Source organism: Micromys minutus (assembly GCF_963924665.1).
Source record: "Micromys minutus genome assembly, chromosome: 1".
Taxonomy (NCBI): Eukaryota; Metazoa; Chordata; class Mammalia; order Rodentia; family Muridae; genus Micromys; species Micromys minutus.
The window spans coordinates 24,057,466-24,184,939 of record NC_137969.1 but is presented as its reverse complement, the minus strand read 5'-3'; the positions used below and the strand labels follow the sequence as shown (position 1 = coordinate 24,184,939).

Here is a 127,474-nt window from a genome sequence, read left to right as displayed (position 1 = left end):
TTTCCCAGCCTCCTTTGCATGACAAATGTTAGTCAATGGGATATGGACCACCACGTGGGCTCTAGGAGCTGGGAAATGTGTCCACCGGAAGAGCAGCCAGTGCTGGCAACTGCTGTGCCACCTCTCCAGCCCAATCACAACTTCTTAAATTGTGTGTCATGACCACACGTGTGGGGCTGAAACAATTTGGGCAGCAGTAGAGGTTTCTGAACGTCTAGTACCATACTCAAACCTAAAGATTCTGAGGTATTTCTGGAGGTGCTCACTTGTGTGACTTCAGGTGACGTCACTGCAGCTTTGGCTCTGTACACAGAGCACTAGCATTGTGGAGGTCAACTCACCGTGCAACAAACACCACCCTAAACATCTTGGTTCAGATTTGCTGTGAATTGCATTTCCCCCCAGTAAATAGACAGCATTTATGCTGTCACAGAGACAATGGTTTAATGTCAAAAACAACGGTGTAATATTTTTCTTTCATAAGTTCTCAGCATATAAGCTTCAAGTTAGCATAGGCTTGGATTGTCATAAGCCAGAATGTTGTACCGCATCTTATTTTTGTGTGTGCCTGTGTGCATGTGTGTATGCATGCATGTGGATGTCAGGGGTTGACGCTTGAGTATCTTCCTATATCACACTCTACTTTATGTTCTGAAATGTCGTCTCTCACTGAACCTGGAGCTCTCTGACCGGCTAAGATGACTGGCCAGTTGCTCCAGGGAGCCTCCTATCTCTGCATCCCCAGTGTTGGGGTTATGGATTCTCACCACAGTGCCCAGCTTTTACATGGATGTTGGGATCTGAACTCAGTTCCCCATTATTCATCCCTGGGGGTGCCAACATGCTTCACTGGTTCCCTAAACCATTGCTGTCTGTTCTGGGGTGAATGCTGACTTCAGGGACAGCTCAACAAATATGGAGGCCTATGTATCTGAGGAATGAGTCTGCCTAACCTGAGGTTGTCTCTTCTCTGCTACTCATGTGACATCAGGGGATAATTCTTGAAGGGACTCTGGCCAGCTCGAACGTGGTGAGCGTGGCTCTGGCAGCCTTGCCCTTCTCCCCAATTCCCTCCGTCTTGCTAAAAAATGATTATATTATATTCCTAAAGCTAGCCCCCAAGGTCTATTCCCTTATTTGGCCATTTCCTCCTCCTGAGGCCGACTACCAAAGTCCAGCTATTAAAGTATTGATGTCCAGCAATCAAAAGCCCCTTTGGCTCAGCTAATTAACATGCCCAATTAAAATGAAACACCTCATCCTAACTCAGGGTTTCCCCTCATACTATAATTTTCCTATGTGTCACACCTGTTTGCTCTCTATCCAGAGACAGTCCTTTGTCCTCTGGGACAAATATCCCTGCCCCCTTTCCCTGTTCCCTTCCCCTTCTCCCTCATTCTCTATCTCCTGTGTTTGTCTGTTCTGTGCTCCTTGTTCCTCTGGGGCAAACACATCTTCTTGGTGCTGAGAACTTGGTCTTGGGGGTCCTGAGCCAGTATTTTTTCTAATGGCTTTCACTTCCAGGAGTCCCTATGTCAAGTAAGGACAAAATCAGTCTCATGGGATGCTGATGAGTTTCTGCTGCAGTTTGAATGAGAAATGCCACCAAAAGACTCATGCAATGGGACGTGTGTACCCGTTGGCACTGTTTGGGAAAGTTAGGAAACCTTCAGGAGGGAGAGCCAGCCTTGCTGGAGGAAGTACATCACCAGGGGAGGACTGTGAGGTTTATAGCCTGGCCCTGCTTCCTAGTCTCACTCTCTCTTCCTGTTCTCCCCCTACTCCTTCTCCCTCCCTCCCTCTTCCTCTCTCTCCCTCTTCCTCTCTCTTGCCCCTCTCTGTGTTTGTATGTGAGAGTGTGTGAGAATATGTTTGTGTGTATATTTGCGTGTGAGTGTTTGTGTGTGTGAGTATGTTTGTGTGTGTATATGTGTATTTGTGTGTGAGTTTGTGTGTGAGTATGTTTGTGTGTGTGTATGTATGTGTGTGTGAGTATGTTTGTGTGTGTGTATGTATGTGTGTGAATGTGTGTGAGTATGTTTGTGTGTGTGTGTATATATGTGCGTGTGTGTGAGTATGTATGTGTATGTATGTGTATGTATGTGTGTGTATGTGAGTATGTGTGTGTATGTATGAGTATGTATGTGTGTGTGCAAGTGCATGCTTCATGCGTGTGGATGAAATGTGACTGCTCTGCTTCCTGTCAGGCCACCGTCCTGTGCTTGTTGTCACACTCCCCAGGTATAATGGACTCTCTCCTCTCTGGAACCATAAGCCAAACCAAACAAACGCTTTCTTCCTTAAGTTACTTATTGTTATGGCGTTTAATTCCAGTGACAGTGACGTAGCTGGTATGAGTAAGAGAGGCAGGAAGAGCCTCCAAAATTGTAACAGGCCATTACTGGCTTTGGGAGGGTGAGAAGGAGCCAAGGTCATGGTGAAGAAAACCGGCTTCTCAAGCACCCGATGGGGACAACCTGCACCCCGATGGGGACAACCTGCATGCACCACACTGGGATCTGGGACTGAAGAACCAGCCTGCCTCTGTCTTAGGCTTGAAAGAGTCTTATAGTGAAGGCAAACCAAGTCTCTCCCTGTTTATGATTAAACTGCTGTTTCTCAAGGATTGGACTCGGCCCACCTGGAACCTTAACTACAGATGATTCTGCACTGCCTGTTCCAGGAATGGCAGTCATGTCTTTGTGTCAAAAAGTAATTTATAACAATCTTGCAACCCTACCTTTGTTTTAAAAGTTATGTGACCACCTATGACTGCCTTGATAGGCCCATGACTGCCTGCCATGCCCACCTTGCAACCATGTCTTTGTTTCAAGAGGTATTGACTTGCACTACATGTGTTCTGCTCCCATACCGCCACCTATTGTGCCCACCAAATCCCACATCTAGAAACCTCCTACTTCTGAGCTATAAAAGCCTCTTCTTCCTCACATCCAGCACTGACCTCTCAACCCCACCTTAGGGGGAGGCAGCCTGTGCACACAATTAAAAAAGCTTGCTTTAATTGATTACTTGCTTTAATTGATTTAGCCATGACGATTTGGGTTGCTGGTCTTTCTCTTCCCCTCTTTGGGATTAACAACAAGTCCACTGATTTCAGATTTCTGACACCCAAAACTGTCAGGTAAGGTGTTTTGCATGATGAGAGCTTACTTTGTCACTTAAAAAAATATGGAGGTTTGCAGTGCCCCCCTAGGGTGTTTCCCCCAACATCTGCCTAGGATCTTGTCTTGGGTGATGTGCAAGTTACGGCTGCCGGGGTCGAGTCAGATAACTCTGATTCAGGTCCTGCTACGTTGCACATCCTGGGTGGACAAGCATGCCAGCCTCAAGGCTGAAGGTCACATATTCTAGTTCCAGTTAGCTGGAGGGTTGCTGTGGCCTTCTGTTGTCCCCTTAGATGTTATGTGACCACACCTGCCATCCCACCAATTTCTACTATGAATCTAATTTGCATTCTCCCTGAGATTAGAAATGTTGACTCACGGGCTGGAGAGATGGCTCAGTGGTTAAGAGCACTGACTGCTCTTCCAGAGGTCCTGAGTTCAAATCCCAGCAACCACATAGTGGCTCAGAACCATCTGTAATGGGATCAGATGCCCTCTGCTGGTGTGTCTGAAGAAAGCAACAGTGTGCTTACATATAATAAATAAATAAACCTTTAGAAATGTTGACTCACAGTTACTGGTTTACATTTATGCCTGTGATCGCCTTTGTACAACTTTCTCCCTGAGCTGCAAGGGTTGCAGGTGGCGCTGTGTGGATGTGAGATGGTAGAAAGACAAACCTTCTGGACATGGAGTATACCCGCTGCAGACACCAAGTCTTTGGCCCCAGAGGGTTCCCTGACTTCTGGACAGAGCTTTCCTTCAGTGTTATGAGCACGCATTTTGGTCTTCTCTGCATTTTGTAGTACAGAGTCTGAGGGGAGTTGTATTATATCAAGACCCAGCCCTGTTCTTTTGGCAGGAATACTTTGTATAGACGAGGTAAGTGCCCCCAAACTGTTCCTTGTGAACACCCAGAGTTTGTTGGCCCAGCCACTAGAGGCCAGTGACTGGTGATTGAGAACAAGGAGCTATTTTTGCTTATTAGAGGCTCAACAGTGTGATATAGTTATGTACAAAGAACTGTGTTTTTGGAGATGCTTGCTGACACACAGGGACCTGAGGAGAAATAGGCAGGAGGGAGATGGGATGGGGGAAGAGCAAGCATGGCAGGGTCACCATAGTGATCTGTGTACTTGAAGGATGTCATAGCTTTGCTGCTGTTGCTTGGGTAAAGATATTAGACACAGAGCTGCTTAGGGAATATGTGTTTAGCCAAGCAACAGGAACTTGAGACATCTGTTTACCTGACATTCACAGTCAAAGGCAGAGAGCCCATGCATGCTTGCTTGTTTACTTGCACTCTGCCCAATTTTTCTACTCTTAAACATCTCAGGGTCCCTTGCCTGATATGGTGCCACCCATAGTGGGTCTTCCATCTCAATTAATTTAATTAAGACAATCTCTGTAGAGAAAGTCAATGGAGATGATTCCCCCCTGGGATTCTTTCCAGGTTATTCTAAGTTGTATCGAGCCAACAATTAAAGCTGACCACCATAGAGGACCCTTCATTGGTCCTCTGATGGGGACAATGGGGATAAGGCTGTGTCCAATGGTGTAAGCCCAAGTCTAGTTTGCACAAGAGCCTCCCCACAACGGTCTCTGATGAACGTGAGCCTTTGGGTGCTTTTAGGTGCCTTTATACGTGTGTCTAGCACCACTGTTTGTTTCTCTTTCTCCACCTTCCCACTCTTTCCCTCTCCTCTTCCTACTTTTAGCCTGTTCTCAAATCTTGAACAGCTCACGTCTCGTCCTGTTCTCTGTCTGCCACCAGAGGGCGGTGCGACGTAGACAGTCGCTGTTCTTGGTGCTGAAATTTTGATCACTCGTGGAGAGCCTTAGAGATCCATCAGCTCTTGGGGCCTTCATCCCTATTTTCCCCTTTGAAAATGCATGCTTAAGCACAACAAATACATCATCTCACATTATCAAGCATTCCCGACTTTTGCACTACAGAGGTATGAGGGGACACTGAAATGCTTAGTGACAGGCACCTTGGGAGTCTTGGCTGGAACCTGCTCTCACCAGCTCTGTGGCTCTAATCACAGCACCACTCTGATTCTTGATTTTATAATCTGTAAGATGGACATGACTCCCTTGCTCTTCCATTATTATTAATGATATGTATGTGTCTGTGTGCAGGTATGTGTATTTGGGTGCTAGGAAATTGGGCTTCCAGGTCAGCATGGGCTTTTAACCTCTGAGCCATCTCTCCAGCTCCAAGGATAACCACTTTTAAGCAAATCTTGTGACCCTCGTAGAGGGGGTGTGTCACGGGGTAAGCAATCACTCAGTTCAGCCATTTATGTTTCTGTGGCCATGACTGGTGTGTACTGAGTATGTCCTTTGTGCTAAGAGTCTTTTGGGGATATCCTTTTACCTGTGACATCAGGAGAGGTGATGCCTGCTAATCCTATGACCTATAACCTCCCATTGGCTTTGAGAGAAGCTGAACCACTCTCTGGACCTCTGCTTCTGCATGGATGGACCTTGCAGGATTTGCACAGGTGGGTCTGCACCGCTCTGACTACTGTGGCCTGTGAACTTATTTGATGCTAAGTGAGCAACAGCTGCTTGCTATCATCTTCTCCAGGGGCCTTATTGTTTAGCCACTGGCTGAGTCTGTGCTGCCAAGGCTCCAGTCTCTACCCCTCTAGTCTCCTGAGGAAACTTCTATGATAGGGTTCTGCAGTGGTCAGTGGTGGCTGTGTGTCCAGTCACCCTGATTTGACTTCTATACCTTATTGAAATCCATATGGTGATCTCCAGATGGGAACACATCTGGACTCACTGTGTTCAGTTTACATTGGAAGAAGCTTAGGCTCTCAAGATTGAGTTAACTGGTGCAGCAGCCCTGGCTGGCCCACAATTGAAACCTTAGATTCCACAAGAGGAAACCAGGAGCATGAGGTGCAGAGCCTTGTCTTAGGGTTTCTATTCCTGTACAAACATCATGATCAAGAAGCAAATTGGGAAGGAAAGGTTTATTCAGCTTACACTTCCATATCGCTGTTTATCACCAAAGGAAGTCAGGACTGGACCTCAAGCAAGTCAGGAAGCAGGAGCTGATGCAGAGGCCATGGAGGGATGTTACTTACTGGCTTGCTTCCCCTGGCTTGCTCAGCCCGCTTTCTTATAGAACCCAGGTCTAGGAGCCCAGGAATGGCACCACCCACAGTGGGCTGGACCCTCCTCCCTTGATCACTGGTTGAGAAAACGCCTTACAGCTGGATCTCATGGAGGCATTTCCTCAACTGAGGCTCCTGTCTCTGTGATAACTCCAGCTTGTGTTGTTGACAAAACAAAACAAAACAAAAACCCAGCCAGTACAAGCTTCATCTGGAATCAAGGAGTGAGCATTCACCTGGGAAGAGATATAGGGCCCCTGCCCTACCCACAGCCTCTTTTATGGATGCTTGCTCTCTGAGCCTCATGCTATCATAAAAAGATAGGTCCATGTCAAAGAATCCTGTCTGACTTTGTCAAGATTTACTACAGTGATTTTTTTTTCTTTTCAAAAATGTTTATTTTTATTTTATACTGGTGTTTTGCCTGCATATATGCTTGTGTGAGGATGTCAGATTCCCTGGAACCAGAACTTCGGATAGTCATAAGCTACTGTGTGGGTGGTAGGAATTGAACCCAAGTCTTCTGGAAGAGCAGCCAGTGCTCTTAACAACTGAGCCATCTCTCCAGTTCCTGAAAAGTGATCTTTCTTAATTGCATTTACATAATTGTGTGTGTGTGTTCACACACACACCTGTGTGCAGATGCAGAAGACAACCTGCCGCAGTCTGTCCCCTCTTTCCACCATGTGAGTTTGGAATCAGACTCAGGCCATTGGGCTTGGTGGTAAGAACCTCTACCCACCGAGGTAGCTCTGGGCAGGCATTTTCTAAAATAATGTTTTTTTATAATCCTTTGAGAATTTTATACGATTAATTTTGATCACCTCCCCCAACTCCTCTCATGACCGTTCTCACTGCCCTCACTCCCTACTCATCTAACTTTGAACAAGCTCAAGGCAGACAAAATTCCCATCATGCAGTGTGGGTGAGAAGATGAGCACCCCCCCCCCCAACTGGCTGAGGAGTTATTGGCATTTATTTGATAGTTGCTGGGAGAAGGAGAGTCAGTTTTGTTTTTTGTTTTTTGTTTTTTTTTTAAATCACAAAACTCTGGGTAGGTAGACTAAATAAATGCCTTGGTGGGGCTTTCTTAAATGATGTGTCAACAACTTCTAAAGAGGGGAGACCACGCCAGAAGGCAATCTGCCTGATGCTTTACCATCCATATTCTTTGACTGCTAACGTTTGCCATTGTACTGGCCGGTTTTGTGTCAACTTGACACAAGCTGGAGTTATCACAGAGAAAGGAGCCTCAGCTGAGGAAACGCCTCCATGAGATCCAGCTGTAAGGCATTTTCTCAACTAGTGATCAAGGGAGGAGGGCCCAGCACATTGTGGGTGGTGCCATCCCTGGGCTGGTAGACCTGGGTTCTATAAGAAAGCAGGCTGAGCAAGCCAGTAAGTAACATCCCTCCATGGCCTCTGCATCAGCTCCTGCTTCCTGACCTGCTTGAGTTCCAGTCCTGACTTCCTTTGGTGATGAACAGCGATATAGAAGTGTAAACTGAATAAACCTTTCCTTCCCAATTTGCTTCTTGGTCATGATGTTTGTGCAGGAACAGAAACCCTGACTAAGATAGCTATGGTTCAGGTAGGCCAGGAAGGCCATGTGGGGAGGAGTCTTGGTGGAGGCATTACCACCATCATTTTGGTTGGTGGGGGAATTTTTTTTCCTTGCTAATTGATGTGGGGAGTGTCTAGCCTGAGTCAAGGGCTCCATCTCTAGGTAGATGGTGTTAGGTATAGGTTAAGTATCTGGCCAAGCCAGATAGAGAGAGCCAGTGAACAACATTCCTCCATGGTGTTGGTTCAAACTCCTGCCATGAATTTCTTTCCTTGCTTCCTTTGGTGATGAACTATGACCTGTAAGCCAAATAAACCATTTCCTACCTGAGCTGGGTTTTTTCTCCCCTCCACAGCGTCTTATCATAGCAACAGAAAGAAAACTGGGACAGACAGCGTGTACCTGGCAGCTTGATTTCTCAGAGCTGAGGTCTGGGGTGTTACTCACACCTGAAGAGACAGACAGATGGATGGTAGGTTGAACTGGGAGGCAAACTGGGCTGGGTCCCATTCGTGGCAGGGATAAAGGCCCGACTCTGAGATGTAGTCTGCTCATCTACAAGTGGGGTATCCCTCTCCACCCAAAAGGGGTGCTGAGGGCTGAAGGGGACTCAGTAGAGTTTTGTGGTGTGCTCAGCTTTCTGACAAGATGTACTTGTAACTATTCTCTTCACACACCACAGAACCAAGAGACAGTTGGGGGTCCTGGGTCCCTTAGGGCAGGACTCTGGGGGGAGGTGTTGAGACCATGTAACTGGGAACACACTAGGTAGTTAAAGGGGTACCTGCCAGAACAATATTCCCAGTACTGATGTGTGAGGAATTGTGTCTTTCAAAGGTGCATTGTCATAGTCCTGGATCCCCAGGCCTCAGGGCTGCGACCTTGTTTTGAAGTGAGTCACTGAAGGTATGATTAGTAAAGATGAGGTCATGAGAATAAGCCAGGGCTAAGGACCTTAGACAAAGAGTTACAGAGAAAGGCCACAGGAGGCCACAGAGCCAGAGAGTGCTGGGGATGGCCCTCACAGGCCAGAAAGGCCCAGGGCAAAACAAGGCTACACTGTGCAGATGTGAGGGATGTAGTTTAACCCATACACTGTTTTCCAATATAAAGACATAATCACAAGCATCCACTGCTCTGTGACAGATAGCAGGCTTGATTAATGTTTGTGTAGAGAAGTCCCAGCCAGCTTTCCTGGCGGAATACACACTGTCTCCTACACCTTGGAGACACCCTGTGACTTCCCTAGCAGCACCGAATTTAGCTCATAGCCAGCGATCAGAGATGAGTTCTACTCTGTTTCTCAGGTTATGCCTGAGAAAACCAACAGAAAGAACCAGGTTCCTTGCCCCAAGTCATGCCAAGTTGTTCAGCTAAGATCACATCCACTCAACTCCTGAGTGCAGGGTCTTTGCTGATCAGTAGTGTAGCCCCACCTCTAGACTGGCTAGATGCCACCTGTAACATTTAAATTTGTCACTTCCTTCTAGAGGTGTCCCTGAGCAATGCTACCTGCATGAAACCCTGCTGTGGTTGAACAGTTCCCCCAAAATGATGCAGTGCCCCCCTCACTCCTAACAATCACAAATGAGTCATAATTTAGACTTAAGATCTTTGTAGACGTGGTCAGGTATTTCTAGACTTTACTTTTTGAGACATAGCCTCACTAAGTTGTCCAGTTCAGTCTTGGACTTTCAATCCTCTTGCCTCTTGAGTTGAGATTGCAGGCCTGGTTCACCATAATGGCTGGTAAGTTTTTTTCCTTAGTAAAGGCTTATATTTATGTGTCTTTCTTATCTCTTATATTTATCTCTTATTTATGTGTTTGTGTGTCATATGAGTATATACCACATGTATGCAGTGTTAAGACCTCAGTAAAATATCGAGGCCTAGATGGAATGTTAAGGCCTGGGTAACTGTTACCTGGATAGCCTGTCATTATAAGGAAACTTTCCCACAGGTTTCTGTGGTTACCAGGAAACTTTCTAATGCCAAGTTGATTGTATATTCTGTTATCTGTTATACTTTTGCCCTTGGAAACCAATCATGGTAGAAATCAGTAGAACTGCTTGGTGTAGTTACCCACAATAAACTTGGACCTGAACCAACCACCCAGTAGCACTTCCTGTACCTGTGTATGAGCTTTTATGGTATTTGCTTTTATAAGCTGCTCCTTACATGCAAGATATAAGAAACTGTTTAAAATAAGACTTCCATTTTGAGTAGTGGTTGAGTAGAGTTTAAGTTCCCAAGACCTCCCTAGGAACTGACATCCTACTTGGCAGAAAGAGACATGTACAAGGATAACTGACATCTGGTTGGCAAGTTAAGATGTGAATATTAGACAAGGCAAGTCCCTGCCACAGTTCAATACCTCAACCAATGGGAACAGGACAAATGTACAACAAAGACTTGTTCCTAAGGAGATTCCCCCATCTCTAAATCCTGATTGGTGAAAAAACTTTACATGGATGTTTGAAGATCTCAGGCTTAAAAAGCCCTGTATGATCTTAACTCAGGGTCATGGTTCAGATCCTAAATCTGGACTGTGGCCTTGGCCGATCAGTCCCGAGGCATATGCCCAATAAATTAGCCTTGTCTGACTGAGATTAGTGTTTGTGTGATTTATTAGGTGTTTCCTGGACCCCAACATGCAGTACCTGGATAGGTCAGAAGACGGTGCCAGCACCTTTGGAACTGGGATTACATGAAAGTGGTTGTGAGCTGTCTGATGTGGGTGCTGGGAACTGAACTCCAGTCTTCTGCAAAAAGAGCAAGTGCTCTTAATTGCTGAGCTCTCTCTCCAGCCTGTAATAAATACTTCAATTGAATAAAATACCAAAACTTTACTTGGTTCATTCAGCAGATGAAATTAAACCTCTCTTACAATCATAGGTTCAGATAATTTAAAAGGTTAATTGCAGGATATTTTCCACCTGCTACTTAGATAAATAGGAATAAGAATAATTCAGTTATAACAGGCTTTATAGTCCTGAAAAGACAGAAAAAGAAACATGAAAAGAAGAGAAATGAGGTTTTTCCTTACATAAAGTAAATCCAAAACTCGTTCATGTGGCCACTTTTGTATTTCTAAGCTGCCTAGTCGAAGAGGCCTGTTTTCCACACCCCATCTGTATTTGAATATTTTTAGCATGTCTCAGAACTAGTGTTGATTTAATTTGCTGTCACCAGGGAGTTGTGAATTTTTTTCCTAAGTCATTTTTGAACCGAGGCAATTCATTCCAGAGGCTAGTGGGTGGTACCTTCAGGGAAGATGCTTCCTATATAGGAGATAACCCCCCCAATCAAAGCAGGGAGAAGGTGTTTGGGATGCCCTCCTGGCCTGCCTACCTGCACTAGCACCCACTCCAGGCCTCCTAAGGGGTACACTCTTGTCTGAAGCTGCATCACAGACAGGATGGAGCTGAGAATCCTGGTGTGGCAGAATTCCCTGATAAGTGTGTTCTGTCTGGTCCACCCTTGGGTCTGACCTCTCTTTCATGTTCCACTTGAATACCCCTTCCAGCCCTCAGGAAGGAAGGGCCCACCTGGGTCTAGATGCTCCACTCAACTTCTCTGTTGAGGCCAGTAGCCTGACTGCTTGCAGATACATACTCATCTCCCAAGAGTCTTTGCTGACTCCTTACCCCTCATTTCCAGGCTTCAGGCCTATGATAGCTAGTTTCTAGTTGTTCAAGTTGCCACAGCCTAGAATCACCTGGAAAGAGTCTCAATGAATTGTCTAGATCAGGTTGGCTTGTGGGCATGGCTGTGAGGGACTGTCTTAATTGTTAACTGATATGGGATGACCCAGCCCACTGGGAGTGGTGCCATTCCCTAGGCTTGGTGATCTAGACTATGTAAGAGAGGAGAACACTAGCTGTACACAAATAAGCAAGAGAGTATCTGTAGATTCATTTCTCTCTGCTTTTGACTGTGGGTGTGACGTGACTAGCTGAAGTTCCTGCCTTGAATTCTGCCCAAAAAGGAACGGCAACTTGGAACTGTGGGCTAAATAAACCCCTTCTTCTCCAATATTTTAGGGGGGTGTCATGGTATTTTTAATCATAGAGACAGAAACAAAAGTAGGGCAGGTTCTCCTGTGCCCCCACTAGTCTCCATATAGAGACAACATTACCTCTCCTAAGACTTAACAATGGCTCTTCACAGGCAAAAAGAATAGGCTCCTGGTCAGTCACTATTCTTCACAGCTAGTATGGTGGTTTGAATGAGAATGGTCTCCATAGAAACATATATGTTTCAATTGGCAGAAATGTGTTGGAAGGATTTAGAAGTGTGGCCTTGTTGGAGGAAGTGTGTCACTTTGGGTGGGCTTAGAGTTTTCAAAAGCACACACCAGGGCGAGTCTCTGTCTGTCTGTCTGTCTGTCTGTCTTTGCCTACTGCTTGGGGATCAAGTGTAAGCTCTCAGTTGCTGCTCCAGTGCTGTGCCTACCTGCTGCCATGCTCCCTGACAGGATGGTCACAGACTCACCCTCTGACACTGTAGGAAAGCCCCCAATTAAATGCTTTCATTTATAAGGGCCCTTGGTCATGGAGTCTTTTCCTGGCAATAGATATACTATATAAAACAACGAGACAGCAACACACAGCAGTAACTGAGGCACAGCAGAAACTAAGGTTCACTCACCACTGTGCACCACAGTCCCCAGCAATGAGGTGCCTGAACTCCCCAGTAAGGACACTGTTTGGTTAACCCCTGAGCATCTGTGGCTGCAGTAGTGGTCCTTAAATAAATTCACTGTGCCCATTTCCTAGACCCATCCTCTGGCATTCTTGACTCTGAATTTCTCTGTTCATCGGGAGACTCCTGACCTGCTTTGTGCCAGGCCCTTTGCTGAGCTCTGGAGCCCCAGACACTCAACTTTCCAGCAGGTGGTCATAGCTTGATGAGACCTGGACCCTGCTTGTCCTCCATTCTAGAGCTCAACATCTCCCAGGGCTCAGGATCACCAAGCGACCAAAGCAGTGACCCAGTGGATGGATGACTCTTCAATGTTCCATGTGCCCGGGGCCTTGACTCCCTCACCCTAGAGTAGGCCAACCTTTTGTCCTGGGGATGAGCACACCATCTTTCCCATTGTGGATCTATAGTATGTAGGTCAGAGCCAGCAATATCTGGGAAGGGACATATGACCGAGTGTCACAGGGTTAGTGGCAGGAGCACACATGTGTCCTAAGTACTCAGGAGAAGGGGATCTTGGTTCCCAAGTCAAATCTGAGGACAGTACTGGACCACTCTTGGCAGGGGTGGGGGCTTTGTAAGCCTTGGAGGAGGAAGAGATGAGACTTGAGTTTCACTCCCACATGGTCCCTGGTACAGATGGGGTTCATGCGCTTGTGGGGTACATCTTGTTTATCCACCATGTCACTTTCAGAGAAGCTTGAAGGCCCCATGGTAATTGCTTTCTCCATTCCCAGGGCCAGCCAATTTCATTTTATGGCAGCCCTTGGGCAGACAAGGCACACACAGCAGTCCAAACTCAGTATTCTGGGCCCTGTGCAAAAAAAGAGGTGCAGAGTCTGAGTGTTTGTCAGAAAATAGCATCCAGATCGCTGAATAATTTATAGCTCACTATCCCGGCTTTAAAAAGCCTCCTTCGAAATGATTATTCCTCCTCCAGAGTTGCATAGACAAGTCCTGCTCATCTGGGAGGCAGCAGGGAAGAGCACCACTGTCTTCCCTATTGACGTCTGCCCCCAACATGCCAGGATGTGCGTGTGTACCCGTGGTTGACTGTGGTTAATGTGGCCATTTTTGCCATCATCAGCTTTTGTCACCATTAAAACCAACTCCCCTAGGACCCCTGCAGAATTAGAGATGATCTCCTAAATTAGAGCAATTTATCCTGTGTCTGGGATTCTGAAGCTTTCACTCCGGGGTGTCCTGAGAATGTGTTCCATGCAGGCCCTTAGGCCATTTGTCATTGGTGCGTGGGTGCAGAGACTTCCAGCACTCAGCTGAACACACACCTTGTCTTAGCTGGAGTTTCTACAGCTGTGATGAAACATCACAGCCATAAGCAACTTGAGGGGAGAAAGGGCTTAATGTGCTCACAGCTCCGCACCATAGTCCATCATTGAAGGAAGTCGGAACAGAACTCCAAAAGGTCAGGAACCTGGAGGCAGGCACCTGGCACCAGGCACTGATGCAGAGGCCATGAATGGATGCTGTTCATCAGCTTGTTCTGCCTGCTTTCTTGTAGCACCCAGGACTACCAGCCTATAGTGAGCTGGGCCCTCCCACATCAATCATGAATCAAGAAAAGGCCACACAGGCTCGCACACAGGCTAATCTGGTGGAGGCATTACCATACTTGAGGTTCCTTCTTCCAAACTGACTGAAGCTTATGTCAAGTAGACATAAATCTAGCCAGCTCACCCTCCCATTCTTCCTGGTTGCGATAGTTTGTATATGCTTGGGCCAGGGAGTGACACTATTAGGAGGTGTGGCCTTGTTGGAGTAGATGTGTCACTGTGGATGTGCGTGCGCTTTAAGACCCTCATTCTAGCTGCCTGGAAGTGAGTATTCTGCTAGCAGCCTTCAGATGAACTCTCAGCTCTGCATGCTCTATGTCTGCCTGGACACTGCCATGCTCTTGCCTTGATGATAATGGACTGAATCTCTGAACCTTTAAGTCCAGCCCCAATTAAATATTGTCCTTATATGAGTTGTCTTGGTCATGGTGTTTAATCACAGCAGTAAAACCCTAAGACATTGGTCATATGTTTGGGAGATTGCAGCCTCTAAGAAGATGATTGGTGTCCCTTCTAGGGTGATGGGGTCAGTTGGGGTCCTATAGGGACAGAGTCCCTTTCAAATGATGCTGTTTAAGTCCACAGCCCTGGAAGATGAAGTGCACAGGCTAGATGACCTATCTTCCCTCTGTCCTGTTGAAGACTCTCCCCAAAACACCCTGTCATGCGAGCTTCTGGTTTACGTTTCTAGTCTGGAGATGCAGTTGTGAACCACCATGTAGTTGCTGGGATTTGAACTCAGGACCTCTGGAAGAGTAGTCAGTACCCTTAATCACTGAACCATCTCTCCAGTCCATCAAGGTTGTTTGTTAGTCAGCCAGGTATTGGGGTCACAGTGCCTAATTGCTGGCCTGAGGGGATGAGAAGAACATGGTTTCTGGGGCCCCAGATTTTTGAAAAACCCGAAAACAAGTGCAGCCACGTGTTAGCTCCCTCTCCCTCCCTTTCTTCCCCAGACAGCACTTCCAGTGGCCTCCCTGTCCAGTTGCTTCATAGAGTCTGCTTTTCTCTGAGATGTCCAACTGGTTTTTGTTTGCAAGGCTAGGAAGATGGAGGGTAAGTTTGGCATACCTGTTTCAACACCAGCTGTCTTCCTAACAGGGCATCGTAAGGTTTCTCCTTGGATGGCAAGGTGGCCCTGGAGATGAAAGAAGATGCAGGGAAGTGCTTTTCCCATTGGTTACTGCCTTAGGGTTTAGTCTCTGAACAGACACCGTAACCAAGACATATAAAGACAATATTTAATTGGGGCTGGCTTACAGGTTCAGAGGTTCAGTCCATTAGCATTGTTGGTATCAGGAACCCATTTTACAGTTGCAGATCGCCTCTGAACCCGACGATGACATCACCCACATCTGTTGCCATGGCAATCATCATACATTCCCAGTATCCACTTGTTTTACCTCCCACCTTTACCTCACATCTCAAATAAAAGGCAGACACTTCCTCACCTTTGTCTCTCCTCTCTCTTTTCCCCTTTTGTCGCCGTCACCCCCTTCCCCCACAATAAACCCCTTTCACGTGGAACTGCATTGGCCTGGTGTGGTCTGTCCCGACATGAGCCTCGATTTTATCACAACAATCATCAAGGCAGAGCATGGCAGCTTTCAGGCAGGCATGGTGCAGGCACAGCTGAGAGTTCTATGTCATCTGAAGGTTGCTAGTGGAAGACTGGCTTCCAGGCAGCTACAATGAGGGTCTTAAAGCCCACGCCCACAGTGACACACCTACTCCAACAGGGCCACACCTTCAAATAGTGTCACTCCCAGAGCTGAGTAAGTACAAAGCATCACAGTTACTGCTTGAGTCAATGTGTTATCTTTGGGTCATTAGGACTGCATTGTGCCTAGGAATGTCCTCCCCATTTAGAGCATTTCAGCATGTACCTGAAACCCTGTCCCCACACCGGGCACAATTTCCAAGACTTGTCTCTGTGCACAGAGCATGGCTTCACGCCCTTTCTTGTAGACCACCCCCACATCCCTGCCACAGTCAGCACTAGTACTTGATCATGTCTGCCCTACTGTTTAGCAGAGTTCTGTGAATCGGAACATTGTATCCTGTTCATTAAGGACTGCTTTTTTTCTCTCAGTGCCATATGTGGCAGCCATACGACACTCTATGCTTTTGCAGTATCTCCTTAGTGGCCACCTCAGCATGGGATCATCCTCTCCTGATGGGGCAGTGGCCTGCCCTATGTGCTTCTCATGACGCCCTGAAGCAGTTATCCCATCTTTCAAGTTGTGGGGCCTTGGGCTGGCTCTATAGGGTCAAGAGAGAAACTTGCTGGATTTGGGTTGGAAAGCTAATTAGTCTTGACAACGAGCATCCCGAAGGCCATTTGGCCATCATCATATGTGAGTGTGCCCTGGAGACTTGCCAGATCATCACCGTTGCTGGGGGAAAAGGGACTCCTACATTATTGTCTAGTTTCTAGTACTGAGGATTGAACCTGGGGTCTTGCACATGCTAGGTAAACATTCTACCAGTGAGCTACAGCCCCAGCCCTGGCCAGCTATTTTGGCTCTTACAGGTCTGGGCATGCAGATGAAAACCTCTCCTGGAACTATTATTTTCAGTTCATGGGAGCCTTTCCCTCTGTTTCTAGGTGTTTCTCTCTGACTTCATGGGCAGTGCTACGCTCTAGTTCCTGCAAACGTTTAGTTGGTTTCTTGGATTTCGTACTTGACCCCAGAATCCCTCATAGTTTTTCAGTCTTTCAGCTGCTCTGTCCGTGGGTATCGAATGTGTTCTTCTTGCTCCAGGCTGGTCTTTGCACCTGTTTGTCAAGACTTTGCTAGCATTGCTTTTTGGCCATTTGTGCCTTGGATTTGTTTGTAAAGTCCTGTTCTACCTCAAGCTCACGGCGATAGTTTCCTATAATGTCTTCCAGAAGAGATTTGATTTTCCAGTCTGTTCTTGAATTTACCCATTTTTGTGTAGCACTTGGGATAGGGTGAGACGTCCTTTTTTTTTCAAAGAGAAAACAATACTCCATCTCTGTCTAGCAAATGGCCCCTATCTTGAGGATGCTTTCAAAGAGATAACATGTAGGCCCCACTTTCCCATAGGGTGGTGTTCCAGACTGAATCCAAAGCAGATGAACTGAACACCAGCCTTTGTCTCTCTCTGCTTCCCAACAGTGGGCACTCCTGTTGCCATGACTGTGCCCTTGGGCTGAGCCAAAGGAAACCCATCTTCCCCTTAGTAACTTCTATCTAGTATCTTGGCATTTCATGGGTGTGGGCATCGGCTCTGGTCCTGAGTACTCAGAGCTCTGAGCTGCCCAGTGCTATGGCTGTGCTGGTCAGGGAAGACTAAGCAGGCAGAGGTTAAGAGGCAGGGAGAGAGGTGTGTCTCTTAGGCTAAGTCTGTTCCACACCTCCCTAGCCACCACCATGATGGGGCCCAGTATGGGGCTTGCTTCTTTCTATATTGCCCATTTCCATTTTCTGAACCTAAAACACAAACCATCCCACCAATTTCCTGCAGCAAGGCCTCTCTGTCCACCCTGTCCCTGTACATGGCCTTGTCACCTAGATCCTTGTGTTGCTAGGTACCTTGGGAGCTTTGTGAGCCATGGTGTGGGCCACTGGATGCTCAGAGACTGATCTTGTTTTGTCCCTGTAGCTGGGGCTTCTGACATTGATCCTGACCTGCATGGCCCTTACTTCGGGGGTCAGTGTTGTTTTTGTCCTCGGGAGGGATCCAAGCTCTGTGAAGTCAGGTCTCTGAGGGGTTCTGGGCACAGGAAGTGCTCTAGATTGTTAACTGATTGGATGATTGCATGATGCTTGAGTGTATGGGTGAATGAAATAAGATGGGTCACTGTGTCTATCCCTGGTGGCTCAAGGAAGTAGATCACACCTGTATGATAGACCCAGGGCATGATTCGGTTGGGCTATTTGGAGATCTGTGGTAAGGATACATACAGCATCTTCTATGTGTCAACACAGTTGCATGGCGTAGTGGTTTGGAGAGTTTTGGCCCCCAGAGACTCATGTTTGAATGCTTGGCTCACAGGCAGTGACACTATTCGGATGTATGCCCTTGTTGGAATAGATTTGGTCTTGTTGGAGGAAGTATGTCACTGTGGGAGGTGGGCTTTGAGATCCTTTGCTCAAGCTCCACCCAGTGCAGAAGAGACCTTCCTCCTGCTGACCGCCTGTGGAAGTGAGGCTCCTCCTGGTTGCCTTCAGACCATGAGGAAGAACTCTCAGCTTCTTCTTCAGCACTATATCTGCCTGCACGCTGCCATGCTTCCCACCATTATGACAACGGACTGAACTTCTGAAACTATAAGCCAGCCCCAGTTAAATGTTTTCTCTATAAGAAACATTGCCTTGGTCATGGTGTCTTTTCACAGCAATGGAAACCAGAAGACACATCCAAGGCAACCCGGGTCAGGAGTAGAGCAAAAGTAGTGGGCTCCAGTGTGTACAGGAGAGTCCTTTCCATTCCATGGCACAGGGCTTGACTTGTCCCATCCTTGGGTGTTGGGCAGAATGCCAGGAAATCACAAAAGACTCTTGGTGATAAGTTCAGCAGACAAGAGATGGTTTGGGAAGATGCCTACAGGATCTCTCTGAATCCAGGAGCCCGTGAGCTGGGTGCAGCCAAGACTTGGGGCAGACGACATGTTTGGATTTTAAAAAGCTGATGCATCTAGCAGCCAAGCAGGGTTGCTTGCACATTCTACCATGTTCTGTTGATTTATGGCTGTTGCTAAGCAACAGAGTACACTGAGGTGGGTGTAATTTTAAAGCTATGGCTCTTGACAAAAATGAAAGTCATTAATGGGGGTGGGGAGTGGGGGTGGGGTAGGGGTAGGGGAGGGATCAGTGAAGTCCAGAGCACTTGAGATGTTAGCAGCAATTAGAATGGAGACAGGGTCTCTGCCCCTCCTATCTGCTAAACTGTCTAGGGCAAGTTCAACTTCAGGTACCCAGGGCTGGCTGTTGATGCTTCTTGGGAAAGCCCAGTGTGGATGCATCTTCTGTTTTGCAGTGAATCCATGGACCATGTGTCAGGTTTTTGATGTCACTCCCTAGTGTGTTGATCTACAGCATGCCACTCTGATGGTCAGGTTGGTGATGGCTTTGCCGTCACACACAGTTCCCTTCCACAGCACAATTCATGGGTAAGGCAGGTGGTAATGCAAGGGAACAGGCCTGGGGACAGTGGAGAAAGATATGGACATCACATACACAAACTTGAAGCTGGCCTTCAGAAGGGGGAGCAGACAATAAGGCAGTGGTCCTCAACCTTCCTAATGCTGCGACCCTTCACTACAGTTCCTCATGTTGTAGTGACTGCCAACCATAACATGATCTTGTTACTACTTAATAACTGTAATTTTGCTACTGTTATGAATCGTAATATAAATATCTGAGATACAGCATATCTGATGTGTGCCCCCCCACCCCAGCCAGGATCTCAAACCACAGGTTGAAAACCGATGCAATAAGGTGTGGCTAAGATTAAAGACTGTATTAGTCAGGGTGCTTTAGAGTCACAGAACTTATGAGTCTCTATATAGTGAGGTATTTATTGGTGACTTACAGACTGTAGTCCAATCCCTTAACAATATCCAGCAGCAGCTGTGAGGCCCAAAGATCTAGCTCAGTCCCACAAGGCAAGCAGGCAGAGCCCCACAAGGCAGGCAGGTGGAGAGAGAGAGCCTTCCTTGTTCCAATGTCCTTATGTAGGTCTCCAACTGAAGGTGTGTCTCATATTAAAGGTGTGTGCCACCACATCTGCATCTGGGACTTGCTTGTCTCAGATGACCTTGAGCTCAGTGATCTCCTTGCCTTAGTTCCCTAAGATTCTTAGCCTCTATGCCTCAAGATCAAAGGTGGGCCTCCTAATTCTGGATTGTGGTTCATTCTAGGTATGGTCAAGTTGACAACCAGAAATAGCCACTAAAAAGACCAAATGGTGTCCTGTAATGCATGTTTCCTTGTGGTATTGGGCGGGGGGGTCACAGATCCAAAAGTCTGAGGCAGAGCAGGCACGCTCTGTTAGAAGAATGGGGTTGGGAGAACAGTGTGGCAGGAATTAGGAGCGGTCCTAGAGGGTCCCCAGGCCACTGGAGATCATTGTCACCTTGACAAGTTAGAACTCAATTCCTAAATGTAGTTCCCCTAGGGCTGTAGAAATGGTTCAGTGCTTAAGAGCACTGGCCCGATTCCCAGCACCTGCATAGAGGCTCACACTGTAGGTTCCAGGCAATCCAAGCCTCCAGTTCCAGGCAATCTACAGCACCTATAGTGGCCTGGTTAGGCACTGCCTGCATGTGGTACTCATAACACCCAGACACATGAAATAAAAACAAATAAGTTCCAAAGCTCAGTCCTACCACTGGGATCTAGGTCCTGCAGGCAGAGGCCTTCACCTGGGATCTAGGTCCTGCAGGCAGAGGCCTTGCTTGGGAGGGGAAGCTTCCATCTCTATGGTGTGCCACGGTTTGAGTTTCCCGGAGCTTGGAGATGTGACCTCAGGACATATCTGTCCCTGATCTAGAGAATAGAGGACCTGACCCATCGAGAAGCTTGCAGAGGATTTAGAAGTGAGCCACAAAGGACAGGTAGGCGAGAACACCTCTTCATCTTCTGGGTTCAGGCTGGTGGCAGGCTGCCACGGAGGCTCTGGTTCTTCCATGGTCTAGCCTGCACATGCTCAGGACCCAGTGATCTCAGAAGCATACCTAGGAGCCTGATTCGGGAAAGACACTGCGTGTTCTGAGCAAGCCTCGGGCCTCTCTGTGGCCTTTGTCCACTTTTTGGCTAAGATCGTCCTACTTTATCATCTCTGGTGCTGTCAAGCACTGCGACAGAGCCAGCCGGAGAGGATGACCCAGGCTCTTCCCATACCCTGCTCCCTAATGGTCAGCTGAAGCTGAGCAGGCCATGGAAAGAAAAAAGAAACAGGAAAGGACATGATTGCTTCTAGGTGTGGTGGAAGAGAGAGTTTATTGTAGGTAAAAGAGAGAACATAGTCAGTGGCAGAGACTTCTGGGAGAGTCCAGAGTGAATGTGACCAGACTGAGCTGGGCCTTGTGGGGAGATGGGGAAGGGAAGGGGGGAGGAGAGGGGAACCAGGTGCAGCAGCCAAGAGTTCCAAGTTACAACAGGGCAGGTAACCACAATGTTTGGATTATATTGGGAAGAGTCCCTGGGGGAAAGGGCAGCCCAACCCGTGGGCTGGAGTTTAAGGTAGGGGTGGGATTTATGAGCCATTCCCTGTAAAGGCTAGGGACTGAGGGATGCTGGGAGAATCTGGTGGCCAGATCTGCTTTCCTATGTAAAATAGGCACAGCAGCCCTTTGTCCCTGGTTGGAAACTTAACCACAGCTAATGCATAGTGCCAAGGTGGGGCTGAAGTATTGATAGGTCCGGACTGTTGGTCACCTGCTCTAGAGTCAGGCGCCTGGTTTTAGGGCTGGCACTTGTTTATGTGTGGCTGAGATTACCTAATGTCTTTAGGCTGTAGTTTCCCATCAGTGACATGAAGATACTGAGTCCAGCCTATAGGGTCTAAAGGCAGAGGGAGACTTGGAGCATTTGCACATTCATAGGGGATGCTGAGCTGATGTTACCTTGTTCTTGGGGCTTTATGATTTGTGATGTTCCTTCATTTACCTGCTTCCTCTGCATCTGCACCCGCAGCTATCTCCCTAAGGACTATGTTTTTTTTTTCCCACATATATTTATTACTTAATTTAGAATGTGGTTGTGGGGGTGCATGTGCCATGATGTGTATGTGTGTGTGTGTGTGTGTGTGTGTGTGTGTGTGTGTGGAGTGGGTGTGTATGTTCTCTCTCTCTCTCTCTCTCTCTCTCTCTGTGTGTGTGTGTGTGTGTGTGTGTAAGTTGTATTGTAATCAGTTCTCTCTTTCCACTGTGGGGTGTGAAATTGATCCCAGGTTACCAGGTTAACACCGTGAGCACATTTACCCACTGAACCGGTCAGCTTTCTAGCCCTGGCTGATCATTTTAAAACTAAATGATGGAATTAATTCAGTAAGGACTTAGCAATGCCTTTGAGCACTGGAGTAATAAGGGAAGGCTCAGAGGAAGAAATGGCTCTTCGTGGATATAGCTGGGTGGAGTGACCACTTCATTAATGAGAAGACTGAGACCACATATGACAGGATGGGCCTTGGGCCATTGTACCAAGTTCCCGGAAGCCCAACCTGAGGGCCTGTCTTGTCTCCCGGATGTCACCAGGCCCTGGTGGCAAATAGAGTGAGCAAGGATTGACTGTGTCACTCAAGAGGCCAGACCCAGTGTGGAGGCTCCATGCTTGCTGGGCCATCAAGTTCTGTGAGCTATTGATCACTAGAGAGGCACACATAGATGGGGGTCACATCTCTTCTAGGCTAAACTGCTCGATCATGCTTAATGGCCAGTTCTCCAAATTTCCCCAGGGCTGGTTTCAGGGAGGGATTAGCTATGTGCCCATTCATTTTTCTTGACCTTGGTGTGTCCAGATGAAGGGACACCTTGGCTTTAAGTTTCAAGGACTGGAGGAGGGTTGGATTGGACCTCCTAATATGGCAAAGCCAGGCATTCCTCTGCCCCCACAAAGCCCACATAGCACCCGTGGCCTCCTTTCCTTCTCAGTCAGTCAGGTCAATTTACTGCGAGGGGAAGAAATCAGATTTCTAAAGAAAACTGACCAAGCTGAGGGTGTGGCAAGGATTCTCCCACCTTCAGGGGACAATGGAGGGAGTAGCACTTGGAGAGGCAGTGCTGGAATCCAACCTTGCAAGGGGGGAGGAATCAACGCCTGGCTTCCCCATACTCAAAGCAGAATACAAATTCTGGCTTCTGGCCAAGAAGGACTATCAGGGGCAGAGTTTAGGGAACGGCATGGAACTGCTCATCATTTTCCAATAGTTGGATACCAGGTAGACGGTACCCGTTACCCACCCGAGCCACTTGGTTTCTTGAAGCTGAATTAGGAGAGAGTCTCCGGGGAAATGGATGGAGGAGAGTGAGCTTCCCAATGTTGGAGGGCTAGCCTAAGCTCTCTGAGTGCCTGCTGGCATAAGCTGGAGGAAGAACAAGAATGACCCAGGGAGTGGTGTGTGGGGCTCACCTGAACTGGGACGTTGCCTGATCCCATCAGCCAGCCTGAGAAAAGTCCTGATTTACATAGAGTGGGGATGTTATTTCTGACACAAATGTGAAGGAGTGATGTATTCAAGACTGTGAGGCATGGATGGTAGAACTTGAGTTGCAGAGGATCTGTGTAAATGAAGGGAGGTTAAGCCAGGGGATTGGAAGATTGGGTATGGGCATTGTTAATATGTCAAGTGTCATCAATCCATAAGTTAACAGAACAGGATAATTTTTAAAAAATTATTTATGATATATAAGTACACTGTAGCTGTCTTCAGACACACCAGTTAGAGGGCATCAGATCTCATTACAGATGGTTGTGAGCCACCATGTGGTTGCTGGGAATTGAACTCAGGACCTCTGGAAGGGCAGTCAGTGCTTTTAACCACTGAGCCATCTCTTCAGCCCGAGGATAATTTTTTTTTTTTAAAAAAAGAATTTGACATCGGATTCTATAACTTGTCTACAAACACAAAAGTTCAGGCAGAACTCTAGCTATAAAATAAAGAACCAGAGCCAGAGGACTAGCTTGATTTAAACGTTGCAAGTACTTGCTCACTGACTCCAGGGTTCCTGGTGCCAGGGCAGGTAAGTAGGTCAGTGGGAGAGAACTGAGACCAGAAATGGATTCACATGCTATGGTGTCTTATATGCCTGATTTTCAGCAAGGATAACAGGATAAATGCAAGTGTGTGGATGTCAGTACAGATCTCCGGGACCCATGTGAAAGCTGGCTGTCCAGTGTGCCTGAACCCCAGCATCGAGGGGGCACAGATGGGGCATCCTGGGGACTCACTTGCCAGCCAGTCAAGGTGAAATAGAGAACTCTGGGTTCACTGAGAGATTCTGTCCCCAAAAAGAAAAAAAAAGGTTGAGGGAGAGGAAAGGGATAGAGGAGACATTCAGCATTGACCTCTCTCTCTCTCTTCACACACACACACACCTGCACATACACTCACATATTAGAAAATAACTATGTAATATAAAAAAGTTCACAGTGTACACCATATTAAACTGAAATCAAAATGAATCACAGCTCTTAAAAGCATGTTCTTGTGGGGACCTTTTTCTTAAGCTAGTGGAGTATTTTAGGATTGTGGGTCGCTGGTGGATCTCTACACGTCTGTCAGTGCTGTGAAGGGGCTGTAAGAAATGCATAAATGGATGGGGACAGCTGTGTTCCCCTGAAACTCCACAGCTCAAAATAGGCAGCTGGTCCCTAGGCAACAGTCTGCCAATTTCTGCTGTAGAACAGGGTTCACACCTTTGTGACCTTGAGTTAGCCAAATATTTCTTAGATTTGGCATTTGAAGCAGGTTTCAGACAAGAAGAAAAAAACCCCAATAACTTGGGTTTCTTAAGAAGAAGAAGAAGAAGAAGAAGAAGAAGAAGAAGAAGAAGAAGAAGAAGAAGAAGAAGAAGAAGAAGAAGAAGAAGAAGAAGAAGAAGAAGAAGCCATGTTAAGAAAACAAAAGACAAGTGCTGGGCTGGGAGAAAAAAATCTTTGCTAAGTTTGTATCTGATGGTGAATTGTTTTCAAACCAAGGGGGGAGGAAATCTTTCAAAAGTCAATAACAAGAAAACAAAGAATAATTAGCAAGTAGGCAAAATTCCAGAACTGACACTTGACCAAAGCTGTTGCAAGGATAGCAAACAGGAGAGAAGGAGATGGTCTTCGCCACAGAGCAAGACACTAAAGCTATAGAGAACGGCTCCCTGTCTCTGCCGCAATGGCCAACATCAAGGAGCCTGGAAACAGTGAAGATGCTGAGAAACTAGGAGTCCCTTGCCCCAACAATCACAGGAGAGGTCTGGAAAATGACCTCTGTCACATGGAACCAAAAAGCATGCTGATTTTTCTATCTGAGGATTAACCTGCTAGAAAAATACAGGGAAAGAGACTCACAAGCCAGCAAAACTTCTATACCCAAATTCAAAGCTCAAAAATAGGATCAAAACAGATCTGGATGCGTGTCCATTTATCTCTGGTTTGACCACTTTAGGTTTTTTAGGAATGTGAGACTGGTCGAAGGTCAGTTTCTCTCTTATCACAGACTAAAGCTTGAAGACCCATGATCATAGATATGGTAAAGTCCAGCAGCCAGTGTCTTAGAAAGCCAGGACAGGAGATCTCAAACAACAACAACAACAGCAAACAAACAATCAAAACCATGGCTCGGGTATAGCTCAGTTGGTTAAGTGTCTGCCTTGCATATACAGAGCTGTGAGCTAGATCTGCAGCATCACATGGAGACAGACATGGTGGTACATACTTGTAACCCAGAGCTCTGGAGATGAAGAGGGGAGGATCAATAGTTCGAAGCCATTGTCACCAAGTTTGAGTCTATCACAGACTGCAGGAGACATGGTATCAAAACTAACGATGAAGAGGGGAGGATCAATAGTTCGAAGCCATTGTCACCAAGTTTGAGTCTATCACAGACTGCAGGAGACATGGTATCAAAACTAACCAAACAGAAAGAGAAAGACAAACAAAAAGCCCTTGATTGTTCCGGTAAGTATTTAGAAGCAGCTCGGCTGATTCCTGCACATACTGCTCTACTCTGACCTCAGCTCGCCCTGGCCCCGGGTGGTCGCTCCCACACTAGTTTCAGGGCTGTGGGCCATATGGAACTTGCCACATTTCTTTCATTCACAATGAATTCCCTTGGCGGGCTGTTACCACGCTAGTTCCTCTCATCCCAATCCTGTGGCATGCTTGGTGCATCTCACCACTGCACCTTCTCTAGAACTTAATAAAGTCGCCACATGAAAAAAATACACACAATAACCTCTGGTCCAACTGATGTGATATAATTTTCCCATCTAGACAGCACTAAATCCTGTATGTACCCATCCTTTAAAAATATCCATAACAACCTATATCTATGCGTGGAGAAGAATCTTAACATCTGCCTCTATGTTGCTCCCAACTCCCTTTTCTTCCTCTGGCTCCTTCTCCCTTTCTAAAACTTTATTCCTGCCTATCTGTCCTTCTCATCCAATGACAGACTTCATTGTGTCTAGTACCTGGCTTCCTGCATAAAGACATCATCTTACACATGATGGTAGCTTATATATAGAATCATTTGGGAAGAGGGAACTTCAATTGAGAAAATACACCTACAAGACTGGCCTATGGGCAAACCTTTGGTGCACTTTCTTGACTGATGATTGGTGTGAAAGGGCCCAACTCACTGTGGGCAGTGCCACCATTGGACTAATGACTCTAGGTAGCTTGAAGCAGGTTGAGTAATCCACAAGGAACAAGTCAGTAAGCAGAATTTCTCCATGGGCTTTGCTTCAGTTTCTGCTTTGAGTTCCTGCCCTGACTGTCCTTCAAGGTAGACTGTAACCTATAAGCTATAAGATGGATTAACCCCTATCTTCCCCCAAGTTGCTTTTGGTCATGGTGTTTATTATGGCAATAGAAAGATAACTAAGTCAAAATTCAACGGCTACCATCATCTTCCATGGCGAAGAACGGCAAGGGTCTTGGTTAGGGTTCATTGTTGTGAGGAGATACCGTGACTACGACAACTCCTAAAAGGAAAATATTTAATTGGGGCTGGCTTACAGGTTCAGAGGTTCAGTCCATTATCATCATGGTGGGAAGCATGGCAGTTTGTTGGAGGAGCTGAGAGTTCTATATCTCGATCCGCAGGCAACAGAAGGAATTGTCTTCCAGTCAGGAGGAGGGTCTGGATCACACTGGCCAGACTTGAGCATATATACGAGACCCCAAAGCTCCTCCTTTACAGTGACACACCTCCTCTAACCAGGCCATACCCACTCCAATAAGTCCACACCTCCTAATAGTTCAACTCCCTATGGTCCTATGGGGGGCATTTTTATTCAGACCACACAGCATGAACTGATGTAGGCAGACATGATGCTGGAGGGGTAGTTGAGAATTCTACATCTGCATCCGCAGGCAGCAGGAAGACGGTGGACACTTGCCTGGCTTGAGCATTTGAGACCTCAAGGCCTACTCCTAGTGACACAATTTCTCCAACAAGGCCATATCCACTCCAGTAAGTCCACACCTCCTAATAGTGCCACTTCTTATGGGCTTTTGGGGGCTATTTTTATTTAAACCACGGCAACAAGGGGATGTCAAAATTGTCTTCTGTTTCACATAATATGATCATATGAAAAACCTGAGGAAGACTGGTGGTGTACAGCTGAATACTTAGCACTTAGAAGATGGGGTAGGGGGTCCTATCTGTAGTTCAAGGACATGTTGGGTTCAATACAGCTGTTGGGCACTGCATAACAGAGAAGCCAGCCCTGTTCCTATTGGACAGTGGCACTAATTAAAACAAGTGGGAAGGGTGAAACCAACCAATTTACAGTAGCAACAATCCCAGGGAGACTTAGAACAGCTCTAACACAGTAGGTCCCAGCTTCCTGTGGAGGTGGGGGAGGGAGCCTCAGCAGTTAGAACAGAGACTCCATCCCAGGTCTAGGTCACAGCCATATTGCTTTCTGGCTTTCATGAATTAGCCAATCACTCTGTGCCTCGGTTCCCTCATATGTAGAGGTAGATCATAATGCTATCTCATAGGAAGAGTCAGGGAGATTCAGTTAGATGGAAAGTGCTTAGAATAGTAGGAGACACATGAGACATCTAACCAAACGCTATTTTTAAAAAGTTTTATTCTTTATTTTATATGTATGTGTGTTTATCTGCATGCATGTCTGCATAGCGTGTGTACAAGGCCCTCAGAAGCCTGAGTGGCAGTTGAACCCACTTGTGGGTATTTAGAGTGGAACTGGGTCCTCTATAGAAATACATACTCTTAAATTCCGAGACATTTTTCCACTTCCCCATAACGTTTTTTTTTTTTTTTTTTAGATTTATTTATTTATTTTATGTATGAAAGTACACTGTTGTTTTCTTCAGACACATCAGAAGAGGGCATAGAATCCCATTATAGATGGTTGTGAGCCACCATGTAGATGCTGGGAATTGAACACAGGACCTCTAAAAGAGCAATCAGTGCTCTTAACTGCTGAGGCATCTCTCTAATCCTGAAAGTTACTTTCTTTTGGTTAATTATGAATTAATATTGATTTCAATGATAATACCATGAAAGATTATTTTATTATTTTAAAAAAGATTTAGTTTGTTTATTTATTTATTTTGTTTTTCAAGACAAGCATTTCTCTATGTAGCCTTGGTTGTCCTGGAACTTGCTCTGTAGACCATGCTGGCCTCAAACTCAGATATTAACCTGCCTCTACCTCCTAAGTGCTGGGATTAAAGACATTCACCACCACTGCCTGGCTATGACTTAGTTTATTTTAAATTGTGTGTCTGTGTGTGTTGTGTATGGCTAATGTACATATAAGTGAAGTACCTAAAGAGGTCAGTAGAGGGCATCAGACCCTCTGGAGTTGGAGTTAGGCTCTTGTGAGCCTCTTGATGTCAATGCTGGAAATGAATGAATTTGGGTCCTTTGTAAGATCAGTATGTGTTTGTAGCTGCTGATCCATCTTTCTAGCCCCTCAAAAGTACTTTTAATTGGATATGAGTGGTTAGAAACCTATGTAGAAGAGTAAAAGCCCAGGAGTAGCTAAGACAATTCCAAATAATAGCCAAGATAAAGCCTCTAGCCTATCAGATATTGACTTAATACTATACTATATAGCTCTTACACACTATATACCTACTATAATGCTATGCTATTAGAGCAGGATGGTACTGTCATGCGAATCAGACAAAAGGAATAATAGAACAGACCAAAGTACAGAAGTAGACTCACATCTTTATAGGGTCCTGTGCAGAAGACAAGCGATATCATAGGTAAGTCCAGAAGGGATGCGTACTGTTGAATGAATGGTCTGGACATTAGGTTCTTTATACGGGGAAGGAGCTAGTGTGGTCCTTCCTCAACACGGAAAGAACACACTTTGTAGATATCCCCACACCTCAAGGTATGTAGTGTACATCGAGCCAACAGGAGACAGAAGGTGACATACACAGATGGCAGCACCGATAAATCTCACCGCAGAAGATCAGCATCTTCTATGAGTTCTTGGGGCAGAGACTTGTGCCCTGCAGCAGGAAGGCATTGCTTCTCAGCTTTGGCAGCAAGCAGGTGTTAACTATGTGCTCCAGTGTCATCGGAGGTCCCCTCTACATCCCCCGGAGCCTTTACCTTTAGATGTGTGGACCTGTGTGCTGTTTGCAGCCCTGAGAGTTCAAAGCTAAACATCCATCAGGGTGGGCAGAAGCCGGGCTGGAGAGATGAGAGCCCACCGTGGTCACAGATAAACATTTAACAACTTTCCATCTGGAGAGAATCGCTTAGACTGGTAGCTTTGGCTGGCTTCCGGGACATAAATTCTTCACTGTGGCTGATTTCTTGCCATTCCCATGACATCACTGAACACAAATTCAGGCAAGACGCATGCAGTCAGTTCTGTCAAGAAGGTTCTTAAAGCAAGTAGAGCACACCATCGATTGCTTCCTTCCTGCACTCAGGATCAATGGGGAAGCTACATATGGTTGAAAGAAACAATGCCCAGAAGAGGGGGAGAAGCAATTTGGAACACAGGGCAGTCGATATGATAATGTTTGTATAAACATTAAAACTACTCAAAATGATTCAACCATGTGCACATATGTTAAAGGGTAGAAATGAGTTGTCTAGCACTAGCTTTGGGACAGTGCTTGCTTTTGGGAAGAAGGGAAGGAAAGGGTTATGGCTGGGAGGCATGTAAAAGTCTCTCTCTCATCTTTCAGTGTGAGAAAGTGTGGTTTGTGTATGTGGTACGTGTATACATGTGTGTGCATGTGGGCATTCCTGTGTCTCCAGAGGCCAGAGAAGACACTAGATCAGAACTCTATTCCCCTGAGACAGCATCTCTCATCGAACCTAGAACCAGCTTGGCAGCCAGCAAACCCTAATGGTCCTCTTGTCTCTGGCCTCTATAGTGCTAGGGTTATAGGCTAGGAAACAGCCAGACCTATTTTTTTACACTGTTGCTGGGGGTTTGAATTCCAGTCTTCATGCTTGCACAGTGAGTACTCTCACCCACTGAGCTGTCCCCTGGGTCTTGGTTTTAAATCTTAAATAAAAGGAGCTGTCACAAACACTGACCTTAGGTCCTGGATAAAGACGGGGAGGGTCAGATTGGCACCTTATTCCTTGCGTTTTGCTTACCACAAAGGATCAAACCCAGAGCTTTGCACTTTGCTAGGGAAGCTCCCACTATGCCATGTCCCTTGTCCTTACAACTAACTCTTCTTGGTTGGCCCTGAGCCTAAGAGATATTTGGGAACTACTTTTCCTGGTACAGAAAAAGCAGGTGAGGAAGCTTTGCCTCTACCTGCTGCACATGACATAGCAGTCAGGACAGGTAAAGGTGTGCTGCAGAAACAAACATCCCTCAGGACTTACTGACTCTGTACAGCACTGGTTTCTATTTGCTAACCCTACACATGTGATGGGGGCCCTGACATCGGTAGTCACTCAGGGTCCAATGGATGCTTTACCTGGATGAGCACTTTCCCTAAGATTCTTAGACATGAAACAGAAGTTTAATCAAGAAAGCACAGAGAGACAGTGGAGTGCCAGCTCAGAGGACACTTTGAATGTGGCATGCCTTGCAGCCACACCTAACTCAAGAGGTGACAGGCTGTACTTCTACAGGAGGCAAGAAACACGAGTCTTAGAGAGAGTCAGCGGTCTTCCTGGGGCTCACTGGCTGCCACTGGAGCAGTCATTTAGCCTGTAGATTCTGAATGAAGGAGAGAAGGATTTAGAGATAATAGGCCAGGCAGTGATAGACTGTACAAATTCAAAGTCTGAGGGGCTCACTTTGTCATAGAAGTTGCCAATGTCTAATAAAGGAGCAAATGAGGCACACGGGGAGGTGCAGTTTGGGTGTGCAGTGTGACTCCAGAATTTAGATCCAGCATTGGGAAGCTTGGAGTCTAGAGTATTGGAAGGAGGAAGGAGAACCCTGGAGTCTAGAGGACTGTGAAACTGTCTAAAGGAGGGCGAGGCTGGGGTGGTGTGGGGTACAGTCATTACCCCAGGTCATCCTCACTGGTATGAGGATGGCCCGGTCAGTTTAGACTGTGTTGAACTCAGCAGTAGAAGCAGTGAGTAGCTGAACCTACAAGCCAGGGAACAGCTCCCTGAAGGAGGCTGAGCAGCAGGTATATACTTCTCAGAAAAGTGCTTAAGCGTCCACAACTAAGCTAAACACCGACAAACCATGTTAGCGCTGAGACACAGGAGACCCAGCCATACAGCTTTTAAACTAACAGCCACCTTGCACACCCATTGAAACTGGGCAGAGTGCAGCATGGTTCTGCAATGGAAAAGCCACACAGCAGTAAACACAGAGCAAATTACAGCTACATACCCAAGAGCCCGAGCAAGTCTCAGAAACAGAATAGCCAGCAAGAGACACAGCCCATAAGTATATTTGTAGAAAGCTCCCAAACTAGTAAAACTGGCCAGTAGCCACCCTGGGGTACTCTATATTTTACAACAAAAACAACTGTCATAGTTCACACTTCAGCCAACAGCTTGACAGAACCCAGAGTAATCTGGGAAGAAAGAACCTCAAATGAAGAATTATCCAGACCAGACTGGCCTGTGGCCTTATCTATGGGGCATTTTCTCAGTTGCTAATTGATGTAAGAGGCACCAGCTCACTTGGGCAATGCCATCTCTAGTCAGGTGGGTTGTATAAAAAATACTAAGCTGAGGGGAGCAAGCATGTAAGTAGCACTCCTCTGTGGTCTCTGCCTCATTTTGACCTGGAGGAAATAAATCCCTCCATGAGTCACTTTTGGGCAGAACGTTTGATCACAGAAACAGAGAAACAAACTAAAACAGATCATCACAAGGATGGGGGAACAGGTCAGTGACAGTGCTTACCTAACACGTGTGATTGTGAAATAAGACCTGTGTGTGGGGCACATGGATGTAAACAGCTACCATGGATTGCTTGAAGAACACACACATTTTCTTGAAGTTCTGGAGACTGCTCATCATGAGAGCAAAGTACCAGTAGACCTGATGTGTCCTGGTCTGTGGTTAGCTGTCTTCTTGCTGTGCCCTCAGTCAATAGGAAAGAAGTCACATGCTGCACCTTGGAGGGCACTAACCCTGCCACAGGCCACCTTTTCCCATATCTCATCACTTTAACAGCATGATATGCATGTGTACATGTATGTGCCCACTATTCTATAAGTGTGCCATGTCCTTGTAGGTGTCTGTGGAGGCAGATACCTTGGAACCGGAGTCACAGGTGGCTGTGAGCGGCCATGTGGGTGCTGGGAATTGAATTTGGGTCCTGAAGAACAGCTACTGTTCTTAATTGAGTATCTACTTCTTCAGACCCAGCCTTTTCGCTTCTTAAAGGCCCTCTTCCTGATGCTGTCCCTTGGTTTCAACAGGTGACTCAAGATGAGGCAGGTCCAGAGAGGCAGGCTGTATCTCCCTTCCTGTCAGCAGGGTCAGTTCCAGAAGAGAGGACATAGCAAGTCTAATTGCTTTATGATTGCCCACTGGGGACATATAACCTTTCACACATTTGTCAGCTTGGGTCACTATGACAAAATGCCGTAGACTGGGTACCTTAAGCCGCAGATATGTGTTTTCTCATAGCTATGGAGGTTGCAGTCCAAGATCAAGTCCAAGATGGAGATTCTGGCCAATATGATCCTGTGGAGAGTGCATTCTTCCTGCTTTGGAGGTAGCCCACATCTCTCACCTGGTGCCCTGTGACCTAAAAGGCCAAGGGCGAGGGGAAGTGAGCAAGCTCTTCTGTCTCTTCTTGGAAAGCAAGAAGGACCTCACATCACGAGTCCCAACCCCTCCTGGAGGCCTGCCTCTGGGATCCAGGCCTCAGGATTAGGGATACAGCCTGGCTCTCTGGATGTCAGAAGGCACACAGGAAACACTCACTGGGCAGTGACACACACACTGGACGGTTTCTTAGGAGGAGCCACTGGAGAGCTGTGGCAGTGAGGAAGAGAAGGTGTCTGTGTAGATTCTCCTAGTGTGGGCCATGAAGAGGGTGGAGCTTAAGGGGATGCGGATGGGAGGCTACTCTTCAGTGTGGAGGTGGAGCTCAAATGGACCTCTTCCTTGTCATGACCTGTTGAAGAAAGGTGTGTTAACCTGTTCCATTCGTGTCCTACCATGGCTCTACGGGAATATGACTGCACATTAGGGGAACAGCGACACTCGTCGTGAATGTAGGAACGTGGAGAGAGTATGTGGGGCTCATGCTTTTTCAAGGGGCAGCGGTGGATGTGCACAGGAGTAGAAGAGGGGCTGTGGGTCCTGTGGCTGGAGGGTGGCTGAGGGGTACAGGTGTCAGGTAGGAGGCCGAAGGAGGAGGTCTAGCTTTGATTGAAAGTCAGGGAGGATTGTACTGGACTGTCCTCCAAGCTAATCTCACCACCATCAGGAGGTCAGCTGGGCCTTCTCTCAAAACGTCATCTCTCCTGGGCTGCCCAACTCTTGACTTTCCTCCTAGAATGAGGGATGGGAGAATTATAGGACCCTCACCTGTGTATCTAGGTGCCAATCCCCACTGACTGTAAGTCCTACCGTAGCTTTAAGGTCATCCACACCCCTTATTCATTGCTCTACGAGCAAGCCTAATACATTCAACGGCTCCCAGAGTGAACTTTGGCGGACCCCAACTTTTTGCCATTGGGACCTTGGAGGGGGGACTAGAATGTGAATGTTGCCTAGTTCCCCCAGGGCAGAAATTTCTCACAATACTGAGCCAGCGCAGGTGAGCTCTGAGAAAAACAGGATATTACAGGTGCAGAAAGGCCAATATCAGCCTGGAACCCATGGGATCTGGGATCCTCAGCATGGCTCAGAGCCATGACTGTGGCAGTAGGTCACTGCAGGCTGTCTTCTGTGTGGTCCAGGGCATCCAGGCAGGTAAGGCTAGCTGGACAGGCAAGAAGGTGAATGTGGGTATGCCTTTAAGATCAGGGGATTGGGATGGGACACAGGGAGGGTGCTGCTCATCAAGGTGGTAAGAAAGAGGGCAGGCTGCAGAGTGGGGTGCTGGGTGAGGATGTGGAGTGGGTATCTAAGCAGAGCAGGTGTTGGGGAGAACATGCCAGGGCGGGGGAGACCATGCATTTCCTAGTCACCATCATGTGGGGAGTGAGCTCGTTTGGGTGTTTTTGTCCTGAATCTGCACCCAGACCAGGAGGTGGGCAATGGTGGCCTGCTCCAGGGTAGAAAATTCCAGGCTGGGGCAAGCTCCATGCCTGGGAGGGTCTAGCCTCTTCTCCACCTCCAGAGACCCTGCAGGACTCTGAGCTACTCCTCCTTGCAGTCCTCTTTAGGCCTCTCTGTAGAATCGGTTCTTCTAGTTCCGGGTGTCCTTATTCTCCAGCGGGAGTTCCTTTAACCCACCCTTGCCCATCCAGCATCCTCTGTCCTGTCCTGAGGAGGTGCCTGGGGGCCTAAGGCTAGCTGAAAGAGCACCTCCGAAGGGGAAGCAGCCCCAGTATCCCTCTCCCCAAGCTTGAGCCTAATACCCCGGACTCTAGGCCACACTCCCTGCTCACTTGAGTGCCCAGCCTCTCCCAAAGGAGGCTGAAGCTGCTATTCAGTCACAGCAGAACTTCCTGAGAACACTGGAAGGCTAAGGATCAGCACTCCCAAGGCCCAGGTAGAAGGAGGTGGCAGTTTGGTTAAAGAGGTGGACACACCTCCTCCCGCCCCAGCCGCCCCTCTGCCTGATGTTGGAAGTACCTGGATGTCTAAGGACCAGAGGGAGGAAGTAGGAAGGGGGGTGGTGGTGCTTAGGAGCAGAAGAAGGAAGCAAGGGAGTAAGTACTGGAAAGGAAGAAAAGGGAGGGGGAGGAAGGAAGTGCTGAAAAGTGAGAGAAGGAAGGAAGAAGGGAAGAAAGGAGAGCTTGAAGGGGAGGGAGGCAGAAGCCCTCGCTTGGCAGAGAGGCTCCAAGAAGCAAGCACCAGCCAGCCTCAGTGCTCCCATACAGGAGCCTGAGTAGAAAGGTGGACAGGACAGGACAGGACAGAAGCAATTCACCCCCAGCCAAACTATCCAGCTCTACCTGGCGGGGTGCTGACCTTCAGTGCCCAAAGGCGTGCTGGGCGGGGCGCCTCCCCTGGCCCCGCAATTGTCAGAACAACACCCATCTTCTCCTTAATAAAGAGCCGCGACGTCCTCTCGCTCCCCACCCTAAGTCTCTCCTCTGTCTTGTCCCTAATTGAAACACCTGGCCACCAAGGTGGCCTCCACTTTAAATAGGTGTCCCAGGCTCCGGAGGTGACCGCTGTGGCGGGGCGCGGCGCATCAGCTCCACCTGCGCGGTGGCTGCGCGGCCGGGGGCGGAGAGGCGTGCAGTGGAGGGAGGGGCCTGCGACACGGCCCCGCCACGGCGCAGCCCGGCTCAGCGCAGCGCGCGTCCCCTTGCCGCCGCCACCACCGCTAGGCGCCGGGACTCAGCGCGAACTGAGCGGCCGGGATGCGCGCCCGGGCCCCGGCCCTCCCCACGCTGCGGCCACCGCCTGCCCGCCGCACGCTCGCCTGAGCGCGGCGCCCGCCCGCCCGTCCCCGACCACCCGACCGCGATGCCCGCCCTCCCGGGCCCCGGCGGCCCGAGACCCTGCTAGGCTGCGGCGGCATGGCCCGCGCGCCCGGCGCGACCTCTGCGGATTGCATCGGTGTGCGGCGGCGGGGCATGCCCAGGGCACCGGGCGCGGCCTTCAATGGGCGAGGACACGGACACGCGGAAAATTAACCACAGCTTCCTGCGGGACCACAGCTATGTGACAGAAGGTAACGTACGTGTTGTCTGAGACCCCCTCCGGCTGGCCGCGGCGTGGGGATGCCGTCGCACCGAATGCCCTCAGAAGGTTTGGACCGCGCGCTGTGTGTCGTGTCCCCCCCACCCCCACCCTGACCCCGGGCCAGGAGGGAGGGAACCCAGGGGCTTCGGCCGCTGCCCAGCGCCCTCCTCCTTGCTGCCCTCGGGAACGCAGATGTCCTTCCCCCGCCGGGTGGCACTGGATCGGGCCCTGACTATCATTTACAAAGCCCAAGGCTGCAGCAAATCTGGAAATCTCCAGGACCTGGAAAGGCTTAAAAATCCTTCATTTGCCCTTTCAGCCCGGCCAGAATTTTCTAGATTGCCCTCTCCCTGGAGAGGGACCTAGGAGGGAAAAATTCCATTGCCAGATCCTCTAGGGTTCAGATGCCCTGGCACCTCCCTGGCTTCCAGAGGCTGGTCCCCTGAGTGGGAGGGGGGAAAGGAGGCTCGTAGGAGCTACTGTTTTATTGCTGGGTAGCGCTACTGAGACAGGAGCTGAGCCAGACCTTCATGGTTTTCCGGAAAAGTGGGGCATGCTACCCCAAAGAGGCTCCGCGTTTAAAACCCCCTAAGTTGGCCCTGTGCGTCAGCCCCCAGTAAAGGCTGGTGGGATGCAGAGGATCGGTGTCCTTTGCTAATGTGACAGTAACTTCCGGAGTCCCCAGGCCCTGACTGGCCATAGGAACGGTGGGGACAGCTCCTGCGCGCAGAGTGAATCTGCTGCAGTGAGGGGAGTGCCCAGACCTGGCCTCAGCAGCCCGCCGGCACGCTGGTGCTGGAGACCTCCCTGGGCAGTGTAGGCGCCTCTTTCCCGGGGCTGCGAGCCTGGTGGGGAGGGTGACTAGGGTTTAAGCAGGTGGCTGACCCGGGGGGAGGGGCCCTGGCACTGAGTCCCCGGGGCTGGCGCGCGTGGGTGCCTGCTCCAAGGATCCTGCGTGGGCATGGCCTCCCCAGTGCCGAGCTCCGCCGGAAATGAGGCGGGCGCGGCGACTCCCGGCGGGCGCGCGGACCCGGGAGGCAGAGGCTAGGTGTGCGACCCGGGAGTGCGGATGCTGATGCTGAGAGCCTGGCTCCGCGCGCGCGGAGGAGAACCGCTGAGTCACGCGTTGCTGCGGGGTGTGCGGGGAGAGGGGGCAGGGCTGCCAGGCCCGGGCTGGGTGTTGGCGCTACCCTAACCGGGCTTTGGGAGGCTCCTGGAGCAAAACTCAGCCCTTTGTCGCCCGCTGGGTGATGCGGAGGAGGGTCGCGCTTCCTGAAGATGATTATCTGCTCACAGCCTGCCTAGCGGCAGAAGGCAGCCTGCGTGGCTGGTTGGCTGCGGGGCTTCATGGCAGGGAGTCGTGTGCAGGGCCAGTGTTGCTCTGGCTTTCTCGGGGCGGGCGGGGGCGGGGAGCCTCAGTTTTCTCATCTGCACACTGGGATCCAGCGGGCCTCAGATCTTATGTGTATCAAGCACAAAATGCCATGGTCCCCACCTCACAGGCGGACAGCTCAAAGTGTTGCTCCTGACCGTATCCTACTTCCTCTTCCTTAAAAAACCTACCTCAGCCAGGTTCGCAGGAGGAAGTACCTTCATGGTTTAGTGGCTGCCATTCGCCAAATCTTAAGATTCCAAGGCTGGGGTTGGATGGAGGTCCCTTGCCCTCACTCATTCTGTGTTGTAGTAAAGAACCCTGTGATCCGTGGGGAAGCCTTTTTTCATGTGCCTCACTTTCCCTATTTGCACAATTTGCACAATGGGAGGAAACAACACCCCCCACTCCAATGTCTGTACTTTTTTTTTTTTTTTTTGCTAGCGAGAGCCCCGAGTCTCTTGGCAAATCCTAAATATCCTCTGAACAGTTTGAGTTCTGTTCACACTGTGGGGGCTTGGATGAAAATGGCCCCCAGAGCGTCCTATATTTGAATGCTCAGTAACCCAGAGTGGAACTGTATAATAGGATTAGAAGGTGTGGCCTTGCTGGAGGAAGTGTGTCACTTCAGGGTGGGCTTTGGGGTTCCGAAAGCTCATTCCAGACTCAGTCTCCATCTTTCTACCTGCAGACCAGGATGTAGAACTCTCAGTTTTTTACCCATCACCATGGCGCCATGCCTGCTACCATGCTCCCTGCCACCCAATACTGGACTGAGCAAGCCTTTGGAACTGTGGGCTTTGTTTTCTAAGAGTTGCCGTGGTCACGTGTCTTCTGACGGCAATAGAGCACTAAGTCAGAGGTGGGAGCGAGTGTTACTTCACCATGCTGTTCGTTGGAAGAAAATGGACGACTCTGAGCCTTTGCTAGAAAATTCGCTGAACACTAACTAAGCCGGGCCTAACTGTTCATCCTAGTATGAGTATGGGAGACAATGCTGAGGGCATTTTGAACTGTGGGGCCCAGCTTAAGAGGTTTCAGAGAGGAGGAATACTATTATTAGTAAGGGGCCTAGAGACCATTCTTGTGATATTTTGGCAAAGATTATAGCTGCTTTTATGCTCTTGTTCTAAACGTCTGCCTGAAGCTGAATAGAAGTTTTTTTTTTTTTTTTTTTTTTTTTGCTTGTTTTGTTTTGAATAATGGTGTTAGCAGAGGAAATTTCAAGACAGCCTAGTATCAACTCTGTTGTGTGGTTATCAGTAATCACTCTAATGTAGATCTATCATGAAAAGGAGCAATCTGGACAAAGGTAAACACAAAGCATATAGTTTCAGGAGAAAAGGAGCACCAGGAAGTGTAATAGAACTAAGCCCAGTGCTCAGGGAGATTTTAAAAAAAGTTAAAGACAAGTCTGATGCTAAAGGGAATAGAAGGGAGTGGCGACCTGACCTGGGGGGGGGGGGCAAGGCTTACTCAGCTAAGGTTCCAACTTGTGAAAAGGAGTTAAAGAAAAGCTTAAGCTCGAAAGGAAACCATTGAAAACAGGAAGCTGATGCAGATGAGGTTGAATAAGGAGAGCAAGTTTCAGCCCCATCCAACTGTAGAGCTTCAGCCACTGGCTCTGGATTTAGAGTCAAAGATATAAGGAAAGGGTTGAAGAATGTCCTATTGTGGCTAAGGAAAGCTACTGAGGTCAGGCACGCATCAGGGGTGTCACTGAGTGGAGGCCCAGAAAGGCTGTTGATGATGTGAACATAACCCCTAGATTGCCTTGGAAACCCCAAGATGTTGAAGAGTCAGGGTCATGGAATACCTAAGGAAAACTGTAGACCAGGTGTGCAACCATCCCAAGAGAGAGAAACAAAGCTGGGGAGAGTTGAGGTTTTGAAGAGTCCTTTGATGCCAGATGTGGAGATGTAGACTCAGGAGTTTGCATTTCTGATTTTAGAGCTTGCTTTGGTCTAGCATTTCTTCCTAATGCCATCTTTCTTCTGTTAGGAATGGATGATCTGCCCACATAAAGACATTTCACTCTGTTGTACCAACAATGTCTTAGCTCTTTTGCTAACCTAAGGTGTGCTTGTGACCCAGAGATGTAAGAAAAAGGTTTTGGACTCTCTGGAACTGGAGTTACCCATGGTTCTCAGCCATTATAGGGGTTCTGGAAATTGAACCCAGGTCCTCTGGAAAAACTGCGAGTACTCTTACCTGATCCATTGCTCCAGTCCCACAGTTATTTCTTTTGTGGGCATAGGATCTTCCATTGAACCAGAGTTTATTGGTAGGTCTGGCTGACTCACCAGTGGGCTCTAGGAATCCACCTATCTCCACCTTCCCAGTGTGGGTTCCTTGTGTGACTGTGTGCATGTGTGCACTGGGTTTTTATGTACATGCTGAAGATTGAACTCTTACCCTCATGTTTGCATTTCGTACTCTCTACTAACTGGACATAGGAGCTAAGAAGATATTCATCCCCCCCCCCCCACCAAGTCTGGAGATCCCTCTGATACTGGAGTAGAGGCCCTTGTACCGAGAACTCTCTCCAGACAACCTGGAGCCATGACTTCTTTTTAATCTTGTTTGAGTCAGCCTGACTCAGGAGCTGCTGAGATGGAAACTTTGGACTTCATGTTGACTCAGAGATCTCAGCCGTCTGGAAGAGAATGGCTTCTACAGCCGTGTGTTGCTAATTAGCTCTCAATGTGGAGAAGTCTCAGTTCCACTTTCTTATCTAATAAAGGAAAGGCAAATTCAGTGGCCTGCAAGTGTCCTTCTCTGATTCTAAGGTCAGAACCACACCTTTTATCTCTTTTTCCCTGGACATAATCTCCTGATCCTTTCTTGTACAGGGCTAACCGTTGAACCACACAACTGCCATCTTGTTGCATTCAACTGTTCCCACTTGCAAAAGATCACCTCATATGGGCCTGTTCACTGTTCTTACCTCCCACATAGAGGGTTATGGAGGGCCACCACTCCAGGCCACAAACACACCTTGCTGTGAATTAGAATAGCTGGGTGGGGTTTTTTGGTGCATGCTCTTGACTGAACTCAGCTGTGTTGAGGGTTGGTGTGCTCTTGGCTGTGGGTGCAGGGCACAGAGAACTTGGGGAATGGGGATAAGAATGAAATAAAAGCTGTTGGTGTGTGTGTGTGTGTGTGGATTTGAGCCTAGGAAAGGGGGTTGTAGGATGGGGGTGCTGGGAAGCAGGAATACATAATTAAGTAGAAGCTATCAGGGCAGTGGATGGATCTGAGCCTAAGAAAGGGGGAGCTCTAGAATGGGGTACTGGCATGTGTCCATCAGACATTTTCAAGAACCACATGGATCTCCCAAAGGATGCTGCTTGGCTTTGTTTGGAGACAGGCCCAAAACTCAGTTACAGACTAAGATGGACATGTCCAGGCTTGGCTAGACCTGGCCCACACATCATCCTTCTCGTAGCGTGTTGTCCAGCATATCCTCTGGGCTGTCCACAGCATGCAGCTGTGGTCCTGGGACAGGAGCTCAGCCTACAGGCAGTCCCAGCAGCGATCATTTGCCCAGTTTCCAAACGTTACATACATACTGAGGGAGCATGGTCTCTTTGATTTCCCAAAATTCCTCAGGTGTCACTCCGGAATGCAGGTGTCTCTTTACTCATGCCTGTGTATTCTGTACGATGGTAGAGTTGTCTGTCCTTACAGGACTGTGCTGGCTTTATAGCTGAAGGAATACAGAGGGTTCAGGTGAGCAGGGGTCTGGCCTGTGGCATCTAGCACATCCCTCCAATGTCCAGAGTGTAAACTGATCCCTCCGTTGGCCAGCCTCCCCTCCCTGACCTCGGCACCTAGAAAGAGACCTTGGGCTTCTCTGATTGGTCCAAGGTTGATTTCCTTTCCCCGGCAGCTTCCAAAAACGGGAGCAAGAGAATGAGTATAAGATTTAGGAAGTGGGGCCCACTTGGTATAATACAGAAGCCCCCTGGTTTCTCATAGCCATCTTCACACCCTGGCTGTGGGACCAGTGTTAAGCCTGCATTGTTTGTGGCAGGAGGGGAGATTTCTGATGTTTACCTCAGGCTTTCAGCCAGGAAACCCAGGAAGAAACCTTTAGCACCCAGGAGACTGAAGGTAGGAGAACCTGGAGGGGGTTTACATTAGCTTCTTATCTGGGGAACCTTCCCTTGTCTCTTATGCAGGTCAAGTCAGGGCTGCTTGGCCCTGGATTTTCCTCCATGGTCCTGGCTACTGCTTAGGTAGGTCACTAGTCACTGCATTGATGTCTCTGTCTCTGCAAGTTTCCCCCCTGCCATTGGGAAGATTGTTCCCAGCTCACCAGGGACTGGAGCTCAGGAGCCCCCTCCTAATAGCATCCTTAAATGAGACATGAGTTGCCCTCAGAACTCTCATCAACCTGGCCAGCCAGAGCCCCACCCCCACCTAGGAGGAAACTGAGTTTAGGGGAGGGGTTAGTGGCTCTGACATGTAATCCAGGAAGAGCCAGAGTTTGCTAGAATGGTGTTCCCCTTGCTTCTGTTGGAGGCTTAGTGAGCCTTCCTAGGCTCCATACCCTCCCATTAATGGGTTGGGGGAGGTAGGGTCACATCCTTTACATCTGTGGGCATCAGTTTCCCCGTGTTGGCTGGTAGCTTATCAATGATCAAAGTGCTGTGTAGACACTACAGTTAAATGTGGGGAAGAAAGTCACCAACGCTACTTCCCCTGAACTCCTGCCTCCACCTGCCCAGTGTCATGCAGCCCGGGATGGCCTCCAAATCATGATATGTAGTGGAAGCTGACCTCAAGTTCTTGACCCTCCTTCCCATGTCTCTGGAGCTCCAGGGGCTACCATCACACCTGGCTCCTGGATCCCCTTCCCTCCGCTGGAGCAGAGCAGGCACAAACGGTTGCTTTGTGCCTTTTCCTCCTCAAAGCCGAGTTCTGGTGTATTCCCTCACTGGCTCCTGGCTGTTGCTTTCCCCTCTAGCTTTTGGGTTTTGTCCTTAAGGCTCCAGAAGCTAAGGGACATTTTGACAAGAGATGTTCCGGGCCTTGGGAGGTGAGCAGTGTTGTCAGGTGAAGTCCTGGGGTTTCCTGGAGAGAGTAGCAGGTGTGGAAGGTGGGAACTGGCGGGGTGGGGGTGGGTGGGAGGATGGGGGGGCATAGGGACCGCCCATGCAGGCAGCCTGCAAGCCTCCACTGAGTCTGTCTCTACGCCTGGGTCTGTTTTTTAATAACAACAGTAATGTCATTATAGAAACAAGATTGAACCTGCTTTCCTAACTCAGCATGAGGTCATGTGGTTTTCCAGGCTTGGCTGCAGGGCTGGTCTCCTGCACAGCCTGGACAGTCTGCAAGGACCCTGTACCAAGTGTGTGGGGCCAGTCTGGCTGTGCTGCTCTATCTTGAAATTTCCAAGCATGTCTTTTGGAGCTAAGGTTCTGGGGAGTCGGGGTGGGGGTGGGGACTCCAAGGAGGTTTGGAACAGGCTCCTTCCCTTCAATGCCTACTATTGCTCCATGGCCACTCTTCCCCTACATGGCCCTCTGCCTGCGGAATGTCTCCACTGAAGGAGCCAGCCCTGCTAGATACTGTGTCTAAGCAGTGACATCCAGAGACATTAACCTTCAAGATAATAGCATTTAAGAAACCAATGGTGAGGAGATGGAATAGGGAGAAGGGACACCCACTTATTTCTCTTCTTTACACGTGCTAGGCAAGTGCTCTACCACGGAGCGACACTGTAGGCTTCTTATTTTCATTTTGAGACTGGTTTACCCTCAGATGGGCCTTGAACTCACCATTCTGTAGCCCAGGCAGGCCTTGGACTTTCACTCCTTCTGCCTCAGCCTCTAGAGCTTCTTTGATTTTAGAATTCAGATTTTAACCCTGTCACTCCTGAAGGCAGATGGCAGAATGGGCTCAGGCTTCATTTTTTTTTCCTCCAAGTTCACCTTATGGGATCACCTGTGTATTCAGCCGAAAGCACCCTTGGGCTGAGGACCCCATTTGTGGTGGGGAGCAATCCACACTGCCAAGCCAGAGCCTGTGAGGCAGCCTTTGTTTTGTCTGAATGGGCCATTCAGCCCATGTCTTGGAGGACAATGGCACTACTGTGTCAAGGTCAGGTCCACCGTGATTCTTTGGGTGGGTTCTGCTCCCTGGGCAGCAGGCAACTGTGTTCTGGGCTCAGGAGAGGAGTCCCGACACTGCCAGGCACACACTGACTGTACTGGCTGTCCTGGGTGAAGAGCACTAAAGTCCCATAGCCTCCTGCATCAGCATCCTAGACCTGGGAATGATGCTCACCTTGCAGCTCTTAGAGCTAACAGGCAGAATCCTATAGACCCTCCCTGTCCCCCCCGGCCCCCCACTTCAGGGCCCTTTTCTCCAAGGAGCCCATAACTGCCAAGTTGCACAGACGTCTCAAACTCTACCTCCTAAGGCATGGCGTGTAATCAGAAGTGAGCAGGCCAGCTGTCACTGCCCTGGTGGTCCCAGTTACTAAAGTGTGGTGGCCAAGCCTACGGGCAGATGGCCTGCCTACATTTAAACTTCAGCTTTATTCCCTATGAAATTCAAGATGCTAGGCAAGTGCCCACACCTCTGTTCCCCCCTCGGTAAAAATCAGAGTATGTGGAATATCCAGGGAGATCCACAGCGTCCTGTCTGTTCATGTGTGGCCACTCCGAATACTCAGCTGCCATTGAACTCTAAGATGCATTTTTTATTTTCGAAGCATAGGGGCTCCCAACCACCCAGGCTTCAGCTTTTGAAATGTGTAGGAGCCACACAGTTGTCCCCAAATCTCGCGTGGACTGATGTGGAGCAGGAGATGAGGCTCATGTCTGCAACTAGCTGGGCCTGCCTCTCAAGTGTTTCATGGTCCAGGCTGGGCTGTTCTCCATTTTCAAACTTCCGACCTGCTGAAGGCACTCTGTGTGGCCTTGTAAGGATCACAGTGTCACCTCTATAAGTCCATGCCAAATGGTCAGTCAGAAGTCTGGCCCTTTGCCAAGAGCTTCCAGTGCCTTAGCTGGTTCAAACCTGCTCAGTAGCTAAAGGGGGCCTCTTAAACCATACCTGATGACTACATGGAAGATGAGGAAGAGAGGGTGTGGCTGACTTCCCCTTGAGGTGTGGGGTGACACATAGGACAGCCCTGCAGGGCCTGGCACAGAGGGGACAAGCCATCTTTCTCCCCAGGGTGCGAGGAGGAGCAAGACTGGCACTTGGTCACCTGTGTGTGCTCCTGGAGCTGCTGAGAAGCCCTCACTCCAGAATTAGTCAGTATGTGGGAAGCCAGTACTCTCTGGGAGAAGAGGGTAGGCTCCTGGGGTCTGGATGCTGGGGACTCTTCATCTAGAATGTGGCAACGCCACAATTAACACCAGTTCCACAGGAGCCCCAGACCCAGTGGCTAAAAGTCCTGGCTGCCTATATGATAAAGCATTCTGATAGCGCCTCAAGGGAGACGGGGTTTATTTTAGCGCTCAGGTCAAAGTACAGCCCACCAGGGTAGGGAAATTGTGGCTGCAGGAGCCTAACGTAGCTGGGTTACCTTGGGTCTGCTGTCGGAAAAGGGAAGGTGAATGCTGGTGTGCATTCAGTCTTTTTAACCCATCGTCTGTGCCTCATTCAGTCTAGAGCCCCGCCCATGGAATGATCCAACCCTGTCTTCCTTCTTCAGTTAACCCAACTAAGAAGATCCTCTCCACCCCCCAGGGTTATCTGGAGACCAGGACACCAGGTGATTCTAGACCCTGTGTCATTAGCAATTAATCATCACAGTTATGGCTGGCCTGGTGGTGGGCAGCATTATGGGGCCCCGACCCTTCCATTTGTTAACTTTCTCCTCCCCTATATTCCTTGAGATGCTGTGTGGATGTAGCTCACTGGCCTCCCCAACCTTGCTGACCTCAGTGTCCCCTGTTCCCTGGTGATGAGGGATCAGAGTGGAGAGGCAGAAATTACCGAGGGAAAGGATTGCCTTCTAAGCTGAGGCCTCAAAGGTTGAGCCCAGGTGGACAAGGTGTACACAGGAATCGGCCTCACGGGAATAAAGGCTGGGAGTGCGGCAACCTCGTAGGAGCAGCCTTCGAGGTTGCTAAATGCAGGGGATTCATGGAGTGGGTGGGTGGGGGGCAGTGTACGAGGGAGACTTGTAAATGAAATGCTCCAGTAAGGAGTTTGGATTTTGAACTGTCAACCCTGAGGAGTCATGTGGGCCTATCCTTGTTTGGAAGCATTTTAATTTCTGTTGTAATATCACAGAATATATATGTGCATGTGTATGAAGGTCAGGTAATTCAGAAGAAAGGAAACCTCATTGCTGAAAGTTTGGGATATTTTCTTTTATGTAGGTATATATATATATATATATATATATATATATATATATATATATATATATGTTATCTTCTATTTACCTGCTTATCATCTACATATCTATCAAGTATCTGTTAGTATCTATCTTATCACTCATGTCTGTCCGTCTGTCTGTCTGTCATTTCGTTATCATAGTTAGTGGATCCATATTCTGATCCATTTCCGTATTGACTCTGTAACTGAAACACGCATTCTTTTTGGGGGGGGATCATTTATCAAATGCGGGGGTTAATGCTGGGGCTTGCTCTTTAAGCTCCCCCTTACTAATGCGCATTGACAACTTTCAGGTTAGAAGGGCCCCAGCCTTCTGTCTGAACCTTCAGATGCAGCCCTCTGATGTGCTGGGGACAAAGCAGCCAACAGTAGAAATGTATCAGCCCACAGTTCTGGACTGTGACAAATCCAAAGTCAAGTTGTGGTCAAAGGTGGCCTTTAGGGTCTTCTCTCCTTGGCTGGTGGACAGTACCTTCTTTCTGTGTCCTCATGAGCTTCTCTGTCTCTCTGTCTCCGTCTCTCTCTGCTGTGTCCTTGTAAGGTCCCCAGGCACACTGGATTAGGACCAACCTATGAGAGCGTCTTTTACCTCAGCCACCTCTTCAGGGAATCTGTCTCCAAGCACAAGCACATTCTGAGCTCCTGGGGTGGAGCATAAAAGCTTCAACAAATGAATTCTAAGGACACTGCTACCACTGGTAGTATCTGTCAAGAGCTCTTCCTAGGAATTTTACTAAGTTGCGTGCTGGTGCTTGTTGTAGGAGCACCATCTGCCAGGGGGTGTGAAGGGCCCCTCTCTGGATGCTTTTGTGCACCTTTGCTGTTTTTCTCCGGGAAGCAGGTGGGCTTGCTCTGGAATGTCTCCACGGACTCTCAGCTCTCCCCAAGGATTTCACTCAGCAGTGCCCCAGAGCCTGCTACAGTGAAACCTCCCACACTTGCCAACATGACCGTAAAGACGTGGTGATCGGAAGTGGTATGTGGTGAGCCAAGGCTTCTCTTTGGCTGAGGGATGTGTGTGCCCTCCTTGCCTGTCTTTCTGATCACCCGTCACCTCTGCAGCAAACACTCCTTGTTTTTTCATTTTTCTCCTTGTAGTACTTAATTTTATGTGGTTGTCTGTCAGTCCGCACCCTTGATGATTCATGTGGTTGTCATCTTCTGAGAAGAACCAATGGAACATGGAGGAGGTGACAGTGTGTAGCTTTGGAGTCCAGCCAATGATAGGCTGTGCTCTAGGCCAGGTCTTGCTCTTTGGGCATGTTTGGGTTTGGAAGCAGCCATTTTGTAAGGAGGCTTCTGGTAGAGCCAACAGCCAGGGTTACTGTAGGGCGAGTGACTACCACAGTGAGTAGAGAAGACCCTGCAGGTAAAATACTCTGAGTCAGATCAACTATGTGGGGAGGGAAGAGAGGCCCCCGAGACCTGCCCAGTGAAAGATAGATTCAACGCAATAGATATCTCACCAGTGATGGCTTCTCACACTGAGTCCCCTATCCTGCTCCTGTCTCCTCCCACTTGCCCCAAAACGTGTGGTCTCTCTGTGGCTCTTCACCACCCCCCCCCATCCCGCCCAGTGATCCCTTGTGTTAGACTCTCAGCTTCTGTTGCTGATGACTTCGAAGCTCTCCTAGGGAGAGGGAAGCCACCCGAGACCGAAGGGCAGGAGCCCAACAGTCTTTCTGCAACAGCTGGGGACCTGTCCCACACCTTGGCATCAGACACCACATCCACTGGGTGTGTCTGCTGCCTCTGTACCCAGATCACCACCTGCTATCTATTGGGGCCTGCAAAGTGTATTTGAAGGAGGAAGGGCATGAATAGCCCCTCTTCACACCTGGCCTCAGCAGTGCAGGTGAGCTCCTCATCTGGTGTCATCTCTGCCACACCCCGGGCTTAATCCTCCAGGGCCAGTTGTTGTCCATTTATAGTTTAGTGTTGCAGTAAATGGTAATGTCTCAATCCTGGACAACATAGTTCAGAGCTCTCTGAGCAGTGTGGGAACTGAACCATCCCAAGTGAACACCAGCTTTGGAGGGCTCCTTGTCCCTAGACTATGATATGTGACCAAGGCCCATCTTTTAGTCTATGTTGATGGGCCGCACTCATCTGTCCACCCAGGGACGGACAACCTAACTGGACCATTGTGTAGCTTCCATGGCTCCTTGTGGAATATTGGTGCCCTCTGTTAGTTCATGTCAGTCCAAACCTCTGTGTAAGGGCCTCCGGGAGGCGTTTCAGTCACTAGGGCTAATTCCTCCAGAGAGCTCCTTTGCACCTAGACTTGAGAACACAGGGAAGAGATGATGTGAATCCAGAAGTCTTCGCCAGATGGAAAACTAGCCTGGGCCTTGCTTGACCTTCCAGACCCCAGTGCAGTAAGAAATAAATACCACCCAGGCGGTGACATTTTGTGACGGCCAGCCCGAGTGGACTGCTGGACTTCCTCTGTGACAAGCTCACTTGATGATGTGCAATTAAGAATAATTCACACACACACACACACACACACACACACACACACACACACACAGAGAGAGAGAGAGAGAGAGAGAGAGAGAGAGAGAGAGAGAGAGGAGAGATGAGAGATGCATTGGGCAGGGAGGGAGGCTCTGTGGTAGAACACTTGTCTTCTGTGTCAGCCCTGCAGAGAGAATGCTCTCTCCATGAATGTATTCATCAAGTAGGAGTTGGATTAATGCAAACTGTAGAAGTCAGAGACTTGAGCTGCTGGCCTTGAAGAGGGTCATCTGCAGCCTGGTCTCCATGGAAATGGGAAATAGTGTGCCTCGAGGATGGAGTACCCTCAGGGGAGTAAGGCACAGGAAATACTATGTTGAAGGAACTCAGATCCAGGGCCTTGGACATTCCAGACTAGTATACTCCCACTGAACCCCACCACATCCAGCTTTATAGAAACTTGATGGTACCCCATGAAGCAGAAAGCCAAGGATGGAGCCTCACGTGCTCTAGATTTTGAAAGGGAAGAACTTTTCCTCAGCTTCAACTGCCCAGACCCCAGCAAGTAGAAGAAGCCAGTGTGGTCTGGACCACTGTCCTAGCCAAGGGAAGAAAATGCATGCCTCCTCAGAATTCACAGTGCTTTCAATTCCAGTGTCTGAGCCAGACATGGGGGTTGGGATTAACAGTTGAGTTGATACTGTCTCTTTGATAAAGTCTAGAACCTTCTAGAGAAGGGCCTCTGGGCATTCGTGTGGGATTAGCATGATTGTGGTAACTCTTGTAGGAAGAGCCTCTGAACTTTGGAGCTGTTCTGAGTAGTGCAACCTGGACTGGAAGGGGTGGAAAAAACTGGCCAGCCCTAGGGAGCATTCTTGGGTGTGTCTGTGATATGACCAGCTGGAGTTCCCGCTGCTCTGACTTACACCTTTGTGAAGCAGAATAAACCCTTAGGCTGCACTATCTCAGGGTGTTTTATCCTAAGAACTGGAAAGGAAACTAAGCTGGTGGCTCACACCTGCCATTTCAGTATCATCCAGAGCCTGAGGCAGGGGGATTGCTGTGAGCTTAAGGCCAGCCTGGGTTACAGAGAGAGACCTTTCTGGACCCCCATTCCACCTGCCCCCTACAGTGTCCTTAATAAATAGCATCTTACTTATTCATTTCCCTGTACATTTGTAACCATCGGAAAGAGAGCCCGTAATGTCTTTGTTAAAGGTCACAGGGCGATTGTAAACCGCCTCCTTGACTGCCAAAATGACTTTGAGCTAAGTTAGCCTGGACCACCACTGACACTTCCCCTTATTCCGTGTGAAGGGAGGACACCAGTGCTGGAAGTGCAGTAACTGCCCTTCTAGGGTGAGACCTCCGTGGTGTTTCATCCCCCGGATGAAGGCAGTGATTTCTCCCCACCAAAGGCTGCAGTTCAAGAGGGTCAGGCATCCGGCCTCCTTGCTGTCACGGCCCAGCTCTGACAGGGACTCTGCTGTCCCTCCTTGATGTTCTTGTGGGCACATCCCCCACCAGTCTGTGCATCTTGGGCCCATCTGGAGTGGATTGGCCTCGATGGAGTGAACCGGGCGTTAGCCTTTCCTACGCCTTCTCTCCATGAGGAAGACAGTAAAAACACCGTGAATATTTCATAGCCCGGAGGAGAGGTTAGGCACTTTATGGAAGCCATGAGAGCCTAGTCCATCCTCTTGAGCCCCACACTGTCGGGCTGGGCGTGGCAGTGCCTGGCAAGGTGCTCCAGTGGGAAGGTTTTATTGCACTTCTCTGTGATTTACCTTACTACAGAAAGGCTTGAAGAAGCCGAAAATAAGAAAAAGGTGTGTGTGTGTGTGTGTGTGTGTGTGTGTGTGTGTGTGTGTGTGAAGGGAGTTAGGCATGATATCCCTGATTTTACCACGACAGAAACATTGTATGCATTTTGTATATTACCTTTTAAGCCCCCCTCACATTATAACAGTTTTGTTTCTTTTAAAATATTAAACACGCTGGAAACATTCCCCTAGTATTATGTGCTTATAGTAAACAGTTTTATTGGCCTTAGACTATTTCATCAAATACAGATAATCATGCATTCAAGTAGTTACACATGAATTCATTCATCACATTGATGTTGACTGTGGTAGGTATGTGGGGGGCAGGGGTACAAGAGGAAGGAATATTATGCAGTGCCACTCCACAGGACCCATGGAGACAAAGAGATGAAGCAGAGGGTCCTGATCTAGAATGATGGGGTGCAGTGGGCCCGGCAGCAGCCTGGAACCGAGCATTCGGAGGTACCCAGGCTTTGCATGGCACGGCAGAAGGGAAGCAGTGGTGGTAGGTTTCCAGGCAGGAGAATGGTGGCCCAGTTGTGGGTGAGGCCCAGTGCTCAGGATCAGCTGGTGTATTCTGTGTTGTGGAGCCATCGCTGGTCGGTCTTGGAGGTTCTAGGCAGGCGTGGTGGATCCTAGAGGGCTGGGATGAATACTTCTTGCAAGTGGCTAAAAGGTCCCTGTGAGGTGGCCAAAGCTGGTGGCGGATAGGACAGGAGATCCATACCAGTTGGTGGGAACCCTGGGTATGAGGGAGAAGAAAGGCTGAGCTGGAGGCCGGGAATTGGGAAGTTGGATGCTGCAGAGGAGGGTGGTGTAGTTGTTACTTTTGGCTGTGACTAAGTATCTGACAGAAGCAACTTAAGCAAAGGTTTATTTGGGTTTACAGTTAGAGGTGTGTAGAGAGGCGTAGAGAGAATGCCAGTGCTCAGCTCTCTTTCTCCTCTGGATTTAGTCTAGGACCCTAGCTCATGGGTCACCACCCACATTCAGGGTGGAGTTTACCCTGATCTGTCAGACCTCTGCAGGAATGTTTCCCTGGTGATTCTGAATCCTATCAGTTTGACAAGATGTAACTGTCACTAATGGAGAGAGAACCTCTCCCCTGCTGTCGACGCCCACTCATCCAGCTCTTGCTGTCTTAGAGTAAGATCTGCTGAGTGTTATGGGGTATGCTGAGCATCATGGGTAGGTCTGTTGGCCTGCATCTCAGGCTGTCTTCACGTTGCCACTCTAGGAATGTCAAGTCTTGTTAAAAGTGTTGGGTGTCCTTTTTTGAAGGCTTGAATAAACTTGGACATCGTCGTTGCCTGCCAAGCTAAACTTCACTGGCCACAAGATCTTGTTCTGGGTGTATTTCAGAGAGGCAGGCCTTTTAAACAACGACTGTAGGAGTGATCTAGAGAAACCTAGCTGCCCAGGTCTTTGTTTCTCTGCCTTTTCAAAAGGACCAACTCTAATTCTGCTTATAGGTGCTGTGGGCCATGCTCACTGTCACTAGATGGGGGTCTTCTGAGGTGGGGCTGGCGCTGTGCCCTTGGCCAATTGGGGTATAACTTGCCTATACACAGAGCAGCTAATTTGTCTCTGCAGCAAATTAGTTAAGAGTAAGTGTAACCAAGGATGTCCCTGGTTCCCAATCTTTGCTGCAGAAAACCAGGCCTGTGGTCTGGGCAGAACTTTGTGAGCCCTGAGGGAGCAGGGGTGGCCCTACTGACATGCAGAGGCCTTCGGGAGGCTTTGCTGCACACACCTGTCTCTCTTCAAGAGCTGCAGTTATTAGGGCTGTGTGACATTTAGGGAAGCAGGCAGCTAATGCTTTCTTCTGCTTCCCAGTTGTGAGAGTCAAGGGAAGGCTGAGCCAGTCTTCTCTCTGAAGCACTTGTTCTCAACCTCCCTAAAGTCGTGGTCCTTTACTACAATTCCTTATGCTGTGATGACCCCCCCCCCCCCAACCATTTTGTGTCGCTACTTCATAACTATAATTTTGCTACTGTTATGACTCATAATGTAAATATCTGATATGCAGGGTATCTGATATTTTAACTCCCAGGGGTTGAGACCCACAGGTTGAGAACTGATGTTCTGAAATGTACATGCTGTTCCTCTCTGTAATGGTGGTGGCGGCGGCATTGGCGGCGGCGGTAATGATGGTGTCCGTAAGGCCAGGATCCCATCTCTAGCATGTAGCTTTAGGGAAGTTGGATTCCTAAGGAGGTAACTGGCTTTTCCAGGTCAAAGCCACAGGGCCTTCCTGACTTTCTCAGAAGTTACATGCATCCCTATCATTTACCTGGTCCAAGGTGCAGGTTAGCCCTTGTTGGAGGGCGGTATACTTGAGACGGGGTAGAGGCCAGCTTGTGTATAAGAACAAGAACAGGTGGGACCAGAGATGGTGCTAATCACTCTTGGTGAATGCAGTCTGTCCCCCAGATAGCCTGGGTGGTGCTTAGCCCTGTCTGACCTTGGCCAGGTTCCTGAGCTCTGCACATTCATCTTCCTGCCCAGGCAGAAGAAGTGCATATCTTTCCCTCCCCTGTTCAAGGATACTGACAGCATCCCTTACTCCTTAAAGAGCAAGGCAAGGCAGTTGAGTGGAGGCTTTCTTTACAGGGCAGAACTTGGCTGGAGGCAGCCTGAAGCCTGTGGGTGTTTCATATACACAAAGCTCTCATTCTTTCCCCGTCCACCCCTTGCATGTTTGGTGGTCCTCAGACAACAGTAGTCAAGGTGGGGCTGGGGTGGCCTTGTCAGGGAGATGCGGAATGGGAACAGGTGAGCCAGGCTGGCCTTTCTGCCTGGCTGCGTTGGTGCCAGGAAGGACACACTGACCTTCCCAGCAGCAAGTCTGCTCAGCATCTTAGAAGCAGCTTTATTGGAAACCATTCTGGCCCTTGTGGTCCCGGCGCTGGCATGGTACATGAGGCTCCTTCCAGGGAGCTGCAGGGGCTGTTCTCTGCTCTGTGAACCTGCCCTAGTCTCTCTAAGCCAAGACAGGCTCTCTAAGCTGGGACAGGCTTGGGTGGGGCAGGTTCCTGGTCTTAACACCTTGCTCTCTGCTTGTCCCTGTACCCACACCTGTTCCTGATGTTTGTTACTGTGCATCTGGGAGGAGCTCAGGCCACTCTGTGGCTTCCCTTGCTCAGTGCCCCCAGGCCAGTGCACTTGTGACCTTTTCTCAGCCACTCCCAGCATCCCTGTGTCATCTTTGGGTCTAAATCAGTGACTAGAATGTCCTTTGGGGGATCTTTCCAAGGTCACACAGAAATTGCATGCTGATGTTAAGGAAATCCCCCTCCCCCCATCCCTGGTCATTTCGTTGGGCAGTGGGACTTTGACAGAGGACCACACTTAGGCCAGCATGTTCAGGAAAGAAAAGCCTCTGCGGTACATGCCTCCCCCCTGCAGCCAGCGGGGGAGTAGCTGTGTGTGTGTGGGGGGTGTGTGAAGCTGTGCAGAGCGTCTGGAGCAGCAGAGCGTTCTCAGTGTGGCCAGCTACCCTTAAAACCATGGACTCCAGTCAGGAGCTCATCTGCCCTAATACACATATCTCAGCTCCTCCCTGGGGGAGGTGTCAAACTCAAGACAGGAGCTGGTGACATCAGGATAGCATCCATAGAATCCCAAACAATCCAGTAAAGCTCTAGGGGAGGGGAGGGGGCTGACCCAACCCCTGCCTTTTCCTTTGTCCTCCTGCCTCCCTGGCCACCCCAACCTGGGAGGCTGGGGATTAATTACGTGTTGTCTCTGCAGGCAGGCGGCTATAAAAACCTATCTGCAGGCCAGCAGCTTCTGCTTCAGCCAGGCTTGGCTAGATTTATCACCCCAGCCTTCTCAAGGCTGCTCAGGGAGGCCACAGAGACCCTGCCTGCTGTCACCCCCACTGAGACAGAAGGAGTTACACAGACATGCAAGCCACAGAAGGAAATGAGCGCACAGTGGCAGCATGTCCCTTGGAATTGGTCCCTGTAATAAAAGGTGGCATTGTCTAGCACTGTAGGTGTCTAGGGATGAACAGAAAGACTTTTAGGAGCACTGTCTGAGGGTCAGTCATTACTGGTAGGACATGGATTTGACTTGATGATCTGCAGGGTAGTGGGTGCACACTACACATTGGGGCTTTGAAGGGAGGAGAGCTGTGGTCCCAGATGTGATGGACCAGGTCTGTGTCCTGGAAAGTTACCGTACACACTGGCTGGGTGAGTGGTCAGCTCTGGCTCAGTGGGAGAGAGGCTCCCACAGGCTAAGGTGCCCAAGTCAGGTAGTGAAGTCTGGGTCTGGTCAGGGAAGGTTTCCTGAAAGAGTGGATCCAGCCGGCTGTGGTAAAATCAGGAGACTGGTGTTAGGTAGGAGAAAAAGAGCAGGGAGTCCCAAAGTCACCATGCCTTTTAGATGAAGGAGGGACATAGGATTCAGATGAGGAGCCTGGCATCATGGAAGGAGACTGGCAGGGCCTGAACTCCACATGCTGCCCAACACCAAGTGCAGAACTGTCATTTCCAATGAAAGAAGAATAGCTCAGAAATGGATGGACCTGAACTTGAAGTCAGGCACAAAGTGCTTCTTACCTCAGAGGCTCTAGGTGACCTCCTTGTGTGTGGGTTATGCTGGTCACTCACAGGCTTTTTGGGGTGCCTCCTCCCTCTGTTATTTGCTTGGCAGATCTGGTGGTTTTGCTGGCCATGCAAGGCCGGAATCCCCTTCACCGACCTGCTGAGCGCATCATCTGGCACTTCCTTCTAGCCCTTGGTTAGCTTTGACGGTGAAGCTGAGCCCCAGCTTTGTGTCTTGGTAACCCAGATGAAGAATGAGGTAGACACTTAATGCCAAGTGGAACGAGACCCCGTGTTTGGGTTAAAACTGGATGTGCTGAGGGGAAGGCAGGGGAAGCATCTTGTGTGTCCACGAGGAATTGCTTTTGGATGCTGGCTGGATCCTAACCTTATAGACATCCACGATTGATGCTCATACAACCATAGGAGCTGATGATTTATTTCACTTAGGTTCAGGCACAGTTTAGCCACACAGGCCATGGTTGGTAGTGGGAGGGCTCTGAGCAGCTCAGTCTGATTGACAGCTCCACAGATGGGATTCCTACCACACACAAGCAGCTTCCGGTGCTAATTTTGTTACTTCTGGAAGCCGCAGTCCCCAAAGTTATCTAAGACGGGCGACTGAATAACAAGAGATTTAGGGGATCTAGGAACACAGGTCTGGCTTGTGAAGAGTTGAGGAGAAAGAAGCCTTGCAGAGAGGTCCCTGGTCTCCAGGCTGTGGGCAGGGCTCCTTTCATCCTCTCTTGCCCTAGTGAGTCACGGCATCCTCTGGGAGCCTGTGCCCACACCACATCTGGCCAAGGTTCTGGAAACCTTACCCTCGCCAGGTTTGGCTTCTAGAGAACATTCTGTCCTGTGGGGAACTACTTTCTAGAATTCTCAGGGGGTGGTGGGAGAGGGTTAGGCTGCAGCCTGTGTATTGCCAGGGACCTGGAGATCTGTTGAAAGTCACCTGCTTTTTAGCACCTTGCATACACTAAAAGCTCCAGGCTGTACTTTTGGAGCCTGGAGGCTGTCTCGTGGCCCGCCCAGTGCACACTGAGGGGGAGAAGCCGATTCTACCAACGTGAAAGTCGTGTTCAGCTGGGACTGAAGTGCATCTCAGGGTCCTTGAATAGTTAGGCTCTCGTGTGGGGCTGGAGCCCCTGCCCATTGCTCACTGGTGGGTTTTAGCAGTCTCTCAGTTTTCTAATTTTTTCTTATGATGCTCGTGGCCTTGATGGGCCACTGTGTGCCTCCTGCATGGGTTGGAGTGGTTGAATTTGAGGGAACTGTTGAGACCCCACATAACCTCTGCACATAGCCTTTCCTGCTGAAGGGACGGGAAGGCTGGCGTATGGGGTTTCTCACCAGGGTCTTCCCGAGAGCCTAGCCTGAGCTCAGTGCATGTGGGTGGCTGGCCCTTGGGTAGCTTGTTTAGTGGGCAAGTCAGGACACTTGGGCTGTGACCTGGCCCAGCTCCTGTGACCTCTTAGTACCTTAATGTTATTCAGTGACTGGCTTTTGAACCCTAATGTGCGTGTGTGGAGGAAATTCCCAGTAAATGGATGAAAGGGCTTTGCACAGACTCTCAGGAAACACTTTCTATGTTTCTGCAATTATCATGATCTTTTTCTTTAGTAACCTGGCAGGCCTGGGAAAGCCTTTAGAGTGTTTAGAAAGGTAGGCAGGGTGGCTCATGTCTGCAGTCCCAGTACTTGGGAGGCTGAGGCAGGAGGATTGGTATGGGTTCTAGATTACCAGAGTTGAAAGATTGTTTATTGGAAAAAAAAATAGAGGAGGGGCTGTAGAACTCAGTGGTTAAGAGCATTGACTGCCCTTCCAGAGGACACTGGTTCAGTTCTCAGAAACCATACTGGGCCCTGTTCCAGGGTGCGTAGCTGAGCATCAGTAGTTCTGTGCCTACTACAGGACATTCAGGCATCTCTGCCCTTTCTACCAGGGAGGAGCCTGAGATTCTGAGCTGCAGGCATGTAGCACTTCAGTTATTGGCCCTGATGCTAGATACCTGAGCTTCTCAAGAGACCGGTCAAGGTTGCACCGGTCATTGGAAGGAGACCTTGGCTGTGGCCCTGGAAATAGGCCTTTGCTTGGGCCTCCTGAGGCCTCTCCTAGAGAGAGGTGGGGGTTCCCTGGTGGGATCATCAATGTCCTGGTTCCCATTAGATTGTTAAGGGAACAGTCCCCCTCGCCCATAAAGCAGGGAGGAATAAAGGTTAGGACTCTGTGATGTCTCACAGCACCCCCTTGGGGGCCTTTGGGAGCTGAGTGGTGATGGGACTCAAATACCCACGATTGGGTCCGGGGAACCTCAGTTTCCACAGTGTCCCGGGGAAGCTCTGCCTCCTTCCATTGCCTTTCTCCCAGCCCTTCCTCCTCATAGAAGAAGGGCAGCCACTGCTGCCGGGTTATTTCAAGGGGATCCCCATGGAAACGGGGAGTGGGCGGCTTCTCTCAGCCACAGATAGGGAATTGGTTGCTGCTGCAGCCTGTCCAACCAGAGGGTGCCAGGGACCTGCTTTGACAACAGGGCCTGCAGAGGCTGAGGGAGGGTGCTCCCTACCTTGTGCTGTTCTACAGAGGCTCCTCTGGCTCCCCAGGACCCCCAAAGTCAAGCTCTACCTCCCAATTTCTTCTTTCTTCTTTAGGCTTAGACTGGGGCTTTTGGAGACTTCCAGAGCCCTCCCGCCTAGAACTCTGTGTTTTGAGCCTTTGTTCCTTTCAGGATCTCTTCCTGACCATGGACTAGATAATTCCCAGAACCCCTTCGTCTCTCCCAGCATCCGTCTTATTTCTAGCTCCTGGAAATCTTTGTCCCAGGAAAGTTCTACAGAAACTCCGTGACTCTCACTTCTTCCATCCGGCGGATGTGAGCTTGCCATGGTGTCTGCCCTGCCTGCCTGCCTGCTTGTTGCTGTCTGTTTCCTCAGTCCTGGATGGACAGCACAGGTGTCCAAGTCTAGGAGGCAGGGAAGCCACCCAGGAAGTGGCAGACACAGGGGAGTGTCTGCCAGGTGGAGCCTGTGTAGTGGGACCTTTCCATCCCTTTATGAATGGTAGGCTTCTGAGCTCTGGGTGTGTTTTTCTGCTTCTGCAGGGTCTGGGAGGCAAATGGTGTTCTTTCTAAAGTTGAAGGGACTTTAGGGTTCAGAGGGGTACTGAGATCTTGGTTTATGCCTGGAAAACGGCTGAGCTGGGATGTAAGCCTAGAGCTTGGTTTCACCCCAGTATCTTTGAGGATTCACTGCCCACTGCTGTGGCCTAGCTGCTGGACCACCCTGTGGCAGAAGCTGAGGAAGAGGACCTGGAACACGGCTAAGCCAGTGACACCTGGTGTTGGGAATCTGAGGGAGAGTGTGTATAGGGTGTGGTAAGAACTCGGGAGTTGTGCCTCTGACTTCTGCTGTCTCACGCTTTTAACTGATGGTTCCTGAGGCCAGGCATTGTTCTGAGTGCTTGGTTTTAAACTTCGGTGTGCTCCGAGGTTAAATAACCATTGTTACTGGCTTTTACTGACAAGAAAAACAAAGCACAGAGAGGTACAGTGATGTGGCCGGTGGCAGCAGAACTGAAGAGCCCAGAAGCACCTGAGACACTGGGCTATGGGGGTCCTTAGAGAAGGGGACAGTTTAGGCATCTAAACTTGGAGACAGTGAACATAGACCGAGGCTGTAGAGCAATGGGACCCAGAAATTCTCCTGCCTCTGGTTCTGGGGCCTGATGGGTGCTGAGAGGCACAATGGCTCTGTCTGATGGCATGAGGAGTGTGTGGTGTTGTAGTCAGTCTGTTTACGAAGTGGCACCTGTGTGGAAGATGGATGTTGCTGTCACTGTTCTGAGGATTTGATTGGCAGGTAGTGGACTGGAACCCATTTGACATGCCATCCTTAGTTCATGGCCTCCCTTGTGTTTCTGGTTGAGAAACTGGGGGCATGGTTGCTAATCCCAGTGTACAAGTACCTCCGGTAGGTCCTGTTTTACCCACAACTATCTGGAACATTCTTTGCTATTGCAGAGGGATGGTCAGGAGTCACCCTAGAGAGCCATAGAGAGGGATTTGGGATGCACTGGGTCCCAATGGCAACAGGGGTGAGGGTATTAGCCTGTGAGGACGGCTTCTTCATTTAGGGCATGATTCCTATCTACCCCAGTACCCAGTGAATCTGTGTATATTACGGAAGGTAGGCAAGCCACCAGCAGGGTGTGTATGTGCTGGGAGAGGGGAGAGCTCTGCCTTCCTCACATACAGCTTCTTCCAGTGTAAAGAAGTGAGAAGACCCGAGGTCATCTTTGCAGCATCAAAATGCAGAGGTCTTGTCTTTGGCATAGCAGGGTATAGGAAGGAGTGTGTATGTGTAATAATTACCCCAAACTTCCAAAACCTAGCATCTAGGTCTGGGTGGGACTCCTAAGAGTACTGGGGGAAGCCATGTGACCTCTTTAAGTATCAGTCTTTCTGCCTTTGTGACCAAGGGCATCAGAAGTTCAGATGACTTGGGTGAGACCCAGTAAGAAATGGCTACAGAGGTGGAAGGGTCTCTTCCTACATTCCCTGCCCTGTTGTCAAGGGCCTCACCCTCCTGTGCAGATTGCCTCTGGATTGGGGACCTAATCGCTTTTCTAGTCATGTCTTTGGACCAGCCTGGGGTCCCAGACATGGCCATTGGGAGAGGGCTGCAAGCAGTTAAGTGTGTGACCAGGACGAGCCACCATGCTGCTGCCTCAGCGGCGTGGGCTGAGAGAAGCAAAGCCCAGTAAGCTGCACCAAGAGCCATCTGTTTGCAGCCCGTGGACCAGATGGTCCGATAGGACTCCTGGGGCAGGGTGGGGAGGGAAGACATTTGCCAAAACACCCAGCATCTTCTAGAGCCTCATCACAACTCATATTTAAACAGACCAGAAACAGAAGGCCTAGAATGCCTCAACTACTGGTGAAGGTCACACAGCCTGGAGGTGGCAGAGGTGGCATTGGAACACAGGGCTTACTGACTTCTGGACTCCTGCAGTTCCAGCTGAGGGCTGTGACCTACCTCAGACTCCGTGTGTCTTTGGGCCTTGTCTGGAAGTCTAGACTGTGCCCTGTTTTATTATGGTCAGGCAGACAGCAAGGCTGGGTCCATACAGCGTTGTATGTACCCTAAAGCACCCTTTGCCTCTTTATTCTTTATATATATATATATATATATATATATATATATATATATATATATATATATATATATAAAGAATATATATCTTCTGATAAAGTTGTGGGAAGGGAGAAGTTGAAGCAACATCAGAGAAGAGGCAGATTGTTGGGAAGGCAGGCGAGAGCCTTCTGACGATGGGGTAGAGGAGAGTGAGAAGAAAAAGAGGGGAGAGAAAGAAAAGTGGGGGAGAAGAAAGAAAACAGAGGGAAGGAGAAGCTTCATGAAGTTAGAAACTGCAGGATCTCTTAGGGAACCCTGTTTTCTAGGTCACTGGGGGTGGGGAGTGGAGAAAAGGGGTCAAGTCCACTGTGTGGCATAGAGCAGGCTGTGAGCTCTTGGAGCCTGGTTCTCCTCAGGTTCGATGAGAGACCACAGGCACAGCACCTCTCTTGGGTGGGTCCTCCAGAACCCCACCCAGAGCACAGCCTCCTTGGAAGCTGCAGCTGCTCTGTACTGAGCTGGTGAGCACACAGGCCGGGGGCAGGGAACCTGCACTCCAAGCCCCATAGCTCGGTGTAGCCATGTGGCCGCAGTGAGTTGCCTGATGTTTCTGTGCCCACTTTCTTTCTCTGTAGGAGGAGGGGAGTAGAATTGTGCCTACATGCTAGGCCTACTGGGAAAGTAACAAGATTAATTCACACGAAGCACATAGCAGTGAATTTCTCGTGGTGCTTTGGTAGTTACTCCAGTTATCCTCACTGTCGCCTTCCTCGTCATCATCCTCCTCATAATCAGCGTCTTCCTGCTACACAGTAGGGCCTGAGACCGCTTGGACTAAGCTGAGCTGAATCTCCACCGTCTTCTGTGGGTCATAGATTGGTGGCCCCAGGGCTGGAGCAGTTGCCTGAGGGCAGATCCACTTCCCTGTGGCTTCCACCATTTTCACATCGGCTATTGGGAAGCCAGTCTGTCCTCTGCTTAGGGTAAGCAAAATGATGCCCCCTCCAGCCCCAAGCAGGGGGTCCGTCTGTAGCCTGGGGGTGGGGAAGACCTTCTGCTAGGGGCAGATGGCCGGAGCATAGGCCAGGTGTTGGACACCTGTGCAGAAGGTGGCATGTTAGACAGTCTGTTAGCTTCCCTGACGTGCAGGGTCCCCAAGCTTCTGGTAGTCTCTGAGTCACATCAGAATGTGGCAGGCATGGCTGAGTGGTATGAGAGACAGTGTGACCACAGCCGGCATGGGCGTAGCTGTCACCAGCTTCTTTCTTTCCACATATCTGCCTATTTATTTATGTACTAATGTCCCCTTTGATACTCACCGGGGCAGTAATGAGTGAAAAGAGGCTTGGAGAGCAGAATGAAGAGCTAGACACAGGTAATGGCAGAGTCCCAGGCACACTGAGAAAAAGGTGACAGGAGACTCATCAGCCAGATGGCACACCAGGGAGGGTCACAGCATGAGCAGAGGTGAAGGTAAGACAGCAAGTGGTCAAATCTAAGTGTGCAAATATGATGAGTGGGCAGATATGCTGAGCATGCAAATATGATAAACGTACAAATGTGAGCGTGCAAATATGAGCATGCACTGTGATGAGCATGAAAATAGGGTGAGTGTGCAAATGTGGTAAGTGTGCAATATGATAATGTGAGGCTGCAAGCACAGCTGGAGTGGTGTGGGTTACATACAGAACAGGCAGAAGAGGAGCTCAGATCCCTGCAGTAGGGATCAGGGGTGGAAGGGTGGAGTCTGCCAGGGCTTTGAGTAGAGAAGCAAGAGATGGGGGTTAGGTGGGTTACGGTTACTCTGGTTGCAGTGTAGGGGAGGACTCACAGGGAGGAAATAGGTCATGGCTATAGCTGATGTCATCAGCCACTGCGCAGATCCCCCTTGGGTCCCATTAATGCTTTCTCTTCCAGAGCCTGTACCAGTCACCCTGAAGGGCTGACCTTGGGCTGCTGAAGCCCATGCTGCTTGTGCACTTGACAACCAGGAATCTTGGGAGTTCACATCTTCTGATTGGCTGCCAGAAACAGTGGGGATACAGCCCAGGTCCCAGGCTCCTGCCTGGGTTGCTCTGAGATGCTCCCACAGAGCTAAGCTCAGGCCATCCTTTCTGAGACATGTTGCTGCTACACTCTGCTTGGCTGTCTTCTTGCTATGGTTCCATTTTCCCACAGCCCCTTTGCTCTAGTCTGCTCCAGGGATGTCAACCCAGATGCTGGGAGAGATACGGTCAGGTCTAGGAATAGGGACAGTTGAGTACAGGCCTGGGAGAATGAGGCAGACAGGTGGGAATGTGAGGCCCAGCTTGGCATCAGCACCACGGACAGCCCCGGGATAGCATCACCTGAGAGTGCTATCCTCCCCACAAGGTTACAGAGCTAGCATGCTAGATCCAATCTACCCCACTACTGTGAGACCCTGAACTGTCATGGTGCTGGGGGGCTGTGATCTTTCTGAGTGAGCCTCTGCTGAGCCCCCACATCTATCCTACAAATTATTGGCCATTAGGAACATTTGGGTTTTTTCTTCCATGTCTTGGGACAGGGTGAAAACTTTCTGGGATGCTCACCTGGGAAATGACAAGGAGAAGGTGTTTGTTTTCTTATAGTTTGGGATGCTGGGAAGTCTGGGATTGAGAGCCAGTGGTGTATCATCTCCCAGCTGAAGGTGAATGCGCTGGACAGTGTGACTTAGCAAGAGAGGCTTATTTTTGCAAACTTAGCCAATGGTGACATTGATCCATTCCTGAGGACTGAGCCCCTGGGGCAGTCACCTCCCACCACTGTTGCCCAAGAGAATAGGTCTTTAAAGTATCCTTTAAAATATTTAAAGTATCCTTTAAAGACACATTTAAACCATTGCAGGCCCGGGGGCATCCTCACTGAGCTTGCTATTGGGAGAAGGCAGCTTCGAAGGGCAAGGTGATGGTGGGAAGGAGGAACATGGAACATGGTGGCAGATCTGGGAGGCAGGGACAGGAGGAGGAGGGCACTGCTACGCCTCCTGGGGACTGGCCTTAATCTGGGCTGCAGGGGTTATTTTTCTTCCACATGGGAAGACAGAAGAAAGATGGCGGGCATATGGGTGAAACTTAAGGACACGAGATGATGGCTTATGTTCGGAAGTTTCCAAAGGCATGGATTTGGATAGCCAGAACTCCAGGAGCTTCTCTAAAGGCCTTTGAACTTCATCCTGAGGGTACAGTCTCCTCCTGGACTTGAAAGTTAACTCAGCTTATGTCCCACGTGGGAGGCACTGCATCAACCAGGCATAGTAGAGCACACCTGTACTCATACAACCAGCAGTTGGGAGGTGGAGGCAGGAGGCCAAGAAGTTCAAGGCCAGCCTTGGCTAGACTGGGATACAAGAAGCTCTAATTTGGGAATTTAAAAATAAAACCAGCCAGAATATGATGTCACATTTCCAGGTTGGAAAGATCTCTCCAGACATAGGGATCAGTCAAGGGGTCCCAGAGGCAGGAGGGCAATAGGACTCATGGACCATTCCAGTTAAGGGAGTAGAGCTGCCCCAGGGCCTGGCCCTGAGCTGGTGACCAAAGCCCCTCACCAGCCCAGATCACCTTCCCTTTAGGTCAGAAGAAATCAGACGAGAGTCCCCCTGCCTTCCTTGCCTTTCTGGGACCGATATGAGCTATTGAGCCATGCCGAGGTTAGACTTCTAATTTAATTAATCTGTGGCTTATTTAAAGCATCAGGAACTAAAATCATCACCGTCTGAATGTAGTGCCACGTGTCAGTGCCCGCTACCAGCAGCAAAGCCGGTCAGTACTACCGGTGCACACACCCTGCGCTGATAATAACTCCAATTCTTTATCTTCATGTGCTGCAGAGTGGAGCAATTAGTCATTTCTGCTGATCTTAGCAGAGCAGCATCAGTAGGGTCAGGCAGAGCACGTTTCTCTGGGCTGCCTTTGCCGTTCCGTAAAACTGCCTCTTCTGCCCGAATCTCACAGGGAGAAATGCCGTGTTTTTGCATTCTGGCCTTTTCTAGAAATGGGCAAGGCAGAATAGCAACAGGTGGCATTTCTTGGGCTCTTCCCACATCCCCAGAGCTGCGTGTAGTCCTAGAAGGAAATCCACTGTCTACACGGAATCTGCGCTGCCTGTTGGGAGGTCCTTCGACGCACCTGAACTCACACTAGCTTCTGTTCTGTCCCCTCACCATCTCTTTCATATTCTTCATCATCATATTCTTACTCCTAAACACTAGCCAGCCAAGGCCCACCTGAATACCACGTATACATTAGTCACCATCTGTTTTCTTGACACTCAGCACTCTCCAATTAAGGGAAACGAGGGTACAAATAGAAGTGGCAAAAGGTAATTCACACCCTCTCTCTTCCTCTCTCCAACCAGGTGCAGGTTTTCTGGAGCTTGCAAGCAATTGGCCTGGGGGCCACGGTGCTGACTAAGATTGGCTGAGAGCCCTGGAAACCTGTACCGTGTTTCTTCACCAGGCAGGGGAAAGGCATAGGAGTCCTTTAGAAATTTGGCAGTGTATAAAAACCTGTTCAATTCCCAGTAAGGAAATGGGGCAGCCATTGAAGAGTTTAATCTCGAGGGGAAGAAAGGTTGATGGGTGGAAGGAGGTGCAGAGAAGGAAGCTGAGTGAGGGATGCCTTTTGTTGTAAACATTTCTTCTGACCACTGCGGGACCTGGACGGGTCTGAGCCAACCCAACCTTCATGTGGTACTGACTGCATCCGCCATCTACCAACCACGTGACCAGGTTGGCAGTGTTGGCCTTACAGGGTCATGTGAAATGGCAAAAGGACTGTGACCTCCTCTCCAGACAGTGGTGTGAGCGTTGGTCCTCTCCGCCCAGAGCTGCTTTGGCAGCTGTCAGGCATGAGGGTGGGGTTGGGGACAGGGAGGGAGGGAAGCCTGACAGAAACCTGTTAGGCCTCATGGAACATGCTTTTGTTTTGGGTCCTCAGAACCTCCAAGGCATTACAGACAAAGCAGTTTATATCAGTGAGCAAAAGCACAAAGTACTGTTGTTAGGGAAAAGATGAAGAGAGAGTGTGTGTGGTGGGGGTAAGCTCCATGGAGGTGAGGTGAGGCTGGGGGCAAGGGTGATGCCTCTGGGGGACCCATGTTGGGAATCCCTTCCCCCTGAGGGACCAGCCACATGATGGTATAGTACAGAATAGAGTTTACTCAGGGCACGGGGAGGGGAGTTTACAGGGTAGTAGAGGCAGAGAGAGAGGAGTAGAGAAGCAGAGGGCTAGCCATGAGCATGTGGGGGGAGGAATGGGGGGAGGAACGGGGGAAGGAGGGACAAGCGGGAAGGGGGTGGTGGGGGTGGAGAGCAAGAGCAGGAGAGCAAAGAGCAGGAACACAAGAGAGAGGGGGTGGGTGGCAAGCAGCCCCTTTTATAGTGTCAGGTAACTGGGGCGGAGCATACTTGGCTATTTCCAGGTAACTGTGGTGGGGATTATAGAATCCCAACAAGCGTGATGCTGAGTAGCGCAGTTCGCCTTGTCTGAGGTCATGGAGAGGGGGCTCCCACCAACTGGCCTGTGTCACCCACGCTGCTATGAGGAGGGAGGCTGGAGAAGAAAAGAGCCACTTGGAGCACTTGGAGTCAACATCACCCTGGGAAATGTCAAAGGTTCCCCGGGGCCTGTAGCCTTCTGCATCTCCGTTCTGTCAAAAGGGAGACAGGGAGACAGAAAAGCTATGACAGCCGTGGGCTCTGATGAACTCGTTTGGCAGAAAGACCAACCTAAATTGATGGGAGGCTATTTGTGGTCTCTGCTTCTCCCAGGAGTGTGAATTGTATGTTTAAATACTCGAGCCCTGACAGATCCAGTGGGCGATCTTGCACACTGCACTACTCCCCAAATCTGGAACATCATCTGCTCTGGAAAGTCCAGCCTTGCCCTGGCCTGGGTGAGAGCCGGTTGCTCATGGAGACCCCTTGCGAGGGGAGAGACTCTACTCCTTTGGAGCACCCTCTTCCTGTGTTTCTCTGGGGACATTTCCCTTGTTAATCAGCCACACTCTGGTCCTTGTCTCAGGGCCTGTTCCGGGTGAAAACTTGCCCCTCAGGATCTCCAGCCCGTCTTTGGACACTTGTTCCAGATTGCCCACGAATCTCTTCTCAGCCTCTACCTGAGACCCCAAGGAAAGCAGTTGGGAGAGTGACTGAGTCCCAATTAATCAGGTGGTTGAGTACCTCGCTCTGGGCTCCCTAGCTTCTGACATTCCACCCTGTACTTTGCTCTGATATGTAGGGTTCTGCTAGCATGAGTTCGCACTTGGCACACTTGAACTCCTGTGTGGTGGCTGTGTTCGGTGTGAGCCAGTGGGGTAGGTGGGTCTGTGGTTGGTGATATGATCAATGGGGCAGGGGATTTATGTATGTTAGAGACCAGTGGGTGTCAAGGTTCAGAGCCCTGCCCTTGGCCATGGTGTCCTGTTCTTGTCAAATGTCTTTCTCTAGGCTCTGTGCCCATGCCAGGCACAAACACGCTTGCAAACAGCCACCTCAGTCATCTGACCCCAAGACCTTGCTTCTTAAAATGGGTGAACCTCACAGGGTTCATGGGAAACCTCCAACAGGCCCCCCATCCCCTGCCGAACTTTATACGTACCTGTAAAATGGTTCTTTGGGGGAAAATAGGAGCTAGCCACTCCCTGATCTGGCTTGATTTCTCTTAAGTAAGCATGTCAATCCATCAGCTCAGAGTGAGCTGGCAAGAGGCCACTATTGTCCCAGCCTGCCTGTGGCCAGCCTCCCTTTTCTGAGGGTCAGCACAACCCAGAGGGACATCTGGCTCTGAGCCTTTCTTTCTTCACATGGAGGGAAGCCTCTGGAGACCAGTTTTCCCCAGTGATGGGCGAATTACATACGGACTCACCTCTTTTTCTGAGACTCTGGTTCTCCACTGGTCTTTCTTTGGTATAAGGCACTTCCTCAGTATCCCCAGGTGAGTGGCTCCCATACTTCCTGGTGCTGCCCGGCCCACCTGGCCCTTTTGTATACTTAAAGGTGGCTCTCAACCTTCCTAATGCTGCAACACTCTAATACAGTTCCTTGTGTTGTGATCCCCCAATCATAAAATTATTTTCATTGCTACTTCCTAACTGTAACTTTGATACTGTTATAAATCGTAATTTGAATATTCAGGATATCTGATATGTGACACCTATGGAAGGGTCATTCGACCCCTAAAGGGGTAACAACCCACAGGTTGAGAATCACTGGTCTCCTCCATCTAGGCTCTGATAGCCTCTTCCAGGCTTGTTATTGTTCTAGGGTATGGTCCACAGCTGAGTCTGCTGACCCAAAGGGGACCCCCACATGGGTGGCCCTCTGCGCAGGCCTTGATGTGTATGTGCTGAATCGCCCCTGCCCAAAGAATCTGGGGCTGCTCCGATTTACTCTAAGGGGGTCTATCAAAACATTCTGCTGTGCACCTCTGCCCCTCCCCCATGAATTATCTGAAAGACTTTTAAGGATCAAATGTTAACACAGGCTTTCATCTCACCCTGTGAATCCAGCCACTGTCTTTCCAACTATGTGTCCTCTCCCTTCTGTCCCTTGTCCTGAGCCCGTTTGCTACCGATGCATCCTTCTGCCACCCCCTCCTAGAGAGCCTCCTCGGTGCTTTAAGCCTTTGAGAATGTTTCCTCAGTGCCAGCCCAAACCCCTAGCATTCTAACAATCACTGCACTGGTCTACACCTTAGAGGCCCTCTCCATTGGACCGTTGTTTCTGGCTGTATTTCTTGCTCACCACCTAGGTGGGATCTAGGGCCGGGCAAGTGCTATGCAGCTCCTCTGTGCCTGCCTGGGTGGAGGGGAGCCATCTCCCAGGAGTGGGTAACAATAAGACCTGCCAAATACCCAGCAAGTGGTGGAAGTTACTAGGTGCTTGGTTGATGGCAGTTGTTGAAGGTGTGGCATTTACTGGGATCCCACTGTGTGTGGGAAACTATGCATTATTGTGATAGATAAATACACACACCACACACACAGACACAGACACACACACACCCATCTACCTTATGGTGAAGACTAGAGAAAGGCTCTTTAAAGAAGCAATCACAGAGAAATGAAGTCCCTACAATGAGTCTGGTCTGAGCTGGCTGCTTTCCTTACAAACTGAGATCAGGACCCAGACTCTGAGAGGATTCCACTTATGGACACAGGGAGAAGGCGCCATCTGCAAGCAGATGGTTTTGCAGAAGCCTCAGAAACTGGCTTGCTAACACCTTGACCTCAGCTCCCAGCCTCATTGCCTGCCTTACTTTCTTAGAGCTGCCCTGTAATCCTAGCACTTGAGAAACGGAGGCAGGGGGATCAATTCCAGGCCAGCCTCTGCTACATAACAAGTCTCAAAGACAGGAGCGAAGATGCAGAGGTCCGTCCGCAGCTGTGTGCCCTGCCTCTTCCCTCCCAGCCTCCTCTGAAGTCACCCTATTAGCTTGGTGGCGCACCTACCAGTGAACAACTCCAGCCAAGTCTGGGGGTATGACAGTCATGGCTGTGTGTAGCTGCTGTCAGGATACCTGGTACAAAGTGTCTGTAATGTAACCCATGGACATTCAACACCCAGATGCCATTAGGGTGCTTTGTAGTACAGAAGCAGAGAAATACCCTGGCTCCATCTCGGGCTTGTAGTCTCAGAGAGGGCTGAAAAACAATCTGTGAAAATGGCAGCTAGGATGTCAAGGAACAGAAAGCCCGTGACTGTTCCTGCGGCACAGACTCGATGTCTGGCTCTCCCATGAGTTCCAGGATTAGCCACAGCTAGATTCCCAGTCATTACCACCTTTAAAATGATTTTTGATCATGAGGTGGCCCAAGAACTTCAAACAGCTAGTCATATCACATGCATAGTTGAGAGCAAACTGAAATGAATGCATGCCTGCTCATTTGCTGGTTCTTGGCTTGATTTCTTCTCTCTTACATAGTTCAGGATCCTCTTCTTAGGGGATGGTGCTGCCCACAGTGGGCCTTCCATAGCAAAACATAATTAAGATTATCTCTTATAGACATGCCCATAGGCCAACTCAATGTAGGCAATCCCTATAGAGACTATCTTTCCAGATAGTTCTAATTGTGTCAAGTTGATCACTGAAGCTAACCATCACAAGTGTCTCAGTCCATTTTCTGTATTTTAACAGAACCTTTTAGACTGAATATATAAAGATCTCAGTTCTGGGGACTCAGAAGCCAGCTTCTAGGGCTGCATTTAGTGAGAGCCTTCCTGCTTTCTGTGTTACAACACAGCAGAAGGCAGCACGTGGGTGATTGAGAACTCTTGCTTTATAATAAACCCACTGTCCCAGTAACTAGTGACATCATCTGTTTATGAAGGCAGAGCCTGGTGATCCAGTCATCCTGAGGCACCCAACTGTCACTGTTGTTACTCTGGGGACTGCATTTCCAGCTGACAGTTTTGAGGGACATACTCAAACTGTCCTGGTATGTATTTTTGAAAAATATATTGATCCAACTGTATCCTTTTCTTCAGTGTGTCTTGCAGTAGCTCAGCAAGCAGGTCATATGGAGTTCTAGAGGAGTGTTCTCAGCACATAGGATCCTATGGATGGCATTTTCCTTTTAGACCTAAGCATATCAGACAGAGATGCAGATAGGCAGGGTAGCTAGGAGGGGAACTGTCTGGACCCTAAGGCAGGGGCAAGGCTGATTGATGTATGTCCTTTAGGAAAAAAAAATGCCTGTGTTCCTTTGGAGCAAGACGTTACACACAGGCTCTGAGTCCCTTCTCTGAGCCTGTAATCTGCTGGCAGCTGGCCCCACAGCAGGCAGGGATGCTGGTGGCCACACACAGCAGAGATCTTATTCCTACCTTCATCGCCACTGGGACGGCTTGGTGTAGGGAGACGTTGGCAGCAGTGAGACTTGGCAGGAGACAAGTTGTTTGTCATGGCTGCAGGCCAGACTGCAGGTTGTTCCACAGCATGTCCTTGGGAAGTCTTGCCCACCTGTCATTTGGAGTGTGTGTGTGTGTGTGTGTGTGTGTGTGTGTGTGTGTAAGGGGAGTGGATGGAAGGAGAGAAAAGAGCCAAGAGAGGGGAGAGGTGTCCATATCCTGAGACCACAACCCCGCAGAGGTGTCAGGAAATAGGGGTTCAGATCATCTTGTGCATCTCAGTCTTCCCCAAACTCCTGTCCCCCAGAACCTGAGAATGGAACTTTCTTTGCAAAGGCTTCCTATTATCACTAATTAGAACGGGGCTACAGTGGGCTCACAGAAGGAGAGGACAGCGGACAGGGACAAGAAAGTGTGTGGCCACAGAGGCAGAGGTTGGAGCAAAGTATCTGCTAATCAAGCAGCGATGGGGCTTGACCCACCCAAGCAGCTTAGAGAAAGCCCACCTGCAGTATTGCAACAATGCTCCCTGTGCCCTTCTACTGCACAGTGTGGCTATGTGCCGCTGACTCTGGTCTCCAAGCTGCAGGCTGAGGCTTGTCCTGAACAGCGATCTCTCTCTGTGAAGGACCAGGAGATGTGGAGAGCCGGACTCCCTCTTGCATACTTTTCTGCTTTGCTGTTCTACGACCCTTTAAAAGAGCACTCTTGGCTCCTGAGCCACATGTGGCCTGTGAGTTCCAGGATTCCTGGATTGGAGGCAAAAACCCCAGTCCTTCCTCATATGCATAGCCTGTTAGCAAGGTGACTTGGACAGATACCACCCTGGTAAATGCTCCACAAGGGTGGAGTGAAGTGTGATTGGGTGTCCTTGGTAGCCCTGGTTATCCTGGGTCAGATCCTGCCGGACTCTGATCTGTTGGTGTCTTGTGTCCTTAGTAGGAGGCATTGGAACAGTAGCTATAGGGTATGGGCCTAGACATGGGTCCCCAGAGCCACTGTGGGCCTCTGCAGGGGAACATGTTTACTAAGAACCAGAGAAGTGGCATCCAGAGGGAGCTGGGCTAGGCACGCTGGCCCTGGAAACATACCAGTGGTTCCCCTTGGGGCTCCGGGAGCCTCTCTCAGCCTCAGCATTGGGCAAGAAGATAGTTTCCTTGGGGACGGCCAGAACACTGTCACCACAGGGAACACACAGGTCCCTTAAGCACCAGCTCAGTGGAAGATTTCTAATGCCAAAGGCATGGAACTGGGGGTTCCCAAAGGCATTGTGCTATCCAGCCACAAGCAGCCTATGGCCTAGATCACCAAAGCAGCTAGGCTATCTGCCCACCTAGCTTTACCTGCTTTCTTCTCCTCACTTCCTCAGCAGGGTCTTCTGGGAATTCTGGGAAATGCTGTCTTTCCAATCAGGTTATGAACAAAGGAGGCAGAACCAGAGATGCTTAGGTTTGCCCTTACCACCATGCTGTTGCTGTTTTAGGGGACTTAGGAATACACAGGTGCTGCCCATAGCCGTCCTTAGCCCCTGTTTCTGGTACAGGCTTTAAGGAGGAAGCTGCCATTTCCTAAGAGGAGTCAGCACATCAGCCCAGATGCTGAGCACACACTTGCTGGCTCCAGCCTCAGTATGTGACTCCTTGTTTACTCGGGAGACACAGATGGCATGAGGCAGCACCAGCTGTGTATCAGGACATGTCTGTATCTGGGCGGCAGGTAGCCTCATCTTCCTGAACCTCGTTATCTTCCTTGTAAAGTGATACCTGCCCCAGTGGCGCTGTACCTTAGGGGTACTGTGAATCAGGGGTACGGTGCGCCAGAAGTATTCTGGGTGGGGCAGTGGAACGGACAGCTTCAGCCTTTCAGTACAATATTCCAGTCTCAACTACATATAAAAATATTCAGTCCCATCTTATCTCCTGGAGGAGGGACCGTGTGAGTCAAAGCCACTGTCACCACAGGTCTCTTTCTCTTGTAGACCTACTGAGGACCCCACCATCCAGGCCTCCTGTCCTGCGTTCAGTAGTTTTCTCATTGCTGTGACCAAACACCTGACAGGAAGCCACTTCAGAGAGGATGGGTCTATTTGAGCTCTCCGTCCATCTTGGTGGGGAAAGCTTGGCAGCCAAATTCACATTTTATCCCCAGCCAGGAAGCAGAGAGGTGAATGATAGTGACCAGCCTGCTTTCTCCTTTACACTTACCCCAGACCCCAACCCATGGGCTATGTTGCTTGCTCTGACAGTAGGATAGGTGATCCCTCCAGAGTCAAGCCTGCCTGGAAACACCTTTCTTGACATGCTCAGGGGCGACAGTGAATCAGGGGTGACAGTGAAGACTAGCCATCACACCTTCAAATGCCATTAACCGTGAGTCTGGGGATTCCATTTTTAACAAACCTTTTGGGGGACGCATGCAAGCCACATCCAACTACAGTGAACACTTCGGCCACATGGTCACTGAAGGAGGGACAGCAGGCGTGGTCACTCTGCATTCTGCCATTAGCTCAAGTAATTACACCAGCGCTCCAAAGCTGGTCTTTTTGGCTTAGGGGCCAGTAAGCAATGACCAGCTGGGCCGGAGGCCTGGTGGCACCCCACCGGGTGGGGCTGTGTGGCTGTAGGCATGCTGCTAATCCTCTGATATCATTGCAAGAGTAGCAAACATGAAACGGGTTCAGTTCGTGCAAGGGCTTCAGTCCCCCTCTCACTTGCTTGGGTGTGGCCGAGCTGTGGCCCAGTGACTCTGCTCAGTTCTCACGTCCACGTGCTCAACTGTGCCGATTCTCTGTAACTGACCATCCAGAGTGGCCTTTTTAGCCCAGCATCACACTGGATGCACATCCAGCTTCCTCCTGTCTACCTACATGGTCTCTGCTGCCAGGCATGTCTCTCTGTGTCCCCCTACCCCTTCCCCCGCCCTGGGTATCTTTCTAAACACTTTACCATTTTTATAAATCTGAGGCCAAAGCCCATCCCCCACTAGCTGTGGGCACAGACACCCCTGCCATCCCAGCCGGCCATATAGATCATAGCTAGATCACCCCTCGCCCTGCTCCCTGTGGCATGGGGAGTCTGCTCGCTGAGTAGTGGGTGATAAGGGCAGAACCAGAGCAGAGGGGTAATTAAATCATGAGGTGAAGCTTTGTAGAACACGGGATGCCTCATTAGGCCGTGAGTGAAGAAGCATGCGTGCCTGCCTGGGCCCTGAGAGCCCGTGGGCCCATGTAATTACAGCTCAGTGTGAGCCTCGTTAACTCCATGTTGGGGGGGGGCTTGGCCTGGGGGCTCCATGGATCCACCGGAGTCTGCTTCAGGGTGGTGTGGCCTCCTGCTTGGTTGGCCTGTGAGATTGAGGGCATCCAGGGGACTATCCTGTAAACCCGACACTGGCCTGGCCCCTGGCTTGTATCCGTTTCCCAAGAAGTTTTCGTAAATCAACACAACAGATGGGTGGGTGGGATCTTAGGAAGGGAACCAGGACAGTGAGGGCCTGGGGGGTGAGGGACCCAGTGTGGGGAAGCTCATGGAAGCCAGAGACCTGGCCCCTTATTGTGTCTGCCTTGCTCTATCCATGGTGTTTGTCCTGGATCTTCTTATCTCGTCTCCTTCAGAGCCGGTCTCTGGCCTGTGGTCAACCTTGGCTGCAACACTCCTGTGTCCCCTTTCTTTCCAGTGACAATGCCTTCCCTTGGCTCCCCTACCTGGTTCCCACACCTGACAGCCAGATCCCTAGGTGAGAAATGTGATTGGTTCAGGTATCTGGGAGGCCTTATGATTGGCTGTCTGTAGAAGGATGTGGCTCCCTTTCAATCCGCAGAGGGCAGCAGAGGAGGGTGGTCAGTGTGAAGAAGCTGGTGTAGGCGAGGCTGGCCCAGCCTCCGCAGGGGAGACAGCAAGAAGAAATTGCTTGTGTCTTTTGGATATCAGTATCCTTTTTGGAGTCCCTTTTATTCGAATTTTGTGTATGTGTATGTGAACTAATTTGAGGTCCACATAGCAATCCGTTTATGTTCCTGATACAGGCTTATCAATTTCTAGTGGGCGTGGTAGTTCATCATCGCAATCCCAGTATTTGGAGGCAGATCGTCTCCAGTTCGAATGCCAGGTTTAGTACCCACCAGTGGCAAGTGGCCCACCGCATACACTGCATAACTCTGAAGGATGCCTTTGCTTTACATCCTTAAGGAAGCACCTTTCTCACTCATTTCAGAATAACTGAAGGAATCTTCAATGCACTAGTCTATTTGACATTAAAGTGCCAGGTTCCGCATCCTCTGCAGGGGCTTGCAGCTTGCCCTGCCTGGACACCATCACTGTTCCCGTGCCTCCAGTGAGCCCATTCCTCAAACTGGCTATGGTAATGTCACTCTGCTCACTGGTGACTTAGAATCTTCTCTCTGGTTCTGCGGAGAATGCTGTGTGAGGCCGCCAGCACCCCTTGACTTGCGTTCATGTTCATCTGGGCTCCCATTACCTCCTCCTTCTCTCTGGTCTATGTTTCCTGTAAGACAGTCATTGGATGCCTTAAGATCCACTGGGGTGATCCAGAATGAACTCTTTGGATGGACCTCTGCGCAATTACATTTGCAAAGACCACTTTTGAATGAAATCATTCATACACAAACAGGCTCTGGGACTCATCAGCCAGACTTGTCACTGGGAGATGTCATTCCATCTTCTGTTTTGGACAGAGATGCAAGGAGTTAGCATTTTGTTCTTCTAATCCAGGAAATGGGCAGATGGTCATCTATCTAGTGGGCACCACTGCCCTCTGGCTGGGGTTAGGCTACCCTTTTCCAGGGCCAGCAAGAGGTGGGGTTGGGGGGTAGGGGCCATTCAGTGAACATTTAGGAGACTGAGGAAACCTCTAACTGTACAGAGCGAGTGCTCTCTGGTTCCTCAGGGGCTCCACAGCCCATAGTGTGTGTCCAAGGGATGAAGACATCTGGGTTTCTTCCTGTGGTTGACTCTTGGCTGTATATCCATCACCTCAGTAATAGATGACAGCAGACGAACAACAGACAGTAGATGAACTAAGCTCAAAGCGCCCCTGCGGGCACACAGCACAGCCCTGTCCTAAAGTCAGCAGCTGGGTTGTCACGCTGGCATTCATGAGCTCTGCCCACCCCTCTCAGTCCTGTCACCTTCGGCCATATTTGCTCCTGGCTCCAGTTCTGTGCGTACCATCCTTCCCTCTGTGATCACCAGGATGGCACTAATTGGTGTTTGCTGAGGAGATCCTTGGGATGGTGTCTGGATTGAAGGTGGCTGCTTCCTGGATCCCTTTCCAACTCTGGGGTGGGAAGAACAGGCTTGGCCCCTCCCCCAGCCAATCACTCCAGGGGAACCTGGGGATGTGCTAATGGGCCCAGGAAGCTGTAAACTGTAATGAAAGCACTGGAGATGAGACTCAGCATGGGGTTGCCTGTGGCTTCCTTTCTAGTAATTAAATCAGGGATCCTCCTGCTTTGGGGTTGAAGGAAGGCTGGGCCTCCTGGTGGCATTTGTTCTGGGTCAACTCCCATTCATGTATTCATTCATTTATTCACCAGAGTGGACAGGGTGGGAGGAGAGAAGAGCTGGCCCCCCCTCCCTGCATGTGCTCAGGGGCTCTGTGAATCTGGGGAGTCCCTTTAACTTCTGGCTTGGCATTCTCATCTATGTAATGATGATGCTCATGTAACAATGGCTGCCATACATCTGACGTCGTCAGGAATTCAAGATACGGACAGAGGGGACCTCCCATGCAGTCTGCCGAGGGGCAGGAACACAGTAGAACCCTTGTCTCTCGCAATGCACTTGGTCTGTGCCCATGCTCTTCTGAGCACCTACCTCATCGGTCTCCTCAACCCTGCCAGCCTCTGTAGTTCGTATCTTGCGAGCATCTTTCACACTGTGCTGATCTGGAAAGGACAGGGACTGGAGCAGAGTCCTAGCTATGGTTGGCATTCCTCTGCCGGCTTGAAGCTCATGTAGGACTCCTGCTCAGCTGGGCTGCCCACGCCAGACCAGACTTGGCATGGGCACCTTAACCCACTAAGATAGGCCCTTCACTGGTTAACTGCCCCAGAGTCTGTGACATCTGCAGGACTAGATTAAAGGTGCTGTGTTGGTTGGCCTCAGTCTGGGCAGTTACTTCCTCGCCCCAGACTGATATGCATTTAAAGGTAAAGGTCAGGTACTTTGGCGTAGCGATCCTTGACATAGACATCTTCCCTGTGTATGTCTGAGGCTCTGGAGGAGTCTTTTTTTTCTGGTCACACCCGAGTCTTCAGCATGTCTTGGCTGTGTTCACTACTTTTTATTAGTTCTTTACAGAAAGATTTCATTTTTATCCTGGCTACTCAGGCTTGCCTCCACCTGGCTTTTCCGCCCCTTTCACCATTGTGAGTTCCGGGGTACGGCTCTGCACACACACCTGCCTCAAGAGGAACCCTTCCCAGAAGTGTGAGTTAGAGATTCCTGCTGTTCCCAGAGCCTTTCATTCCCTGGCAGGCCTTGGAGTGCTTCTGACTTGCTTACAGGCTAGAGCACTCTCTCTTTAGGCCACTTAAGACTGTCCCTCTGAGTACTCAGGAGACCGAGCGTGCTTCCTGGGTGTGTCACACTGATGGCACACACACTGCTTGAGCACAGGAAGTCAAAGTGTCCATACTGTGGATACACAGTGAACGGCAGGGTCAGAAGTAGCCCCAGCCCTCCTGGCAGGCACCCTCTGTCACCAGGGAGGGCTCATGTCCTCATACTCTGAGATACAGCATCCAGTCCAGGGCAAAAGATGCTCCCTGGGTAAAGACAGTAGCACCCTTGGCAGGACATTTCTCTAACATGAGGCTCATGGGGACATGACCGCAGCCTTGCTGCCACCAAGGTTCCCCTTTGCCTCCACTCGTGGATACAGAGAGGACACCTGAGAGTTATTTGCTCAACCCAACAAGAAAGACTCTTGGGAAACAGCAGACAGAGCCCAAGGAACAGCGTCTGTGACTTTTGCCTCCGAACGGTTTCTGAGCAGGCTCCCATCTGCAGCACGGAGCGCCCCACCCACCTTAGTTAGAAAGCTGCTCTCGGCTGGCCTGTGCCTAATTGCCCAGAGAGTGCCAGCCTGGTGGGCTTAATCTTCACCTGCATGGGAGGCACCATCCTGCCAGGCACCATAATTGAAGCCCTTGGCTGCTTGGTTGTTCTAATTAACTGAGAGGCCCCGCCTGTCCCCTGGCTTTGCCAGCTGCCTACAAGGGAGCCTAGAACTTGGCTGCCTAGTTGAGGGTGGGGTGGGCTTTCCTTATGGTCATTTTGGGTCCTTGTAAGAAGCTGGTACTCCAGGTTCCTTCTGGGTTAGTTGCACCATGCATAGGCCTCTGTGGCTCTCTGCCTGCAGCATTTCTACTCCAGTGGGTTGATGGGATTCAAATGCAGTGTGCTGCCGCCGCAGCTGCCGCTGCCGCTGCCTCCTCCTCCAGAAAGCCCCCCAGATTCATGGTTAGGTGTTCTTAGGCCTCATGTCTTCCTCCATGGCAGCTATCTGCATCCTGACCCCTCAGCCAAAATAGACACTCACTTCCAGGAACAGCACCACTACATGCTTGTTCACACCTGATCCATGCAAAACCACGATGATGCATGGCTGCCAAAAATCCAGGAATGCAAAGAGAGTGGGCAGTGCCTTGTCCATTCTGCAGGTGAGGGACACGGGGGACACCGGCAGCAAGTGTCAAGAACAGCAGCTGCCAGAATCGCATGCTTTCCCTGCAGTGTGAACAAGAGCGAATTCGATCCATCAGTATGAAGCGCCACAGCAAAGTAGTGACAGACCAGAGAGGTGTGTGCAGATTTGCGTCCTGGGCCAGGACCTTCAGCCTGGCAAGAGAGCTTTCTCAGTCCCCTCTCCTCAGGCTGCTGGCAGGGTCGAGAGCAGCAAACGCCACTCCATGTGTTTTGTCACCACAACCACACACAGCTGGAAACAGCATCTCAGGTCTTCCTACACTGAGCAGTTGATTCCTGAACAGCCAGCCAGAGCCTGGCCATGTGTGATCTCCATTATCCAGGTTATTAATCATAGCAAGAGCATGGAGTGGGGTGTGTGTGGGGGGGCATCTGACTGTCCTTCAGGCCCAGTTCTCTGGTTCTGGTGTCTATAATATTGACTAGTCACTGGGGGCTTTACATACAGTTGGTAATGGTCATGCAACAGCCTCATAGAGCTTCAGGGACTGACTGTGCCTGGCTGTATGGGCAAAGTGCTGCTCAGAGTAACACTGGCATTCAGAGCTGACCATGGGTCCTACCAATGTGAACCAGTATGGCTCACTGTTCTGGGTGGGCTAGTTATTCTGGTTGTGGAAGGCAATTTTGTGAAACCACGGTGGCTCAGAATCCGTTTTAAGGGTCATGCTTGGAGTTCCAAGCCACAAGCCACGGACAAGGCTTGAGGAGCCCAGTGCTGTGATCAGGTTCTGAGAAGATGCGAGACCATCTTATGGCAGTGGGCTTGGGGACCTGCCTACATGGTGGTGTTGAGGGTACCGGCCCTGGTGGCCAGCGGGTGTGGAGCAGCCATATGCCCTTGGGTCAAATGCAAATCGGACTCTTGGAAGCTGTAACTCCCCACATGGAAGGCGGCTCCTCGCCAACCCCCCTGCTGCTGGGGGTGATTTAACTCATATTGCGTAATGCATCTGTGTAAGGCCCTCTGGTATCCAGGTGAGGCACCCTTCCAAAGCTACTGCCTCCGCTGCAGTCTGTCAGCCCAGGTTATGTCAGTAAGGGCCTTGGTGGGAGATCCCACAAGATATCAGTGAGGAGGAACCGGGGAGAGGCCACCGTTATTCTGGGCCACACGAGTGTGTAAGGACCAAGCTTCTCTCTTGTCAGACTCAAATGGCGCTCTTCTGAATCCTTAATGTGTGGCATAAGGCCTGGAACTTAGTAGGTGGACAATAGATGCTTAGTGGATGAGCGGTAGTAGAGCCTGTCTCTTTCAGAGCACTGAGAAACTGGCTAAAGGGCAGAGCTAACTGTGGGAGAGGAGAGGAGAGGGTGGGAGGTGTATTCCATAGGCACCGGGGATCCACAGAAGGCTTTAGGGAAGGTCGGGATAGCATCTGACATTGGCCATGGCCTGAACCAGAGCTGAGGCAGGAGAGTTGGGTAGAAGAGATGGGCTGGGTCTGCCAATTACGGTCTCAGCACCCTGCTCAGAGAATCTGCCCAGGGACTCTGCATCTAAGTGCCTGACTCACGCTGGAGCAGACAGGTTTTGGGAAGGTCTGGTGGACACATTGATGGGATGAGACCTGATGGTGCCAGACCCACATGGTTCCCACTTCCGGCCTGACAGCTGCAGGCTGAGTGGGAAATGCAGGCCCCTGGGACCCCAGGTGCTGGGAGGTCTGAAGCTGGCTCCAGCCAGCCAGCCCCAGCCAGCCAGCCCCAGCCAGCCAGCATTAGATATCTGAGCGGTCAGTCTGAATCAATGTCAGGCAGCTTGCCCCTCCTCTCACACAGCACAGGGAAGTGTCCTCATTCTGGACAACCATTGTTGCCACTTTACAAATGGAGTAGCCGAGACTCTGAAGAAACCATACGACAGGGTCAGGTTAGACTCAAACCCAGTTCCTTAGCAGAACACACGTCTTACGTCATCTCTCTGTGTGTCTGTTATTCATGTGTCTTTATCACGGTGGCCAGGCGGGGTTGGGTTTATACCTGGAATGATGGTGGTGCTGATGATTTAGGGCTACTGTTGCTGCGATAGAACACCTTGATCCAAAAGCAAGTTGGGGAGGAAAGGGTTTATTTAGCTTACACTTCTACGTCATCACCGAAGGCAGTCAGGACAGGAACTCAAGCAGGGCTGGAACCTGGAGGCAGGAGCTGATACAGAGGCCATGGAGGGGCCCTCCTCCATCAACCAGTCATTAAGAAAATGCCCTCCAGTTGGATCTTATGGAAGCATTTTCTCAGTTGAGATTACCTCGTTTCAGGTGTCATGCTGACATAGAACTAGCCAGCACTGTAATGATGATGGCGTGCTATTTGTACCTGACAATGGTTTCTGGCTGTGCTCTGCTGCCTCTGCCATCTCATTTAATCCTTACACGTATTCTACCATTTAAGAACCTGGGAAACTGAATAGCACTCTAACTTCACAAGAAGCATGCGCTCAGACTCCCCCACCTGCCAGGGCTCCCCAAATCTCAGCCCACCGGGGAGAGTTGTCCCTCTACTGATTCCAGGCCCCATCAGGACTACCAGGTCAGGCCAGATTCTAGAACCTTCATTAGTAGAGAAGCTGGGTACCACAGGAGCCCTTCTGGAGCCTGACGTTCAGAGAAGCAGGCAGTGAGTGGGGGTCTCCCCAATCTCCTTCGCCCTGATCTGGCCGGAGGCCAGAGACTTACTTAGCCTCAGGCCACCTGGCCATCTTCCTTCCTTGGGCACCATCCAGCCTGGCCTGGGCTCAACCTCATGGTGCTGACCACAGGCAAATCCGCAGCTGCCCTTCTGCCTTCCAGGCCCATCTGCTGTTGAATCAATCTGGCCAGCAGACATACTATGGGGCGGGGGACTGAGGGGTTGCGTCTTCTTGTTCTTCTTGTAACCAGCCCTGGACAGGTATGGGGCTTTTAGAAGTACACCCCGAGTTTCTGTTCTGGGGCCTGGGTTTCTGCTTGACAAGCAAAGAGTCTGTCTTAAAACCATCTTGGTGACATGGTGACATGGAGCATTACGGGCCTGAAAGGCAAGTGGGTGCCAGTGAGTGCAGTGTACATGGCCCTCACAGACCTTATGTATCCTGAGATGCTATTTATGTAGAAGGACAGTGGCCAGATCCCACAGGGACAGATGGGACAGATGTGGATCTGTGGCCTCTGGGCTGGGGAAGATGGACTAGGATGCTGCCGGGGTCTGGAACTTCTTTTCTGGGGAATAGAACTATGGGTTAGAAGGCACTGTTTGCTTCCCAGCACATGGAATGCGCAGAGGGTTGGTTAGGCACGCTTTGAAAAGCTGAGCTTTGAATTAGGCATGTCATGAGCCAGCCTAGAAGGTGCTGAAGTCAGAACAAGACTGCCATGCTTCTAAACCTTCTTCTAATGTTGGGGTCCCACCAGGACGGAGGAGGCCCCAGTGGGGAAGATGAGGAGGATGGACCACTCTCTAACTGCAGGCACTTTGCCTGCTCTGGTCACTCTGGGATGTGGATACAGATGCCTGTTTCTGTCATGGATTCCCTTCCTGGTGGTCTGCAAGATTCCCATAGAGCTGTCTAACAGAGTACTTGCCTGTGAGGCACAACTATGTGTCCAGTGGCCAGTAGTGGCCCATGAGTTTCCCTACTGTATGCTGCCTCTGGTTCCCTCTGTTGTGTTCTCTGTCGTCTGTTCAGCCAGCACACACACACACACACACACACACACACACACACACACACACACACACACACACACACACGATGACCCTGGGCTGCCTCTGTGCCATCCTGAAGCCCATGTGTGTCAAATCCTCCCCAGGTGACTCGATTCCAGGTCTTCTAAGGTCAGGCCTGGGCTTCTCATGCCTAGGGAGCATCTTTTGGAGCAGTCTGAGAGCCCCTACTCCAGCATTTTTCTTTACTAATCCCAGATTCTTGTCTCTGACCCCTTTAATCTTTAGACACACTAAACCTGGGATGGGGGTTGTGGTGACAAATTCAAGGACTCTGGAGACAGCTTGCCTAGGATTAAGTCTCAGTTTTGCACCCAGTAGCCAAGTGGCTTTTGGCCAAGTGAATTTTCCTCTTTGCCTCAGTTTCTCCATCTGACCAATAGGGGTGGGGGCAATTGTGTTACCACAGCAATTTTGTTCAAAAGATTCAGCATGTGCAGGTATTAGATTGGGGCGGGTTCAAAGCTGACTGTGACCCCCTTTTGGCCTGAGGTCCAGAAGCTACAAGGCAGATCCTCAGTCTTACCCTCTCCAATCCCTGTGTTCTGTGAGTCCTAACCTTCCATTCCTTGTCCCTCCAGACCCTCACTCCTGTAGCTGTTTCTGCCGGCTCTGCTGGTCCAAGCCTTTCCTCACTTCCTGCATGTCCTGTACTGGGTCTCCTCCTCTTCCGTCCTCTCATGCTTCTCCATCCAGCAGCAGCCTGGACCTCAGGATGCTGATTAAATGTCAGAAGGCCTGGGCTGGGCTTGCCCAAGCCTATGATCTGAGCCCCGATGCCTAGCGTGCTGATCCTAATGGTCGGGGAGAGAAGGAATCTCCCCAGGGCCTCCTGATCAGCTCTCATCTGCAAGATCTTACCAGACTTTCCCGAGCTTCTGGAACTTCCTAGTTCAAAGGCATCTTCCGCTTGTTTTGTGTTTTGTTTCGTTTTTGTTTGAGATGTGTCCTTCTACGTAGCCCTTGCTGTCCTGGAATTCACTGTGTAGACCAGACTGGTCTTGAACTCACAGAGATCTGCCCGCCTCTGTCTATCAAGTGTTGGGATTTAAGGCATGCATCATCATACCCAGCTTCAGACATCTAAATTGTTTCTAAACCTTAGATACATAGTGGCCAGGCAAGGGTGACAGTTGTTCCTTTTATCCTTGGGTGGTCAGGGCTCAGATGGTTTGAAGCACAGCGAGGAAGTAATGAAGTAGTGGGCTGCCATCACCTCAGTGAGCCTCAGTGGGCATCTCAGCTCCACACAGCATGATGTGGAAGGCCAGCCTGGGCACAGATGGTAATTCCTACATTTTCTAGGGCTCATGGCTGCATGGCCTCACCAGAGCCTGAATATGCTGAGAGTTCCCAAGGGCCAATATCTCAGAACGGTATAGCTCAAAACAAATGTGTATCCTACCAGCACTAGGAAGTCTGAGATCCAGGTATCATTAGGGTGGCCCTGTTTCTCATCACGTGCTCCTTTCCCCGTGTGTCCACACCTGGGTCCTACTCCACTTTCATGTCAGGTCCTTGTGCTTACAGCCCCTCCCGCCTGCAGCTTGATGTCTTTATCCTGAGCATCTACAAAAACCCTGCTGCAGAGCAAGCTTCTGCTTGCAGGGCTGAAGGTCCAAGCCTTTGTCATCTTTTTAGGGCATACAGTGCAACCATCTTTGTTCACCTTTGCCTGCAGTGTACCACAGCCTGCTATTGTAACACCTCTCACCTCTCAGGTGCTCACAGGTAGACAGGCACACACTAGGCTGGCTCAGGGTGGTAGGCCCTGGCCCCTTGTCCATTGTTCCTGCTCGCCTCCTCTGCAAGCCTGCCAACTCTGCAGAAGAGCCTAGGGCTGGTGCCTTCCCAGGTGTCTGCAGCTTCCCACACTTCACAGGTGCCCCTGTTGACATTGGTGGATAGTGACTCCTGGCTCTTGGAGGTAGCTTTGCCTCAAGTAAACCCTTGGAACCTATGCCGTAGGTTTGACCCATGTAGCCTTGGAGAGCTTGGCAGGGCTCTGGCCTAGGTAGGAGGATCTTGAGGGTAGAAGTAACTCTGCAGTGGTATCCAGGGCTGGAGGTGCTGAGTCACAGACCCATGACCTATACTTTTGAGTACCATCATACTGTCTAGAAGCCAGAGGCAGGCATGGCAGACGGCTGTGGCCCTCTACAAGTAGATTTTGTTTTGCCCTGGTTGGTTTTTCTTTCCTGGTCCTTCCTGTCCAGTTGCCTCTCCATCCTCTGTTCCCAGAAAGACCACACATCATAGACTTGCTATAGATGAGGAGCCAGGGCTCAGAACAGTTGTGATGCCCACGAGAGGCCACACAGCCAAGCCTCCTGATCCAAGATGCCAACCCAAACTTCTCACCGGTCCTAGAAAGCTCCTAAGCCTTTGTCTGTGGAGGGAGCACCATCCTCCAGATACCAACCAGAAGTCATCCTCCCCCAGGGGGCCTTTTGTGGCTCTAAGGAAGCAGTGGACATGAAAATGACATAAAAATTGTAAATTGCCCACAGACATTAGTGTCTGTTACTGTGGTAACCGCCCAGCCTCGGTGGACCTCAATTGCCCTGGATAGTGAGGTTATGTCAGCATTTTAATTTAATTGCATTATTTTCCCCATCATAAAAATAATGAGTGTTATGTATACCCCCAAACGCATCAAATTGTCTACATTAAATATGCAGCTTTTGATGCATTGATCACATCCTAATAAAGTTATTAAAATAATGTAGCGGCATCGCAGAACATCTGCAAAAGTAGAAAGGGAAATTTATGCTGTTTCATTCATCCGGCATAAAGGTTTGCTAACAGCTTTTATGTTAACAAAATTCCAACCCCCCACCTCAGCCTGTTTGCTTGTTTAACAAGGGCTGTGATCACTGGTCTATATAATTAAGACATTTTATATACAGTTATTTTTATTCTGTTTCCCCCCCTTAGGGAGTTTTAAAGTGAAATGGCAAGAGTCAGTGTTTCATTTGTACTAAAGATTTGAGGTTAGCTTGGTGGCCAGGACAACTTGTGTGTGTGTGTGTGTGTGTGCGTGTGTGTGTGTGTGTAGCAGGCACTTGTCTGGTCCCCTCTATTTAAGCATAAAGGGGTAACCTCTATCATTCTAAATCTATGCCCCAACTTAGTGCTGCCACAGCTGACATTTATTACAGCTCAGAGGCCCAGTACGAGTCAGGGGCTCCCTCTGGAGGGCATGCATTGGAGCTGGGGGTACAGCTCAGTGATGGCCTGTAATAGCTTGGGTCCTATATCCAGCACTCCCCAAATAAAAGTTTTTGATAAACAAAAGCTTTGTGTTTAGTAGATTCACACACTATACCAGACTCAGGATGCAGCCAAGGCCAGAAGAAGGGAGAACAGGCTGCTATGGAATGGGGTTCAACAAGGCGGCCACCCTGGTTCACCGAGCAGGCTGCCCATGTCCAAGATGAGAAGAAAGTCTCTAGACCATGTTGTACTGATGTCAGGGGAGAGCACCCAGGCCCAAGGCCCAGGCTGGATGCTGACATCAGCTGGGATGAGGAGACACTGGGTCAGCCATGGAATGATGGCAGGGCACACTAGGATAGGACTGGCGGGTGTCCATCACTGGCAGACAGTTTGTCATGCATCTGCTAAAAGGGTTGAGATTAGGCTTGTCACTGTCCTGCTGCAGGCTGGGCTTGGCTAGTGCCTCTGTGAGGACTGGTGGACTAGCCTGGGCAGGTCCCTCTGGTGGCAAATGCAGAGGCGACAGGGTAGAGCTGGGTATATTAGTCCCTTCTAGGCTCTGCTTGCAGTTTGCCAGCTGTTGTCCCATAGGCCCAAGCAAACCACAGGGCCCTGCCCAGAGTGAGAGGTTTACCATCCAGGTGGGGGACACATGAGTTCCAGAGAAGGGAGCAGGGGCAGGAGAAGGCAAGGTCTGGGTTCTGCTCTGAGTGGGAAGTACAAAGCTGTTAGAAGCCCTAGGCAGGAAGTGAGGTGCCATGGTGTTAGCCCCAGTGTTGCTGGGCTCTCCCCGTTGATTCCCTGCAGCCTGTGGGGCACAGTAGATGAACATCTAGGAGGAGCCAGGCCTTAGATAGCATGGGGGTTGGGTGTCCTGGAGGTGGAGCAGAGGAATGGCTGTTGAGATAGGGCAAGGCTATCTGCTACCGCTTATACCCAGAGAAGGAAGTCAGGTTTGGGAACTGCTGGCGGCTGGGGAGGAGAGAGAGCATGGTTTCAGGGCGTCTCTCTGGTGACTCTCTGAAGAGTGGAATATAGTATAGTCAGGGAGGCCTGCTGGTGATCTACCATGGAGGACTGGCACCTCCATGACACATTTGACAGATGTTCCTGTTACCATAGTCGGGGCCAAAGATTTTGGTACTGACAGAGCCTAGGCCAAAAAGGTGCAGAGTCACCAGGAATCTCATTCACCGGGGTAGACTCTGTTCCGCCCTGCCAACAGTTGCTGCTTGGGCATATAGGTTGATGTTTTAGGACTTTCTGTACTTCAGAATGTATTGGAAATATGCTTTGGCGGGAATACATTCACGTTTTCAACGTTAGGAATATGTTTAAGTTAAAAAGAAAAGTCGTTTTGGGATTCCAGTAAGTCCTGTGGAAGGACAGCCTCAGGTTTAAGGCTGGTGAACTCTGGCTCTGTCTAGAAGGAGTAGCTCTCCTGCCAGGCCTGGTGCTGGCTTTCCCATGTGAGGCCTAGCCCTGTGGCTGGCCACCTAGGATGTTCAGACCAGTCATCACTGTGGATCACAGAGCCTGAGAAGGTTGGGGATTAGATTGGGGGGGGGTTGCCTTCATCCCCAGATACTTAGACTGGAGTCTGGGTCCAGCACTGTGCGTCACAGGTGGGTCAGACACTCCAGGTAGCCTCAGGGTATTAAGTTGAGCTAAGCTGTCTAGAGTACAGCTCGGGAGAAATCCCAGAGGCCTGCCTGAAGGTGAAACTCTAAGAAAGGGCTGGGAGTTTATCCTAACTGCTACCAGGTACTGTCTTAGCAAGGGACTGGCTGCCTTTTTTTCCTGCCATAGGCTTGTTTAAGGAGTCAATATAGGACCTGATTCAGGAAGGGAAGACAAGGCACATCCAGGTGGCTTGCAGCGCCACCCACCTTCTGTCCCCAGTTTGCAGATAGCCTGTTAGCCATTGTGGTCCCCAGCTTTGCACCCACTCTTCATCTGTCCCAGCACATGGCTAGCCCTTAGTTCCCCCAACGACAGCAAGCCACTGTGTCTTTACCCTTGGTCCCCACTGTCCCCATAGACAATTGCCTTCCTTTGCCTCCCTTCCAAAGTTGTAGCATCCTGACCTGTGGAAGGCCCTGGTGGCATCCAGCCCTGTGGAATGGTGCCTCCCTTCCCTGATGCCCAACAGGACCCAGGCCCTCAGCACAACCCCACACTGTCCCTATTTTGTTCCCTGGGCCTGGAGCTCAGCCTAAGTGTCATGTTTGTCCCAGTGCCCTGCTGAGTGAGGAGGAAGCCTGCCCATTGTTGCCCTGCACATAGTGGGGACTCTCAGCAGGTTTCGTACCCCTGCTCCAGGGGCCCCCAGGGTGTGGGGACTGCAGAGCCTAGCAATGGACCGGTGTATATAGCCGGTTAACCAGTGTCTTCTGTTGTCTTGCTTCCTCAAGCTGACGTCATCTCCACTGTCGAGTTCAACCACACTGGGGAACTGCTCGCCACAGGTGACAAGGGTGGCCGGGTGGTTATCTTCCAGCGGGAACCAGAGGTATGTGTGTGGAGGGGTCATGAGGGAGGCAGGAAGAGGATGGGCAGATGGCTAGAGGTGGGGGTGGGGGGATGGTGGTGGTGAGGGATGGGGTGGGCTCCGGTGGATGTGGCCCAGCAGGATGCAGTCTATACTCTGAGCAGGGCTTCTGGCCCACCTTGCCTAGGCACCCATCCTAGAATTCTGCTACTGACTGCCTTCTGTCACAAGGTGCCTGGGGCCGGAGGGCAAGGGATTTGGGGAAGGGCCTGGCGAGTGGTCTGGGACAGCTCCTAAAGCTATGTGCTGAGCCCCCACTCAAAAGAAATGAGCTGATTATTCACTGACATGGCGCTGTCCCACAAACCAACAAGCTCTCGGCAAACCCTTTTCTATCCGTGTGGCCGGCGGTTGCTGCTGAGGAAGGAGTGAGGACTCCCCCACCCCCACCCTGTCCGGCTCTCTGCTGGCCTGGCAGGTCTGCTCCGGTTTCCACTCTTAAACCCAGTCTTTCTTTGTTTTGGTTTTCCAAGACAGGGTTTCTTCGTGTAGCTCTGGCTATCCTGGAACCTCTCTCTAAACTAGGCTGGCCTAGAACACAGAGATCCTCCTGCTTCTGCCTCTGCCTCGGCCTCTGGAATGCTGGGATTGAGGGTGTGTGGCACCCATACCTGGCTTCAAGCCAGTCTTAATCTCCTCTTCTGCCCTCCCCTGTTGCTGTGCAGCAGAATTTTGACTACAAGAACAACCTAAGACCCAGGAGGCCATTTCTGAAACCCTAAAGAACTGTGTGGTTCGAGCCCCCTCACTGATGCTCTGAGAACCCACTGTATGCAATCCACTGTGTGCAGAGACCATTTTATGTCCTGCGCAGTTTCCTTGTTTCCTCTTTCTTGCTGGTCCCTGAGGGTACAGATACACAGCCATCAATAGACAGACCAATCAGCAGCGAGCCTCATAGAAACCTGCTGTGTTCTCTTACCCCAGCAAGGGGCTTCTCAATCACTGGATGTGTTGGGGATGAGAAACTCTGGAAAGGAAGAAGGGAGAGGCTCAAGGGAGGCAGGGCCAGGGGAGGAGCTGGAGCCTCCCCCAGCCCTCCAGAGTGTGGTTCCTTGCTGCATTAGTTTATTCAGACCCCTCATCAACACCCCACCAGGCAGAGAGCTTGTTACCCTTCATCTGACAGCTGAAGAACCGCAGCACAGAGGGCTTAAAATAGCTCGCCAAGGGCAGGCCAGGGACAGCCTGATGCACATAGGTGTCACAGGACGAAATTGTCCCACCAGGGCACATGAGAGAGTCAGCCACCCTTCTGCCATCTGCAAAGAGAAAGGAGCCCAGGTTCTGGCTTTTCTCCTTCAGTCTGTCTCTCCCTCTAGTCCTGATGACCTTTTTCACAACTAGTGTTCATGGGAAGAGGAGGCAAAAACGTGGAAGGGTTTTCAAATAGATCCTAACGCAAGACAGAGATGGGGGACCTAAAAATAGGCACTTTCAAAGTGAACAAAAAACCCGAAGCTGTGCTTGGCTGGCCGTTTTCGCTCCTTCCCAGCTTTGATCTCGTGTTGTCATAGAAACTTGACTTGTCTGCTAGGAAAGTGGTCCCCAGTATTTATGGCAGGTCCAGCACTCAGTACTTGGAGGTCTCCACCAAAAGGGGGTTCATAGGAACTCTGATGCCCAAACTGGGTAGGGAGCCACTGTGGGGAGCAGTGTTAAGACCTGACTAATGAGGGCAGATAAACTTGGCACTGGCATCCAACTTTAGCTGGGCGCATGGTGAGAGCTTTGTAGATGCACGGGGAGACCCATGGCCTCACAAGTATGGGGACCTAAGCTTAATCCCCCAGAATCCACATAAAAACACTGTGATCCCACTTTTGGGGGCACTGGTGACAGACTGATCCCTGAGGCTTGCTAGCCTAATCAGTGAGGTCCAGGACAAGAAGAAGCCCTGTCTCAAAGAGGGTGGGCAGTGTTTCTGAGGATGACACCTAAGGGTGTCCCTTGTTCTTTGTGTGTGCATGTTCACACACATGCATGTACACCTGCACACACCCACATTCTTGTTCACCCATATACTCCTGCATATGTACCTGCATATCCTTGTCTACACACATAGATCTCTGGGCACACACCTGCATACACCTGTGCACTACACATACACTCCAGAACACACCCACATCCACCTTATACACACACACACACACCTGTGTACACACACACTTTCCACCTCACACCTACTGCTTGCACACATATACTCCTGCGTATACCCACACCTTCCATGTATACCTGCACACACACACATGTATACATGCACACACACACTCACTGGTAAAACATACATGCTTGCATATGTCTGCACACACTTCTATGCACATGCACCCCTATATGTACACACTTTCATACCCACTGCTTGCACATACATACCCCTGCATATACCCACACCCTGCCTGTATACATGTCTGCACACATACACATACCTGTAAAACATACACAGTTGCACATACATACCTGCACATACCTCTACACCCATACACACACCTGCACATTCTTGCACACTTGCATTCGTAGTGTCCTTTGCTGATGCTGATAGTACATATATTGCAAGGCATATTCAGCTCCTTGTCTGCCTTCGTCTTCCCTGGGCACTCCTGTGACTCAGTTTGCCCTTGGGCTTCCCTGCAGAGTAAGAACGCACCTCACAGCCAGGGTGAGTACGATGTGTACAGCACCTTCCAGAGTCACGAGCCGGAGTTCGACTATCTGAAGAGCCTGGAGATAGAAGAGAAAATCAACAAGATCAAATGGCTCCCGCAGCAGAACGCCGCCCACTCGCTGCTGTCCACCAATGGTGAGGCCCTGCCCTGTGGGTGTGACTGTCCTAACCTCACTCAGCCTCCCAGGTTTCTCTGTGGCTCAAGTAAGCTATTGCCATAGGCCAGTTCTGCTAACCCAAGGTATTGGGTGCAAGCTTTGCAGCCTCTGCTGGCTTGGGGCAGCCATGAAGTTCCCACACTTGCCCTGCTATTTCTTCTCCTAGCCCATGAGCCAGGGCCAGGAATCTGGTGGGGCAGATTTGGGTCCAGGCCAGTTTTGTGGACAGGGGCATATATGTCTTGCTTTCCTTAGTCTCGGCTTCCACACTGCCCAGGGGGTCGACACAGCTCCCTTCTGTGGTTGTGAGGAGATATGATATCAGTTCAGTGCTCTGAGAACAGTAAGTGCTGTGTGAACCTGAGGGAGGCTGGGAAGATGGCGTCACCTGTGCCTTCCCTGAGAAAGTCTCGCCGCTGAGGGGGGCTTCCTGAAAGTTACTCAGTCTTTGCCACCTTCCTGCCGTCACAGTCTCTTACATGTTACTTCCCCTTAATTCCCTCTCTGTCCACTGGCTATTGCCCCATGAAGTGTGCCCTGGTGCCTCACCTTCTCCTGACACTCCTGTGACTATATACCTGTCATACTGTGTCTCTGCCAACCTTCAAAAGGACAGGATCTGTCTGGTTGGATTCAGCTCAGCACACCTGTACTCTGGGGTCTTTATCCTGTGGGGGGTGGATGGATAGTCACGTGGGACCAGGAACATGTGAAGATCATGCTAAACCCATGTACATCTGCATATGCACACACTTGTCTTTAAAAAGTCACTTCCTGCCATTCTGGAAAGAAGCCAGCCACGGAACCATCCACATTTTAGCCCCATGAAAAGTCTAGATCAGATTTACTGCTCAATTCTACCCTGCCCTCACAGACGGCTGCACCCTTATTGAGAGCCCCATTTGAGAGCAGTCTTCTCTCTATTTCCTTCCCATGTTCACGCTGCTGTTTGTTCTGGCTGAGGATGTTAGCGGGGTCCTCTGGGAGAGCCAGGCGTGGAGGGGAGAGACAGAGAGAGGAGAGAGGGAAAGGTGGAGATGGAGTGGGAGCTATGATTCTGGTCCCTGTGATTGTGAGGCCAGACATTCACAGCTCAAGCCTGGAGGCTGTCTGCTGGTGGAGTCCCCTCTCCCCAGGGAGGGAGACCCTCGCTCTGTTACCGCCTTCAGGCATCTCCCGATGGCAGGTTATCTGCTTTATGGATTTACATTTTAATTAATTCTAAAGGATCCTTCATAACGAGAGCCAGCGTGTTTTGAACAATGCCCGTGGCACAGCCAAGATGAGCCATAAGATATTATCACCACTGTTTCTTCCTCCTGTGACATCCCAGGGAGGAGTACGGGAGAGAGGTTCCTGCTTCCAGGTGGCAAGCACCACCGAGTTAGGGATGTCAAAGAGACCACGCTCTTCTCAGGAAGGCATAGTGGTACATGCCCAGTGTAGAGGTCAGTAGTGATCCTAGAGGTCATGCCCTTTGACCTAGCAACATCCCCTGCCAGTGACGGAAAGATGCGGCAAAACCAGATTCCCCATTTGCAGAGGTACTCTACATAAGGCACAGAGAGGGAGAGGAAGGACGTGGGATGGTGACTCCTGGGGTGGTGACCCCAGGGCTCACATCACTGTCCCCTCTGGCTAGAGTGGGTATTCTCTTCCTGACCTGGCTGTTGACAGGATGCCTTGTTCTCCCCTGGTCTGTTCTTAAAGATAAAACTATTAAATTATGGAAGATTACCGAACGAGACAAGAGGCCCGAGGGCTACAACCTAAAGGATGAGGAGGGAAAGCTGAAAGACCTGTCCACGGTGACGTCACTGCAGGTGAGCGTCATGAACAGCATTCATTTCTACCAAGTCACGAGATCTTTAGGACTCTTAGAGCCAGGGTCAGGACATACCGTTGTTGAACTATTCCTGGGGTAATGAACAAAGTCTACTCACTCTAGATAGGAAACTGATGGAGACCAAAGTACAGACACTACCAAGTCCACCACAATGAACCGGTGAGTTTTATTGGGGTTACTTATAGGAACACGGGTGAGGGGTTACAGGAATAGAAGTAACTCGAAGACAGCTGTATCATTGAATCCCACCCCAGCTCGAATGACAGCTCACAAAAGCTGGGAACCAGGACTTCACTGCACAGCCCACAGCCAGCTCAGCAGGTTGAAGTGTGTCCTCTCCAGGTGGCTCAACTGTCATGAGTCACTTCTTGATTGATCAGTCCCCTGGGCTCTGCTTCTTCCAGACTGATGGTCCGAGCCTTTTCTAAGCAGCTCAACGTTGTTGGAGAGTAACTCTTTACAGTCTTTACTGCATACATATTCTTGGAGAGGGAGGGACTTAGTGAACTTGGTCGATTTTAGGAACTTCCTGAAGCTATTTTGAATTGTTCTTCTACTGTCCTAAAGGAGCTTCCCTGATGGATGGAGTGTTTCAACCTTCCTTTGGAGCAGTGGTTCTCGGTCTCCCTAATGCTGCGGCCCTTTAATACAGTTCCTCATACTCTGGTGACCCCAGCCACAAAATTATTTTCATTGCTACTTCATAATGGCAACTTTACCACTGTTATGAACTGTAAGGTAAAAATATGCAGGATATCTGATACGCAACCCCTGTGGAAGGGTTATTTGACACATCCAGGGGTCTCGACCCACAGGTTGAGAATCGCTGCTTTAGATCATCCTGTAGGTTCTCTTTGTAAACATCCTGTCCTAAGGTATCCTGTTGTTTCTCGGCCCCCTTACATCCTATGCCTTCATAGGAGGAACGTGTCACATCTCATCCTCTAAGATACTGTAGTTGAGGGGGACAGTAAGTCAGAAAATGCCCATCACAGAAAGGAGAAACTGAGGCCTAGAGCCCAGCCACACTTGCCCTGTAGTTACTGAGTTGAGCTTGGTTTGCCCTCCACCTTGGGCTACTCCAGGGGAAGGAGCTGAACTAGATCTTCTTTGGTCCAATGAAGCCAGAAGGTGGCGCTGTAGAGTTATGCCAAAGTCAACTCTTGTCCTGCTTAATTAAAAAGTGTAAGGAGTGTATGAAAGAGTTCCGAAGGGCTGGAGAGATGGCCTAGGGGTTAAGAGCACTTGCTGTTCTTGCAGAGGACCTGGGTTCAGCTCCCAGCACCTATGTGGCAGATCACAGGTCTCTATAACTTCAGTTCTAAGGGATCTGTGCCCTCTTATGACCTTCCTGGACAGCAAATACATACATAGCACAATGCATGCTTGCAGTCGAAATGTTCATATACACAAAATAAGCTAAATAAAATTGAGATAGAGGTAGAGGTAGAGGTAGAGAGAGAGAGAGAGAGAGAGAGAGAGAGAGAGAGAGAGAGAGAGAGAGAGTTAGTTTGAGCCTTAGGGCCAGAGTTCAAGTCCTGTCCCTGCTACCTCTTTGAGTGTGCATACCCTTTAGGCACTCAACTGGTAGTTCCTCTTAGCCTCACCAGGCCTCCTGCTGTATCATTCCACAGAGGAGCTCAGTAGGAGCTGGTGCATCAGTGGAAGTCAGGCTCCAGAGTCATCACCCGGTCCATCTTCCTTATGAAGTGGGACCAAGATCCCTGCATCCTACAGTGGTCATGAGATGATGACACCAGTCTCTTCCTGCTGGAGCAGAGTGGGTGGCGGCTGACACTGCCTCATAGCCTCTCTGGCCTCCAGATGGCTTGGGATGTCATAGTGCCACTTGGTAGCCAGAACCAGATATGCATGCTCACTTATTGCAGCCAATCCAAACAGAGATAGCGGCCCCTCCATGTACTAGGCATTGGGAACCAAGAGAGCCAAGGTGCCCCCAGGCTAACAAGAGAAGGAAAGCTTGGTCGCTGATGGAGAAGAGAGGCTGGGCCATGATGCTCCTCCTTTCTCCAGAGAAGCCCCATTTCCTGTGTCTGTGACCCAGGGTCCCCAAGGTAGATGATGACATGGGGTGGGGGCTGGTAGTACCATGGTATCCATACATAAGGACCAGACAGAGGACCCCTGAGGGGTTCAGAGATACCCTTATCCAGGCACACAAACAGGGAGCAACAGGGTACCCAGCAGAGTTAGGCAGACATCCCATTCTAGGTGAACAGTCACACACATGTACACACATTTGTGTTTGCTCTCCTTGTGCCAGTGCCCAGATGAGAGACGGCCGTCCGGTGTGGATTTCATCTGCACTACAGGAGCTTGTCACATGGCACTGAGGCTGTCACCCCCACTCAGGGACACAGCCTGTTATGTACTCACTGAGGAAGCCTGTGTGGGTCCTGGGTGGACACCAGAGAGACAGGAGCAAGAGAAGATGTAGCACAGCCTTCTTGGTCCCAGTGTTCCTGAAAAGACCAGAGCAGATAACCTTAGGGTAGACCAGCTGTGACAAGGGCCTACAGGGCCTTGAGAGCACCAGCCACCACAAATGGGGAAGGTGTTTATCCTAGCCAGATCTGAGTGACCATGACCTGGGAACACAGATCCAGCTGCCTCAATTAATATGTCCCAATATGGAAATGGCTACATACATTTTTTAAAAAAGATTTACTTATTTTTTTGTATGTGAGTGATATACTATCTCTGTCTTTAGACACACTAGAAGTGGGCATCGGATCCCATTACAGAACCACCATGTGGTTGCTGGGAATTGAACTCAGGACCTCTGGAAGAGCAGTCAATGCTCTTAACTGCTGAGCCATCTCTCCAGCCTGGATACATAAATTTTTTAAGGAGTCATAAAACAAGGCATTTTCCATGCACATTGATCAGGACAATAGGTAGGCGGTTATAGCTAAGCGGGGACGTCTGGAATAGGCCCTAGTGGTGTCTGATGACATTCTAACCCTTACTTGGTGGAAGCTGATAACCTCACACAAGCTTTTACCTGATAGGTAAAGGGATGTTAGATCAGACAGAGAGGTGGGTAAACAGTGGTTATCAAGGGGACTGGATTAGCCCAAGATAATGTGGTCCTGGGTGTATAGCTCTCTAAACATTCACAATAGCACAGTTTGAATCAGTCTGTCAAGCTTGAATCTTCAGTGTGTGTGTGTGTGTGTGTGTGTGTGTGTGTGTGTGTGTGTGTTCGTTCGTTCTGGGCACAGTCCACACGAAGTGGGTTGGGTTTACCTCCTGAGCCCCTTGTATAGGTTAAGGAACTTTGAAAACCTCACCATTAAGCAGCCATGTACAGAGTACTTCATGCGCAGGGTGGGCGAGGGGCATTTACCATCTATGGCTGCTTATTTCCTACCCTGCTTTGAGCGTTACAGCCTCCCATTGAGATTTGTGCCTCCTGCCCTCCCCCTCCCCCACCCCTGTGGCTCTGACCGCCTCCTCTCTGCAGGTGCCGGTGCTGAAGCCTATGGACCTGATGGTAGAGGTGAGCCCGAGAAGGATCTTTGCCAATGGCCACACCTACCACATCAACTCCATCTCCGTCAACAGCGACTGCGAGACGTACATGTCAGCGGACGACCTACGCATCAACCTCTGGCATCTGGCCATCACTGATCGGAGCTTCAGTATCCTTGGCCTTGAGGGTGTTACATAGCACCCTGGAGGGGGGGGAGGCTGACCACCTCCTGGGACAGCACCTAGAGGTTGCATCTCTGCATGTTGGTCCAGTGTTGTCACTCTGCATGTAAAGTGACAACTGGATCAGCATGAGAAGCTGGGGTTTCAGAAGCCAGGCAGAAGTGGGGTCCTCTTATCTTATTCTGATAAGCCCAGGACTGGGCACTGCCCCTCCTCCAGCCTACTAAGGAAAGGACTGCTTATAGGGCATTGAGCGTAGCCTTCAGTGAGCTGGGGAAGGTCAGGGCCAATCCAGGATGGGCAGGGTGCTACCGCGTCACTGCTGTGTGGACTGTTAGTGACAGCTGTACTAAGTGACGTTTCATGTGCGGTAGGCACTGTCACCAGTCCCTTGAAGGTCTTAGTAAGGGACCTGAATCATGGAGCCAAGTTTGTATGCTGGGAGAGAGTGGGGTTGGGGGCAGGGATGGAGTAGAGACAGTAAGGAATGCTGACTTTGTTGACTTGGGTTGTGTTGTAACTGTCTATGGGCCTAGGTGGGCAGAGGACATTAGAACAAATTAGTTGTGAAGAAGGGGAGAGAGTCGATCACCCCAACACTGAGCCTTCTCCCTGTGTTACTGGCTCTTCGTCCCATCTGGAACACAGGAATTATGCTCACCTGTGTTGTAGAGCACAGCATTCACCAGCAGGTGTTTATTAAGCACCCACTGTGTGCCAGACCAAACCACACGCTTGGTGGCACTAGACATGCAAAGGCCAGACATGCAGGATGCTTTAGTGGCCAGCGCTGGGGTCTTAGGGACAGGCCAGTGCGTGCTGAGCACTTTTTTTAGCCACGTCTGCTGCAGGCCATAGGTAGCAGATAGGCAGAAGCCAAGGCAGGCCTTTGCTGGGTGAATCTGTGGACCTGGAGCAGGTGGGCCGTGTGAAAATAGGTGGGCTCATTGACCAGGAAACCTGTGCTGCAGAGAGAGTGGAAAAGAAAGCGTGTCAGTGGGCTGGTGGCCCTGTGGGAACTAGGGGTCTTGTCATGGCTGTTCTAGTACTCCTTTGTCCAACCAGTGTGTAGCTCCGGGTTTGTGAAAGTACCTCATACCCTGGTAACAAGAGATGCCTGGCTTGTCCACTGGAGGAAGGAATATGTGTCACGTGCTGAAGACCCGGAAGTGGCTTAGAGAAAACCAGGACTTGAAGCAGCTTCTCGTCTGACCGAGAGGTTAATCAGGGAGCCATGTTACCTCCCTGTGGCCTGTTGGTGCCCCAGTCTGCAGTGATGAGATTCGGACACCTGGAGCTCTGGGCTCATTCCCTGGAGGTAAGCCAGCCTCCCTTAGCAAAAGGGTGTCTGGACTCTGGGCCGCAGGTGTTTCCACGATCTGATGGCAGCTGGATAATTAGAGAAGTCTCACTTCTGGCACGGACAGGGCCAGGAGAGAGGTGTGTGCTCATGCTGAGTGCAGGGAACTGGGCTAGATCTGGACCAGGCTCTTCCGTCCCCTTTCTGGCTTGCTCTTATTAGCCTCTGCATAAAGTTCTCAGCGGTCCGTTAGCTTCTGAGACCCTGCTATGTGCTTCTCAGTGGTGGCCTGTGATCCTTGGTAAACCTTTCCTCGTCCCCTCCCCAACTCTCAGACTTGCCTGTCCTTCGTAGACCCAGAGGGATGTGCTTCCCCGGTCTGCTAACTCCCCTCTTACCCTTGGCCCCATGATCCTTTGCCCACAAACCTCTGCCCATAGTCCCATGGGCCATTCCCACGTGTCCTTGCCATGTCCCACCTGGGCTGACAGGATCCCTCTTGGGCCCCAGCTCCTCCTATCTCTGGCTACACGGGGTTTTCTATGACTGCCCTGCTGTCCACACTCTTTTTGGAACCCAGAATGAGACTTCCCCTGTGTCCCTGGCATTCCATAGCCTGGTGTGAGGTACTGAAACATTTAGATACAAAGCAAGCAGGTGACTTAGAGTAGAGAGGCATGTAGATCCAGGACAGCCACTTTCCTAACTGTTTGAGACCAAGGGGACTCAAACCCTAGACCCTAAGGAGCCTGTGTTCCAGGGTTTGGGAGCCTGGATTTTTCTTCTGCTTCTCCTGTGGTTATCAGCTTCTGGGAATGTAGAACAAGCCAAGCCAAGTTTCCATCAGGCCCAGAAGCAGTCGGCCAGAGCAACCAGGCCTCTGCTCCTCAGTGGAAGTTTTCTCTCAACCACATTCAACCTGTTTATACCACCTCATGTCTCACAACACCAACACTTGAGGTGCTGGCCTGTGGTGCCATCTTCAAGGTACTAGCTAACACTGGGGACCTCAGCTATATTTTTAGCAATTGAAAGATTTTTAAGGATGGTATTGAGTTTTAGCAGAAACTGGTGTGACAGCAAGCATTGGTCTACAGCCCATTTCTCATTTGAATCTCTGGAGCAGACCTGCAAGGAGCTCGGAGAAGTGGTGTTGGGCTAGATGAGGACCTAGGTCAACATCTGCCTCTTACTCGCTGAGCCACCCTGGCCACCATACCTGGCTGCCACATCTGGCTGTCACACCTGGCTACCACACCTGGCTGCCACACCTGGCTGCTACATCTGGCTGCCACACCTGGCTGTCACACCTGGCTGCCACACCTGGCTGTCACACCTGGCCGCTGCACCTGGCTGCCACACCTGGCCGCTGTCCTCTGTTCAGTAGAGATGGGTCTGTATGGCAGGTGATGGAGTGGCCACTGGGTACAGTAACAGTTGCCATTTAGATACACCACCCTCAACAGTTCATAGCACACTGAAGCCTCTCATGACTGCCCCACAGTCCCACTGTGCAGAAGCAACTGTCATCCAGGGGCTTACTGAGTAAGTAGAACTTTAGGTTTGAAGCAGAGGCCAAAAGTCTGCACCCCTGGGTCCTGGTTCAGTTTTGCTGTTCCCTGAGGCTCTCTGTGTTCATTCATTTATCAGTGTGGGGCATTTGCAGGCAAGCGTTTGCTGAGGCTTGCAAGAGCAGCACATAGCTTGTCTACTGCACAAAGGAGGTGTTGAGTGGGGACAGAAATCTCAGCTCAGCATCCAGAGGACAGACTTTTACATGTGCTTCACTGAAGTCAGCAAGATGCCTGGCCCAGGGACTCAAGATTCTGCCAACACAGTGCCAAGACCCCAGTTTCTATGCTTCAGCCCTGTCCAGGGTCTCAGGATGAGACTGATCTTCAGTCAGTGTGTTCTGGGCTGTTAGCTTAAATCTAAGCCACAGGGGACCCGTGTGACTGGTGTCCTTGGCTGGAATAGGTAATTCGGGCACCTAAACAGTGTGTCAGGAGGGGCTAGGCAATGACACAGGAACAGTGGGTGACCCCATGGAAACACCAGCAGTAAGCCTCGGCGGGGAGGGGGGCTCCTGCCCTGTCCTTGGACTTCTAGGTTCCAGAACTCTGACAACCAGGTGCCGGAGGCATCACCCACTCACCTTTGACATTGTGCTGTGGCGACCAGGAGCTGTGTCTAGAATTTCACATGCTGAACTTTGAGTGTCCCCAGCACATTTGCAGCCTGGTCATCTTCTGGAGAAACATCAATTCTATTTTTAGATTATCTCTATGTGAGGAAGGCCTTGGGGGCTCTCCACGTAGGAGGCCCTTCTGCAGGATTCTGGCAGAGCTGCCTCTTGATTCACTCCAGTCACTACTTGGTTGCCATGACAACATCTTCTGGCCTAGAGAGCAGGCTCCTGGGAAGACATGTGGATGAGCCTCATGCTTTGCATGATGCGGTCTGTGGAACACAGAGCTTCTGCATTTTCTCTCATGAGTCCTCCATTTGCACTCTGTTGAGTGACAAGCCATAGCCACACAGTATCAGAGTCCTTAGGGTACAAAGGTTTTGGGAAGGCCTGCCCTGCTGAGATGTTTAGAAGGAAGCTTCTTTCTCCACAGCTCCACATGTGGTTTTGGGTGTGCCCCCACCCACCCCAACCTCCCCACTTTCTTCAGGGATGGGCTCCGTGCTGCCTCATGACCAGGCTGTGCCTGTGTCTGGAGGCTTGGTTCATTGTTGCATCTTTATTAGCTTGTCTCTTGCTGTCTCCACAAATACCCATGTGATAGGGCTTGGTATTGGTTCTCTGCACTCTGTGCCTGCTTCTCCCTTGCTATTTGCTAGAACAAGCCAGCGAGTCTTCCTCTCACAGAATCCCCCGTGAAAGTGACCCTCAGTCCCCACTACTTTGTAGAACGGATGCCAAGAGTCACTGAAAACGGAAGCCCGGGGACACACAGCCCATCTTCTCCATAGCTCATCAGTCCAAGGTGACAGCATGACTCCGGCTGGTCTTCAGGAGATCAGTCAGTGCCCTTGGCCACAGGAATGATGGACAGACTATAAAAGTCACTGCAGCCTGACAATGCTGCAGAGTCTGTGCGGCTCATGTTTCCCGTGTCCTTGACGGGAAAGACTGCAGATGGCATTCTAGGGCCAAACAGCGTGGCTCCGCAGTAGCTTGGGGTCTCATCCAACTGGGGTGTAGCAGAATGTAGAGCGCCACCCGCCTTTCAGAGAAGTCTGTCCTCTCTCGTCTCTTCTGGTCCCCATCAGTAAGACAGTTAGTGTCTCTGTCCCCCACTCTCCAGCCCCTGCCCAACTCTTCTATTTGTGTCTAATAAAGACACTTGTGTTCGACCCTAGGTCACCTGGGGAGGGCAGTGTTGACACCTCAACATCCTCTTAATTACAAAATTGTGTTGCCGTCTGCAGTTCCTAGTCTCTGAGGGTCACAGCCTTAGAGGCGCACCTCAGCTCACGGCCACCTACCTGGTCACCCCTTGAAAGGAACCACTACTTTCCAGTCACAGCAAGCCCCTGCTTTGCATATGGGGGAAACTGAGGCTTGGGGAGGGCATGAGGTTCCTTTGTGGCATAGCATAACCCAGAATGCTAAGATCCTGACACATAGTCCAGTTAACTTCTGACCTGATCCTCAAAACTAAAGCTACATGGCATGGTCATAGTCGAGGGTTTCTAGAAGTCCTTGTCAGCGTGGCATGCAAGGAGAGGTCCCTCCCACAGCCACACCCTTGTCAGGCAAGTCCTTCAAACCCCCGTTTTATGATGGATTCATTGAAATCTAGTGGGATAACCTGTGATGATTAATTCGGATTGTCGACTTGATTGGATTTAGAATCACTGTGGAAACCGACCCCTGAGCATGTCTGTGAGGAATTTTTTAGATCCAATTAATTGAAGACTCATCTCAGATGTAGACGATAACCACTCTGGGGTTGGGTCCTGAAAAGAATGAAAAAGAGAAAGTCAGAATTTCTCCCCCTCTTTCACCCTCTCTCCGTCTCCCCTCTCCCCCCACCCCTTCTCTGCTTCCTGGCTGTGTATACATTGTCATAGTTTTAATCATACCTCCTGCCCTGCTGGACTGCCCTTGAACTATGGGTTAAAATGGCCACCTCCACCTTCTTCTTTCTTTCCCTTCCTTCCTCTCTTTTTAAGACAGGGTTTCACCGTGTATCCCTGGATGGCCTGGAACTCGCTGTGTAGATTAAGCTGACTTCAAACTAAGAGCCTGCTTCTGCCTCCTCAGTGCTGGGATTAAAGGCATTGTTCCATCAAACTTAATCCCCTCCTGTCCTCTCTTAAGATGCCCTTGCCAGGCATTTTGTTGAAGCAATGAGAGAAAGAAAGAAATACACAGACCCTCTCAGTACTTAATAACTTCCATCCCAATGGCACCCGACGACAGCCAGACAGTGGCATTGGCCAGTCCTTGAGCCTTATACCCATATGCTTAGCTGGATACACACAGCCTTATAGGCCATATTCCCGCCCAGTGGGCACTGACCAGTCCCTAGGCTCTGTGACCATGTGTCTGGCTATATGCACACAGCCTGTAGGATCTCATTCTACTCTGCAGACAGAGACTGGGGTGTGACTCCAGGCCCCAGAACACTATCCTCTGTTCCCATTTAGCCCAGGGAGACCATATCCCAGTATCCCTGCATTCCAGGTCCTGGGGTCTCCAAGGCATATGTCTGAGTTAAGTGTGGGGCTGCCTCCAATTAGAGAACATTCTCTCACTGGGGAGTCTTGATACTGTGGGGGGAAGGGGAGTGGGTGCTGGGGCAACAAACCCATACACATGGTCCAGACAGAAGGACGGAGATGTGAAATCATTCACTAAGAGTGCCCGTGGTCCAGCATGGAGTCGGTGTATCTATTCATCGTCTTCTGAGTCCCTGTGACCACATCCTCTGATGGGTGGAAGGAGTAATTTTGATTCACAATGTGAGACTCGGCAGGGAGGGCACGGTGAGGCAGCACAGTTTATGGCCATGGGAGTGTATGCCAGAGCCTGCTGCATTAGGGTGGCCCAGGAGATGGAAGTAAGGCTGGAACCCAGAGCAGGCGTTAGCTCTAAAGGCCCTAGGGGCCCACTTCTAAACGTTCTGTGGCCTCCCCACATAGCAGGAACTAGAGGACAAGCCTCCAGCACACAAGCCTATAGGGGACACTTTACCATGTGACCCACTTCCTGTGAGAGGAAGGTAGGTCCGTGGTGACTGCAGGGCTGGGCAGCTGGTGAGCACTCTTCTCTGTGGGCTCAGCTTTGCGGGGCCAATGGACAGGTTTTGGGAAGAGGCACTGGTCAGCGGTCTTCCATGTGAATCTGTGGCTTGGGGGACTAGGGGCTGGGGTGGGGGGGCGTTTGTTTGGTAGAGGGCTTCTTATCAGAGAAGCCATGCAGACCTGGTTGAGTTTGCCATGGGCCTTATGGGAAGGAGAGAGCCAAGGACACCCTTGCTGTTTCCCTTGACCTCACCAACCCAGACATCGTAGACATCAAGCCAGCCAACATGGAGGACCTCACGGAGGTGATCACAGCATCCGAGTTCCATCCTCACCACTGCAACCTCTTCGTCTACAGCAGCAGCAAGGGCTCCCTGCGGCTCTGTGACATGCGGGCAGCTGCCCTGTGCGACAAGCACTCCAAGCGTAAGTCTCTGCGCTAGGTATACGGGGACTGGCAAGGGGGTGCACCATTGTGGCACACGCGCCTGGGGGTGGGGTCTGTTCTAGCCATTCTCCGTTCTCCAAAGCACCCTATGAGTTCCTTGGAGGCAGGGTATGTAATGCCCACTTTCTGTCGCAGAGGGCACCTGTGAGGCCCAGGGAAGAGAGGCTAAAGCAGCAACAGCCATTTCTGAAACCCCTGACAATGCTTGACACACTCTACCTGGGCGATAGTCACATCCCTCCAAGGTAGCTACTGTAAACAGAGGAAATGGACAGCTCAAGGATGGGCCTCAGGCTTCAAACTGTGGCCCTAGCACCAGGAGGCCTTGAAGGACTGCCTTCCCCCAAGATACTCAAGGCAAGAGGCTAGGACTATCTCTCTGGTCTACCACCCACCTGCCCCTAGTGCCTATGACAAGATCTGGAAGCAGTTATGAATGAATGAATGAATGAATGAATGAATGAGTGATCCCAGTAAGCCTTGGGGTCAGGCTAAGACTGCAGTTCCTTTCTCATTCTTTGACCAAGGTCTGTGCCCATGCCCCACCCTGGAGCTCTCCTCCAAGCTTGTTCATACTCCATGTGTCAGGAGCATTTGGTAGGCATGGTGGGTTCCTGTCCTGGCGTAGGTAGGGCACCTCCACCATTAAAGGGACAGGGATGGTCTCACTTCTGTGTTACCTGGGAACAGATACTCTGAAGGGTGAGTCGTGGAAGCCCTGGAAGGAGGGAATGCTTCAAGATGGAAGGAACTTTAGCAAAGATGAGGTGGGCAGATGGGAAGAGTGGAAGGGGTCAGTGAGCAGGGCAGTGCAACTGAGGAGCCATGTGGTTAAGGGGAAGCCGGGTTTTATTCTAAGTATGGAAGGCGGCCTTGGGAAGATGGCATGCTGGGAGGTGATGGCATTGATCAAAATGAACAATCACTATAGAGAGAAGAGACATCTGGGGAGGGGACCATGTAGCCCCCACAAAGTACATTCTAGAGGGAGAGCTACTGGGTTCTACCTGGTAGGGTGCGGATGGTCAGAGTGGCTGACGGGCCTGATGTTGGGAGGGATCGGGTCATTTACTAGCAGGTTGGAAGGGAGGTGTACAGACCCGGGGTGGTGGGTTTGGGGCTCAGTCATGGCATCTTTACTGGACTCTATGGGGTTATGGTATACAGATGCTGGTGGTCAGGGTCTTAACTGAGGTTGAAACTATGAGGTTATCAGCATGGGATGGTGTCACTGCTTTAGAGATGGTGGGACCTGGGAGAACTGAGCCAATAAACGAGACTAAAATCTCATGCACCAGCCAACTTTATCCAGAGCCCCAGACAATTTATACTCTGGGGCTTAAGACAGGTCACACTGATAAAGTTCAAGTTTTATGCAAGCACAAGGACAAGCCCCACACGGCAGGAACATATTTTTCCACAAAGGCATGAACATTTAATTGAGTGACAGCATCAAGCAATGAAGAGTAATTGAAACAAACTCACTCCCGTCCACTTCACCGGGGAGTAGCACGGACAGACATTCCAAGAGCAAGTCTGTGTTTTCAAGACACGAGGTCACGAGACTCTGGTTTCCTTGGAGAGTCCTCCCAAGCACTCCCAATTCTACTCACACTGTATTCCTGGGCCGTGTTGGACAGGAAGGGAAGCCTGAGAGGTCCAGGTGACTGTGGACAGAGCCAGCCTCACAGCAGCCCTGGACTTCCTGCAGCCGGGCCACATCAGCCACCACCTGAGACACCTGAACACGAGTTCACTGTCTTAGAGTCCGAGGTATTATGTGAGTCTCTGGCCAGAACTAGCAAAGGGCACGTGGTTCCTCTGTAACTCTCAGGGGTCATTCATGCCACCTCCTTGACACTCACCCACTCCCCTCCATCCTCAGAGCCACATTGAGACATGCCCTAAAGTTGGTTCCTCACTCACAGTGATCCTTGCGGTCACACTGGGGTCACAGGGTGGTCTGGGGTGAGGACTCTTCTCAAGGCCAGCTGGTGATCATGCTGTCCCTCCCCCCATCCTGTTCTCTGTGTGTGTGTGACATTTATAGGTCGTATGCATTAAGGCAGACATGGTTGGATCATCCTTTTTCCACATTGCCCCAAACACCTGTGCTCACTCCCTGCTGGCCTAGATGGCACACATTTCTGAACCGGGTCCATGCTCAGCTCTTTGTCAGAAAAGATGGGGAAGAGAGGGGAGCCTGCTGTGGGTTAAGCCCTGTCTGAGTCCCCCTGAAGGGAGCTTCCAGAGTCATCCCACTGGTCCAGCAGAGTAGATGGTGACAGCCATTTGATAGACACCATTCAGTCATTTCAAATGTTTAGAAGATTTTCAGTGACACAGGGATCTACTGCTTTGACAGATGGGGGGAGGGGGCAGAGAGAGCAGTACTTCTCTGCTCCCGAAACGGAAGCAGAGACAGTACCAGGAAGACATGAAGACAAGGCCTTGGAGTGGTACACAATAAGACATGGTTTTGTTGGCATTTGTCTATGTATCTACATGTTCAAAATGAGAAGGTGCGTGTGTGTGTGTGTGTGTGTGTGTATGCAAACGTGCATATTTAAGAGAGTATGTGTGTATAAGGAAGAGTGTGTGGGTGGGGGGAGTATGTCTGTGTATGTAAGGGAGAGAATGTGTGTGTGTGTGTGTGTGTGTGTGTGTGTGTGTGTGTGTGTGTGTGTGTGTGTGAGAGAGAGTGGCTCACTTAGGGGCTTTGACCACATCGGTCTGTCTGGGCCTCTCTGCAGGCCAGTGGTCCCATGTGTAGACAGGCTGCATGGCCCTTGGCAGTCTACAGATGTCCTTTCGATGGAAAGACACGGCTTTCTTTCTCTTTTTCTTTAACACGGGAATTTATTTTATTTTTTTTTTAAGTATATGTCTGTATCTGTGGGTTACGTTATGTGCAAGTGAGTGCAATGCTCGAAGAGGCCAGAAGAGGGCAGCATGGAGCTGGAGTTGCCGGCAGTTGAGAGTCATGATGATGGGGTCTGGGAACCAACCTGGACCTTTTGGAAGTGCAGCCCATACTCGGCCACTGAGCCCGTCTCTCTAGTCTCATGGTTTTATTTGTGTCAGTGAGTGCAATTTCCTTCCTTCCTTCCTTCTTTCTTTCCTTCCTTCTTTCTTTCTTTTGATTAGTGTTTGTCTAATGGCCAAAATGGCAGGGAGATATAGGAAAGAGACGGTGGGGAAAGAAGCAAAGGCCCCAAGTGGAGAGGCTTAGATATGGAGCAGGGCTGAGAAGAGCAGAGAGGAGCACCCACTAAGTGAGCCTGGCAGCCAGTGTGCTCTTTGGTATGCAAATAAGGTACCTCAACCATTTGTCCCAGACCTTTGCCCCACCCCTCCATAGTGGGGGAAGTCTTGACAGTAGAAACTTGAGGCAACTAGTCAAATTGCACCACAGTCTGGAAGCAGAGAGAGAAATGTTGGTTAGCTTTTTCTTTTGTCTGCAGTCCAGGGCTGAAGCTAGAGGATGGTGCCGCCCACTTTTGGGATGGGGCTTCACACACTGTTAACCTGATCAGGTAACCCCCTCACTTGTCTGCCTAGAGGTTTGTCTCCTGGGTGTTTCTAAATCCTGTCAAGTTGACAGTATCTGTCCTCACAGTTGCACCTCTTGCTAACTTGACACCCCAACAAATGACCTTTAAGCCACTATGTTTTGAATTATCACATCTCCATAGGCTCATGGCCATCTCATAAAGCAAACTGTGTTCAGTCCACCTTCAGAAGTCCCCATAGTCTTAACCATTCCACCAGCACTCAATGCCTAAAGCCCACCTCTGAGCTAAGATGCCAGGCAACCTCTTCATCGTGAATCTATAAGATAAAGCCTCACACTCCCAAACAGATAATGATATAACAAGGGCAAGAGTGGGGTCAAAGCAAGGGATATCTAAAGCAAGACCAAACTGTCAGGGTAAACACCAAATCTTTCAGCATCATGTTCAGTATCTGGGACCCTTGAGGGACTCAGTAGGGCAGCAGTGAGCTTCAAAGCCCCACCTATCCAGCTCTCTTGCCCTCAGCACACATAGCCTCTTTCTTAGGCCACATTTACTCAATGCCAGCACCTTTCCTTGGTGGATGTCCCATGGTCCTGGCATCTACAATATCCTTGTGTCTCCACTGCACCATAGTCTTTACCTTTCGAGCTGCACAAGCGACCTTAGGGCCCCCTTGCAGGGGATGTTATCCAACCACACAATCTGGCTTTAGTGGCTTTCTAGAACCCTGGTGCAAGCTTCCATGACCTACCCACTCTTGGCATTATTTTTTACCTGCAGAACCAGTACTGTGTGGACGACCCTGATAAGTTCTGGGGCCAGTGGGAAAGGTAGCCTGGCTTCCTTGGACCAGGCTGTACTAGCTTCTGAGGAAACAGGGCCCTTGGCAGTAGTCAGGGAACCCCCAGAGCTGTACTCTCAGCCCAGGCTGACTCCTTTCAGAGACTTGGCTTTCCACTTGTTGGGGATTTGATGAATAGGCCTTGCCCCCGGAGCATGTTTTCTCCTTTCCCGGTGCAGTGCATAAACTTTTTCTGTACCAATCATGGCCTTTACTCAGCTACTGTATTGGCTGTAACTTTTATCTTCTTTTCCTCTTTTGACAAATTACACATTAAAAAATATCTATATGTCCAAATTGTACTCCGTTTTGTTTTACTGTGGCCCATACACATGCCTTAAACAGGCGTGCTGCAGCCTAATGCTCTCCTGTCTTAAGATGTCCTCTACCAAACAAATTAATCCATGACCTTTAAACTCTAGAGTTTGGACTTTTATGCATGAAGCCAGATTCTTTTTTTCAGAATCTGTAGAAGTTAGGACTGATTCTTCCAGCTCCATGCTCCCAGAAATAAGGCTCAGTCTCAAAATAAATTTACGAATACCTTGTCATATAGCTAGGCTCTTCTCTGAATATATCATAACTAAAACAACCCATTTATTTTAATCTCCATTCTGTCCCATGACTGGTTACCTGTCAGGTATCCATGGTTACGGGTCAGGTATCATGTGTCTGTCTCCTCACATCTTCTTGAGCGAATCTCCCGCCCTGGCTCCATCCCAGAATTCTTTCTGACTTCCGGATGTCCCACCCTCTATTCTTCACTTTTCCACAGGCCGTAGGTTTTTAAATTGACAGGTGATGCATCCATACAGAATCTATATGCATGATCCACAGCCCAGCCCCAGATAGAGCCCTTGTTCTCTCAGACGGCCTGAGCAGGGCCTCCACTGTCCAAATTTCTGTCAGCATTCTTGTCTTTCAAGCTCCCACCAGAATAGCTTAAGCTCTGCCTGCAGCATCCAAGGCTTTTCTGCCTCAAACCTCCAAACTCCTCTATATTCCTCCTTTAAATCTGTTCTGAAGGCCTGAAAGCCTAGTGGCCAGGTTTATCACAGCAACACCTCCACTCCCTGGTACCAATTCTTCTGAATTAGATGTGTTTCCTGTTGCTGTCATAAAAGTAACGTAAGGGAGAGAAGGTTAATTTTGGCTCATGGTTCAAGGGTACCGTCTGTCATGGTGGGAGTGCATGGTGACAGGAGCTTGAGGCACATGACCATGTGACATCTGCAGTCAGAAAGAGAGAGGTGCCTGCTGGCGCTCAGCTTGCTTTCCCCTTCTCTCACAGCTCAAGATTCAAGCTCAGGGGACGGTGCCTCCCACTTTTAGGCCATGTCTTCCCATCTCAGTTAACCTAGTGAAGATATCCCAAAAGCTAACCCAATCAGCCAGTTCCTCACAAGTGTGCCTGAAGGCTTGTCTTCTAGGTGACTATCTTAGTCAGGGTTTCTATTCCTGCACAGAACATCATGAGCAAGAAGCAAGTTGGGGAGGGAAGGGTTTATTCAGCTTACACTTCCACATTGCTGTTTATCATCAAAGGAAGTCAGGACTGGAACTCAAGCAGGTCAGGAAGCAGGAGCTGATGCAGAGGCCATGGAGGGGTGTTACTTACTGGCTTGCTTCCCCTGGCTTGCTCAGCCTGATTTCTTATAGAACTCAGGTCTACCAGCCCAGGGATAGCACCACCCACAATGGGCTGGGCCCTCCCCCCTTGATCACTAGTTGAGAAAATGCCTTACAGCTGGATCTCATGGAGGCATTTCCTCAACTGAGGCTCCTTTCTCTGTGATAACTCCAGCTTGTGTCAAGTTGACACAAAACCAGCCAGTACAATTGACCCCTTGTCAACTTGACACCAAACACATCACTATTAAGCCTCAACCCTCACTTTCTTATTCATCCCCAAGATCTAAATAACTTTAATAGTCCCACCGTCTTTACAAATTCTGACATATTAAAATTGCAATACCTTTAAAATATCCAGTCTCTTTTAAAAATTAAAGTCTTTTTACAATTCAAAATATAACTGCGGGTTTCACTTCTTTCTTCAAGAGGGAAAAATATCAGGGCACAGTCACAATCAAAAGCAAAATTAATCTCTACACATCCAGTGTCTGGGATACACTTATGAACTTCTATCCAAGGGCTTGGGTCACTTCTCCAGCTCTACCCTTTGTAGCACAGACCTGTTCTCCACTGCCGCTGCTGTTTTTGGTGGTCATCTCATGGTACCGGCATCTCTAAAACAGCACTGTCAGTTCTGGGGCACTAATTGCACCTTCACCAATGGTCTTTCATGGCCTCTCACAGTGCTGAGCCTCAGCTGCTCTCCATGACCCCTTCATTCCTTCAAAACCAGTTCCATCTGGGTGACTCTTACACATTACCAAATCAAGCTACAGCATGAGGTACAACCTTGGCGATCTCTGGAACACAGCCTCTCTGTGCTCTTAAAAAAAGCAGTTCCTAGAAGATTTCACCTCAGTGATGCTTGTCTTTTCTTAATTATCACTAATTTCTTAGCTCCAGCTGACCAGCATCAATAGTCCCAGTAATGCAAAGGTTTTGCTTTAGTAGTTTTGGTATCTTGTTAATCACAGCTGATTCTTCAGCCCCAGCTAACCAGAACCACAGAATCTTCACAATCAAAACAGCAACAGCCTGATAAGTCTTTAATCTTCCCTCTGAAATTTCACAAGCCAGGCCTCCATCTTCTGCACTGTTCTCAACATTGTCTTCCAAGCTTCTACAGATCATCCCACAGAGCTCTTAACATCCCAGTGGCTCTTCTAGCTCAAAGTTCCAAAGTCCTTCCACAGTTCTTCCTAAAACATGGTCAGGTTGTCACAGGAATATTCCACTTCTGGTACCAATTTGTCTTAGAGTTTTTATTCCTGCGCTAAACACCATAACCAAGAAGAAAATTGTGAGGAAAGGGTTTATTCAGCATAGACTTAACATTGCTCTTTATCTCCAAAGGAAGTCAGGACTGGAACTCAAGCAGGTCAGGAAGCAGGAGCTGATGCAGAGGCAATGGAGGGATGTTACTTACTGGCTTGCTCATCTTGCTTTCTAATAGAACCCAGGTCTACCAGCCTAGGGATGGTGCCAACCACAATGGGCTGAGCTCTTCCTTCTTGATCACTAGTTGAGAAAATGCCTTACAGCTGGATCTCATGGAGGCTCCTTTCTCTGTGATAATCCCAGCTTGTGTCAAGTTGACACAGAACCAGCCAGTACATCTACCCTGGTTCTTAGTCATGTTGAGAACATTAATCATTACAGTGGTTCATACCTGTTTTTCTGTTGGAGTTAATTCTGTATTTTACATCTTTCCTGGCTTTTTTTTCTCAGCTTCTAAATAGCCTGTGTAGAATCCAGAATTCAGAATCAGTCCCTACCTGCTTGCCTCCCGACCCCAGACCGGATGGACCCTTAGCCAGGAGCACTCTTGACACCAACCGTGCCCTCTGCCATAACATCTTATGCTTTGATGCTGCTACAAGGCCACTGGCCCTGTCCTTGGCCCTGTGCGTCTCAACCACAGCTTGTGATCTTGGCTTTCGTGAGAAATCAAGCAGCTGGTTCCCGGGGCCGAGCATGTGTTGTTCCTTATTGGCCATGACCATTACTCCAGAGCACTTACAAAAATGCCTAGAGCTTTCGCTTGGTTTTTTTTGCCTCCCACCCCTGTGTTTAAAAGCCAGGGTGTGGCCGTCAGACTCCCCCGGGCCCTGCCCACAGCATCCTTTTCCTGAGAGGATGACACTGAACTTTCTTCTCACTGAATGAGAAGCACAGTGGAGCTCTGTGTGCGCTCATGCCTGCCCCTGGGCAGGGGAGGAGCCTGAGGGTCAAAGGAATGCAGCAGACCTGTCTGAACCAGACAGGGCTCAGGTATACTTGCTATCCTGCACTCCCATCCATGGTGTCGGATCTCCCAGAAACACTAGAAGCCCAGCTTGTTGTCTGCTAGGCATTGTGACAGGGTAACCATAGAAACAGCCATTCAGAGTCCTCAAAATAGACAGTTATTTCTGCCTCTGACGGCAGAGTCTACATGAAGGTCTAACAGTGGCTGAGCTGTTCAAGGATAACATACCATTCACTGCTCAGTCTCCCAAGGTGGAGCCATGGGCACCCCTTTCCTGGCTTCTTGCTCTTCCTCAGCTTCCTTGCGATCTTGCTCTGGGGCCTTAAGAGAGCACTGCTCTCAGTGACTTAAAACAAGATGTGTGTTTTGTACACTTGTGGAGGTTGGAGAACTAGTCAGGGTGTGGGCAAGGCTGGCTCTTCTGGAGGCTTTACAAGGAGCTGTTCCCATGTCCTTCTCAGACACTAAAGCCATCACACCTTGGCATATGGCTGACACTCCAGCCCCCACACAGCCAGCACACATCCCAGTCCTGTCCCGAGGTTCTTCATACAGTGGTCCTAATCAGCATGGTGGGCAGGGGCCTCTCTGACAGAGCAAGCTTTGGAGTGAGGTCCAGAGCTTCCCCAGGTATGATCTTTGCACGTTGGTATAAGGGACAGTGTAACAGAAGATGGGGCTTCTGAGACTCAGAAATAGGGGCCAGAGCATGTCAATCAATCCTTTATGGGCTACAACTAGGGACATATTTCACTTTGTCTCACGGGGATTGGTTGTATGAGGCTGAACGGGGAAATGAACAGCCGTTAGACATTAGTCAGTGAGCATTATTGAATCCAGTTTATTAGCATTTTTATCTCTTCTGGGCTGGGCCACTGTTGGGGGCTTAATGAGGCTGGAGAGGAAAGATCTGTCCTGGGCCTCCTGGGAGCTGTGGTCAGCCCTCTGCTGCCAGTGAGGCAGTGGGCAGGGCTGTCACTCAATGGTTTCCTGAGGCAGGCTCTGCAGGTTGGAGATGCTTAGGTGGTACCTGGCTGCCAGCACCCGCTGTCTTTCCACAGAGCCCAGGGAGTTAATGCCAGCCCAAAGTGGTCCTGCCGCCAGGGCCCCTTTAGGGGTGTGATTAGCTACATGTGTCCAATGCACGTTCACAAAAGCAGCAGCTCCTGGCCTGAAGACCCAGGACCAGTTAGTACCGGAACCACATCAGGGTCTGGCCCAGAGGCAGAAAAATGTCCAGCGCATCAGACTACCAAGACAGGTTCAGACTTGTGTTCTGAACTGCCAGTAGGGGGCAGCAGAGAGGTGCAACAAGCATAGCTCTGGGTTCAACTATCCCACGTTCATCTACTTCTGAGATCTCACTCTCAGCCTGAGTTTTCTTGTGTATTAAATGGGGGTAATTAGGCTGCCAACCCGAAGGTTTTTATCAGGGGATTGAGTGAAGTCATTTACCGCACTCCAGTAAATACTCAATTAACACAGTTCCTAAAAGGGAGCCTTTCCAGGAGCCGGCTTTTCCTCTTTAGAGGGTCCTTAGAGCCCAGGGTTTGGGTAGGCATTAGGGAAAGGTTTGATGAATAAATGAATGATGGTACAGACAGACAGACAGACAGACAGCTGAGCCCAGGTGGATTCAGCCAGCTGTGGCTCTGACTGGCCGAAGTAGGCAACGACAGCCGCTGATTCTTTCTCCACAGTCTTTGAAGAGCCCGAGGACCCCAGCAACCGCTCCTTCTTCTCAGAGATCATCTCCTCGGTGTCCGATGTGAAGTTCAGCCACAGCGGGCGCTACATGCTCACGAGGGATTACCTCACGGTCAAGGTCTGGGACCTGAACATGGAAGCGAGGCCCATAGAGACCTACCAGGTGTGTGTAGAAGTCTGGCGACCTCAAGGCCCTACATGTGGTATGAGATCTCCCAGGAACCCCCCTTCCTTGTACCAACAATCCCACAGGGGCTGCCCAGCCATAGGGGCTTTCTGTGCTGCAGTGTAGATGAAACTGCAGAGAGCCTTTGGGGTGTCTGAGGGGGGCCTCTTCGTGGGGCTGTCATCTGCATTTAGAATCCCAGTTTCTGGGGAAGGAGTGGAGGAAGGAACAAAGGAAAATGTATATATATGTATATATAGTCAGGCCTGAATTTGGGGTGCAGATGCAGCTCCCAGCCCCCACAGCCCTACCAGTAAGTAAGCAAGCATGACCCCCACCATAAACCTCTGTGTATGAATTGTGTTCAGTGGTAGCGTGGGAGATGTTTCTTAGATCTTCAGGGTGGTTGTTTTGTTTTGTTTTGGAGCCAGTGCGCAGGGTGGACCCCTGAGCACTTCTGGGGAAACTTTATCCATCATCCTACTAGATCTCTTGTCGGGGCACAAGGGCAAAGCTGGTTTGCTATTAAAATAACACACATGCAGTGCAGTTTGTGGGTATCTGGCAAGGGGGCAGGGTGGGGCTTTCTGGAGGAAGCTGCACTTGTGCTGAACCCTAAAGGTGGTCTGGAATTTGGATCGGCAGATACAGGCTGAGGCATGCCATAGGGACCCCAGCCCTACCCATGGGCCCATGTTGGTATATCCACACATGCCCGCCACCTGTCTGTCCTGTTCAGAGTATATTCAGCTTGAGACTGAGGCAGGAAACAATTTCCAAGCTGTGAGGTAACTGAGTCAGTACTTTTCCATCCCCCTGGGGACATCACAACACTGTGGTCAGCACAGGCCAACCTGTATAAACATTATTTTAGAGAGGGGTTGGAGCCTCTGTGCTTGACCAAGGGTTGGGTGCTTGGCTTTCTGTAAGGTGACCTACAGATTCTGAAATAGCAACAGTAATGACTACAACTGCTTGTGTCCTTGGGGGTGACGTTTGTGCCCCAGACATTGTGTGTAGTGAGACTTGGTCAACTTGAAGCACTTGGCAAGCGAAAGCTAGCTCCCTCTATCAAGAGGAGTCTTGAAGGGCTGGAGAGAGAAGGCTTCATGGTTAATACTTTTCCAGAAGACCCAGGTTCAATTCCCAACACCCGCGTGGCAGCTCACCGCCGTAACTCCAGCTTCAGGAGTTCCGACACCTTTGCACAGATACACATACAGGGAAGACACCCGTGCACATAAATTATTTAACAAAGAGCCTTGGAGTGGGCTTCCAGGAGTGGGATTGTCCCAAGACATCATATTAGCATCATCCACACTAATGGTTCTTGATGGTACTGGTCCCTAGACCTGGAACATCCTCATGACAGACATGGCAAGCCTGGTGTTCTCTTTCCCTGCAGCTGAAGCGTTTCCTTCTGCCTCCAGGGAGCGGGCAAGGCTTGGCACACAGGAGGGAAGCTACCCCACCTCTGCTTAGACCTGCTAAGGGCCGCCGTGCTGCACAAGGAGACATGAGAGCCCGGCCTTCTGACAGGGTTGGCAGTGCCGTGGGGCCCTTTGGTTTTGACCGGTGCACTGCATTTCATAGGGTGCTGGACCCCGGGGATCAGAGAGTTAGAGCCTTGGCTTCATCCTCTTAGGTCTCAGGCCGGTGGGACCAGGGTGATGGTGACACAGCCTGGTAGGATTGTGAGTCAAAGTCTGAGATAGGAGGAGTGGTCCCCAGACTTTCACCAGTGTCCACCCTTTCCCACCCCACCCGTGACAGCCTCTGTCGTCTCTGAGCGGTGAACGCTGCTCCCCGGGGGCTATCCCCAAAGCCCGCAGCTGTGTGTGCAGGACTCTGGCAAGACGGTCATCCGTCCTGCGGGGGTATCAGGACGATTTGTGTCCGTCACTCAGCTTGTCCCCTCCTCTCGCCAGGTCCACGACTACCTGCGGAGTAAGCTCTGTTCCCTGTATGAGAGTGACTGCATCTTCGACAAGTTTGAGTGCGCTTGGAATGGGAGTGACAGGTGAGAGCCGACCCTGAAACCCTCCTTTAGGCTCAGGCCCGCTTCCTAAGTGTATCATGGTGATAACCTACTCCATGCCTCACTAGGAGAGGAGCAGAAAGTGTGGGGTCCCCTTGCCTGCTGTGGTATTTGCCTCACCCCCATAGCTCCGGAGTGTCCTTGTCCCCTCTCTCCTCCCACACTGACCCCTTTCTCCTCTGCCCAGTGTCATCATGACGGGGGCCTACAACAACTTCTTCCGCATGTTCGACCGCAACACTAAGCGGGACGTGACGCTGGAGGCCTCGAGGGAGAGCAGCAAACCCAGAGCGGTGCTCAAACCAAGGCGCGTGTGCGTGGGCGGCAAGCGACGGCGTGATGACATCAGTGTGGACAGCTTGGACTTCACCAAGAAGATCCTGCACACGGCCTGGCACCCAGCCGAGAATATCATTGCCATTGCAGCCACCAATAACCTGTACATCTTCCAGGATAAGGTCAATTCTGACATGCACTAGCTGGCCTCAGTGGCCCTCCCGGCCACCTCTGTAAGAGGACAGGATGAGCGTGGTGGCCATTTGGGGACATGAGTCCCTAGGCTGGAGTCGACTTGGATGGTAATTGCTAGTTTAAACAAAGGAAGGGAAGGAGCCTCAGTTACAGGTTGCTAAAGGGATGTGCCTGGTGGGCCTCTGTCCAGGGCTCCTTTGTTTACGGCCCTCCTGTCTCAGGCTGGGCCTTTCATTATCATCAGGACTTTATTCTTGTCCAGGGTGGGTCAGTTCCTATCAGGGAAAGTCAGGCTGGTCCGTGATGGGGCTCCAGAGAAAGAGCGAAGTTCACAAGCCAGTCAGGATCTGTGGATCCTCAAGGGAGCCAGCCATGCACCCTGGCTCAGCTGCTGCTCCGTGTTGGATTTTGGACAGAGAATTCTCACTGAGTGCTGGCAATGGTAGCTTGTCCCTTGGGTGGTGGGGATGTCTTTCCATAGTCTAGGCGTCAGGCCAGGGCAGGTTCTGAGAAGCAGAGCCGAAGTCGTAGGGTTAATCGTGAGGCAGGGCCGGGTTCCTTGTGCGGGTTTTCCAGGCTGAGGCAAGTCCTGAGAAGCAGGACTGGGGACGCTGTGTGGCTGTAACCCTCACCTCACTGCCGTCTGTTTGTGAGTGCCCACTGCACGCTGGGCATGGTGCTGAGCCCGTGCTGGCTGTGGCTGAATCCCCGCAGCCCACTTTGTGGTGGCTTTGCTGTCACCCTTCCATGCTAGCCAGTCATCTTCCCGTGGCCGGCAGTGGGTCCTGCCCCCGACTGTAGAATCCTCACTCCCATGACACAGATGTCCACGCATTTCTATAACTTGCAGCTGAGATCCAGGCTCTGCTGGAGCTGGGGTGTGGTCACCGTCCCCTCCGTACACGGGAGGGAACCAAGGCTCTGAGCAGAGAGATAGGGTGCTGAGGGAGTCACACCCTGAGGGCTGAGTTGGCGTCCCATGCAGGTCCGTCCATCGGCTCTTTCCAACCTACCACACTGGTGACTAGTTTCCGGGCAGCATTCCAAGGGAAGGTTTAAGGAGGAAAGCATCTTCGAATCGGGCACTCAGTGCAGGTGCACTGGTGACAAGATGACATAGAGAGAACATGGAGAAGACTGGCATCCGGGCCTCCCAAGATGCACTTCACCTACATTGTACCTACAGCTTTCTCCTCACCCTCCCGGCTGCTCTCCAAGGAGGTTGCATGCAGCCAGGCAGCCCCAGAGGATGTTTTTTTTTTTCTTTTTTCTCAGACCTCCTCAGGGCCACAGGTGAGTGGCCATTCATAGTGACCCCCTGCTCCATCCTCACCCCTGAGATCCCAGGACTGCAGGGCTTGGCATTTTGACTCTGGAAGCAGAGAGCAGAGGGGCTTCGGTTTTTACAACACGGACTGCCACCCAGGAAACAGATGCAACAGAGCTTTTTTATTTCTCAGTGGATCAAGGTATCCTTGTGTGTGTCAAAGCACAAACCGCATGCACACTCACTTCCGGCCATGTATTTACACAGAAACTGGGTCCATTAAATTTTTTGCCTTTTTTTTTTTAAGTCAACGTGAATGAAGAATGTTTATCACTGTAAAATTCAGGCGCTCTGGACAGTATTATATGTATATACTGACCCTGATTCAAGTTAGCAACTAAAAGATTGGCAACTTTCCCCTCTTGTAAAGAAGTTGAAGAATGTGGCCAGTTGTATATAAATCCCATTGAAGCCAAAATCCTGGTGAGAGGGCCTTACACACTGGCCTGGATCTCTGGCACACCCATCTGTCTTTGTGGTTTGGTGTTAGAGAAGAAACTCACCTTGGGAGCTAGAGGCTGCTATGAGGTCATGGCTTTCACATATAATGTCTTCAGAGTCAAATCTTACATTGTCTTCAAAAGGAGGGGTCTTGCACATGACCTTAGTTTCCAGATATCTGTCTTAAATGTCGGGTACCAAAGTAGAGAGGAAAAAGAGAGACAGAAAAAGATCTCAGAAGAAAAATAATTACATCTTTGGGATCCGAAGAAATCATCCAGGTTCAGAGCGGACTGCTAATAATAATGTATGTATTGATGAAGGAAAAAGTGTGGAGGGGGGAGGGGCGGTGTGAGAAATCACAGAAGGGCCAGAGCCTCCAAAGCCACAGACTTTGCCACTTTACTCTGCTTAAGTTCTCTGGTCTTGAATACGTGGCATTTCCCATAATCATTGCGACATTGTTGGGGTTTTGAGTTTGTTTTCTTCTGCTTTGAGTCTTCTCTGAGGGCGAAGCCCTTGGAGGGTATTGGGTATGTACGTGCTGGTAACATAGTCAGGCCCAATCGCTTGGGGTTCTGTGGCTCATAGGTGCATTCTTTTTTTTTCTTTGGTGTCTCACAAATTATCCAACTGTTGAATAAAACTATAAATATGTTAATACCAGCTTTTTCCAATAAAATAACAAATGTTACATCTAAGATGAGGCTCGGAAGGCTGCTAATTAGTGAACCGACCTGGATGGGGAACAGCCAATGGGAGACAGTGGGGTGGGCCGGGTACGGAGCAGCTCCCATCGAGTCTGGGCTGCATCTACCTGTGTCCTTTTGGCTCCAACCCTTACCCAGATGGAGGAGGAAATAGAGTCAGTGGAACCACGAAGTTTGGCATGTGCCTGGAGGAGGGGTCCTGTGGCTGTCAGTGCTTCATGACGGGTGGCCTGTCTCTGTTCGTAGCAGGTGTGTTTAACTTGCACAGACCCAGGTAAGGAAACGGAGGCTCAAACACAAGCATTAGCCTCATATCCCAGCTGCATGTGCTATCTGGGGCTGGCCTCCATCCTAGTACCCCTTGGTGGCCTCACCTTGAAGAGCCCCTGGGTTCTGGAATGGGCATCTGGGTGGAAGGCAGCCAGCACATGGGCCACTGGGTTGTGAGGAAGTCAGGGCTTCTCTTCCCCATGTATTCCCTGCAGCTCAGACCTCTCCAAGGCCTTTTATGGTAAAAAAGGAGGTGGAGGCGGCGCTGACATTTATCTACCTAATAGCCTCCAAGTCAGCATCAGGATAAGAAGGCCACTGTCTGTCTCTGTGTCATTTGGTTAACTTCTGATGCACATATGTAAACAGCGCTTGGCTCCTTGGGGACCTCTGGGTGACTAATACGATAAAAGTTGATTTGTGGAGCCTTTGTACTGCTGCCTAGGCTGTGATACAGGATTGGCTAGCCTAGACTCCATAGGATGCTTTTCCATGGGGCGTAGACAGTGTTGTCACTGCACCCATTTTATACATAGAAACATTGAGGCTCAGAGGTGACTTAAGTATCAGGTCTAAACTGGTACAACTAGTAGATGTTGGGTCAGGATTCAAATAATCACAGTCGAAGTGACCGGACAGTGTGGATGCTCAGGTTGGCATCCGCTACTGTGACCTCGGCCCATCATGCCTCACTTTAGTTACAGAAATGGAGCGTCACAGCTGGGAGTCAGTGGCTGTTCCCATGGTCTTTGAGGTTCAGGGACTGTCATGGATGACCTGGGGTGGGGGATCCCATCAGGTCTCCTAAGACCTCCATGATACTGGCTACCCTAACTGTATTAGGATTATGACATCAGGAATACTTTTAGAGAGGCATGGCAGGAAGATGGGACAGCCATGGTTGGCAGTAAAGATGGAAGATGAGGCACAGCCACACCAGAAGGTCTCTAGTCTCATTGGCCTGGGGCTTGCCAATTCTGGTAGCTAGCCAGTGAGCCCCAAGCTTCTGGTGTCAAGATTACAAGCACATGTCACCACAGTCGGCGTTTTTCTATGGGTACCAGGAATCTAACTTGGGTCCTCATATTTGCCTAGCAAGCATTACTAAGCTATATCACTGTGGGGGCCACCAAAGGTCCTAGCTCTGCCAATCTTGGCTTCTCCCTCTGAGAGCCACAATGGACTTAAGGTCTCCTGACTCTACAGAGATGAATATGTGCTCTACACAAACACCGGGGCCCAAGCCAGCACACTGATACCTTCCCTCGGGTCCTCTAAGAACGCCCTCACCTTCCTTTATAGACAGGATGCTTAGGGAGGCCCTAGGACTTGCCTGGGTTGCACAGCACAGAGGCAGGTAGCAGGAATGGGGACTAGATCCACCCTGACCACTCTTAGGGCTTTCCTGAGGCACTCAGCATCCAGAGGTGGGGAGGAAGGGACAACAGAGGGGCAGCTGACCAGACCTGCCACAAAGGTACCCAGGATCCCCGACTGCTCCAGGGAGGAGCTTCGGATAACATTGCTTGGGTTCAGGCTTCCAGAGCCCCTCGGCTGCCCTTTGAAAACAAACTGGGGTGTTAATCTCTCCATAGTCCTGTGGGTTCTGGGTGATTCCTGCACCTGTCAGCTGTGTCATTCCGTGTCACTTACAAGGACAGAGACTCCTCTGGGTCTGTCAGTAATTCTGGTGGTACAATCATGAAGACCTAGAATCCCCGGGAAAAAATCCGGTCATGGTGGTACATGCTTATAAACCTGGCATCAGGGAGGAGACATGACCCCTGGGACTCACTGACCAAGCCCCAGACCAGTGAGAGAGGCCCTGTCTCCAAAAAAAAAAAAAAAAAAAAATCCCACCATATCTAAGACTAACCTCTGATCTCCACACACACACAGGCACATCCGTGTACACACAGACACACAGTGAGTATGTAAAGTGTAAACGTAAGGGTTCTTTGGAAAGCCAGTTGTGTTGGACGGTATTTGACTGAGGCAAACATGAAGGCATGTTTCATCGAAGCAGACACAGGTAAACGGCTAAGACGGACTTGTGAAGGAATGTTTCTGCTAAAGCAAGCATGCGAAAGGACCCATGATGAAGAATTCTTTGCTTACAAGGCACATATATCGGTCTGTTGCAGTAACCTCTCTAACCCAAATAAACCTGTGCCAAGAAAACACAATTAATATGAACACACGTTATGTTGGGCAGATCTGCCACTACACTACTCTATTCCCCAGCCAGGAGATCCCTTAGAACTTTCGGTTTCTCCAGGCCACTGCTTCAACTCCATCCTTCTTTCCCCTCCTCCTCTCTGCCTCCCCCCCCCCACCCCCCATCTCCTCTGTCTCTCCCCAGCTGTTCAGCTCCACCCTCCCTTCCCCTGGCCAATCACTGGCTCTCACCTTTATTTTACAAGTTAAAAGGGGGGCACACATCAGTCTGCCTTACATTGTGGAGCTGAGCTCCATTTGTGGTGATTCCATAGACCACACACACACACACACACACACACACACACACACACACACACACACACACAACCTGGTGGTGGGCTGCAGTTTCTTGCCGCCTCCACAGACTCAGGCTGATTGGCAGAGTGATGTCAGCTGAGACAGACACACGTGCTCAGGCAAGACCGGTGGTGGACATGGGATGTTTGGAGGGAGTATAAATAGGACACAAGGGACAGTGACGGAGGCTGAGCTTGGCTTGCTTGCAGAGCTAAACACTTCTTGGTCTCAAGCCTTCGCCAAGTCTGCCTTAGCCTTTCACCTGTGTCCGCCTCGATGAAATGTTCCTTCACGTGTTCGCCTTAGCAAAACACCCTCCAACACAACTTTCCAAAGAACCCTTAAGTTTCCACTTTAAGTATGGATGAGTCTGAGCCACATGCAGCACTAAGGACTGGGCGCATCTCATGCCATCCTATAGACGCCAGAGGCTACTCACTGACATATTGGTGTCAGGGGCAGCCTCCAGAGCCCCTGGTCAGGATGTCCATACTGTGTGGCTGACCCACAGTGTAGGGCCTGCACATGTTGTGCTGGTGAGCATTTTTAGCTACCATCCAAACTTTTGCCCCTCCTGGGGCTATATAGGAATGCCCACCGATGGAGACCCTAAGGGCCTGGCCACTCTGATCCTTGTTTCTTTTTCTAGTGAACCCACGTCGGTATTGTTGCTCCTCACATTGTAGAGATGAGGGACTTGAGGCTCAGAGAAGCCTAGCGATGGCCCATGGCTGCACAGTAAAGGCAGAGGCCAGACTGGAACCTGACTCTGACCTTTGCAGGCACATGTTTAAGAGCTGAGATGAGCGAAAGAGGGACATTCTTTCTGTCCCTAGAACCTTGTTCTTCATGCCCTGACACATGCCAGCCACAGGATGATACTCAGACAGCAGCATGAATCAAAGGGAGTGTTCCCATTTCTCTGGCCATCCGTTGGTTTGCCTCATGGGTACACTGTAAAAGGTTGGGGCACCCTAGCTGCAGCCACTCTGATCGAAACCATTATGACTAAAACCCAAATGACTTCCCTGGCGTAAGCTTAACAGAGCACCTAGACAGGGAAGGTCAGCCACATCTGACAGATAAAGCCCAGACCTCTCCTCTGTCCCCACCAAGAGGGTGTCAGACCGGGAGGATACGTGGCTTCCACATCTCTATACCATGGATGTCTGGAAATTGCCAAGTCCTAGCAGACAGGAATATTGCTACTTTAAACTTCATTAAAACAACTGAGCCAGGAGTGATGGAAACATATAAATAAACAAATTTTATTCAGAAAAACAGACGAGGCCTTTATTGACAGCTGCGGGGTCGAAGCACTCAGGCTTTTGGGGTTCGTTTTCTTTAGATTTTCTATTTTAAGCGTATGTTTTGTTGGCCTGTAGGCCTGTGTACTGTTGCATGCAGTACCTATGGAGGCCAGAAGAGGGCCATCAGCGCTCCCAAGAACTGGAGTTAGAGCCCATGTGAGCCAGTGCTCTTATGGCTGAGGGCTGAGCCGCCTCTCTAACCTTTGTGGGGGCTTTTAAAGAGTGAGAAAACAACTCCCATGGTGGTGGCTGCTGTCTGGGGGAGGGCTGAGGAGTCTATCCTCAGGTGCTGCATAAAAATCTGTCACCAACAAGCAGCATCAAGCCATGCCAGCCATTGCATCCCCGTTTCTGAGTAGATAGACCCTGGTCAGGGGTCTCAGAGGGACTCACAGTCATGTGGCATTTACAGGGGATCACCTGTATGTAGGCTGTTCCCAGTTTACTTAGCTATGAGGCTTGAGGCCCCAATCCCTGGGAGCAACCTTGCTCAGAGCCACCATCTTTTCTTAAGGGTCTGCCCTCTTGGCCACATTCTGCTGCTCAGAGCCCAGCCTAATACATTGGAACAGTTCCTGCAGGTGTGTAGAGACCATGGGCCATCATAGAGGCCACCTTAGTACCTCAGCATGAGGAGACAGTAAGGAGGCCACCCACCTTTAATGGAGCAGTTATAAGCATGGTGAGAAGCAGATAAAGAGGGTTTATTCACTGTGACCACACTGGAAAGAGGAACAAGGAGGCCCGGTCACATCCCCCAAGTCTATTTTCAGGGTTCTGACATGAGGTTTCATTTTCAATAGAGGGACAGCACTGTGTGTAACTGAACAGTCCCGGTCAAGGTGTGGTCCTGTCCACCCCTGCACTATCACTGTCTCTGCCTTAGTGTCTTGCATGGTCGTCTGACAACTGTCAGGACTGACTGTGTGATTCCCTCCTGGCAGACAAGCTTCACCTCTGCCCTGCACCAAGCTTCAACCTTGTTAGCCTTTTCTTTCTCTTTCATCTCTGTTAGCCTTTCTTCCTCACAGTGTGAGATCCCTTTACTCCTCTTGTAAAACCATTGTTTCAACAATATGATAGCCAGAGGGAGGGAGCTAAGTGTCTCTTGAGACTATTTTCATTTCCGCAAGGATGGTGACATGTGACACCAGCCACAGGACACATCTGACTCTCTTGAGAGCCATGAAGACTCAGCTCCTAGATATTTAGCATCCCAGGATGAGACTCAACCCAGGGACCTGCGGGAAAACCATTGGGCTACAGTGTCTCACTCAGCTGGTCATCTTGATGATTAAATAGGAAAAAGGGGGCAGAAAAGATGGCTTAGCAGTTAAGAGTTCCCAGCACCCACAGGATGGCTCATAAGCATCTGTAACTGTGGGTCCAGGAGAGCAAGAGCCATCTTCTGGCCTCTGTGGGCACCAAGCTCACATGCAGTGCATATAAGAACACCAAGGCAAAACACTTACATAATATATAATTTACACATTATATATTGTATATATAATATATGTGGACTTGCTTGCTAGAGTCTTTTCCTAGTTTGGTTCCTTCCACCGGGTCAACCTTTCAAAGTTACTGCTCCAGTCCAACAACTTGATGCACAGCTGAAACAAAGCTTTTAGGCCTCTGGCACTGTTTCCTAGCAACCAAAGCTTCCAGAGCTGGAAATAATCACTGGAGTGGAGAGCGACTGTTTCCATGAGGTCCTTGGACAGACAAAGCCCAGTTATCTTTACCTGTCACCGTTAGGCTTAGTCAGCCACACAGCCAGCTGGTTTGGTGAGTCACGAATGCTGGGAGTCTGGGCTGGGTCTGGGAGGTAAAAGCAGACTGTGGGAGACTGACTTTCAAATCTGGATACCCAAGGTCCAAATATGGGAAATAGGTGGGGTCTTAAGAGCAGTGAATACTCATGGTAGTTCCTGGAACACAGCAATGAGACAAAGGGCAGTTAGTATCTGTCTGCAGCGCCCAGCTGTTCATCTGACACGTTTCCTCAGGTAAGGTGAGGGAACTTGCAATCTGAACCCAGCTTTACCATGGCGGAGGACCTGAGGGATGTCACTTTAACCTGCTGAGTTCCAGCATTCGTTGCTCCTGTCTGCAGAACAGGACATAGATCTCACCTTGAGGGGCTGCCGATTCCTCCCAACCCCACCCCTTGTCCCTAACCCCTGCAGTCCCACTGCACAGTGTGACTAGGTCCTGACTGTCTCAGACAAAAGCGAGACATTCTGTAGTGAATGCTGGGATTTGGAGGCCATACCAAGAACAGCAGCAACTTCAGAGAGTGGTAGGAACTTGGAAAGAGGGTATGGGGGCAGGGAGGGAATTTGAGACCACCTGGATGGAACCAAGGCCAACTGAAAGTGGCCCAAGGCATCCATATCATCTCAGGATCCCTGGCACTGCAGTGAGGGGGCTGGCCAGGTCTGAATCTCCAGGGCAGCCCAGCAGGGCCACCAGGTATTTGTTGCTAATGGTCACTACCCTCTGTGAGGCCCCTCCCCAGGGCGGGAAGATGAGTGCTGTTGGTCGTGAGAGACATCAGCCCTGAGGCATAGAGACTCTGAATAATGGTTGCATCTCTGGCATGGGGGTCTGAGCTGGGACAGACCTTTGTCTGGCAACTGATGGACTCTTTCTCCACTCTTTGTCACCAAGGTTTGTTTTTGACCCAATAGCTGGTCCATGGTGATGCATGAGCACTGTCCTTCAGTGGTCTAACCCGGAGACTGACTTGATCCATTTCCATCCATTCCCTGGCCACAGAGAGCTGAGGTAGAAAGTTCCCAAAGGTGAGGACCGCAGTGGGGATGCAGCTGAGTTGAAAATTCTGATAGGTTAGTTGACTGCTTAGAACCCCATGATGGTGGAGAGTTAGGTGTTGCAGATCTAAGACAAATTATTATGGGATGTCTCAAGAACCCTTACTGGCTAATCATTGCCCAACCTTGCGCCCTACCTTGTGACCATCAGATTAATCCTTTGGAACACATTCTGAGCAGATTCCTCGCTTCCATCAACCAAAAATCTGAGAATGCCATCAGATTGTATCTGAAGCCTGTTGTCAGAGATTTTGCCCTTCATAGCCTGCCTACATCCCCTTCCTCTGATGCCTCAACTTCTTTGTTCTGCAACTTTAGAGCACCCTGGAGTGGTCATGACTCCAGCCACATCACTCATATTGGGCTCATAATGAAGTCCTATTCCTTTGGAGGCAAGAGCTGGGCTTAAACATCAACACAGGGGCAGCTGACTTATGTGATTATTCTTGAGCAGCTAAAAGGCCACCTTAAAGCCAGGCCCTCATCACTGTGGAAGAGGGGCCCTCAGGGACACCTAGCCACTTCTCCTTCCACTGACAGAACAATGGTTCTTTTCACTAGGGTGCTGCACCCCAGAACCCTAAAAGCCTCAAGTTTTAAGCTGGGTCCCAGGACCTCCAGCAGGACTTTAGGGGAAGCCAGATTCCATTCCCATGGTTTGCCACAAAGTGCTATAGGACAGGGAGAGCTGTAATGTCTGCTTGTAACTGTCCTGGCAGGAATGAAGGTATTCTAGGGAGAAGTGTACCCTTCCCTTTGGCACATGAAGACAGAAGACCCTGAGAGACTGGGATTTCTCCCTAGTTTTGGTGAAAGAAGAAAAAGGCTGCGGCCATGATGCCAGCCAGAGGAGAGTTTCTTTCTAGAAAGATTTCACAGATTCTGACAACTTGGTAGATCACCTTGTAAGAGAGATTGGAGCTGAGAGAGTGAGAGGGACCACACATTGACAGGCCTTGTGGAGAGCTGACTATTTAAATCTCAAGTCTCGTAGAGCAGTGGTCCTAAACCATCCTAATGCTGTGACCCTTTAATATAGTTCCTCGTGATGTGGCGACCCTGACTATAAAATTATTTTTGTTGCTACTTTATAACTGTAATTTTACTACTGTCATGAATCATAATACACACACCTGTGTATTCTGATGATCTTGGGCAACCCCTTGAAAAAGTCATTCAACTCCCAAAAGGGTTGTGACCCACAGGTTGAGAACCTCTGTCCTAGTGGGACTTGAGGTAGGATGTTACTTGAAATCTTGTTTCATTTTCTGATGGGCCCCCATAAAATAACCTTTTTCTGTTTTTCACTATTCCTCGTGTGTTTAGTTGGCCTATTGTGGGGGTGGGGGGATTGCCCCTGCTTGCAGGACCCAGGTTCTGCCCCAACAACTCTGATGACAGCTGACCCTTGGGACAGAGTTTCTGGATCAAGAGCATTCTGATGGCAGCCCTCCAGAGACAGCTCAGCAATGGACCCAGCCTGTGGGTACGGTAGCTGGACAGACTCACATGCAGGTCTGTGCAGGTCTGAGGTCTCTGTAAGGATGCTACACTCCCAACTAAGATCTGCCTGGGAGGAGTAGGCCCAAGACTCTGCTCTGGCTGGAGGGCCTCAGGCTGTCCACAAGGGTCAGGATCCTTAGGGGAAGGACTCTCCCTGATGGAAACCCATTTCCAAGGATGGCAGGATACTTCCAGGGAAGTTTTAAGAGTGGGAAGGGCAAGATCTATGGACCAGGAACCCTGCCACCTTGGTGTCCCTACTGGTTGCATGGGACGCATGTGGGTACCTAGCTAATATTGATAAGGAATGTTTCAAACAGTAAGTGGTTTTGGTGAGATGGCTAGAAGGAAGGAGGGCAGCTTGCGGGTGTAGTGCTGCACAGACAGCCAAGAGACGCCAGGCCCTGTTTGGACCCAGTCACGTAGCTCAGCTCCAATCTAAACACTGCTGGTTTCCGTTTCAAATACTTACGAAATCACGGTGCCTCTGGCTAGAGGTTCCACTGTTCAGGAATGTTTCAAAGAAGACCCAAGTTTATGGAAGGCTTATCAATGTCTTATGACCCCCTCAAAACAGCGGATGAGGCGGATGTCGAGGGCCTTGGTCAAGGCTACACAGCACTGGGAGGGAGCAGGCACGAGGCTCAGCAGCTGCCCGTGGGCTGAAATTGCTGCTTCCAGACTGGAGAGCAATGTTGCTACTACACACCAGGGTTCTGCATGGCACTGTCTCTCTGCCCAGGAGTCATCGTGAGGAAGCTCTGAGAAGTGCTGTCCTGGGGACATGGAGCATCGAGGCTGGGAAAAGTTGCCATTGCAGGGCTCTTGGGCACATAGGGGTTCAGAGCAGAATGAGAAGTGACACCCAGAGTCCATGACTGTTTGGGGGTGCCCCCCATGAATCTGCTTCACTCCAGGGGGAGATCAGTCACGAGGTGATGGTAGTGGTGTGCTGGCTTGGGGTCAGGCCTGTATCAGTCCCATCCTGGCTCTCTAGTGTCTTCTGTAGGGTTGTCATGGATACCCATGCCTCCACCCCCCGACCCACCCATCAAGGCAAGGGTGGGTTGAGGTCATCTGCGTTTTGTTCCAAGAGTCCTGCACAATCAGTGGCATGACTACATGTGTGACCTTGTGGCTGGAGACTGGGAAAAGGGGTGGTGCTGGACAGCTAGCCCCACGCACTGCTGGGGAAGACCCCCAAGAGCAAACAAGTGTATTCATGGCCCCCGAACATCCCTTTAAACATGTGGAATTTGGGCAGGAGGATGAAGCTGCTATCACCCCAGTGCCCCAGGTGACCCTGAGGAAAATGGAGGCAGCCATATTCTTGAATGTCAGCCCAGATTAGGCGATGAAGAATCCACACTACGTTCTCCAACACCAGCAGGGAAGGCCTGTCTACACGTACCAGATCTCTCTCACAGAGGCAGGTAGTCCTCACCTTCAGGATAGAAATCAAATGGCAGCTTGGAGGCTCAGCCTTGTGATCTCAAGACTTGGGAGGTTTGAGGTAGCAGGACCACTGAGTTCGAGGCCAGGGTAGACTACACAGTAGATTTCAGGCCATCCTGAAACAGTGAGACCCTATTAAGTTTAAATAAAACAAAACACCACAAAGGGGCACTTGCCTACACAGAACCTGTCCCAGGAGGGAGTCTCAATTGAGTGAGTGCCCAGATCAGAGTGGTCTGTGGACACACGCATGGGGTTTATCCTGTTAACAGATATAGGAGGGTCCAGCTCATGTTGGGCAGTGCCATA

The 127,474-nt window shown here is 50.2% G+C and overlaps 1 protein-coding gene across 1 annotated transcript; it reads left to right on the top strand.

The window, feature by feature from the left end:
- Positions 1–35,950: 35,950 nt before the first annotated feature.
- PPP2R2C (protein phosphatase 2 regulatory subunit Bgamma) lies at positions 35,951–116,478 on the top strand. The gene is made up of 9 exons (XM_080924290.1): positions 35,951–36,029; positions 86,690–86,787; positions 89,458–89,623; positions 91,357–91,469; positions 94,980–95,157; positions 101,991–102,155; positions 112,117–112,286; positions 114,218–114,309; positions 114,515–116,478. The coding sequence occupies exons 1-9, from the start codon at positions 35,960–35,962 to the stop codon at positions 114,804–114,806; spliced, it is 1,344 nt and encodes a 447-aa protein (XP_080780416.1). The 5' UTR covers positions 35,951–35,959; the 3' UTR covers positions 114,807–116,478.
- The last annotated feature ends 10,996 nt before the right edge of the window (positions 116,479–127,474 follow it).

Coding starts and splice junctions, on each gene's coding strand:
- PPP2R2C (XM_080924290.1), top strand. CDS start 35,960: ATGGGCGAGGACACGGACACGCGGAAAATTAACCACAGCTTCCTGCGG. Junction 36,030..86,689: donor CCACAGCTATGTGACAGAAG/GTAACGTACGTG, acceptor TGCTTCCTCAAG/CTGACGTCATCTCCACTGTC. Junction 114,310..114,514: donor GCTTGGAATGGGAGTGACAG/GTGAGAGCCGAC, acceptor TCCTCTGCCCAG/TGTCATCATGACGGGGGCCT.